At 45.0% G+C, this 144,179-nt stretch overlaps 2 protein-coding genes across 2 annotated transcripts; one reads left to right on the plus strand and one right to left on the minus strand.

The window, feature by feature from the left end:
* Positions 1–8,827: 8,827 nt before the first annotated feature.
* Positions 8,828–49,336, plus strand: UBE2B (ubiquitin conjugating enzyme E2 B). Its single transcript, XM_040442522.1, has 6 exons — positions 8,828–8,998; positions 38,104–38,184; positions 38,577–38,602; positions 40,506–40,595; positions 41,835–41,923; positions 48,678–49,336. Exons 1-6 carry the CDS (start codon positions 8,955–8,957, stop codon positions 48,804–48,806), a joined length of 459 nt encoding a protein of 152 aa, XP_040298456.1. The 5' UTR covers positions 8,828–8,954; the 3' UTR covers positions 48,807–49,336.
* Positions 49,337–74,939: 25,603 nt separating this feature from the next.
* CDKN2AIPNL (CDKN2A interacting protein N-terminal like) lies at positions 74,940–78,879 on the minus strand. Its single transcript, XM_040415667.1, has 3 exons — positions 78,675–78,879; positions 75,329–75,428; positions 74,940–75,238 (listed from the first exon to the last, which is right to left on the minus strand). Exons 1-3 carry the CDS (start codon positions 78,845–78,847, stop codon positions 75,230–75,232), a joined length of 282 nt encoding a protein of 93 aa, XP_040271601.1. The 5' UTR covers positions 78,848–78,879; the 3' UTR covers positions 74,940–75,229.
* Between the last annotated feature and the right edge of the window lie 65,300 nt (positions 78,880–144,179).

Genomic DNA, 144,179 nt, shown 5'->3' on the forward strand with positions numbered 1-144,179 from the left:
CTGAACCCGCCGAACTACTCCCTGAATCCTGGCTACCTTCTCCTCTGTGAGGAAAGTTTTCTCCAGCCTGGAATTTAAAACCAGACCCAAGAAAACCTGGCTTGATGATGGCTCCATCCTGGACTTCTGGGTATTCAAAAGCCACCCCAGGGACTGAAGTACCTCCATCACCCGATTCAGAGCCCAGACACACTCCGCTTGAGTTTGGGCCACCACCAGAAAGTCGTCCAAGTAAGGCAGAAATGTGATGTTCTCCTTCCTGATGAAGGAGGCCATCTCCGCCACTACCTTCGTAAAGATTCGAGGTGCCATGGAAAGGCCAAAGGGGAGTGCCTGGAACTGGTAATGAAGAAGCCCAGTCTCGGTTCTTACAGCCACCCGGAGGAATCTCTGGTGATCTGGATGAATCGGAATATGATGGTACGCATCTTTTAAATCCAGAACCGCCATATGACAACCCGGAGATAAAAGAAATATTGCTGACCTGATGGTTTCCATCTTGAATTTCCTGGCTTTCAGGAATTTGTTCAGGTATTTGAGGTTTATTATAGTCCGGTATGACCCATCTGGTTTCTTCACTAGAAACAGGGTGGAATAAAAACCTCTCCCTATCTCTGACTCTGGGACAGGAAGTAACACTTTTTTGTTTATTAGTTTTTTTATTTCTTGCAGCATAATGATAGAAAACTTTGAAATCACAAATTTTTCCGCGGGGTATCTCAAAAATTCTAACCTTAGACCTTCCCGCAGAAGACCTATCAACCATCTGCCCGCCATCTTTTCCCAAGCAGGAAGAAAGAATCTTAATCTTCCTCCTACTGGGATCATGGCGTCATTGCTTTCCTTGTTTTCCCCCACGAGCTGCGGCTGATCTAAACAAAAAGCCCTTACTTCCTGATCTAGGCCTTGCTCCCTGCTCTCTGTCCCCCGTCTGCTTTTTATTCTGAAATCCACTCGGGTTCCGAAAGGGCCGTCTATATTGCTTAAATTGAGTGAAAGATTCTTGGGGAAACTTTTTCTTTCTATCTGCCGCTTTTTCGAGTAAGGAGTCAAGTTCAGACCCAAAAAGGAACTGGCCATCACAGGGAATGCTACACAATCTCAGCTTGGACGGCATATCCCCCCCTTTCCAATTCTTAAGCCACAAAGCACGTCGCGCGGAATTGGAAAGGGATGCGGCTCTCGCTTCCAGCCTCACCGAGTCCACTGCGGCATCTGCAATAAAGTCCGCGGCCTTCTGGAAAGTGGGCATAGATGCCAACAATTGCTCTCTAGGGCATTTATCCCTAATCTGCCCCTGTAGCCTATCCAACCACAGTGACATAGATCTCGCAACCACTGTGGCGGCTATACTAGGCCTGAAAGCCGCCGCAGAAGATTCCCATGAATTCTTAAGGGCAGAATCTATTCTTTTATCTAAGGGATCCCTCAAGAAACCCATGTCCTCAAAGGGCAGAGAGGATTTTTTAGAAATCTTGGAAATGGCTACATCCAGCTTCGGGGCCCTGTCCCAAGATGTAGATGCCTCTTCCTCAAAGGGGTACTTCCGCTTAAAGGTTTTAGAAATAAACGGTTTTTTATCCGTTTTTTTCCATTCTTTTTCTATCACAGCTGAGACCGATTTATGGACAGGGAAACACCTACGCTTCTTTTCCCTAAGTCCCCCAAACACAACATCCTCTACAGATCTATTTTCTCTGGTATCTTCCAATTCCAGGGTAGATCGGATAACCTTTAACAATTTGTCCGTATCTTCTGCCGGAAAAAGGAACTTTCCTTCTTTGGTGTCATCCTCCGAAGAGAAGGAATCATTAGAGTCCTCATCCCCGGAGAGAGAGCCACTATCTTCCGATTCCACGTCGGACTCCTGTCTCACTTCTCTTCTTCTCTTCCTACCGGCTTTCAAGGAATTTTTGACTTCGGACATAATAGACTTAATGTCTTTTAGAAGACTCGGAGTCTCCTCGGCCACTGTCTTCTCAATGCACTGCTGACAGAGCTTCTTAGCATAAGTAGAAGACAGCGAGCACTTGCAGATAGGGCATTCCTTGTTCTTTTTCTTTGTCGCCACCTTCTTAGGCACCGTCTAAGAAAAATGGAATATACCCAATCTAAGTAACAGCCTAGACCCTGAAAGGAGCGAGAATAGGACTCACAATACCGGCGGCAAGATTTCAATATCTGCACATTCAGATCTCCCTTCTTCATCCATAATGAAAGGTAACCTGCAAAAATATTGCCCAGGTTATCTACTGCCACCAAGAATTCCTCTCACCTGAGAGATACATAGTTACTGCAAACCTCTCCATGCCAAGATAGCCCAGGAACTTGGTCCACTTCAGGCACACCGAAAACAGACAACGGCGTCCAATAACTCCAGCACCCTCATACCTGTATGTAGTTGGTTTTAAAACTGCCGGGCAGCCGAACTTCCGGTCACCTGACCGGAAGCGCACGGCCGTGGAACGCATGGCACTTCCTGTCCAGACGCCACCCACCAGCGTCTACATCCGGTGGCGTCCTGGCTGGTTTGCAGCAATACTGGGGCCTTCTGGCCACCCTAGATCCGTTGGTGCGGTCCTCCTCGTCTGAGGGACCAGCACCTTCTGCCCTTGTGACCCGGGATCTTCTCACCGGTATCCTGCCCCCGACGCCTGTGGGGATGATCGGACAGGTAAACAAGCCGCCTCCAACCCTCCGGCATCTACCGGGACTTCCAGGTCAGGACGACAACTGCAGGCTCCCGTACCAGGACAGGAAACCTCACTGAGGTGGGAGAGCGGCTCCACCTTTTTATGCTGCAGGTTTCCTGTCCTGGGGCGGAGCCATCTCTCTCTAAGGTGCTGTCGTGGGGGAGGGGAAAAAATAGACTTCATCAATAAAGATTAAAACAGAAAAAGTCACAATTATCTGAGACTTATGAACACAGCTTTAGGCCTCATGCACACGAACGTATGTATTTTGTGGTCAGCAAAAAACGGATCTGCAAAAAATACAGATGACATCCATGTGCATTCCGTATTTTGTGGAACGGAACAGCTGGCCCCTAATAAAACAGTACTATCCTTGTCAGTAATGCGGACAATAATAGGACATTTTTTTGCGGAACAGAAATACGGAAACGGAATGCACACGGAGTATAAGGCATGAGGCCTTATACTGATCTAGAGCAACTCCACTTTATGGGCCACCCCAACATTCAGTCTCATTCATCACTCCCCTCCAACCTCCTACAAAACACAGTCCCATGTAAAAAGAAACATCAATAACCTGCCTTTAGCCTTTCCAACATACAGTCCCATGTAAAAATCACTCCCCTGCCTTCACCTAGTGTTGGGCAATATAAAAAAATATTCCAAAGATAATATTAAGAAATTTATTGCGATAACGATATATATCGCAATAAATACACAATTAGAAAAAAAAAAACGCACATACATCTCTACAAAACATACAAGGTATTACAGCACCACATACCATACCCATAGAGGTTCTCTTTCCTCATCATCTCCATTCAGAGATCAGACCGCCATGATAACTTCTTCCAGCCACGTCTCGTCTGCAGCGTTTGACACAGACAGAGGTCGCGCTACATTTTTTCTGGAAAAATACTCCTCTTACCATTTTTGAGGAGTATTTTTAGCCGATGAGTATGAAAGTTACAGTAATTCAAATAGTTAATACGAAGGCCTACATAACATTAAGGGCTTTCTATTTATGCAGGGAAACCATTACTAGTATCTAGAACTGGCTTGCATGCATAAATAGCAAATTTAGACAATTTTAAATTCAGCTGAGGTCACTGTTGCTCTGAGGGGGTCGGCACCACTGAGGTCACTGTTGCTCTGAGGGGGTCGGCACCACTGAGGTCACTGTTGCTCTGAGGGGGTCGGCACCACTGAGGTCACTGTTGCTCTGAGGGGGTTGGCACCACTGAGGTCACTGTTGGGCTGAAGGGGGTCGGTGCCACCGAGGTCACTGTTGCTCTGAAGGGGTCGGTGCCACTGAGGTCACTGTTGCTCTGAAGGGGGTTGCTGCCCACCAAAGTTACGTCCTTGTAGATGAGCTCTCAGGTGGGTATGTAGGTGCCACCGCGGCTGTTGGTAGACTCTGAAGAGACCTGAGGCACTGGCAGAGCAGGACACAGGCACAATGGATGGTGGTGTATGCTGGTGCCAAGGACACAAGTGAAAGACCTGGGCACATACCTCGCACCGCCACAGTCACATGTTATGGATCTGGATGATGTCATCACGCAGTGATAACCACTGATCTAGGGTGCAGCAACCTTTGGCACTCCAGCGCTGCTGTGAAACTACAACTCCCAGCATGCACACTTGCTCAGCTCTTCTTGCAACTCCCAAATAAGTGAAAGGAGGATACTGGAATTTGTAGTTTCAGAAAAGCTGGAGTGCCGGAGGTTGCTTATCCCTGATCTAGAGGCTGTCATTTTGTGTTATGCTTGATCTCGCTATAAAGGGTCGTTTGTCTTCCATGACCCATTTCCCTATCTCATGCCACAAAATTGCCACCACCGCTGTGGTTATTGGATTATACAATTTTACAGCGAATACTTCATGCGCTTGGCAGAGGGACTGTATGTCCTGGAGGCTGCAAATGGCCACATGCAGTCCTTGTAGCACCATGTGCCGCCCAATATGTCTAGTTCAGCGTCTGATGGAACATGCTGCAATGAATCCTTGATGGATTCATAAGAAAGTTGACAGGTGACAGGTCTGTTGTTATGGAGGTCTCCTGTGTCCAGCGCTGGGACCCCCGCTGACTTCTATAAGCAGGAGTCTGAAGCGCTCAGCGCTGTAGTGAAGACGGTCCCCTAGACCTTCTATTGAGGCCGTCTTCAGTACCGCACTCAGCAGGAGGAGAGATGGCGCTCGGCTGAGCGCTTCAGACTCATCATTATAGGGGAAAAACAAGACGCTCTGATCCCCACTATATTTCACAGATTCCCACTTACCCCGCCAGTGAGGATCGCGCGCCTCCTTAATCCCTTCAGAGCGGTGTGCCATAAGCTCCGGCAGCTGCTCAAACTGACCAATCACAAAGCTCCTCACTGTAAGAAGCCTTGTTATTGGTTGTTTCAGGCAGCAGCATCGCTGCGCTGCCTGTGCCGTTCACAGCGCTCACTGCGCTGATGAATAGCAGGGAAAAGTCTAAGGCGTATCGGTACGCCTTAGACTTTTTCCAGGGAGTAAAATGGCCTGAACAGGCGTCTATGACGCTTGTACAGGCGTTATTGCGACCTCTGGACACAGACATCTTAGATTCCTCACATCATCTCCCTCGTGGTGCCCCAACAATGTCATCCTGCTGCTACCCCTAATACTGGGCTGTGCTCCCTAATGCCCGCAAACACTATACTGTAGAAATAATAGTGCTAAAAACATAGTCTCCCCCCAGTAACTCACAGACTGCCCTCAGTAATAGTGCCCCCTACAGTACCCCCAATGGCAATCCATTATTATAGTGCCCTCCATATTGTGCCCAATAAAGCCCCTACAGTATGCTCAATATTAATAATGCCCCCATGGGGAATTAAGTCCCCCTATACCCTATAGTGCCCCAAACAGTAACAAGGTCCCCTTATAAGGCAGCCCTTTAGAGCCCTCATAAGTAATAAAAACCTATAGCGTCCCCAGTAGTTATAATGCCCCCTGTAGTAGCCCCAGTATTTATAAAGCCATGATGCAATGTCCCTGTGGTTATAATGACCCCCTGTATTGCTCCGCCTTGTATTATAATGTTCTCCCCCTCTAGTATAATGCCCCATATATAATGCTCTCCCCCACTAGTATAATGCCACCATATATAATGCTCTTCCCCTCTAGTATAATGCCACCATATATAATGTTCTCCCCCTCTAGTATAATGCTCCATATATAATGTTCTCCCCCTCTAGTATAATGCTCCATATATAATGCGCTCCCCCTCTAGTATAATGCACCATATATAAAGCTCTGCCCTGTAGTATAATGCCCCATATATAATGCTCTGCCCCTAGTATAATGCCCAATATATAATACTCTCCCCCTCTATTATAATGCTCCATATATAATGCTCTCCCCCTCTACTATAATGCCCCATATATAATGCTCTCCCCCCTCTAGTATAATGCCCCATATATAATGCTCTCCCCCTCTAGTATAATGCCCCATAAATAATGCTCTCCCCCTCTAGTATAATGCCCCATATATAATGCTCTCCCCCTCTAGTATAATGCCCCATATATAATGCTCTCCCCCTCTACTATAATGCCTCATATATAATGCCCCATATATAATGCTCTCCCCCTCTACTATAATGCCCCATATATAATGCTCTCCCCCTCTAGTATAATGCCCCATATATAATGCTCTCCCCCTCTATTATAATGCTCCATATATAATGCTCTCCCCCTCTAGTATAATGCCCCATATATAATGCTCTCCCCCTCTACTATAATGTCCCATATATAATGCTCTCCCCCTCTACTATAATGCCTCATATATAATGCTCTCCTCCTCTAGTATAATGCCCCATATATAATGCTCTCCCCCTCTACTATAATGCCCCATATATAATGCTCTCCCCCTCTACTATAATGCCCCATATATAATGCTCCATATATGATGCTCTCCCTCACTATTATAATGCTCCATATAAAATGCTCTCCCCCTCTAGTATAATGCCCCATATATAATGCTCTCCCCCTCTAGTATAATGCCCCATATATAATACTCTCTGCCCTCTACTATAATGACCCATATATAATACTCTCCGCCCTCTACTATAATGCCTTATATATAATGCTCTCCCCCTCTAGTATAATGCCCCATATATAATACTCTCCGCCCTCTACTATAATGCCTTATATATAATGTTCTTTCCCTCTAGTATAATGCTCCATATATAATGCTCTCTCCCTCTAGTATAATGCCCCATATATAATGCTCTCTCCCTCTAGTATAATGCCCCATATATAATGCTCTCCCCCTCTAGTATATTGCCCCATATATAATGCTCTCCCCCTCTAGTATAATGCCCCATATATAATGCTCTCCCCCTCTAGTATAATGCCCCATATATAATGCTCTCCACCTCTAGTATAATGCCCCATATATAATGCTCTCCCCCTCTAGTATAATGCCCCATATATAATGCTCTCCACCTCTAGTATAATGCCCCATATATAATGCTCGCCCCCTCTACTATAATGCCCCATATATAATGCTCCCATAAATAATGCTGTCCCCCTCTAGTATAATGCCCCCATATATAATGCTGTCTTCCCCTGTAGTGTCATACATAGATATATTTAAAAGCAAAAACATTATACTCACCTGTATCCATCTGCGATTCAGGCACTACCTGGTGCAGGCAGTCACAACAACATCACCCCAACCTCCTGTGCCAGGTAACAGGTGGCATGAAGACGTAGGCACGTGACCATATCATTGCGTGTGACATCACTAAAATACTGCGGTAATTAAGAAATCGTGATGTCGCCGTTTTTAATACCGCGGTATATCATAGATACTAGTTTATCATCCAACCCTATTTTCACCACTACAAAAACACCACTAACCTGCCTTCAGATCTCTCCAGCATACAGTCCTAGATAAAATACATCACTCCCCTGTCGTCAGCTCCTCAGCATACAGTCCTAGATAAAATACATCACTCCCCTGTCGTCAGCACCTCAGCATACAGTCCCATGTAAAATACATCACTCCCCAGCTGTCAGCTCCTCAGCATACAGTCCCATGTAAGATACATCACTCCCCTGTCGTCAGCTCCTCAGCATAGTCCTAGATAAAATACATCACTCCCCTGTCGTCAGCACCTCAGCATACAGTCCTAGATAAAATACATCACTCCCCTGTCGTCAGCTCCTCAGCATACAGTCCCATGTAAAATACAACACTCCCCTGTCGTCAGCTCCTCAGCATACAGTCCCATGTAAAATACATCACTCCCCTGTCGTCAGCTCCTCAGCATACAGTCCTAGATAAAATACATCACTCCCCTGCCGTCAGCTCCTCAGCATACAGTCCCATGTAAAATACATCACTCCCCTGTCGTCAGCTCCTCAGCATACAGTCCCATGTAAAATACATCACTCCCCTGCCGTCAGCTCCTCAGCATACAGTCCCATGTAAAATACATCACTCCCCTGCCGTCAGCTCCTCAGCATACAGTCCCATGTAAAATACATCACTCCCCTGCCGTCAGCTCCTCAGCATACAGTCCCATGTAAAATACATTACTCCCCTGTCGTCAGCTCCTCAGCATAGTCCTAGATAAAATACATCACTCCCCTGTCGTCAGCTCCTCAGCATACAGTCCCATGTAAAATACATCACTCCCCTGTCGTCAGCTCCTCAGCATACAGTCCCATGTAAAATACATCACTCCCCTGTCGTCAGCTCCTCAGCATACAGTCCCATGTAAAATACATCACTCCCCAGCTGTCAGCTCCTCAGCATACAGTCCCATGTAAGATACATCACTCCCCTGTCGTCAGCTCCTCAGCATACAGTCCCATGTAAGATACATCACTCCCCCTGCCTTCAGCCCCTCCAAGCTCCAGCATACAGTCTCATGTAAATAATATCAGCCCCTCTCTTTAGACCCCTCTAACATACAGTCTCCAGTACAAGGATCACTCCTCCTCCCGCAACATTTTCCTCATCCACACAGCGACCCGACCTGCAGCCTCCGCTCCTCTCTCCACAACCCGCTCTGTCTGGAGAATCTCCTACAAATCCTGAGGCCCCGCCCCCTGGCTGGCGAGACTCCGCCTCTTCCCATGACATCATACCTGCCAGGAGCAACTCCATTCTAGTCACTACCCACGGTGAAACGTCATCGAAGCTTGTTTGTGCCAGGGCTGCAGAGCGAGCGGCGGCCGGGCCCGCGCTCCCTCTTCTGTTCCTCTGTCCGCCTTAGTGAAGGCCATGTCAACCCCGGCCAGGAGGAGGCTTATGAGGGACTTCAAGAGGTGAGCAGGGCACACTCTACCCCCGCCCAGGGGGGACCTTTCAACTTTCTCTGTGTGTGCCCCAGGCCTGGAGGGTGGGGAGGCACCACGAATACCCTAGTGGCAGACGTGAGGCTCCAGCTCCCATGTGTTGGAATAAAGGGGCAGCCAGCACCTGGCAGTGTCCGGTGGTGAGGGGGCTGTGCCCCCATTGCTGCTATATACATTCTCTGTGCCCTGCTTTGTGACTTCTGCCCGGTGTCCATGCTGTACAGCAGGAGGGTAGCTACAGGCTCAGTGGCGTCACAAGGGTCTTTGGGGCCCCCTCCGGCTCCTGGGCCTGGTAGTGACTACTGGCCCCCATGTGGAGCAGTACCCACGGGATTAGGGATAAGTGTTTGGCAGCAGCTTTCTTCTCTATGCCTGCTGACAACTCATTAGATGGCGTCCTACACACTGCAGCCAGTCACTGGCCTCTGTGGGCACCTGGAGTCTCGCTGCGATGCCTGACTACCCCTTGTGACTGCTGAGGCCAGTGATTGGCTGCAGTGATCGCATGGTGTAGTTGGTGAAGTATGGCTTATCTTTTAGAACTGTACTTCAGTCTCTGTTTTCATCCATATTTTTGGGGGCTCCAGTTATCACAGTATTTTTGTGCCTGTAGTTCTTGGTACCTTTTTTGTGGTTAAAACTCCAGCTCCATAGTTATCTGAAGGTCTAGGAAATATGAAATGCCAGAAAAGGTTTTCTTTTTTTCTTTTTTATTGCTAATGATGTTGTCTTTCTTCCTTCTTTTCTACACCTTTTTTCTAGAGTATAGATTTTTTTTTTTTCTATTCTATTTACTGAACATGATTATGGAGGCTGCCATCTTGTCTGAGCATTTAGAGAATTGTTACAGCAGCCATCGTGGGCCCTAGACACAATGGGCAGGAGGGATTTGTAGGCATGCCCTGTGCCGAGGTCAGGAGGGAGTAGATAAGGCTACTTTCACACTCACGTTTGGTGCGGATCCGTCTGGTATCTGCACAGACGGATCCGCACCGATAGATAATGCAAACGCTGGTATCCGTTCAGAACGGATCCGTTTGCATTATTCTTTCAAAAAAAAGTTTGTCAAAACGGATCCGTCCTGACTTTACATTGAAAGTCAATGGGGGACGGATCCATTTTCAATTGCACCATATTGTGTCAGTGAAAAACGGATCCGTCATCATTGACTTACATTGTAAGTTTAAACGGATCCGTTTGGCTCCGCATCATCAGACGGACACCAAAATGTTGCAAGCTGCGTTTTTGTGACCGTCTAAAAAATGTAACAGAGACCAAACGCAGCCAAACTGATGCATTCTGAACCGATCCTTATCCATTCAGAATGCATTGGGGCTGAACTGATCCGTTTTGGGCCGCTTGTGAGAGCCTTGAAACAGATCTCACAGGCGGACCCAGAAACGCTAGTGTGAAAGTAGCCTAAGCTGTGATATCAGCTATTGTGAATGGTGGATTTGCTGTCTAAGGTGAAGACAAATAAGTCACAGGGGCCTGATGAGATACACCCAAAATTATTAAAAGAGCTTAGTGGTGAGCTGGCAAAACAGTTACAGATTTATTTAACCAATCATTAGTAACAGGAGTCGTCCCGGAAGATTGGAAATTGGCAAATGTCGTGCCCATTCACAAGAAAGGTAGTAGGGAGGAATCGAGCAACTATAGACCAGTGAGTCTGACATCAATAGTAGGCAAATTAATGGAAACCCTATTAAAGGATACAATTGTGGAACATCTAAAATCCCATGGATTGCAAGATGAAAAACAACATGGGTTTACTTTAGGGAGATCATGTCAAACAAATCTGATAGATTTTTTTGACTGGGTGACTAAAATAATAGACGGTGGAGGTGCAGTAGACATCGCTTATCTAGATTTTAGTAAGGCTTTTGACACTGTCCCTCATAGAAGACTTATCAATAAACTGCAGTCATTGAGCATGGACTCCCATATTGTTGAGTGGATTAGGCAGTGGCTGAGTGACAGACAGCAGAGGGTTGTAGTCAATGGAGAACATTCAAAACAAGGTCATGTTACCAGTGGGGTTCCACAGGGATCTGTACTGGGACCGATTTTGTTTAATATCTTCATAAGTGATATTGCAAAAGGCCTCGCTGGTAAGGTTTGTCTTTTTGCTGATGACACAAAGATATGTAACAGGGTTGATGTTCCTGGAGGGAAACGCCAAATGGAAAAGGATTTAGGAAAACTAGAGGAATGGTCAGAACTCTGGCAACTGAAATTTAATGTGGATAAGTGCAAGATAATGCACCTGGGGCGTAAAAACCCAAGGGCAGAATATAGAATATTTGACACAGTCCTGACCTCAGTATCTGAGGAAAGGGATTTAGGAGTAATTATTTCAGAAGACTTAAAGGTGGGAAGACAATGTAATAGGGCAGCACGAAATGCCAGCAGAATGCTTGGATGTATAGGGAGAGGTATAAGCAGTAGAAAGAGTGAAGTGCTTATGCCGCTGTACAGAACACTGGTGAGACCTCATTTGGAGTATATTGCGCAGTACTGGAGACCATATCTCCAGAAGGATACTGATACTTTGGAGAGAGTTCAGAGAAGAGCTACTAAACTAGTACATGGATTGCAGGATAAAACTTACCAGGAAAGATTAAAGGACCTTAACATGTATAGCTTGGAAGAAAGACGAGGCAGAGGGGATATGATAGAAACTTTTAAATACATAAAGGGAATCAACTCGGTAAAGGAGGAGAGAATATTTAAAAGAAGAAAAACTGCTACAAGAGGACATAGTTTTAAATTAGAGGGGAAAAGGTTTAAAAGTAATATCAGGAAGTATTACTTTAATGAGAGAGTAGTGGGTGCATGGAATAGCCTTCCTGCAGAAGTGGTAGCTGCAAATATAGTGAAGGAGTTTAAGCATGCATGGGATAGGCATAAGTCCATCCTTCATATAAGATAGGGCCAGGGGCTATCCATAGTATTTAGTATATTGGGCAGACTAGATGGGCCAAATGGTTCTTACAGTGGCGGAAATAATTATTTGACCCCTCACTAATTTTGTAAGTTTGTCCAATGACAAAGAAATGAAAAGTCTCAGAACAGTATCATTTCAATGGTAGGTTTATTGTAACAGTGGCAGATAGCACATCAAAAGGAAAATCGAAAAAAAAACTTTAAATAAAAGATAGCAACTGATTTGCATTTCATTGAGTGAAATAAGTATTTGAACCCCTACCAACCATTAAGAGTTCTGGCTCCCACAGAGTGGTTAGACACTTCTACTCAATTAGTCACCCTCATTAAGGACACCTGTCTTAACTAGTCACCTGTATAAAAGACACCTGTCCACAGAATCAATCAATCAAGCAGACTCCAAACTCTCCAACATGGGAAAGACCAAAGAGCTGTCCAAGGATGTCAGAGACAAAATTGTAGACCTGCACAAGGCTGGAATGGGCTACAAAACCATTAGCAAGAAGCTGGGAGAGAAGGTGACAACTGTTGGTGCGATTGTTCGAAAATGGAAGGAGCACAAAATGACCATCAATCGACCTCGCTCTGGGGCTCCACGCAAGATCTCACCTCGTGGGGTGTCAATGGTTCTGAGAAAGGTGAAAAAGCATCCTAGAACTACACGGGAGGAGTTAGTTAATGACCTCAAATTAGCAGGGACCACAGTCACCAAGAAAACCATTGGAAACACATTACACCGCAATGGATTAAAATCCTGCAGGGCTCGCAAGGTCCCCCTGCTCAGGAAGGCACATGTGCAGGCCCGTCTGAAGTTTGCCAATGAACACCTGAATGATTCAGAGAGTGACTGGGAGAAGGTGCTGTGGTCTGATGAGACCAAAATAGAGCTCTTTGGCATTAACTCAACTCGCTGTGTTTGGAGGAAGAAAAATGCTGCCTATGACCCCCAAAACACCGTCCCCACCGTCAAGCATGGGGGTGGAAACATTTTGCTTTGGGGGTGTTTTTCTGCTAAGGGCACAGGACAACTTATTCGCATAAACGGGAAAATGGACGGAGCCATGTATCGTGAAATCCTGAGCGACAACCTCCTTCCCTCTGCCAGGAAACTGAAAATGGGTCGTGGATGGGTGTTCCAGCACGACAATGACCCAAAACATACAGCAAAGGCAACAAAGGAGTGGCTCAAGAAGAAGCACATTAAGGTCATGGAGTGGCCTAGTCAGTCTCCGGACCTTAATCCAATCGAAAACCTATGGAGGGAGCTCAAGCTCAGAGTTGCACAGAGACAGCCTCGAAACCTTAGGGATTTAGAGATGATCTGCAAAGAGGAGTGGACCAACATTCCTCCTAAAATGTGCGCAAACTTGGTCATCAATTACAAGAAACGTTTGACCTCTGTGCTTGCAAACAAGGGTTTTTCCACCAAGTATTAAGTCTTTTTTTGTTAGAGGGTTCAAATACTTATTTCACTCAATGAAATGCAAATCAGTCGCTATCTTTTATTTAAAGTTATTTTTTCGATTTTCCTTTTGATGTGCTATCTGCCACTGTTACAATAAACCTACCATTGAAATGATACTGTTCTGAGACTTTTCATTTCTTTGTCATTGGACACTGAATCTGCCGACACATTCTATGTTTCTATGGATCCTGTGTGTGTGTTTATTTTCGTTACGACATTCACTGCACAGGAAACTTTTAAAAATATTTTAATAGTTAAAGGGGTTGTCTCATCATGGTCAATGGGTCATATCGCTAGGATATGCCCCCATTATCTTATAGGGACCCGCACCTATATCGAGAACGGAGCCCCTCAAGGTGGTGGCTGGAGGACTTCGTTCCGGCCACCACCAAGCCGGCTCCCCATAGAAGTGATAGGGAGCATCCCGCGCATGCGTTGCTCCCATTCATTTCTATGGGGCCGACGGAGATAGCCGAACCAGTGCTTGGCTATTTTTTCGGCGGCTCCATAAAAATGAATGGAGGGGGCTCCGTTCTCGATATAGGGGCAGGTCCCTGCAGTGGGACCCACACCTATAAGACAATGGGGGCATGTCCTAGCGATATACCCCAATTATCCATGATGCGACAACCCCTTTAAGACATTTTTCAGACATAGTGATACCTGATATGTTCATATTTTTTATATGTAAAACCGGGAAAGGGAGGAGATTTAAACTTTTTTTTTTTTTTTTTTTGTCTACTTTTAGAACAACTTTTAACTCCCTAGGGGCAAGAACCTGGGATCTTTTGATCCGTTGTCCTGGTCACCCTATTAGAGATTGGTTAGGGTGACTGGCATACCGACGCGCTCCCTGCTGAAGCTTACCATGGCAGGACTGGGAAGCTTCAGAAGCGCCTAGGAATCGGAGCCCCGAAATTTCACTGTGGCTTACCTTACAGATGCTGTTGATCACAGCATCTGCTGGGTTAAATGACGGGGTTCAGCGTGATCACCGTTCCCCGTCATTGCGGCCGGGTGCCTGCTGTACCTGTATGTCGCTGTGGCTGAAGGGGTTAAGGAGCTGTGAAAAGCTGGGTGATTCCCCTTGTAGAACTGTGGTGGAGGCTGCAATCTGAATCCACACAGCAAATGACAGTACAAATTGTGTGAATTTGCAGTAAAGTCTGCATGTATACATGCTGTTTTTTCCTGTGGAATTGCATTAAGAGCAACACCATGAAAATTCTGGGACGTTTTGGACTCGGACGTAGATGCCTGTGCCTGATACAGGAGTGTTGAAGGGGATCTGTCACCAGGTCTATGCTGCTAGGTCCTGCCAGAGTCCTGATGGCTGGTGGGAGGAGAAAATCAGGAGCTCATGAATATTCAGGACTCATTTGTCATGCGCTGGAGCTCTTCAGTACAAGATTTTAGCAAAATGGCTAATTTGATTACAGAAAGGGTCCCAGCGTTTTGTTGGTTAGGCGACAGATTCCCCTTAATACTGGTTGTTTGAGTTCGACTACTTTCACACTCGCGTTAGGTGCGGCTCCGTCATGGATCTGCACAGACGGATCCGTTCTGAACGGATGCAGACAGTTGTATTATCTTTAACATAGCCAAGAGTCATAGAAAACTGATCCGTCCCCATTGACTTACATTGTGTGTCAGAACGGAACCGTTTGGCTCAGTTTCATCAGACTGACTCCAAAACGTTGCAAGCAGCGTTTTGGTGTCCGCCTCCAAATTGTAATGGATACGGAACGGATGCAATCTGAGCGGTTCCTCTTCCATTCAGAATGCATTAGGGCAAAACTGATCCGCTTTGGACCGCTTGTGAGAGCCCTGAACGGATCTCACAAATAGAAAGCCAAAACACCAGTGTGAAAGTAGCCTTAACCCCTTAAGGACATAGGACGTACCGGTACGCCCTATTTCCCGAGTCCTTAAGGACACAGGACGTACCGGTACGTCCTGACTTAAAATCTGTATTCCGGCGCCCGAGGGGTTAAACGGAACGGGATTTCGGCTGAAATCCTTCAGCCGGCATCCTGTGACAACGCCGTGTCGGCGATCGCAGCAAACCGCAGGTCAATTCAGACCTGCGGTTTGCTGCGCTTTTTGCAGTTTCTGATCCCCGCGGTCCCTGACCGCGGCGATCAGAAACTTTAGAGTGGCTAAAATCTATATGTCGCATGCGGTGGGGGCGTTGCGGGAGGCGGGCGGTGCGGCAGGCGGGATCGCGATCCCCCGCCCGCCTCCCCATGAATGATCGTTGGCTTCTAGTGGGTATACCAGGGTGCCAGCACATTGCTGGCACCCTGGTATAAACGGCTGACATCTGTGCAGATGTCAGCCGTTTAACCCTTTCCATACCGCGGTCCGTACGGACCGCTGTATGGAAAAAGTTAACTGTCGTCGGTCAGGGAGCTCCCTCCCTCTCCATCGGGGGGCTGCTGTGCCTTTGCAGCCCCCCGATGGAGAGGGAGAGAGCCCCCAGAGAGCCCCCCTCAGCCCTGTGCTTACCCTTCCCCGTCTGCGAAGTTCTGAGCAGACGGGGAGGGTTCCCATGGCAACAGGACGCCTGCTCAGGCGTCCTGCTGTCCATGGTGCTGAACAGATCTATGCTGAAAGCATAGATCTGTTCAGTGTAAGTAAAATACAGTACAGAACAATATATATTGTACTGTACTGTATTATACAGACATCAGACCCACTGGATCTTCAAGAACCGAGCGGGTCTGGGTCAAAAAAATGTAAAAAAAAGTGAAAAAAGTTAAGATAAAAAAAAATAACATTTATCACTGAATAAAAATTAAAAAAATAAAATAAACTACACATATTAGGTATCGCCGCGTCCGTAACGACCTGATCTATAAAATGGTCATGTTACTTTCCCCGCACGGTGAACGCCATAAAAATAAAAAAATAAAAACTATGAGAAAATTGAAATTTTGCCCACCTTACTTCCCAAAAAAGGTAATAAAAGTGATCAAAAAAGTCGCATGTACGCCAAAATAGTACCAATCAAACCGTCATCTCATCCCGCAAAAAATGAGACCCTACTCAAGATAATCGCCCAAAAGCTGAAAAAACTATGGCTCTTAGACTATGGAAACACTAAAACATGATTTTTTTGTTTCAAAAATGAAATCATTGTGTAAAACTTACATAAATAAAAAAAAAGTATACATATTAGATATCGCCGCGTCCGTATCGACCGGCTCTATAAAAATATCACATGACCTAACCCCTCAGATGACCACCGTAAAAAAATAAAAATAAAAACAGTGTAAAAAAAAGCCATTTTTTGCCATCTTATGTCACAAAAAGTGTAATAGCAAGCGATCAAAAAGTCATATGCACCCCAAAATAGTGCCAATCAAACCGTCATCTCATCCCGCAAAAAATGAGACCCTACTCAAGATAATCGCCCAAAAACTGAAAAAACTATGGCTCTTAGACTATGGAGACACTAAAACATTTTTTTGGTTTTAAAAATGAAGTTATTGTATAAAACTTACATAAATAAAAAAAATGTATACATATTAGGTACCGCCGCATCCGTGACAACCTGCTCTATAAAATTACCACATGATCTAACCTGTCAGATGAATGTTGTAAATAACAAAAAAAAAAAACGTGCCAAAAAAGCTATTTCTTGTTACCTTGCTGCACAAAAAGTGTAATATAGAGCAACCAAAAATCATATGTACCCTAAACTAGTACCAACAAAACTGCCACCCTATCCCGTAGTTTCTAAAATGGAGTCACTTTTTTGGAGTTTCCACTCTAGGGGTGCATCAGGGGGGCTTCAAATGGGACATGGTGTCAAAAAAACAGTCCAGCAAAACCTGCCTTCCAAAAACCGTATGGCATTCCTTTCCTTCTGCGCCCTGCCGTGTGCCCGTACAGCGGTTTACGAACACATATGGGGTGTTTCTGTAAACTACAGAATCAGGGCCATAAATAATGAGTTTTGTTTGGCTGTTAACCCTTGCTTTGTAACTGGAAAAAAAATATTAAAATGGAAAATCTGCCAAAAATTTGAAATTTTGAAATTGTGTCTCTATTTTCCATTAAATCTTGTGCAACACCTAAAGGGTTAACAACGTTTGTAAAATCAGTTTTGAATACCTTGAAGGGTGTAGTTTCTTAGATGGGGTCACTTTTATGGAGTTTCTACTCTAGGGGTGCATCAGGGGGGCTTCAAATGGGACATGGTGTCAAAAAAACAGTCCAGCAAAATCAGCCTTCCAAAAACCAAACGGCGCACCTTTCACTCTGCGCCCCGCTGTGTGGCCGTACAGTAGTTTACGGCCACATATGGGGTGTTTATGTAAACAGCAGAGTCAGGGCAATAAAGATACAGTCTTGTTTGGCTGTTAACCCTTGCTTTGTTAGTGGAAAAAATGGGTTAAAATTGAAAATTAGGCAAAAAAATGAAATTCTCAAATTTCCTCCCCATTTGCCAATAACTCTTGTGCAACACCTAAAGGGTTAATAATGTATGCAAAATCAGTTTTGAATACCTTGAGGGGTGTAGTTTCTTAGATGGGGTCATTTTTGGGTGGTTTCTATTATGTAAGCCTCGCAAATCGACTTCAGACCTGAACTGGTCCCTAAAAATTGAGTTTTTGTAAATTTCTGAAAAATTTCAAGATTTGCTTCTAAACTTCTAAGCCTTATAACATCCCCAAAAAATAAAATATCATTCCCAAAACAATTCAAACATGAAGTAGACATATGGGGAATGTAAAGTCATCACAATTTTTTGGGGTATTACTATGTATTACAGAAGTAGAGAAACTGAAACTTTGAAATTTGCAAATTTTTCCAAATTTTTGGTAAATTAGGTATTTTTTTGTGCAAAAAAAAATAATTTTTTTGACTTCATTTTACCAGTGTCATGAAGTACAATATGTGACGAAAAAACAATCTCAGAACGGCCTGGATAAGTCAAAGCATTTTAAAGTTATTAGCACTTAAAGTGACAATGGTCAGATTTCCAAAAAATGGCCTGGTCCTTAAGGTGAAAATGAGCCCGGTCCTTAAGGGGTTAAAGGGTTTCTATCACTTCGTTTTCACATAATTAGCTTTCAGACACTAGCGATCCGCTAGTGTCTGCTCTGCCAAACCATCCTAATATAATTGCTTTTGGGGCAGCCGTTTCGCTAAAAAAAGAACTTATATTGATATGCTAATGAGCCTCTAGGTGCTATGGGGGCGTCATTAGCACCTAGAGGCTCCGTCTACCTTCGGAAACTGCCGCCGCGCAGCGCATCCCTCCAGCCCACCCATCTCCTCCGGAATGCGATCCTCCCCGTGCGCGTCTGTATTCGGCGCATGCGCAGTGAATGTCTGACCGCTTCCCTGCTCAGACATCTCCACTGCGCCTGCGCCGATGACGTCATAGTGCTCCGAGGAACAGGCGCAGTGGGGATGTCTGTGCAGAAAGCGGTCAGACATTCACTGCGCATGCGCCGAATACAGCCGCGCACGGCGCATGCGCGAGAATTCGTCCGCTGGCTCACAGGGAGGATCGCATTCCGGAGGAGATGGGCGGGCTGGAGGGACGCGCTGGGCGGCGGCAGTTTGTGAAGGTAGTCCGAGCCTCTAGGTGCTAATGATGCCCCCATAGCACCTAGAGGCTCATTAGCATATCAATATAAGTTCTTTTTTTAGCGAAACGGCTGCCCCAAAAGCTATTATATTAGGATTGTTTGGTAGAGCAGACACTAGTGAATCGCTAGTGTCTGAAAGCTAATTATGTGAAAACGAAGTGGTTAAAACCCCGGCAGCAACACCATGTGTAAGGGACATCAGCGATGCTGGCAGGGGAGAAAAGTGGGGAGGCTGACTTATTTTGTTATTTTATGACACAACGTGTCGGTGCCAGGGTCTTTATTTAGCTCTGACAACCCCTGTAATGATGCAATATTCCTGATGGTTCAGTCACACACATTATTTAGGGTTGGCTATTTAATGCTACGGGCATCTTTGCATCCTTTTTTATTATTGAACTGCATGAGAGCTCTGGCTCCTACCGTTGCTTGGTTCTCACCCCGGGAGGCTGGGGAGGTCCGGGTCTACTACACCGTAAAGGGACCTATCCCTGACGGCATCAGTCTCCTGGGGGAGCTGCTGCCCAAGCTTGCTCCTCTCAAGCCTCATTGGGGAGCCGCTGTGGCCGTGTTCAGGCGGCTCCCAGTCCATTGCAGCGGGTGCCCGGTGTCACGCTTCCAAGATGGTGGCACGCGCTTCTGTGGATGGCCCCTTCCAGCTCAATGATGTCCTTTTCGGGCGCCGGGCCGGAAGAGGTGTGGGCATCCATAAGGCTTTAGATTAGGCATTTTTGGGCCTAGCGTTAAAAGGAGCCGAGGTGCGTTTTATAAATTGGCAGCAGGAGAAGGCAGCCAGCCTTGTGTGCACACAGTGCTGTGCAGGATCTGGGTTTCCACAAGCATTTCGGAACCAGGTGATGCAGGATGCAACGACCCTCTGGAGCCCTCGAGGCCCACAAGCCTGGTATTGGTCCTGAGGAGTGGGGAAGCTTGACTCTACTATTGGTGAGATTTAATCTCTCCTAATTAATTTTGGGTGGTGTTTTACTTTATTGTTATAGGTAGCAAAAACACCAAAGAAATCATCCGGAAAGACTAAACATAAAGAATGTGGAGGATGTAGAGTAGCCTCTTGTATTAAACCTCTATGTTAAGCATGTATAGATAAGTTGGTTATGGAGGAGTCTCACACCTTATCCAAAAATATTAAAGGGTTTCTATCACTTCGTTTCACCTATTTAGCTTTCAGACACTAGCGATCCGCTAGTGTCTGCTTTATCTAACCATCCTAATATAAGAGCTTATTGTCCTGCCGTTTAGCTAAAAAAATAACTTATATAGATATGCAAATGAGCCTCTAGGTGCTATGGGGGCGTGATTAGCACCTAGAGGCTCCGTCTACCTTAACAAACTGCCGCCGCCCAGCGCGTCCCTCCAGCCCGCCCATCTCCTCCGGAATGCGATGCTCCTCGTATTCGGCGCATGCGCAGTGAATGTCTGATCGCTTCCCTGCTCAGACATCTCCACTGCGCCTGCGCCGATGACGTCATAGTGCTCCGAGGAACAGGCGCAGTGGAGATGTCTGAGCAGGGAAGCATCAGACATTCACTGCGCATGCGCAGAACAGAGACGCGCACGGAGAGGATCGCTTCAGCTGGAGATGGGCGGGCTGGAGGGACGCGCTGGGCGGCGGCAGTTTGTTAAGGTAGACGGAGCCTCTAGGTGCTAATCACGCCCCCATAGCACCTAGAGGCTCATTTGCATATCTATATAAGTTATTTTTTTAGCTAAACGGCAGGACAATAAGCTCTTATATTAGGATGGTTAGATAGAGCAGACACTAGCGGATCGCTAGTGTCTGAAAGCTAAATAGGTGAAACAAAGTGATAGAAACCCTTTAAGGCCTTGGTACGGTCAGAAGTTAAATCTTCTATTAAATCACTCGGTCTGAGTCGCCCAAGGTCTCCAGAAAGGTCTACCTATAATAAGAACTCTTTACACTTTCAGTTGTAAAATTTTGCAAAAAAAACGACATCCATATATAAATTTTTCTCTAAATTTATTGTTCTACATGTCTTTGATAAAAAAAAATGTTTGGGTAAAAGTTATAGCGTTTACAAACTATGGTACAAAAATGTGAATTTCCGCTTTTTGAAGCAGCTCTGACTTTCTGAGTACCTGTCATGTTTCCTGAGGTTCTACAATGCCCAGACAGTACAAACACCCCACAAATGACCCCATTTCGGAAAGTAGACACCCTAAGGTATTCACTGATGGGCATAGTGAGTTCATAGAACTTTTTATTTTTTGTCACAAGTTAGCGGAAAATGATGATTTTTTATTTATTTTTTTCTTACAAAGTCTCATATTCCACTAACTTGTGACAAAAAATAAAAACTTCTATGAACTCACTATGCCCATCAGCGAATACCTTGGGGTGTCTTCTTTCCAAAATGGGGTCACTTGTGGGGTAGTTATACTGCCCTGGCATTCTAGGGGCCCAAATGTGTGGTAAGTAGTTTGAAATCAAAATGTGTAAAAAATGGCCGGTGAAATCTGAAAGGTGCTCTTTGGAATGTGGGCCCCTTTGCCCACCTAGGCTGCAAAAAAGTGTCACACATGTGGTATCTCTGTACTCGGGAGAAGTTGGGCAATGTGTTTTGGGGTGTCATTTTACATATACCCATGCTGGGTGAGATAAATATCTTGGTCAAATGCCAACTTTGTATAAAAAAAATGGGAAAAGTTGTCTTTTGCCAAGATATTTCTCTCACCCAGCATGGGTATATGTAAAATGACACCCCAAAACACATTCTCCTGAGTACGGAGGTACCAGATGTGTGACACTTTTTTGCAGCCTAGGTGGGAAAAGGGGCCCACATTCCAAAGAGCACCTTTCGGATTTTACCGGCCATTTTTTACACATTTTGATTTCAAACTGCTTACCACACATTTGGGCCCCTAGAATGCCAGGGCAGTATAACTACCCCACAAGTGACCCCATTTTGGAAAGAAGACACCCCAAGGTATTCGCTGATGGGCATAGTGAGTTCATAGAAGTTTTTATTTTTTGTCACAAGTTAGTGGAGACTTTGTAAGAAAAAAAAAATAAAAATCATCATTTTCCGCTAACTTGTGACAAAAAATATAAAATTCTAGGAACTCTCCATGCCCCTCACGGAATACCTTGGGGTGTCTTCTTTCCAAAATGGGTTCACTTGTGGGGTAGTTATACTGCCCTGGCATTTTCCAGGGGCCCTAATGTGTGGTAAGTAGGTAAATGACCTGTGAAATCCTAAAGGTGCTCTTTGGAATGTGGGCCCCTTTGCCCACCTAGGCTGCAAAAAAGTGTCACACATGTGGTATCGCCGTATTCAGGAGAAGTTGGGCAATGTGTTTTGGGGTGTCTTTTTACATATACTCATGCTGGGTGAGAGAAATATCTCGGCAAAAGACAACTTTTCCCATTTTTTATACAAAGTTGGCATTTGACCAAGATATTTCTCACCCAGCATGGGTATATGTAAAATGACACCCCAAAACACATTGCCCAACTTCTCCTGAGTACGGCGATACCAGATGTGTGACACTTTTTTGCAGCCTAGATGCGCAAAGGGGCCCACATTCCTTTTATGAGGGCATTTTTAGACATTTGGATCCCAGACTTCTTCTCACGCTTTAGGGCCCCTAAAATGCCAGGGCAGTATAAATACCCCACATGTGACCCCATTTTGGAAAGAAGACACCCCAAGGTATTCAATGAGGGGCATGGCGAGTTCATAGAAAAAAAAAATTTTGGGCACAAGTTAGCGGAAATTGATTTTTTTATTTTTCTCACAAAGTCTCCCTTTCCGCTAACTTGCGACAAAAATTTCAATCTTTCATGGACTCAATATGCCCCTCACAGAATACCTGGGGGTGTCTTCTTTCCGAAATGGGGTCACATGTGGGGTATTTATACTGCCCTGGCATTCTAGGGGCCCTAAAGCGTGAGAAGAAGTCTGGAATATAAATGTCTAAAAAATTTACGCATTTGGATTCCGTGAGGGGTATGGGGAGTTCATGTGAGATTTTATTTTTTGACACAAGTTAGTGGAATATGAGACTTTGTAAGAAAAAAAAAATATATATTTCCGCTAACTTGGGCCAAAAAAATGTCTGAATGGAGCCTTACAGGGGGGTGATCAATGACAGGGGGGTGATCAGGGAGTCTATATGGGGTGATCACCCCCGTCATTGATCACCCCCCTGTAAGGCTCCATTCAGACGTCCGCATGATTTTTACGGATCCGATCCATGTATCAGTGGATCCGTAAAAATCATGCGGACGTCTGAATGGAGCCTTACAGGGGGGTGATCAATGACAGGGGGGTGATCAGGGAGTCTATATGGGGTGATCAGTGGTTCATAATTACTTTCTAAATGGCCTTACTTTTAGCGATGACATCTGCTAGATGGACTTCAGAATTTCAGGCTTTCTCTGCCTTTCCTCCCTATACTAACATTTTAGAGGACAAGGTGATTATTAGACCGCTTTCAGCCTTAGGTGGTCTCTGATTTTCATAGAAGTCAGGATATGATTTTCTTCAGGATGTGATTCTTCCCTCCTTCTGTCCAAATCCAACCAATATGTTGGAAAAAAGATTCCATTTCATTGTCAGAAGGTGTTTAGTATTTTACCTAGACTTCACATCATCTTGGAGAATAGATGAGAATCTCCTTATTCAGTTTTTGGGTAAAGCTAGAGGGCGCAAAGTCTCTACTAGTGTTATTGCTAGATGGGTAAAGCATTCTATTTCCCTGGCTTATTCTCCTCTTAACCTGACTCCTTGTTCGAATCATTCCGCCAGATCTGTGGTAGCCTCTTGGGCGGAGAGAGCGGATGCCTCTTTGGCCCAGATATGCAGAGCTGCTACTTGGAGCTCTCTCCATACCTTTTTTAGACATTACAGACTGCATCTTGACTCAGATGCAGCCTTTGGGAGAAAAGTGCTACAAGCTGTAGTTATAGTTTATTCTCGCATGGGTGACGGTAATTGTTTTTCTTTAAAATCCATGACTGCACCCCAAAAAAGTCTCTCCCTACAAAAAATAAATAAAAAAATTTATGTGTAAAGTTAGTTTCCTAGAAGAGATATAATTTACCACATTGGTTCTCTTCTTTACCACTTTGTGTGTTGGTTTCTTGGTGGTTGGCACGCCTCTGGAGGTCTGTTTATTAGAATCACTGAGCTGTGGTGGGGCTGTGAACCGTTTTCTTTCCTGGATGGGAGGTCCTAGTCGCATGGCTGCCGTCATGGGTTTCAAGAAAAACAATGTCGGGTATATAAAGCAAATGCTTTATATAAAGATAAAAAAATTTAGCGGATCAAAAGAAAAATTATGCAAAGGATATTGATCCGGGAGATGGACATAATTCATCTCCACACGAGTTCGATCAAGAACCTGATTATTTTGTGCAATCAGTAAAACAGGGTACAAGCGTCTATGCAAAAATATAAATGGTTTATTATACTATAGTTTAATACAATCAAAAATGAATCAACATAAATTTCAAGAATATACAATGATATGCAGTACCCAGAATTCACCACTATATGATGCCAACAAAACAATACTCAACCAACACAAGAATATTATGCAATACAGCTTTAAATCTGTGAGAGAGATACAATCAATGGATTATGCGGAAAACTCAATCAAGAAGATGACAGATACGAGCCCTTGCTCCGCCCAAAAATGATGACCAATCTCAGATATGGGGTAGTATGGTAGTATTGCATAAAACTTATAAATTATTGGCTTGATGTCAAACTAGGGAATACTAAGATTCCCAACAGAGAGTTTCTCCAATATTATCCCCTTTATTCAGTTATATGCATCGTAACTGAAACAAGAGAGAATACTGATGTGGCAACTAACGTTACACGTCCGCAAATGAGCGGGTATCTGACTAAGTATCAAGCCAATTAATTTAGATCAATACTACATAAAACAAAAATATACATTACCCAAGGGTCAAGTGGTGTGCAGAGTCTTGGGGCAGCCAGCTCTCGAGAGTTTTTCCCGATAATCCCAATGATTCTCCAGAGATCTATAATCCCAATGTTTCTTTGTTTGTTTTTTTCCTTTCCCTCCTTTTTCTTTCTTTTCTGGTAACTGGTTTCTTAACCCAAAACTTATCAGATGGACACGCCCTCTGAGTTTGGAACTTCCAATCATTGTTGGATGGGTGTGGGCATTGATAAGGAGCATGACGTCATAATACTACCCAGAATGCACTTTTGCTACTGATGTAGTATTAACTGCTCATATCTAGGTGGCACTGTTGTGTAAGCAATAGGCATCATACCATTAAGGGTTAACTCATACATGCCTGATATTTTCACTACTAGACCTCTGACGTCTGGAGGCCTTGTCTCAGGGCCGAGGGACAAACTTGGATACATGAATGTATACTTTGAGGAACATCTAGACAATTCTCACACTGTGAAATTCATGTTCAGATATGAAAAACAATGAAGTCTCAGAATCTGCAGGTGCGGTGTATCTTCTAACTTTCTAAATGTATAATATATTGTTACTATAACACTAGCTTTTGAACAGCACAGTAATCTTCTCATGGACTTACTTTGGCCTACATGAAAATCCATACAAAACAGTGAATATAAATCAACATTGCTCTTAAAGGCAATGAATACCCATTATAACTAAAATAAGTAGATACAGTGGGGGAAATAATTATTTGACCCCTCACTGATTTTGTAAGTTTGTCCAATGACAAAGAAATGAAAAGTCTCAGAACAGTATCATTTCAATGGTAGGTTTATTGTAACAGTGGCAGATAGCACATCAAAAGGAAAATCGAAAAAAAAACTTTAAATAAAAGATAGCAACTGATTTGCATTTCATTGAGTGAAATAAGTATTTGAACCCCTACCAACCATTAAGAGTTCTGGCTCCCACAGAGTGGTTAGACACTTCTACTCAATTAGTCACCCTCATTAAGGACACCTGTCTTAACTAGTCACCTGTATAAAAGACACCTGTCCACAGAATCAATCAATCAAGCAGACTCCAAACTCTCCAACATGGGAAAGACCAAAGAGCTGTCCAAGGATGTCAGAGACAAAATTGTAGACCTGCACAAGGCTGGAATGGGCTACAAAACCATTAGCAAGAAGCTGGGAGAGAAGGTGACAACTGTTGGTGCGATTGTTCGAAAATGGAAGGAGCACAAAATGACCATCAATCGACCTCGCTCTGGGGCTCCACGCAAGATCTCACCTCGTGGGGTGTCAATGGTTCTGAGAAAGGTGAAAAAGCATCCTAGAACTACACGGGAGGAGTTAGTTAATGACCTCAAATTAGCAGGGACCACAGTCACCAAGAAAACCATTGGAAACACATTACACCGCAATGGATTAAAATCCTGCAGGGCTCGCAAGGTCCCCCTGCTCAGGAAGGCACATGTGCAGGCCCGTCTGAAGTTTGCCAATGAACACCTGAATGATTCAGAGAGTGACTGGGAGAAGGTGCTGTGGTCTGATGAGACCAAAATAGAGCTCTTTGGCATTAACTCAACTCGCTGTGTTTGGAGGAAGAAAAATGCTGCCTATGACCCCCAAAACACCGTCCCCACCGTCAAGCATGGGGGTGGAAACATTTTGCTTTGGGGGTGTTTTTCTGCTAAGGGCACAGGACAACTTATTCGCATAAACGGGAAAATGGACGGAGCCATGTATCGTGAAATCCTGAGCGACAACCTCCTTCCCTCTGCCAGGAAACTGAAAATGGGTCGTGGATGGGTGTTCCAGCACGACAATGACCCAAAACATACAGCAAAGGCAACAAAGGAGTGGCTCAAGAAGAAGCACATTAAGGTCATGGAGTGGCCTAGTCAGTCTCCGGACCTTAATCCAATCGAAAACCTATGGAGGGAGCTCAAGCTCAGAGTTGCACAGAGACAGCCTCGAAACCTTAGGGATTTAGAGATGATCTGCAAAGAGGAGTGGACCAACATTCCTCCTAAAATGTGCGCAAACTTGGTCATCAATTACAAGAAACGTTTGACCTCTGTGCTTGCAAACAAGGGTTTTTCCACCAAGTATTAAGTCTTTTTTTGTTAGAGGGTTCAAATACTTATTTCACTCAATGAAATGCAAATCAGTCGCTATCTTTTATTTAAAGTTATTTTTTCGATTTTCCTTTTGATGTGCTATCTGCCACTGTTACAATAAACCTACCATTGAAATGATACTGTTCTGAGACTTTTCATTTCTTTGTCATTGGACAAACTTACAAAATCAGTGAGGGGTCAAATAATTATTTCCCCCACTGTATAACTGTTTACACTTATGAAAAAGCACAACAAATCCCCCTTCATTCCAATGTAATCCAATAGAGAAGTTGGACTACATTGGAATGTCACAAAGGGCTTTTCATTCGGATTCTTCAGAGACATTAGTTCTTGTTTAAACTGTTCGTGACTCCCATGAAGATTTATTGAATGAGTCAATAATTTTGAGTGTAAGTCGGTGGTAACGACAGTACCCTCTACAACGGAATATTAGTCCGATAAATGTTTTTTCTGATTCTCCATCTCTGCATGAATACTCATTAGGTTCCTTTTCAGTGAACCAATCTCAAGTTCCAATGTCTTAATGGAGATGGAATTAACAGCTGATACACCGGTGGCAATGACAGTGCCCACTACGGCAAAGATTATGGCGGCTGTAATCGCAGAAACGAACTGCTTTGGTCGTCGACTTGTTGAAAACTGTTCTCTAGTCATGGTTTTCCTTGTCTGTTCCAGGATCTGTGTAATCCTTTCTTGGGAATAGCCGATATGCATTTGATACCAAATCTTTATCTCCGGAGACGAAATCTCGGAAATGTTGAACTGTCTTTCGACGAAGACACGTGGATCCAAACTGACATAGATCTTTTGGGATAGAATCCTCTTATTCGTCAAGAGGAATCCCGTGGTATCCTGTAGCATGATCCCAGATGAAGGGCCTGGTACAGCAATCGGCTCAGCCTGGAACTCCTTCCCCAAGATCAGGATGATGTAGATAACGGCAACAACACTCGATGCCATCTTGCGCCTGAAATATATTGTATGACAAATATAAGTACATACATATTCCACTTTTTATCACTCCTGCAAGAAAAGAGTTAATACGACCATACACCTTTGATTTGGCATCGTTTCTTTTCTTGGACAGAGCAAGTTCTCGATACAAAAGGTGAGTCAAGAGATAATTAGTTACAGAGGAAAATACATGAGGATAGGTTAGTACATTTGTATGTTCATACTATACCAATCCTGGGTTTCCATCTTTAGCTGGAACCTTGATATCTCTTTACTCCTCATCATCCGGCAATCCTTCCATTTGGCGAAGTTGTGACCTAGGATGACAAACACGTAATTGATTAATATGCACCCATTTCTCTATAAATTCATCCCCCTTTGGAATTTTGATCTTGTAGACCACAGGTGACAATTTGTCAATGACGACATAGGGTCCCTTCCAGGAAGGCAGGAACTTCTTCTCCTTCACCTGGTCCCGGGCGAAGTTATAGAGATAAACCTGATCGGAAATTTGGTACTCCTTTTGAGTAGTCTTCAGATCATAGTAGGTTTTGGCGCTTACGGCTGCTTTCTCTAGATTCTTCTGGGCAAAGGCAAAAGCATATTGAAGGTGCTTACGTAGATTCTCTATGTATTGATGGGCTGTTGAAGCATTTATCAAATTTTGGTCTGTTGTCCGGTAGAGTAAATGCTGGGGTAACACCATCTTCCTTCCTGTGATCATTTCGAAGGGAGAAAGTTTGGTTGCTGCGCTTGGAGTGGCTCTGATGGCCATGAGAACCAGAGGCAACTTTACATCCCAGTCCTTACCGGATTCATTGACAAATTTCTTTAGAATGTTGACAATTGTTTGGTTGTAGCGTTCCACTCCACCACTAGAGGCTGGCCGGTAAGCTATATGTAGCTTCCTTTTTACTCCCAGTATCTCCCACGTTTTTGTCATCACCTCACTAGTGAAATGACTTCCGCGATCGGACTCTATGCGTTGGGGAAGACCGAACCTGGAAAACACGTGGTTAATGAGTAGAGACGCACAGACACTTGAGCTGCAAGTCTTGCAAGGCAAACATTCTACCCATTTTGTGAATAGACAAGTCACGGTTAACATATATCTGTTGCCTTTTGATGAAGTTGTTACTGGTCCAATAAAGTCAATTTGGATGTCTGACCATGGCATGGACATCCCCCTTTTCATCAGCGGTGCCCGATGAGTGGGTGCTTGCGGCTGGAATTGAGGGCATATTAAACATCCTTGACAATATGTGCGAACGTCTTGCAACATATGAGGCCAATAAGCGTAATCCCGTAGTAATTCATACGTTAACTTCTCACCTCGATGACCCGCCGTTGGGGCGTCATGGGCGTGTTGTAACATCAAACCTAGGTATGCTGTGGGTACCACCCATTGTGAGATACCATTCTTCGAGGTTCTTACCAACAATCCATCCTGTAACGAGAATTGGGACTTACCCTTCATCAGAATTCGTAACTCTTCTTTGCCTGCACAGTCTTCCATAGTTATGGGACAATTCTGCGGATCTTCAATGTGTTTGTAAAACATACCAATGACTGGATCCCCCTTTTGACTCGCGATGAGATCCTCACTAGGGGAATCTTGGCTCCATTGTGCCACATTGGCTTCGGTTTCCTTTTGGGCCTGTCTTCTTGTCATTGCATCAACGTGGATAGTTCCCATGAGGTCATCAACGTCCAATACTTCTCCATTAATGGCTGCTTGTTTAGCGAGGGAATCTGCCAAATCATTCCCCTCTTTATCCATACCTGGAGATTTTGAGTGACCTCTTACCTTCTTCCAGTAAATGGTGAGACCATGGGTGGTAACCATGTCGTCGATCTTACAAAACATTTTACCATGCTTGACAGGCTTATTGTTACTTCTTGCCATATTAGACCTTTTCCATCCAGGAAAGTACTCCACGAAGCTACTGCGAACATAATTAGAATCTGTGATTATAACAAACTCTTTAAGACCAGAATCAATAGCCATTTGTACAGCTTTATACACAGCGGTGAGCTCCGCGAACTGGCTACTTTTGGAACCAATTTTATATCCGACGGAAATGTCTGGGAATGTGTTATTCCATACGATTCCGATACCTGCAACCAATTTGCGTTCAGTTTCTACATCGGTATGGAAAGAACAGCCATCAACATATACACATGGTAAGGATTTGCAGTATTCTTCTTCATAAGACTTGTATGGAGATGCAGATTGCTCTTCCAGGAAATCATTTTGTGGTGATTCACCTGTATGTCCTGAATTGGAACAATCATGAAGTTCGGCTAATCCTTGAGCAACTGGATTCTTATTATTTTGTTTGTACCTGATTTCCAATGGCCATCCCATTAAGGACATCGTCCAGGCGGTTATCCTGCTGTTTGATAAATTCCCATCCTTGATTCTATCACTCTGCAAATATTGCAGGGGTTGGTGTGCAGTTTCCACAATGATCTTTTCGCCCTGGATAAAACTCCTGAAATATTGCAAAGCCCACACAGTTGACAGTAATGCTTTTTCACAGTCATTGAATTTTACCTCAACCGGTGACAAGGACTTGCTGGCATAGGCGATGATCTTGTTTAGGTTGTCCTGTTTTTGGAAAAGGACTGCACTCACGCTTTTGTCGGTGAAGCCTGTTTCAATGTAAAAGGGTTTTCCACCTTCTGGATAGGCAAGGCATGGGGCCTGGATAAGTCTGGTTTTGAGCTCATTCACAGCTTGCTCATGACGCTCACTCCATTCCCATTTTACTCCTTTCTTCAGCAACTGCAAAAGAGGTTTTGTAATCTCGGCATAGTTATCTATGAACTTACGTGAATAGTTCATCATGCCCAGGAAGGATCTCAACTCCTTGGTATTTGTAGGTGACTTTGTGTTGATCACTGCTTCCACCTTCTTCTTCTGTGGGTTAATTCCATCGGTAGTGATTTCATGACCTAAAAAATTGACTTTGGTACGACACCATTGAGCCTTCTGTAAAGAAAGTTTTACACCAGCGTTTCTCAGTTGGGTTAGTACATGCCTCAGTTCCGTAATATGCTCCTCAAAAGTTGTGCTTTTGATTAGGATGTCATCCACATAGGATAAGGTACCTCGTTCAGTGGCATCAGGCATTGCCTTATGCATGAACACAGCAAACTCATGACCCGCATTTATGTACCCGAAAGGTAATCGGGTCCATGCATATTGTTGCTTTCCAAACGTAAAGGCCAGTTTGTATTGATCCCTCTCGTCCACTTTAATTGTCCAATATCCTTGCGCACAATCCAGAGCAGTGAAAATTTTGGATCCCTGTATTTGCGCCAAACTCTGGTCAATATACGGCACGGGCCATCCGGACATGTATACACGTTTGTTTAACTGCCTTAGGTCCGAACAGAGACGGAATTGACCATTGGGTTTGAGAATCCCAAGCACAGGATGGTTGAACGAGCTGTGTACTGGACGGATGATCCCCCGCTTCTCCAAGTTTTTGACGATTTCCGATAGCGACTCATATGCCGCCAGCGGAAGTCGGTACTGTTTAACATATACAGGGGGTGCATTGGGATCCGTTTGAATTCTTGCAACGTGTAGGTCAGTTTCCCCACAGTCGTAAGAATCCTTAGCAAACATGTCCTGGAATTCGGCGAAGAGCCCCTTTAGCTGTTGACGCTCCGACTCCTCGGAACATGCGTCAGCCACAGAGATTTGCTCTTCCACCCTTTCCTTAAATTCTGGAAAGATTTCAGGTTGACTTAACTCGTAAGCTTCTTCAAGCTCACTAGTTAAATCGTTTTGAGTATTGCGTACCTTATCCTTTCTTTGTTGGCATGACTCGTACTCCTTTTCATCGATCTCATGGTTGAAAATCAATGATGATTCTTCGATGTGGCATGTACCTTCTTCAGAGCTGAAAGGATAAACAGAGTGGATATTAAATAACCCCTCAGGTGTTGAGGAAAAATGTTGCTCCACTACCTGTTTTTCTGTCAGGTATTCATCAGGAATAAGTCCAATGACATCATTTTGGAAACCAAAAGTGTAATACTCCGAATCCATAGCCAGACCAATTATAGTGTTTTTTTGTAGAGATATACTATGGGGAGCCATGTTATGAATTACCATATGCAATGGATCCTGATGAATGTTTACCATAGGAGTCGGCTTTACCTTCAGGCCGAGTTGCTGCATCCGGTTGGACAAACAGATCAAAGCATCTGCATTCTTCAGTCTTTGTCCCTTCTTTATTTGAATGGGAAGAAGAAATGGTTTACAGCCTTCAGGGATTTTCACCTCATCTGCAACCACGATACTCACGGCATAGGGCATCTGTTGTCCCCATCTCAAGGCTTGGTCTTCATTCTGGAATCCCTCTGGGTTCCCAGGTAATCTGGACCATAGAGTATTGTTGATCATATCAATCTGCACGGCAAATCGGTGTAGAAGGTCATTACCTAAGTACATCTGGTACCGTGGTTCATTCAACACAATGAATAAATGTTCTGTGGTTTTATCTCCTATGGAAATAGACAAAAGACATCTTGCAATCACATTATGACTCTGTGAATCTCCATCCAGATCATGAACCCATTGGTCCTGTGGAGAGGAAACTTTAATCATTTTAGGATTAGCAATCTGTTTCAAGAGACTCAGGCTTATGTAACTGGCTTCGGATTTCAGATCCAATTTGGCGTATTTCACCCGGGCCATATTGTTCACCTGTACGGGAATCAATAAGTTATCATTAACCTTCTCAATCCGTACCATGGATTGAGTATGCCTGGTCAGGTCCGCGACTTCGTAACTTTTCCCTTTAAGAGAAATAGTTAATGCATCCCCATCCAGGGTTACCTTTTCAATTCTGTCCCTCTGGATGGTTATGGTATGTGCGGCACCGTTGACGGCTTCCTCGGACTCACCATTTTTCAGGATCGTGACATCCGGCGTTTGATTGTTCCTAAAATGCACTTCAACAGAGTTAAACCTTTCCTCAATCACATGACAATTACGTTGGGATTGTGCATTGCAAGAGTACTCATAGGCAATGGGTGCCTTCACCTGAGTCCAGACGGCTTCATTGATGAAGTCTACTATGGAACTCAATCTTCTCAGGAGGTCGATTCCTATGATCAGCCGATCATAGGGAAGGTCCACAATCAGTGTGGGATGTCTAATTATCTTCTTGCCAATTTTGAATTTTAACCATGATGTACCTTTTACCTGCAAAGCGTCTCCGCCGACACTTATCAAAGAGCCATCAAACGATTTCAGTTTCGGCTTCTTTGCTGTCACCTCCAATACTTGTTGGAAGTAACTATATGACAATATAGTGGCTTGTGATCCTGTGTCAAGTAAACCCCTGATTGGCCCAATAAGTTCATCTTGGAGATAGGAATCAAGAAAGTATCGGCCTTTGATCTGAAACAAATCACATAAAAAATTAGGGTGATCACTTATTTGACATTTGTTAAGGATTTGACCTTTCTGCAGCGTCGCGACCTCTGGTGAATTCTTAGAATTCCTGCTGCTCGCAGCGGCAGCAGCAGCCCCCACCTTTGGAGAACACTGGATCACATCACAGCTTACAGACGGCAGCTCGCAGGTTGACGCTGAGAGGATAGGATCACTCACTGGAGAACACACATTAGTGCAGGAATCATCATGATTAGACTGTAAGATAGACAACATGTTAGACATCTCCTCCTTGGCCTCAATTTTAGGGTCAAGAACACTGCAAGGCAAAGTAGGATTAGAAATCATATTAGATTCTGTTACAACCATCTCTGTAGCCTTGCACCGGCCTGGGCTCTGACCCTGCCCTGCCTGCATTATGGGGCTGAGCTGGGTCCTGCAGTTGCCCCTAAAAAAGACTCAGGCTGTTTTCCAGTTGACACCAGGGACATTTTACTAATGATCTCCTGTAATTTGGCTACTTGATCTGCCAAATGATCCAAACGATTGTTTGGTTTGCGCACAGTTTGGACTTCTGGTGTTCCCTTATTAGAAGTGGGTGACCGACCTCTAGGTGAGGTAGGGGATTCAGGCCTATTTTCCTTCTGTTGTCTGGGCCTGTTGTTCCAGCGCCTGTATCCTTGGGGACCTCTATTGTAATATTGGGGATGGTAGTTAGACCTCCCAGCACTGGAGTTATCCCCCTCTGGCCCCTTGGGGCTCTGAGGTCTTGCTTGCTTGGGTCCTACCTGTTGTCGCTGGGTTTGTTGGACAGGTCCTGTAGCCTGGGGGTACTTACGTGGCTGCGTTTCAAATTTGAAACCAGGGTTTACCTTAGCTTCTGCTATGCTTTGTTCTGGGGACTTTTTATATCTCCTCTCACCTGTAGCATGGCATTCACTGATGTTATACAGTGAGGTGGCAGCCGTCACCAACCTGTCCAAGGGGGCTTGGAGATCAAGATCTCTAGCCAAGCTAAGTTTAATTTGCATGGGCATTGCATCATAAAACAGCTGTTTGAACTCCTCAGACTCCCAGTTTGGGGATCTATACGCCAACCCATAGGCATTTTTAAGGATGGGGAGGAATTCCCGGGGACTCTGATTGGGTCTACATGTGAGTTTATAGATATCACGTTTTGCAGCAGTCACAGTACGGTAAGGGCCAAATTCTAATTTGACCTCATGCAAAACATCCTGCCAATCCAGAATTCCTCTCTCCCTAAATGAAACAAAGTAGTGGCGATATTTACCATCAAATGCCCATGGTAGGAATCTGATCCTGTCCGCATCAGAATACAATTTTAAAGAATCCATGGTGGACTGGTACAGTTCTAAGTGATTGGCAATTTCAGCAGAACCCTTTTTAGAGAATTTGGGCACAGTGACATTTAGAAACTTAATGATACTCGAGGAGTTCTGATCCTTTTCTGAACACTGAGTATTTTTCTTTCTAGAGACCACCTCAGCATATGTTGGTCGTCTGAAACTCTCATCCCCCTGATGGGCAATCTTATGCCTGCGTGGTAGGGAATGGATCACACGCTTTCCCACATCACTGTCATAATCACTCACGCTCCGCTCACTTCCATCAGACCCTCTTGGCACAGGTGACTTAACCCTAACATTCCTCTCTAGAGGAGGACGTGGAGGGGCACTTCTGTACCCTTTTGCGTCGCTGGCACCTAGTAAGGCGGTTACAGCTTGAAACGCCTGATTTAATTGGTTTAAGGCCTCCTGTTTAATCATGCCATCACCCTCGGGTGGCTTAGGGTCTCGGATGGATTGCGCTTTAAGAGCATGTGATGATGACATATCTACATTTTGGGGTGTGAGAATTGGAGGGTCTGGAGATCCCTCATGATCAGACAGATCACTTTGAACATTGGCTACAGTTTGGCTTAGTTCATTTGTTTGCTGCAGACTGCTATAACGGATGTGCAGCTCCTCTGCCTCACTTTTTAATTTGTGATAGGCAGCATGGCTGTGATCGAGCTTGCATTTTAAATCCTCGATCGATGCCTTTGCAGATTCTAATCTTTCTTCCATATGGGATACATATGCTTGCACTTTCGTTATATGCACATGTCTACTCTCTGAGAGAATGCTGACCTCTAATAATGCATACAACATTGACGGCAACATCTTTAAGAGGTGTTGGTTTTTACTGGCAGTATTTTTAAGCACATCAAGATAAGTTAGATGTCTTCTGACTGTGCCAAGTGGCGTCCATACATCCACACATTCTCTCTTGGCTTCTGCCTGCAACTCATTTATCCATGCAGCCACATCATGATCCAATTTTAAATGTGAATTTACATATTCAACAACGTTCTGGATTAACTGCTCCGGGCTAGATGGACTATCTCCTGTTGCAACGTCACTACCGGCTTCACTACCGGCTGTACTCATTTTCTTGCAATAAAGTTATACACAGATTTATGAGTAATCTGGTTAGCCAAGAAACGTATGGAACGGTTTACTATTTGCACAAATAATCAAAGAATTAACTCGATCTCGCTACCGGGGCCTCCATTTTATGTCGGGTATATAAAGCAAATGCTTTATATAAAGATAAAAAAATTTAGCGGATCAAAAGAAAAATTATGCAAAGGATATTGATCCGGGAGATGGACATAATTCATCTCCACACGAGTTCGATCAAGAACCTGATTATTTTGTGCAATCAGTAAAACAGGGTACAAGCGTCTATGCAAAAATATAAATGGTTTATTATACTATAGTTTAATACAATCAAAAATGAATCAACATAAATTTCAAGAATATACAATGATATGCAGTACCCAGAATTCACCACTATATGATGCCAACAAAACAATACTCAACCAACACAAGAATATTATGCAATACAGCTTTAAATCTGTGAGAGAGATACAATCAATGGATTATGCGGAAAACTCAATCAAGAAGATGACAGATACGAGCCCTTGCTCCGCCCAAAAATGATGACCAATCTCAGATATGGGGTAGTATGGTAGTATTGCATAAAACTTATAAATTATTGGCTTGATGTCAAACTAGGGAATACTAAGATTCCCAACAGAGAGTTTCTCCAATATTATCCCCTTTATTCAGTTATATGCATCGTAACTGAAACAAGAGAGAATACTGATGTGGCAACTAACGTTACACGTCCGCAAATGAGCGGGTATCTGACTAAGTATCAAGCCAATTAATTTAGATCAATACTACATAAAACAAAAATATACATTACCCAAGGGTCAAGTGGTGTGCAGAGTCTTGGGGCAGCCAGCTCTCGAGAGTTTTTCCCGATAATCCCAATGATTCTCCAGAGATCTATAATCCCAATGTTTCTTTGTTTGTTTTTTTCCTTTCCCTCCTTTTTCTTTCTTTTCTGGTAACTGGTTTCTTAACCCAAAACTTATCAGATGGACACGCCCTCTGAGTTTGGAACTTCCAATCATTGTTGGATGGGTGTGGGCATTGATAAGGAGCATGACGTCATAATACTACCCAGAATGCACTTTTGCTACTGATGTAGTATTAACTGCTCATATCTAGGTGGCACTGTTGTGTAAGCAATAGGCATCATACCATTAAGGGTTAACTCATACATGCCTGATATTTTCCCTACTAGACCTCTGACGTCTAGAGGCCTTGTCTCAGGGCCGAGGGACAAACTTGGATACATGAATGTATACTTTGAGGAACATCTAGACAATTCTCACACTGTGAAATTCATGTTCAGATATGAAAAACAATGAAGTCTCAGAATCTGCAGGTGCGGTGTATCTTCTAACTTTCTAAATGTATAATATATTGTTACTATAACACTAGCTTTTGAACAGCACAGTAATCTTCTCATGGACTTACTTTGGCCTACATGAAAATCCATACAAAACAGTGAATATAAATCAACATTGCTCTTAAAGGCAATGAATACCCATTATAACTAAAATAAGTAGATATAACTGTTTACACTTATGAAAAAGCACAACAACAATTACTGTAATTATTGTTTTCTAATTGGATTTAATGTAAAAAAAAAATAGCTTTTTCTTTTTGGCTTCTGAAGCTGGATTTTATACACACTACTGGGTTTTCTGGGATTTTGACACTGACCTAGGGCGCTCAGGATAGGTCATCAATATCTGATAGGTGGGTGTCCTATACCCAGGACCCCCGTCGATCAGCTGTGGTACTCCCGTGAGTCCTGCGGCCTTCTCACAGCTCACCAAGCACAGCGGCGCCATACATTGTATAGTGGATGGGGTTGGTATCGCAGCTCAGCCCCATTCAATACCAAGCACATCCACTATACAATGTAGGGCACTGCTCTTGGTGAGCTGTGAGAAGGCTGCAGTGCTCACGGGAGCACTCATGCTTTCTCATACAGCTGATCGGCGGGGGCCTTCTACCCAGCTGAGAGCTTCTGAGCTTGCTTCAGTGATTGATGGGGGTCCCAGCACCTGGACCCCAGCTGATGAACATCACTATGACATGAACAGTTTTACTGTATAGACATGAATGTCTTTTATTCTCTGGACACTAGCTGAATAAATTCTACTGACTAAATCCCTAACAGGCTACAAGAAGATCCCCCTGTTGGAGTCAGTGGTGCGCCGTCTGAGAACAATATTATGGTCTGGAACGCAGTCATATTTGGGTAAGTGTAGAGATGTAGGAGGAATAATGTGGCTATCTAGGTGTATACATTCTTTACAGTGCAGTAACCTCTGGAATACTCATTGCACCTAATAAATGGATATTAGCATGAATTATTGTCAAGAAATGAAAGACTGTATGACAGCAGGATAAGACTACACAGGGTAGCTAGTCTGTAACCATGGAAACCCATAGATCTGCATAGGACCCCGGACACAAAACAAGACCTTTTTATTGCAGGCCATTCACAAAGGTGCTTCATTTGGTTGCAAGGGTGCAAAAGGTAGAATTATTTGTAGAATAATATATATATATATTTTTGTTCTATTCGATTTCTGTGAAAATAATTTCGGATCATCGCGCTAAGCTGACGCTGTGTTCTCTCTCTTTTAGGCCTGAAGGAACTCCATTCGAGGATGGTGCGTTTTATTTTATACATTTCATGGTGTATCTTTAAAGTATTGCCTCCTGTACTGTCTAGTCTCAGACACTTGCACAGTACTGTAGGATTTATTAAAACTCCACCTCCACAGTACAAGGATCATATACAACCAACACATTTCAATTGGTCATGGCCATGACGAAGATCATTTCGATCGAAATGTGTTGGCTGTAAATGATCCATGTACTGTGGAGATGGAGTTTTAATAAATTCTACAGTAAAGCTCAAGATTTTATTTGGGTGTTGGAATTCTCTTCTTTAAAATTGTATCCTACGAGCTGGAAACGGGTCCCCGCACGGACTACATTTCAGATAGTGTTGGCGTAAGTCCCACCTCTAATTGCATAGTATACATTTGGCCTGAATATATCAGAAAATATTTGCATATCCCTGAGACCTGTTTTTCTAATGGCTCCCCACTTCAATCAGTAGGACCATGATGTGCATGCCTCTTTATTCTCACAATCCTGTACACCCACTACATGTCAAGAGGTTGTCAACCATGATGTCCTGGCAATAAAGGTGCTACATACAATCCACCATAGTTTTGATATATTAATTAGACTCTGGAACTGGCTGACTTGGAAATGCCAATCTGCAGATTTGTTGTAGAAATTTCTATTGAAAATCTGTTCCATACTAATTGATAGGGTGGTTTTGTAGCATGTGCGGGGATTTCTGCATACAGGATATAGGCGTTTATACACATCTGGTAAATGTCTTCCAAACACTGCAATTTCTGCAGGATCAGCCAACCATCTAAGGTGTAGGAGGTCACCAAGTCACTCCTGGCAGCAGATATTGGGGAGGAGGGAGACTATTAGGCATGTGTCTAGCAGCAGCTTATCTTACTCTCCCTAAAAAAAAAATGAAGAAAACATGCATTCTGTGCATCTGAAGTCTTTAAAGGGAATCTGTCACCAGTTTTAGGCCTCATGCACTGGCCGTGTGGTCACTGCGTCACGGATGCGGATGAATTCTGTTGAATGGGTCCGCAATCCGGAAGGTGCAGTGCTGGCACGGAAGCACTACGGAGGGCTTCCTTGGGGTTTCTCTCTGTGCCTCTGCATTGGGGGAGGGGGGGGGGGGAGAGAAACTGCGGTGCAGAGGCCTTATGCTGCTAGGTTCTAACAACTCCAGCGCATGCCAGTGGGTCCCCATATTCATGAGCTGGGTGGGGACAGCCAGGAGCTCATGAATAAGAGGACGCATTCGGCATGCGCTGGAACTGTTTAACACAAGATTTTAGTAAAATAGCTGGGTCAGTTAAAGCTGGCAGTGATCTGCAGAAAATATCTGTCTATACATGTCTATGGCCAGCTTCCTGTAGTAACTTTGATTTGGAGGCGGATTTAAATGCAATGGGGTTATATCAGTGGCCTCTCTGAATCCCTATTCCCTTGCATTGTAATGTAATTTTGATACTGATGACCTATCCTGAGGATCAGGATATCAATACCAGATGGGCGGGGGTCCAATACCCACCACCCCCGCCGATCAGCTGGGTGAAGAGAAGCCGCTCCGTGCCAGCGCAACCTTCTTTTTGTTTACCTGCTCGCTGTTGCAACAGCAGCGGAGAGCAGGTGTACCTACAAGAAGCCGTCCCATTCATTTCATGACTAACAGAAATAAGAAAAATCTAAATGGGGTTCTGTGTATGCTTGAGGTATAAAAGTCTCTGCCCAATTTAGACCTCCACTCAAAATTATGTTGAAAGGTGATCTTCTGAAAGAAGATGGCCAATGTACATAATAGACAACGAAATCTGGTCTAGATGAAGGCATGGTCTTCAGGAGGTTTCACTGTATACAAATTTGTATGGAATGCTCCATTTTACTGAATGTTTGCATTTTTCAATTTCTTCTTGTCATCTTCTTTAGGTACATTCAAACTTGTGATAGAATTTTCTGAAGAATATCCAAATAAACCTCCAACTGTTAGATTTGTCAGCAAAATGTTTCATCCGAACGGTGAGTATATGTAATAAAATGGTTTGGCCACGATTTGAATCATTCACGAGCAATAATACTTGTGATGGTAGATCTTGAGTACTGAGTGCCAGTACTGTCCTGCTGTAAAGAGCAGTGGTCGCTAACCTCTGGCCCTCCAGCGGTTGTAAAATAATCTCATGGGAGTTGTAGTCTTGCAACAGTTGGAGGACTGCAGGGTGGGATTACTGAAGTTCCATATGGAGATAATAAGCCTTGATGAGCTGTCAGGAATTCAGACAAAAGGGCTACACATGAGCTGTCAGAGCCTGCTACTCTGCAAATACACACAGACTATCTGTACAGAGAAAAGGGTGGACAATTTTTAATAAAGATGATAGAAAAAATGATTTGTAGCCCAAAATGACTAGAATGCGATAATAAAAAAAAAAAAAATGCTCCCAAAGGTGTCCATAGCCTTTTAAGGGGGTGAAATTGTTTGCAAGCAACTCTGCTATAGGTTCCAGCAATGCTCTTCTGCTGTTTGCACCTATAAATCTGTTAGGGTACTTTCACACTTGCGGCAGAGAGATCCGGCAAGCAGTTCCGTCGCCGGAACTGCCTGCCGGATCAGGCAACACGTATGCCAACTGATGGCATTAGTAAGACTGATCAGGATCCTTATCAGTCATAAAAATGCCTGATCAGTCGAAAAAATGCATTGAAATGCTGGATGTGTCATCCGGCATTTATTTTTTTCACTTTTTTTTTGTCTGCGCATGCGCAGACCGGAAGGACGGATCCGGCATTCAGGCAAGTCTTCCGTTTTTTTCGCCGGAGATAAAACCGTAGCATGCTACTGTTTTTCTCTTGCCTGATCAGTCAAAATGACTGAACTGAAGACATCCTGAACGGATTACTCTCCATTCAGAATGCATGGGGATATGCCTGATCAGTTCTTTTCCGGTATAGAGCCCCTGTGACGGAACTCTATGCCGGAAAAGAAAAACGCTAATGTGAAAGTACCCTTAGGTGGCATTCACATTAATCTGTTGGGAGCAGAACAATGGAAACAGCAGACGTGCCGGATTCACTACGTAGCTGACCTGAACCGATCATAATGGCTTCCGTTCGTTTTACATTTTGGGATTCTAGTGTATTTTAATGAAACCTGCGATGGGGGCCACCGAGGGATCCTCTGACACAGATGTGAACTTCTCTTTAGGTGTGTGTGCATTGGTCAGCTTTTAGTGATAACACAGTAATCTTTTTCTCCTGTAGTTTATGCTGATGGCAGCATATGTTTAGACATCCTTCAGAACCGCTGGAGTCCAACTTATGATGTCTCTTCCATATTAACATCAATTCAGGTAAGACCCTGCAGGATTCTAGAAATGGAAGAGGTTATGGAAATGCTACTTTAATATAAATATTTAATTTTAGTATTCTCAGTAACTGTCTTAGGCTACTTTCACACTTGCGGCAGGACGGATCCGACATGCTGTTCACCATGTCGGATCCGTCCTGCGGCTATTTCGCCGTGCCGCCGGACCGCCGCTCCGTCCCCATTGACTATAATGGTGGCGGAGCTCCGGCGCAGCACGGCGAAAGCCACCGGACTAAAAAGCCTGACATGCCGTAATTTTAGTCCGGCGGCCTTTCGCTGTGCACCGCTGTTCTGTGCCGGAGCTCCGCCCCCGTCCCTATTATAGTCAATGGGGACGGAGCGGCGGTCCGGCGGCATGGCGAAATAGCCGCAGGACGTATCCGCCATGGTGAACAGCATGTCGGATCTGTCCTGCCGCAAGTGTGAAAGTACCCTTAAGGCCTCCTGCACACGAACGTATTTTTTTGCGGTCCGCAAAAACGGGTCCCGTTTTCCCGTGATCCGTGACCGTTTTTTCGTCCGTGGGTCTTCCTTGATTTTTGGAGGATCCACGGACATGAAAAAAAAGTCTTTTTGGTGTCCGCCTGGCCGTGCGGAGCCAAACGGATCCGTCCTGAATTACAATGCAAGTCAATGGGGACGGATCCGTTTGACGTTGACACAATATGGTGCCATTTCAAACGGATCCGTCCCCATTGACTTTCAATGTAAAGTCTGGAGTGCCTTTTATACCATCGGATCGGAGTTTTCTCCAATTAACAACATTGGTGGCCAGTGTGCGGCCTCCCATCTACCCCCCCCCCCCCCCCCCCCCCGATCATTGGTGGCAGCGGGTTACTAGCAATAGTACAATAGTAAAAGATTCATACTTACCTCCTGGGAGCTGCGATGTTCGTGTCCGGCCGGGAGCTCCTCCTACTGGTAAGTGACGGTTAATTTAGCAATGCGCCGCACAGACCTGTCACTTAACAGTAGGTGGAGGCAGCTCCCGGCCGGACACGAACATCGCAGCAGCAGGTAAGTATGAATCTTCTACTATTGTACTATTGCTAAGTAACCATGGCAACCAGGACTGTAGTAGCGTCCTGGTTGCCATGGTTACCGATCGGAGCCCCAGCGATTAAACTGGGACTCCGATCGGAACTCCGCTGCCACCAATGATGATGGGGGGGGGGGGGGGGGGGAGATGGGAGGCCGCACACTGGCCACCAATGTTGTTAATGCTAGAGAGGGAGGGGGGCCGATGGGGGGCGCACACTGTGCCACCAACGAATTATTACAATAGAGGGAGGGAGGGGCGCACACTGTGCCACCAACGAATTATTACAATAGGGGGAGGGAGGGGGGGGCGCACACTGTGCCACCAACGAATTATTACAATAGAGGGAGGGAGGGGGGGGTGCACACTGTGCCACCAACGAATTATTACAATAGAGGGAGGGGGGGGGGTGCACACTGTGCCACCAACGAATTATTACAATAGAGGGAGGGGGGGGGGCCGCACTGGCCACCAACCTATTATTACAATAGAGGGGGGGCCGCACTGGCCACCAATGATATTCAAACTGGGGAGGGTCTGCCCCCTGCTGCCTGCCAGCCCTGATCTCTTACAGGCCGTGATCAGCACAATTAACCGCTTCAGGGGGCAGTCTTGTACACAGTTTGTAGTGTATTCTAACTAGAAGCGTCCCCATCACCATGGGAACGCTTCTGTGTTAGAATATACTGTCGGTTCTGAGTTTTCACGAAGTGAAAACTCCGCTTTGAAAAAGCTTTTATGCAGACGGATCTTCGGATCCGTCTGTATAAAAACTAACCTACGGCCACGGATCACGGACACGGATGCCAATCTTGTGTGCATCCGTGTTCTTTCACGGACCCATTGACTTGAATGGGTCCGTGAACCGTTGGCCGTGAAAAAAATAGGACAGGTCATATTTTTTTCACGCCCAGGAAACACGGATCTCGGATGCGGCTGCAAAACGGTGCATTTTCCGTTTTTTACACGGACCCATTGAAAGTCAATGGGTCCGTGAAAAAAAACGGAAAACGGCACAACGGCCACGGGTGCACACAACGGTCGTGTGCAGGAGGCCTAAGGCTACTTTCACACTTGCGTTTTGGACGGATCTGTTCAGATAATACAACAGTCTGCATCCGTTCAGAACTGATCAGTTTGTATTATCTTTAACATGGCTAAGACAGATCAGTCTTGAACACCATTGAAAGTCTGTGGAGGACGGATCTGTTTTCTATTTTTTTTAAATAACCATCCCTTTTTTTTTTTTTGGGGGGGGGGGGGGGGGGAGTGGTCTATGAAAACCCATTTAAGCCACTACATTGTTTCATTGTGTCTTGTGTCATAGCCTTATCACATGTTTGTGCTGCATTTAATAATTTCCATGGAACATCTGACCTGACATGACCTCCCTTTTCAGCTATGTAATTTCATTGTTCAGGTGCAATTCCTTTTTTTAGTTTCTTGGCGCTCCACTGTTTTCCAATTTTTTTTTTCTTCATTTAGTGTTTACTGCGACCTGCAAGTCAGGCCGGTTTGGACATATTGTTCATTCCAGTGTGAGCAGCCTTCTCTACAGCACAACTTTTTTTGGTCTTCCCCCTTCTATTCTTGCCAACCCGTGGTGCCCTGTATTCTTAACTCTCTTTCCACTTCCCTCTATCATTTCTAGCACTATTCCCTACCCTCCCACTCCCTCCCATCTTCCCCATCTTGCACTCTACTTCCCAAATTTACCACCACGTTCTCCTCCCTTATCCTTTCCATCTCCCACTCCCCTTTTCTCTTAATTACACCGCGCAACAATGATTTTGCTACTGAGAGAAAAACATGTGATTTATACTAAAATAAGCGTGCTGAAGCCAAATATGAACTCCCAATTTGCCTGACAGATTTTAACCCCTTAACCAGCTCAGGACTGCCGTACGCAGGATTGCGTCCTGGCGGCGGCCCTGTTATTCCTCCTGGATGCATATACGCATCCTCTCGCGAGAGGCAAGATTTCCTGTGAACGCACACAGGCGCGCGCGTTCACAGCAACCGAAGGTAAGCGAGTGGATCTGCAGCCTGCCAGCGGCGATCGTTCGCTGGCAGGCTGTAGATGCGATTTTATTTTTTTTATTTTTAACCCCTAAAAGGTATATTAGACGCTGTTTTGATAACAGCGTCTAATATACCTGGTCCTCTGGTGGTCCCTTTTGCTTGGATCGACCACCAGAGGACACAGGCAGCTCTGTAATAAGTAGCACCAAACACCACTACACTACACCCCCCCCCCCCCCGACACTTAACCCCTGATCACCCCATATTAGACTCCCTGATCACCCCCCTGTCATTGATCACCCCCCCTGTAAGGCTCCATTCAGACGTCCGTATGTGTTTTGAGGATCCGCAAAACACATACGGACGTCTGAATGGAGCCTTACAGGGGGGTGATCAATGACCCCATATAGACTCCCTGATCACCCCCCTGTAAGGCTGGCTCCATTCAGAGGTCCGTATGTGTTTTGCGGATTGGATCCGTGGATCCGCAAAACACATACGGACCTCTGAATGGAGCCTTACAAGGGGGTGATCAATGACAGGGGGGTGATCACCCCATATAGACTCCCTGATCACCCCCCTGTCATTGATTACCCCCCTGTAAGGCTCCATTCAGACATTTTTTTGGCACAAGTTAGCGGAAATTGATATTTTTTTTATTTTTTTGTTTTTTCTTACAAAGTCTCATTCCACTAACTTGTGACAAAAAATAAAATCTCACATGAACTCACCATACTCCTCACGGAATCCAAATGCGTAATTTTTTTTTGACATTTATATTCCAGACTTCTTCTCACGCTTTATACTGCCCTGGCATTTTAGGGGCCCTAAATACCCCACATGTGACCCCATTTTGGAAAGAAGACACCTCGAGGTATTTTGTGACTGGCATGGCGAGTTCATGTAAAATTTTATTTTTTGTCACAAGTTAGCGGAAAGGGAGACTTTGTGAGAAAAAACTAAAAATTTCCGCTAACTTGTGCCAAAAAAAAAAAACTTCTATGAACTCGCCATGCCCCTCACGGAATACCTTGGAGTGTCTTCTTTCCAAAATGGGGTCACATGTGGGGTATTTATACTGCCCTGGCATTTTAGGGGCCCTAAAGCGTGAGAAGTCTGGAATCCAAATGCCCTCCTAAAAGATACTCATTGGAATTTGGGCCCCTTTGCGCACCTAGGCTGCAAAAAAGTCACACATGTGGTATCGCTGTACTCAGGAGAAGTTGGGCAATGTGTTTTGGGGTGTCTTTTTACATATACCCATGCTGGGTGAGAGACATATCTCGGCAAAAGACAACTTTTCCAATTTTTTTTATACAAAGTTGGCATTTGACCGAGATATATTTATCTCACCCAGCATGGGTATATGTAAAAAGACACCCTAAAACACATTGCCCAACTTCTCCTGAGTACGGCGATACCAAATCTGTGACACTTTTTTGCAGCCTAGGTGGGCAAAGGGGCCCACATTCCAAAGAGCACCTTTAGGATTTCACAGGGCATTTTTTTACACATTTTGATTTCAAACCACTTCCCACACATTAGGGCCCCTAAAATGCCAGGGCAGTAGAACTACCCCACAAGTGACCCCATTTTGGAAAGAAGACACCCCAAGGTATTTCGTGATGGGCATAGTGAGTTCATGGAAGTTTTTATTTTTTGTCACATGTTAGTGGAATATGAGACTTTGTCAGAAAAAAATAAAATAATCATTTTCCGCTAACTTGTGACAAAAAATAAAAAGTTCTATGAACTCACTATGCCCATCAGCGAATACCTTAAGGCGTCTACTTTCCGAAATGGGGTTATTTGTGGGGTTTTTCTACTGTCTGGGCATTGTAGAACCTCAGGAAACATGACAGGTGCTCAGAAAGTCAGAGCTGCTTCAAAAAGCGGAAATTCACATTTTTGTACCATAGTTTTTAAACGCTATAACTTTTACCCAAACATTTTTTTTTTTATCAAAGACATGTAGAACAATAAATTTAGAGAAAAAATTATATATAGATGTCGTTTTTTAAAAAAAAAAATTACAACTGAAAGTGAAAAATGTCATTTTTTTGCAAAAAAATCGTTAAATTTCGATTAATAACAAAAAAAGTAAAAATGTCAGCAGCAATGAAATACCACCAAATGAAAGCTCTATTAGTGAGAAGAAAAGGAGGTAAAATTCATTTGGGTGGTAAGTTGCATGACCGAGCAATAAACGGTGAAAGTAGTGTAGGTCAGAAGTGTAAAAAGTGGTCTGGTCATTAAGGGGGTTTAAGCCAGGGGAGCTGAGGTGGTTAAGGACCCTGAGATTTTCCATTTTTGAGTTTTTTTTTTTTTTTTTTACTCCCTGCCTTCCCATAGTCCTAACTTCTTCTTTTTTTTTTTTTTTTTTTTTTTTTTCCATTTATTTTTTGTGTCAAGTTGTTCTTTCTAATGGCACCATTTACGGTTGCATACCATGTAGTAGGAAGTGGGGAAATTCAAAATGGGGAAGAATTGGGGAAAAAACGCAGTTCTGATAAAGGTGTGTTTTTTTTTTTTTTTTGTTGTTTTTTTACACTGTGCGGTAAAATTGACCTGGTATCTTCATTCTCCAGGTCAGTACGATTTACAACGATACCACACTTGTATAATTTTTCTTGCATTTTAATACAAAAAAAAAAACACTTTAGGGGAATTTTTTTTTTTTTAACCATATTCTGACCCCTATAACTTTTTTGTAGTCATGTGTACGGGGCTGTGAGAGGGCTCATTTTTTGTGTGATCTGTTGTTTTCAGTGATACCAATTTAAAGTGTGTGCGATCACTTTAAAAAAAAAAAATGTATTGGGTAGTTGAAGTGACAAAAATGGCTGTTTTAATTTTTTTCCCGTTATGCCATTTTCCGTATACCATTAATATTATATTTTAATAGTATGGGCATTTTCGCATGTGTGTGTGTGTGTGTTATTGGACTGCACTCCAGACGGTTTCTTCAGTAAAACAACAGGTAGTGTTTATTCAAACAAGCGACGTTTCGACTCAACATGAGCCTTTCTCAAGCATTGATAAAAGTGCAAAGCAGGCATATATATGGGTGAACCAATCAAAGCATTTGATGCATCAACATAATTGATACTTAGTAAAAAAAACTGTGCAAAAAGTTTACATATTGTCATAAAAATTATCATTACTTTTTGCACAGTTTTTTACTAAGTATCAATTATGTTGATGCATCAAATGCTTTGATTGGTTCACCCATATATATGCTTGAGAAAGGCTCATGTTGAGTCGAAACGTCGCTTGTTTGCTGCCACCACATGTTTGAATAAACACTACCTGTTGTTTTACTGAAGAAACCGTCTAGAGTGCAGTCCAATTTTTCTTATCTACAAGTGGGTAAGATCCAGTTGCCGTACTTGGACTTTGCACCCGCCTTTATGTTACCTTTATGGTGGTGCTGCCAGTAGTTTTTCTATATCATTATTTATTTAATAAATATATATATATATATATTTATTTTGCAGCTTCTTAAAACACCTTATTGACGTGGGTCCTGGGATGTGATATTGATGGTATTACCCCGATAACCCCTTTAATGTAGAATGCTACTGTGCAAATGGCAAGTTCCCTAATTATCTGCTCTCTGTGTAGATATCAAACCTTCATTCATACATGTATTTAATTTTTATTTATTTTTTTGCAGTCTCTACTTGATGAACCAAATCCAAACAGCCCTGCGAACAGCCAAGCAGCACAACTTTATCAGGAAAATAAACGTGAATATGAAAAGAGGGTATCTGCTATTGTTGAGCAAAGTTGGAACGATTCCTAAGCTTCTCTCTGACACTTCTCTATGTACATCTTAACATCCTAAGAGACAGGATTGAGAATTGCCAATGCCTCATGGTTCAAAGATTTGCAGTTGATGGCAGACTTGGTTCTCTCACCCCATTATACTCCTGTTTGGAAAGTGTAAAAGCTTGTGTATCTTAGTGTATTTTTTATTGCATGTTGTGCATGGTTTGAGAATAAGTTATTGCTACATTTGTAATATATCCTGTTTGTATTACCCCTACTGGATAATGTTGGCATGGAGTTTTCATGCAAATACACATTTTGTAAATCCGTACACATTTTCTTTTCTTTAAGAAATTTGAATGCTTCAGTTTTGTGACTTTTTTTTTTTTTTTAATAGAAGGAGAGCACTTGCAGATTTGTTTTCTTTTCTTTTTTTTAAACATTTTAAGGTAAGCTGTTAAACTGTTCACAATAGAGTTGAATAATTCAACTATTTCTGTGTGTTTTTTGTTTGTTTTATCTGAGGATTGTTTTTAGTCTATTTTAACCCCTAGATGACTAAAGCCTTACTATTATGGCATGCTAATTGGGCGAGCACAGGAGCTGTGCTTGCCCAATTAGTGGCAGGGGTCCAGCTGTAACCGCCAGCATCAGTAAAAAAAAAAACTCCAGCGCTGGTGGGTTAACAGATTGGATGATGCAGTTAATAACAACCGTGACAACTAAGGGGTATACAGAGGGAGGAGGCTTCAGCTCTGAACCAATCTGCTTCCCGTGATGCGATACTGGGTTGCTGATGGCTGCTAAGGTGACCCAAGGCCTTACAAAGACATCAGGGCCTGCCGTTTCTGAGGCCCAGACCCCAGGCTGGGTCTCAAAGGTGAACTGTCAGTGTGTGTGTGTGTGACAGATCAGTGCAGTACAATACAGCATGTATTGTACTGCATTGGAAAAAGGATCAGACCTTTTTAAAAGGTTAAGTCCAATAGTGGGACCAAAAAAAAAAACTTATAAATTTATTTTTTTTAAATTAAAACTCCCATTTCCCCTCAATCCATTTACAATTGAAAAAATAGGCATTTGTAACACATCCACCACCCTTCTTGCCTCCACAGGAACAGCCCCACTCCATTGCTGCAAGCAAGATTTCTCTCCACCTGGAAGGGACAGGAAGACATTAAGGAGGGTCACATTTATTCTTCCTGTCCATACCTGGTTGGAGAAGGGTCATCTCTCACTTTAATGCCATCATGGAGGAATAAATGGAAAAACCAATTTTATATGGGTTTTTTTATATTTGTTTTTTACATTTTGCCACTTTTACGCAATAAAAGCAATGTTGAAAAACCAAAATCATTTTTGTTTTGCCCTTTTCTGAGAGCCATATTTTATTTTTCTGGCAATGATCTTGAGTTGAGGCTTGTTTTTTGCGAGATGAGGTTGTTTTCATTGGTAACATATTGTGGTATATACAACTTTTTGATCACTCAATATTATGCTTTTTATGAAGATAGGTGACCAAAAAATGGCTTTTCTAGAACCATTTATTTTTTTACGGCATTCACCTGATGGGGTAGATCATGCAATATTTTTTAAGAATCTGTCATTATGGACACGGCGATACCTAATGTCTTTTTTTTTCGCATAGTCAGAAGGCAGTAGCTAAGTCCCTAGTTGAGTATCTGTGGCTGCTGGTGCGAGGCTATACCTTAGCTACACACGGTTGCTCCTTTTCTTCTCCCTCTGGTCTCACATGGCGTGCTCTGAGTGGCACATACAGACACTCATTGGAGGGCACGGGTTCGACACTGGCGCATGACATTGGAATGGGGCCACAGGCAGCTGGCTGGGCAATGACTGCGTGGCTGCTTCTGGCATGGTCTGGGCATATCTTGGTCTGGTGAACTGTTCAAGGTGGGGTCGCCCTCTGATCTGAGGAATGAAGGTAAGAATGTTTTAAAAGGCACACTTGCATGCTAAGGAAGGGGCTGTAAAGATGTCTGAACTAGGGAATGATACCATGGAGACCGCTCTGGGCCCAGCAGTTGTAAGTGCCTGTGCATATATGCTGTACAGTCTACCTAATGGTGTTATGGCTAAACCCTCTTGTGTCTTTTTTCCCTGTGTGTATATGAAGAGTGACATAACTTTGGTGAATCCCCTGCCGCTTCTAGGAAGCTTTCTATACATTTTTACACCATTTTCTGTTTAAAACTGCCTTCCCCACCCCCTTTTTAGACTTTGCGTGAGGGAGGAAAAGTCGCAGATTGCGACACAAAGGACCTTTGCACCGCAATATATGCCATAAATACGCCTAATATAGGTGTATTTCTGTTAAATAAATGACCCCCATAGTACCTACTTTGAGAAGAATTAAAAGATGTGATTAGGCAGATAATGTGTTAAGCTATTGCTGAAAACACTTTCTGAACCTGGTCCATCTTCCTTTAAGCGCAGAGAGATCAGAGTAGTCAGCTTGGATGTTTTCTAACTCAGGCTCAGAGGCCTGATTCAAAAAAAAAAAAAAATTCGGGCTTGGATTCTGAGTAAGGCATCTTGCACACTACTGTATGTATGTTGCGGTCCGAGAAAAAACAAAAACGGATCTGCAAAAAATACGGATGACATCTGTGTGCATTCTGTATATTGCAGAATGGAACAGCTGGCCCCTAATAGAACAGTACCATCCATCCTTGTCTGTAAAGCGGACAATTAATAGGACATGTTCTATTTTTTTTTTTGCGGAATGGCATATGGAATGCACAGAGTACTTTTTATTTTTTCTCAGACCTATTATTAAAGCACCATTCATTCCATAGTGCTGTACATATGAAAAGGGGGTATACATACATACATACATACATAATACAGACAATTGCACTACAAATTAACAAGACGAGTTACAAACTGGTACAGAAGGAGAGGGCCCTGCCCATGAGCGCTTACAATCTACATGGTATGGGAGAAGGACACAGTAGGTGAGTGTAAAGTTGGTCATGGCGGTATAGAGGCAGCAGGGTCACCGGTTGTAGGCTTGTCTGAAGAGGTGGGTTTTCAGGTTTCTTTTGAAAGACTCACCTACATTGGAATCCATGTTGTGGTAGCGAGTTCCAGAGTGTGGGGGATGTACGGGAGAAATCTTGGAGGCGATTTTAGGAAGAGGTGATGAGAGGAGAGAAGGAGGTCTTGTGAGGATCATAGATTGCTGCATGTGGGGATGTGTAGGGAAAGTAGCTCAGAGATATATGGAAGGGACAGGTTGTGGACAGCCTTGTATGTATTAGTATTTTGAACTGAATTCGCTGGGCAATGGGCAGCCAGTGTAGGGATTGGCAGAGGAGTAACAGGTGGATTAGTCGGGCAGCAGAGTTGAGAATAGGTTGGAGGGGTGTGAGAGTTCTAGATGGAAGGCCACAGAGGAGGAAGTTGCAGTAGTCTAGGCGGAAGATGAGGGAATGTACAAGCCTTTTCGCAGTCTCAAAGTTGAGGAAAGCATTTTTGAGTTGGAGGCGGTGGAAAGGGCTTGGATTTGTGGTCGGAAGGAGAGGGTGATCGGTCTATAGTTAGCAAAGTCCTGAGTGTCTTTACCCATTTTATGGATGACTACAATGACAGCATGGACGATGGGATTGGGGAGCCCAGTAGAAACAAGTTGAGTAAGGCCAGAAGCTGGGGGGAGAGTTCCAATCGCAACATCTTGTAGTACAGGTCTGTAAACCCATCAGGGAGGAGAGTTTTAATGACATCAGTTAGTTTCTCGGAGGATATGGGGCTGTTCAAGGAGGCATCCACCTCCGAGGAGAGCCTGGGCAATTTACAAGAGGATAGATAATCCTGTATGTGGGGTAGTCTGGGAGTGTGCGAGTGTTTATCGGTAAGGTTATACAGCTTGGAGTAGTAATCGTGGTGGTATTGGGGGCAACCAGCCGTGTCTTTGACCGCCTGGGGAGCACGCTTGGAGGCAGCGTCCCTCAATTAGCGGGCTAAAATATAGTGTGGGCTTTATTTCCATTCTTGTAGTATCACTGCTTGAAATAAAGTAGCATGCGTTCCATGTTATGCATGGAGGCCTTCACTAGCTCCCGGAGAAGAGAAAGACTTGAGGCTCAGTCGGGATTGCAGAGAATTAATTTGCGCAGTGAGTTCCCGAACCCGGAATGTTCTATGTTTATAAAGCTGTGAGGCCAGTGCAATGCACTGGCCATGAACTACCGCCTTGTGGGCTTCCCAGAGCACGACCTGGGAGCGGACCGAGCCGGTGTTTTTGCTGAAGAATGTTCAGATATACCACTCAATGTTTGCAGGGGTAGATAGTGATTTCAATAGAGAATCACAATGACTGGTGCTTTGTAATACAGGTTGAGAAGAAAGAGTGTGTGACAGGGGCGTGGTCTGACCCGGAGAGAAGTTCAATGGAAACATCACACATCATCTTCAAAGTCAGAGTATTGCAGAAGTAGTCTATCCGGGTGTATAGTTTATGGGGGAAAATGGAAGGTAAACACTACCCGAGGGGTTGTCCACCCTCCAGAGGTCGTAAAGGGCAAAGCGACGAATTGTGCTATGGTAGTCCTAGCCAGGTGGCCCTGGGTCGAGAGAGGCGGAGTGGAAAGGAGGGACAACCAGTACGTATTCTCGGAGAAGATCATGTTAAAATCCTCACCCAGGATCCACACGGCCAGAGGCAGGCCCTGGAGTTTGCATAGGACCTGACACACAAATGGAAGCTGGGAGGTGTTGGGGGCATACAGAGTACAATAGGGCGACCCTGATAAGTCCCTTCCAGAATGACATAGAGACCAGCTGGGTCAATGTGGGAGGAGGATACTGAGATGGGAGAAGAGGCCGACAACAATATGGCGAAGCCTGCCTTTCGGCGACTATGATTAGCAAGGGATGAATGGGGGTAGTAGTGCTTCGCAAAGAGGAAGAGGAAGTGAAAGGTTATGAAATAGTAGGGGAAGACTCAGACACCACAAGACTTCACAAAAACAAGCAATTAACTATATACCTAGAATAAACAGACTAAAAATGTCTAGAAAGGAACAAACCCCACTGGAACAAAAGCGAGCGGAGCACACTCACAGAGTCCCACTGTCTGGGGACCGAACCAGTCACATCCTAAGAGAGGGGCGGAAACCTGAGCAGAACTAATAGGTCAAGAACAGTAAAAACTGCAGTCAACAGGCGGCAACCACGCCACCATTATAACTTCCTAGGCCCTGACAGCGCAAGTCCCCAAGAAGGCAAAGGAGAATGTTCAGGCACGCAGACAAGTCAATCAACGATGGGAAGGGGGGTCGTTCCTCCGGGTTCAGGGAGTGCCAGTCTTGCTGAGGGGGATGCTCCTCCAGGGTCAGCAGACATCACTGTGGGCGAGGGCAGTCGACATCTCTTGTGACCTCCTGTCGCCTGCCAAGCAAGTGGGGCAGGCAGGGATGTTGTGGCAATATCCCAGTCACAGAGGTCAGGTACTGGCAAGTCAAGTGCGGCACAGAATGGGTCGAGGTCAGTGTAGGAGCATAAGACCACTGTGCGGCCATTTATACAGGCGTTTAGGGCAAAGGGGAACCCCCCAGCGGTACGGGATCCGATGGTCTCTCAGGGTTTCCAGTAGGGTGTGGAGATGGCGTTGTTTCTGCAATGTCCTAGAGGAGCTGCACCCGGGGCCCCCGTAAATCCAGAAATCGGAAGTCCCTAGTTTTCACCATGATTGCTTCTTTCAGGGTGAAATCATGGACACAGAAAAAAAAAATGTCTCTGGGTTGGGAGGTGGATCCTTTGGGCCGGAGAGCTCTTCGGGCCCTGTCCAGCTTAGTAGTATGAGAAGGAGGGGGTCCCCCATAATTTTGTTGGAGCGCATGCAGAATTCCTTGTATGTCCTCCTCCCCTGGGAGGCCACAGATTTTGATATTATTCCTTCTCCTGCGATTGTCGAAGTCTTCCAAATGACACTAAATCAAAGAGCACCAGGACCTGATCCTGTGAGGACACCGAGGTGTGGAGTTGAGACACACAGGACTGCGTAACTTCGTGTTCCTTCTCCAGGGTCTCCACCCAGGTGTCAATAGAGTGTAGGTTACTCCGTACCGCAGAAATTTCAGAGCGGCATGTCGCGGAGAGTGTGTAGGGTGGAGGAAGCATACTGCTGCATTGAGGGAGTAGCCCCAATGTCTTCCTCAAGTTCCAGAGAGGGGGGGGGGGGGGGGGGCAGAGGGCACTGCCACTGTAACATCTGGGGGTCCCCGTCTGCTGGGGGAATGGGCCGGGGTAAGATGTTAGGAGGGGGTCAGGGTATCTCCTCTGGGCACTGACCTGAGGGGGCACCTCTCCCGCTATCGGCGGGCCAGAACATGCGGGTGCCATCTTGGGAGCAGGATCTTCCTGCTGAGCCCATGTCCAGGGCAGCGGTGCAGAGGCTGGGGGCTGGCAGGCCTCTGTAGCCATGAAGGTTAGTGCTGGAGGCTCCTTTGCTGCGAGGGAGTACGTCGCCTCGTGCTCTCATTCCTCTCTGCAGCGCTGTGGGAGCGCGTCTGCAGGGGCGGTGCACAGGATGAAGTCCCGGAGTGTACCGCGTTGTGGGGGTTCTGGAGGAGGTAGGGGCCCTTGTGGTGGCTTTTTAGGCAGCTTCTTGCTTATGTGGGGAGTGATGATTTAGGCCCGGGGCCACTAATATTGCAGCTTGGTGGCGGAGCTCGGCGGTCACCCATCCTGCTCTATGAACTGCTAGGCCACGTCCCCCTCATCTTCCTATTAACAATAGCCCATAGATTCCATAGATTCTCTATGGGCTTTGGGGCAGACAAGTTTGATGGACAATCAAGAACAATGATACAGTGGTTAAACCAGGAAATAGGTACTTTGGCAGTTGCCCAGTCTTGCTGGAAATCAGCATAAAGCTGGTCAGCAGAGGGAAGCATGAAGTGCTCTAAAATTTCCTGGTAGACAGCTGTGCTGACTCTGGACTTGATATAACACAGGGGACCAACACTAGCAGATGACATGGCTCCCCAAACCATCACTGACTGTGGAAACTTCACACTGGATCTCAAGCAATGTGAATTTTGTGCCTGTCCATTCTTACTTCAGACTCTGTAACCTTGCTTTCTAAATGAAATTTAAACTCTAGGAGCACAACTGTAGGGTGATGAAAATAGGTAAAAATGGGGGGCGTGGCATGGACGTCGAGCAAGATGGCAGCGTGAGGCGCGATCTCCGCCGCTCTGCTTCATATCAGGGGACTTATTAGCTGGGTGGATGCGTTCCATGGGGAAGAAGTTGCCCTTCAAGAGATCAAGAAGCACCCCGGCACCCCCCTTGAGGTCGCTGCCGATAGAATCTTACTTGCGGTGCAGCTCCGTGGCTCAGCATGGGGACTGCGACCTTCCACCTCCGGAACTCACAGAAGCCGCTCCGGCGGTCCAAGCACGTGACCATCCACTGCCGCGAGGCCTACGACAGGACACTGCCAGGTTAGGCACCCCATCACAACTTTCCCTGCTAGCACGGGAGTTTGACCCAGGCCCCTGCATACCCACATGGTGGGGGGGGGGATATAGAGGCGGCCTCACAATTAACAGCAGCCCACATAAAAAGCAAGCTATGGCACCCAAGCGTACTGGGCCTCAAGCCACGCCGTCGCAGAGACGCCGTGACTGGACCGATCCTCCTGGAAAGGGCACAGATCAATTGCAGTCCTCAGAGCGTGAAGGGACATTACTAACTGGGAACAATTATCAGACACCCTGGAGGATGGAGATGAAGGAGCATTGCACTCCAGAAATCTTTGCAACAACTACCGACTAAAGAAGACTTCAAGGCTCTTGTGTCAGAGGTGAGAAGCACCTGCAAAACTGAAATATCATCCTTGCGACTAGATTTCAAACAAATGTCGTTTCGTCGGCACTCGTCAATATATTGCTCGCTTACAATCAGTCATTACTTGTTACTCCCAAAACATTAGGGATAACACACGACACTTGGAAGATCTAGATAATAGAAGACAAAGAAACAATATTAGAATCAGAGGTTTACCTGAATCTGAGACTGAAGAGAACCTACACAATGTGTTAGGGGACTTATTTAACTCCATACTGGACTCTCAACATTTACAAGCCATTAAGTTGGACCATGCCCATAGAGCTTTGTGTCCCAAAAACACCTCTGGGCAATCTCGTGATGTGACCTGTTGCGTACACGATTTCCAACTTAAGGAATCCATCATGGCAAAGGCTTGTTTGCTCCGTACCATTGAATTCCATGGGGCTCGGGTCCAGCTTTACCAGGATCTCTCCTGGCTGACACTTCAAAAAAGAAGAGCACTACAGCCCCTTCTGGCTGTTCTGAGGCAGAGAAAAATACCTTACTGTTGGGGATATCCCTTCACCTTAATAGTCTCTAGAAACGGCAGAACCATTACTTTAAGATCGTATGCAGACTTGCCCTCTTTCTGCTCTGCACTGGACATTCCTCTCCCACTGATGGGAGATTCCTGATCCTCCGGCTGCTCAACCGCCGATCTGGAATACAGTTCGACACAAAAGACATCGATCCCCTCTTCAGGATGGACCAGCGAGTCCGAGGATACGCGACGCGCACACCTGATTTATCTACTTTTTTGAGAAGACTCTCAATGGTCATCTCCTGAAATTATTCGTTATGCTTGATGGCGGTGTATACTTTTTTTCTTTTAGTTCCTAATCTGTAGAGAACTGTTTCAGTACTTCTCGGAGTTACAACTGTTTTATTTTATTTTTAGAACCGGCACAGTTTGGTGTACTGTTACTATGCTTTGTACACCTCATTCTTTCTTGCGAGTATCTGTATTTGCGCTTTCTTGAGACCGCCCAGCCATGCTTCCACAATGTGGGCTTTTCTTCTTACCTTCTTCCTCTCCCTTATTCCCATTGAGAAAGGGGAGTTGAGACAGGGTCTGATGCATATTGTTAAGTGCTGGTTGTTAACCCCTAGCTGGACACTGGTGTCCAAGGTTTGGATTACTCCTACACTCAATGTATATTTGTGGTCTTTTGTGTCCCCTTTTCCCCTTGTGTCTTTTCCCTCCCCCTCTTTTGATTATAGATATCCTGACGGTAGAAGCTGGTTCCTGCAGACCCTTTGTAGGCTCTACTGGCCTTGGATCTCCTGGAGGAATACCTCACACTCATCCAATAGCAAGTATGGTGATACATTTAATCATTTTGGCAATGAAAATGTATGTCCATGAATGTTAAAGGTCTAAACTCCAATGCAAAACGGAGATTGGCCTTAGCAGAATGCCACTCACAGAGAGCGGATGTGGTTTTCCTACAGGAGACACATTTTGACAGTAGTGGCACGTTCAAGTTTGCCGCCAAAACCCTCGAGTACACTCTGCATCTTCTGGGAAGGTGGTGGCTGGAGTGGCTAATCTTTTAACTGCTGATTGCCCCTTCAGGTGGAATCCTGCATGCCTGACCCAAATGGTAGATATGTCATACTCCAGACTTCGTTTCAAGGTACTTCCCTTATTTTATGCAATCTTTATGCCCCAAACTCTGCACAAATCACCTTTATTAATAAAGTGCTCTTGAAATTATCGCGATAGCTCCCGGCGGCTTTGATAATAGGAGGTGATTTTAATGTTTCTTTCTCTGAAACTTTGGATCGCCTACCCCTGACAGGAAAAGTGATACCACAGGCACAAAGTAGACGTTCGCGTCTTTTCAGACGTTTAATCCGACAATTTGCATTATATGACCTATAGCGCATAAGCTATCCTAAGTCTAAGACTTAGAAAAAAGAAAAATGTAGCAGCACTACAAAAAATGAATATTGTTCCTTACTGTGGTGGTGCCCGCTGTGTCAGAAACCAGTCTTATACTTCCCAAATCCAGATGCAATTGTAACAAAACTGCAGCACTCTCCAGCCTTGGTCCTTTCAAACTTTTATTCACCAGTACAAAAAATGCGACGTTTCGATCTGTGTGATCTTTCTCAAGCAATACAATAATGTGAACTAAACCGGATACTTATACTCTATTCAGCCGGCCACATGGCTCAATCAATTTAATCAAAAAAACACATGTGAGTACCTCCCTCTTCCTATGTTCAACCCCCAACAGGGTTAACCCAATACGTCTTTCTCAAACATCCTAAACTGTGTATACATAATCATGTTAATACATATAAGTCTGTCAACTTACTGTGACGCGTTATCCCCCGGTTCACACTACGCATCACAGTAAGTTGACAGACTTATATGTATTAACATGATTATGTATACACAGTTTAGGATGTTCGAGAAAGACATATTGGGTTAACCCTGTTGGGGGTTGAACATGGGAAGAGAGAGGTACTCACATGTGTTTTTTTGATTAAATTGATTGAGCCATGTGGCCGGCTGAATAGAGTATAAGTATCCGGTTTAGTTCACATTATTGTATTGCTTGAGAAAGATCACACAGATCGAAACGTCGCATTTTTTGTACTGGTGAATAAAAGTTTGAAAGGACCAAGGCTGGAGAGTGCTGCAGTTTTGTTACAATTGCAAGTCTAAGACTTATACTTTCTATTCTCGCCCTCATGCCACACACTCTCGTATTGACTACTTTTTTGGCAATGTCCCCATCCTTAGGTCACTAGCAGAAGCAGATATAGGATCTATCACATGGTCCGACCATGCCCCGATCTCCATTTGTCTTAAAACCAATAAAACACATACCAAAGTTTGCCATTGGCATATGAATGACTTCTCACCAGACCCATTCCCAGACAGGAGCTCACTGACAATCTCTCCGAATACTTCACCATGAACCAACCTTCGGTTTCTTCTACATCCACACTATGGGAAGAGCATAAAGCTGTGTTAAGGGGAAATTGTAAAGCAGTCAGTTCTAAATTGAAAAGAGACCATAACTTTCAGCGCGTTACCATTGAAAACCAGCTGAAGACTCTAGAGAAACAGTTAAATGCCGCGAGTTGCGCGTCTCTATTACCGCATATTGTCATTCTTCGGGCAAAATTGCGAGATTTAGCATTTGCGAAGACTGATAAGCTACTCTTATATTCCCGCCAACACTTCTACGCGTGGGGCAACAAACCACATACTGTCTTAACACGTCAGCTGTGCGGCTCTACTGTCACGGGGACCCAGACCGCCTTGAGGCAATCGGATGGTACTATAACATATGATCCTAATGTCATTACGGGCCTTTTCCAAAAATATTATGAAGCCCTCTATTCCCTCCCGCAACAAACACCCACTGATCCAATAGAGCGTCAAAAACTGTTCTCCTCCTTTTTACGTCAGTGTAACCTATCCAAGCTGTCGAAAGCTGCCCTAACTTCCCTTAATACTCAGATCACTGTAGAAGAAATCCAAGAGTTGATATCAAGACTCCCCAATAATAAATCTCCTGGACCAGACGGTCCACCATATCTTCATTATAAGACATTCTCTGCTATTCTCCTCCCACATATGGTTATGCTATTTAATTCTTTCGTACAGGGCTCACCAATACCTGCTTCAATGTTGCAATCTTACATTACCCTCATTCCAAAACCTGGCAGGGAACACTTGGATTGTTCCAACTATTGCCCTATAGCCCTCCTCAATTCAGATTTAAAAATATTTACTAAAATTCTAGCGAATCGACAACACGAGGAGGACCATAGATCTGATTGATATTATTAACAGGACTGGACAACAAGCTCTGTTGTTATGTTTGGATGCAGAAAAGGCCTTTGACCGCCTAAGTTGGCATTTCATGTTCTCTGCCCTGTGGGGTTTTGGCATTGAGGGTCCTTTTGTTAATGCCCTTCATAGACTCTATACCCAACCCACAGCGGTTATTAAAACACCACATGCTCACTCTGAAAAGATACATAATTACTAGGCAGGGGTGTCCACTTTCCCCCCTCCTTTTTATACTCTGTATTGAGCCCCTAGCTGCAGCTATTCAATCAAACCCAGATATCCAGGGGGTGACAGTCAATCAGGTGGACTTTAAACTATCACTCTTCGCAGATGATATCCTCCTAACATTGACAAACTTACAAATCACCCGGCCGAACTTGTTCAAACTGTTGGAGTCTTATGTCAAATTATCGGGTTATAAGGTCAACACAACAAAAACATAGGCCATACCATTAAATATCCCATCAGACAAGTTAACTAACTTGCAAAATAACTTCCGATTTAAATGGAAAGACTTTAAAATATCTGTGAGTATATATTAACCAAGTCATATGCTTCACTGTACACTCAATCTCCCGCCCCTTTTTTCAGAACTTAAAACTCTCATGAATAAATGGATGCCCCTACCTCTCTCTTTATTTGGCCGTATAGCAGCAATAAAAATATCCGTACTGCCTAAGCTATTATATATACTGTAAACTCTTCCAGTTCCTATTCCAAGAAGGGAACTGAGAGCACTTCAATCCTCAAATTCATCTGAAATGGCAAGAGACATAGGATATCATGTAGCATCCTTACTGCCCTTAAATCACAAGGAGGGCTTGGGGTACCCGATGTTACTAGATGGATGGAGATAGAAAAACTATGGATTGCGCCAGTACACCCAAATGCGCTACTATGGTACCAACTGCCAGCTAATCAAATACCGTAATCATTAGGACCTATGTCCCTCACATATGATATATGGCAGACGAAGATTCCCCTTGGCTTCTGATAAGTTTTCCATGATACCCTTTATATTTAACCCATTGTTCCCATCAGGCATGCAATGCCTTTTTCAAGCTTTGGTTTTCCAATAAGCTATTCCGATTTGTAGACATTGTGGACTATAGAACTTTTAAGATAATACCTTTTGACACCCTTACAGATACGTACAATTTGTCAGAGCCCTCCAGATATCAACATATGCAAATACAGCACTTGTTCACAACGCTATTCAATGCTAATCAGGTATCTACGCCAACGATGTTCGAGAGATTATGTAAACTCTCGGATTCAACTAAGGGACTTATCTCTGAGATTTATATCATTCTTTCTTCTCCATCACCCTCCTCAATACCTAGGCACTCTTATATGTCCTAATAGGAGACTTGTATAGGGAGAGCAATCTCTTTGGATGAATGGAAGCTAATATAGAAAAGGACAGCGCTGACTTCTACTTGTGCCGCACACAAGGAGAACTCATAAAATCATAATGTTTTTGTACAACACTCCTCAACTGCTAAGACATTTAAATCCTACTCTAACAGATAGATGTTGGAGATGCGGGTCTGGATTGGGAACTCTTTTTCATATTTTTCACTAATGGGGTTATTTAAATTACTGGTGGATTATTAGAGAGACGGGAGACAAAGGAGTTGGGTTCTCTCTGTCTGCTGAACTGTGTCCTGGGGCCGGCCGGCCACATTTACTAATCTTTGCTCAGGGGGGCCCTCATAAATATAGACCCACATGGTGTGGACTGGTCGTTTTTTCTAAGGAATATAGTTTAACCGTTTATGTGCAAAAGAGAAAAAAAGAGGTCACTAAGTCAGCTCCAATCAGATATCTGCACATAGACCCAGAGTCTTGGTCTATGTGCAGATATCTGATTGGAGCTGACTTCTTATTTTCTCTTTTGCACATAAATGGTTAAACTATTCCTTAGTGAAAATGACCAGTCCAGTCCACACCATGAGGGCCCCCCTGAGCAAAAATTAGTAAATGTGGCAAGTGATGGCCCCAGGCCACAGTTCAGCAGCAGAGTCAGACAGAGAGAAGAACCCAACCCCTGCCCTTGTCGCCTGGGGCTCTCTATAATAATCCCCCACAAATTTATGAATGGTCGGATCTGGTGACCTGACCGGTTTCTTCTAATATAAAATAAAGTCAATATATATATATATGCCTATGCGCAGCGTGCCACTGCTTTTTGCTTACCTCCTCCTCAGTCCTGTCCTCCCCTCCTGGCGCGGCAGTGGCAGGTCGACTCTGGCTGGCTGCCTGACTGTACTATTATTAGGTAGGTCAGGTCAACAGGTCAGTGACTTGAGACTGGTCTGGTTCTTGTCTGGTAAGTGGTCACGTCACGTGAGGCTGTGACTCACTCACCACCGCCACCCAATCCCTTTAGCCTCCGGACTGGAGGCGGGGACTTAGTCCCTGCTGATGCCTGCTCCGTCGTGGCGCTTCACCAGGCTGCGGTGACTCACACAAGACACACCCCCTTTTACCACGTGAGTGACGGGGGTGGGGGGCCGAAGTGCTTCGCCTTCGCTGTAAGTTCAAGTTGTCTAGTCTGTGAAGAGTAGACTGTGCTGCGCTGCTGCATATTAGATACATAGAGTCAGAGTCGCGAGTTGGGCCAGGGCCCCCATGAGCAACTGGGCCCGGGGCAGCTGCCCCTTTTGCCCTGCGGCAAAGACGGCCCTGTGAATATGCCTCCTATTATCCTAAAAAAAAAATACCCTATTACTCATGCTACATGTACTGAAAGCGTCCAGACGCCTCATAGCTAGTTTTGGAAAAGACCGACCCACTCCCTCTGACCTCACCACCAGTATTATGGATGTTAGGCGAATGGAATATCTAACAGCACTTATGACAACCAAGTGGAACGATTTGACGGTATTTGGCAGCCTTGGGATACGTATATTGACACACTTATGTAGTAGCTCACTGTTACTTCCTTGACATCCTTCCCTTTTTGTGTCTTGTCTTGGTTGGTCTCCCCTTTCCTTTTGTTTTTTTTATATTTTATGCATACCTGATGGTAATTATACACTAGGCATTGATATGTCAATACTGTTATGAATCTGTAATAGACCTATTGCATGTTCCCTTGAACTTGTATATGCACTACCTTAGAGATCACTTATGTTTAGGAGATTCACTGTATTCTCTCATAATACATATGTCTAATTTTCTACAGACAGTAACTCCATAGGAAACACAATGCAGCAGCCCCCTGTCATTCTCAATGAAACAGCAGACAACCCGCGGCTATGACGCCTGCTCCACTCAGGAGCAGGCGCCAACTTTAAAGGGGTTATTCCACCTTCTGTTTTGCGCACCATGGCTGCTCTATTCTCTTGAAAAAAAACTGCTCAGTCAGGTGCGTTGACCTTCCTACCGAGTGACAGCCAAATCAGTGCCCTGCTGACATAATCCCCCTGCCACTTGCTGGCCAACATAGGAATTGTAGCTCCAATATTAGAATTAATTACCGGCATTCCCGATCGCCGCACAGGGATGCTGGTATTAACCCGGAAACGCGTGCTTCTGGGTTTTTCACTGTTTAGATGCCGTGATCACGGCATCTAAAAGGCTGTAATGTCTGCAATCGGCATTATTGCCGGTCACAGACATTAGCCACGGTCCTCTGCTGTCTGAAACAGCAGAGAACTGTCAGCTGTGGCACCCATTGCATGTGCGAGCGGGCGGCATGTTTAAAGAACCCACCAGCGCCGTACATGTACGGCTCTGGTAGCAAGGGGTTACAGACCCGGCCAGAGCCCTACTAGTACATCACTGGTCAGGAAGGGGTTAATGGCAGGTTCAGCACTTTCTGGAAGAACAGTAGATCATTTTTGTAATGCTAGACAAACCCCATTAATATCACAAAGCTAATTTTTAACAGGGCTCTCCTCCATGGGTCCGTCAGGCCTGTGAAATTGCACCATGAAGTCCATGTTCAATACTTCCTATGCTAGTACTGTATGAAAATTATGATTACACTTACCGGTAATCAGATTTTCCAGACCCCACGACAGCACCACAGAGAAAGGGATCCACCCCCAGGGACGGGAAACCTACAGAATAAAAAGGTGGAGCCTCTCTACCCTGTCAGTGGATTTCAGAGCAAGAGAGAGACTCCTTATATTAAACCAATCAAGCAATAACATCAATATAACCAAAACAACCTTTTTGTGCTCCGGAAGGAAAGAACCCATAACTCAAGACAGGGAGGGAATAAGGAAGGGTGCTGTCATAGGGTCTGGAAAATCCGATTACCGGTAAGGGTAATCAACCCCTCCCCCACGACAGCACCACAGAGAGAATTACAGAGGAGAACGCCCTTCCTTAGGGAGGGACCACCGCTTGTAAAACCTTCCTACCAAAAGAAAGATCAGAGGAAGAGTTCAGATTCAAACGATAGTGTTGAAAAAAAGTACAGGGAGAAGACCAGATCACAGATTTGTTCTATGGAAGCACCCGACCTTTCAGCCCAAGAAGTGGAAACAGAACGAGTGGAATGAGCCTTCACCGAGACTGGAGGTGAAAGACCAGCCTCCAAGTAAGCTTGCAAAATACCAAAGTCTAATCCATCTAAACAAGGTATTTTTGGTAGCCTTCTTACCCTTATTCTGTCCAGAGAAAAGAACGAACAAGGCAGAAAACTTTCTCCTTCCTTCAGACATTTTGAGATAACGCAACAAGCATCTCCTTACATCAAGAGTATGAAAACGCTCTCTTTAGAGTTTTTAGGATGGTCACAAAAAGAAGGAAGAATGATCTGAGATCTATGGAATTTTGAGGAGACTTTAGGAAGGAAAGCCAAATCAGGTTGAATGATGACTATCCTCAAGAATCGTGGTAAAGGGAGGATTTATAGAAATAGCATGTAGCTCGCTAATTCTCCTAGCCGTGGTGAGTGCTACCAGTAAAACCATTTTATAGGTAAGATAACTAGCCGACTCAATGGGTTCAAATGGAGGCTGAGTTAAGGAATTAAGGACCAGATTTAGATTCCATGGGGGGGGGGCCTCTTGGAGACAAAACTGGAGTTATCCTATCCACTGCTTAAAAAAAAAAAAAAAAATCTAAGGACCTAAGGATCCGCAGCAAAAAAAAATAAAAATAAATTCAAATAGTACCGACAGGGCCGAGACCTGCACCTTTAAGTTGCTTTTTGCCAGCCCCATGGTCAGACCCTTCTGTAGAAATTCCAGAACATAGGAAATAGGGACTGAAAGGAGGTAATTTTTCAGGGTTAAGTTTACAAAAATCTATAATTTTTTTCCATGTTCTAGCATAAAAAGAGACCGTTACTGGCTTTCTACTTTTAAGCAGTGTGGAAATAAGTTCCTGAGAAAATCCCTTCCTGACTAATAGGTTCCTTTCAAATTCCAAGCAGTTAGGTGTAGACCATTTACTGGTAGATGGAAGATTGGACCCTGGAATAGTAGATCGGGAAACTCCAGAAGAATCCACAGTTCTTACACAGACATTGTCCTGAGAAGAGTAAACCATGCCCTTCCCGGCCAAAAATAAGCGATGACGATTACTCTCGCTCTGTCGTTCCGGATCTTCTTCAGAACTACTGGCAGTAATTGAAAGGGTGGAAAAGCATAAGCTTGAGAAAAATCCCATTTCAGTAGAAGGGCGTCTACCCCATAAGGGGACTCCCTTGGATTCAGTGAACAAAACAGATCTTCCTTCTTGTTTCTGCTCGAGGCGAACAGGTCTATTACTGGCACACCCCACAACCTTGTGATCTTGGAAAATATTAAACTGCTCAAGGACCATTCTCCCTTTATTAGGGGACATCTGCTTAGGTAGTCTGCCTACACGTTTTCTTTTCCCTTTATATGGAGAGCTGAAACATGACAGACTTGCTTTTCAAATCTCGCAAATAACTGCTTTGCTTCCCAACCAGGGCTACCGACTTTGTTCCCCCTTGGTGGTTCAAATAGGCTACGGTCACCCGATTGCCTGATAATATCCTTACATGACTTGAGCCTAGAAGGGAATGAGAAGCCTCCAGCACAAATTTCACTGCCACCAACTCCTTCCGGTTGGAGGGGAAAAAAATAAAATATCCAGATCCCTTTGACTCAGGGACCATTGACCCTGAAAGCTGTGCCCCTGAACATGAGCTCCCCATCCCCAGGGGCTTGCATCCGTAGTTAGGACAATTGGATCTGGATATGCCTACGGAATATCCTGAATCAAATTTCCTCTGTCCAACCAAGAAAGACCCCTTAATGTAGTCATCAATATTTTTATCCTGACATCCATGGCTCCTTTGTACTTCTTGAATGCCGCCAAAATTTTCAACTGCAACTGACGAGAATGTAGCTGCACCCATTCTACCGCCGGGATCCAAGATACCAGGGAGCCCAGGACTGACATCGCCTTCAGAATTGTCAGTGATGTAGAATAAAGGGATCTGATATGAACTGAGATCCTTGAACTTTTTTCTTCCGGGAGATATACAGTTGCAAGAAAAGGTATGTGAACCCTTTGGAATTATATGGAAGTCACAACAATAATCACAGTTTGCTTAAACTAATAACACAAAGAATTAAATGTTACCATGTTTTTATTGAACACACCATGTATACATTCACAGTGCAGGTCGAAAAAGTATGTGAACCCTTGGATTTAATAACTGGTTGAACCTCCTTTGGCAGCAGTAACTTCAACCAAACGTTTCCTGTAGTTGCAGATCAGACGTGCACAACGGTCAGGAGTAATTCTTGACCATTCCTCTTTACAGAACTGTTTCAGTTCAGCAATATTCTTGGGATGTCTGGTGTGAATCGCCTTCTTGAGGTCATGCCACAGCATCTCAATTGGGTTGAGGTCAGGACTCTGACTGGGCCACTCCAGAAGGCGTATTTTCTTCTGTTTAAGCCATTCTGTTGTTGATTTACTTCTATGCTTTGGGTCGTTGTCCTGTTGCAACACCCATCTTTTGTTGAGCTTCAGCTGGTGGACAGATGGCCTTAAGTTCTCCTGCAAAATGTCTTGATAAACTTGGGAATTCATTTTTCCTTTGATGATATCAATGAACTTTCTCCATTTATAGACAATTTGTCTTACTGTGGACTGATGAACACCAAAGCTTTTAGAGATACTTTTATAACCCTTTCCAGCTTTATGCAAGTCAACAATTTTTAATAGAGAGCTCATTTGTGCGAGGCATCATTTCACATCAGGCAATGCTTCTTGTGAAAAGCAAACCCAGAACTGGTGTGTGTTTTTTTTTATAGGGCAGCTGTAACCAACACCTCCAATCTCATTGATTGGACTCCAGTTGGCTGACACCTCACTCCAATTAGCTTTCGGAGATGTCATTAGTCTAGGGCAGTGGTGGGCAAACTTTTTTGTCAACCGAGCCAAATATCGCCAAAACCACGATTGAAATTTCTTTTGAGAGCCACATTTTTAAAACCTAAAATATTGCGTCAACAGTACCAGTGAGGACTACTAGGGCTCATGCACACGACCATGTGCCCGCCGTTGCCATATTGCAGGCCGCATACGGCGTGAGACCAGAGTGTGTTTTTGAATACTTTTATATGTACTTTCTTTTATTTGGATCTTGATTATTATTTCATTTTATCTTTATCATTTTTTACTTTTATTAAACTTGTCTGCAGATGTGGATGTAATGTGGATGATGCACTTATGGGGGATATCTGTGGATGACGCACTTATGGGGGGATATCTGTGGATGACGCATATATAGCATAAGATGCTATATATGTGCCCTCCACAGATATCCCCCATAAGTGCCCTCCAGTAAGTAAAGTAATGTATTAGTGGTGGGAAGGGAGGAGGCAGGGACACTTGCGGCGGGGCCGGTGCAGTGCCCGGCGCTGTGCACACTCCGGGGGCAGCTCCTACCTTTCTGCTGCAGGACATTTCGCTCCTCCTGAACGGCAGCCTCTTCACCACTCCTCACATGGCCGGTGTTCTGCCGAAAGTCCGCCGCTGCCCGCCCTTCTGCTGCTGTGCACAGCATGACATCTCACCCTCCGTCATGCTCCTCCTGCCCCGCCTGCCTGCTTCATTCATAAAGTGGAAGGAGCAGACAGACGGGGCAGGAGGCGCATGACGGACATTTTGCAAGCAGCTTGAGCGGCGCGATATGGCTGCGCGGCCGTCCACCCTCCAGCCCGAACCAAAGAGCCGCATTCAAGGATCAAAAGAGCCGCTTGGCTCGCGAGCCGCACTTTGCCGACCACTGGTCTAGGGGTTCACATACTTTTTCCACCTGCACTGTGAATGTTTACATGGTGTGTTCAATAAAAACATGGTAACATTTAATTCTGTGTGTGTTATTAGTTTAAGCAGACTGTGATTGTCTATTGTTGTGACTTAGATGAAGATCAGATCACATTTTATGACCAATTTGTGCAGAAATCCATATAATTCCAAAGGGTTCACATACTTTTTCTTGCAACTGTACTCTCTGCGTCAGAGTCCAAGATTAGACCAAGAAACCTCTTCCACCTTACTGGTTTTAGCCTGGATTTTTTGTTGTTCACTATCCAGGTTTTCATTACTATCTGAACTGCCTCCCTGCAACTGTAGTGGGATTTTGCAATGATTAAAATGTTGTCCAGGTACAGTATTATTAACACATCCTTTAGTCTTCTAAACAATATCATTTCTGCTACCACTGTGATAAAGATCCTCGGGGCCACAGACAGACCGGAATTGATACTGCTGCAGACGACCGTCCATAAAGATTGCAACCCTGAGATACTTCTGGAATTACTGGTGCATGGGTATGTGAAAATAGGCATCTTTCAGATCTATTACCACCATGAAACACTGATTAAACAGAAGCTGTATCATGTTCCTCGTTGTTTCCATCTTGAATTTTTTGACCACCAGGAATTTGTTTAAACCCCCTCAGATAATACAGTCCTGATCAAAAGTTTAAGACCACTTGCAAAATGGCAAAAAAAATCATATTTAGCATGGCTGGATCTTAACAAGGTTCCAAGTAGAGCTTCAACATACAACAAGAAGAAATGGGAGTGAGACAACATTTTTTGAGCATTCAATTTAATGAAAACAACGAATAAACTGTAACAGGCTGTTTTTCAGCTGATCAAAAGTTTAGGACCACACCTTCAAAAAAAAAAACCCCAAAAAAGAAATCCAACTTCCAAACATGCGTTTCCATGAGGTAAGTGGCAACATTTCTCCAAGTGGTGAAGACGGCCGCACGAAGGCCATCTACTGTCTTGAACGGTTGTCCATTTTTGTAAACTTCCCTTGCCATCCATCCCCAAAGGTTCTCAATTGGATTTAGATCAGGGGGAACACGCAGGATGGGCCAAAAGAGTGATGTTGTTCTCCTGGAAGAAGCCCCTTGTCCTGCAGGCATTGTGTACTGTAGAGTTGTCCTGTTGAAAAACCGAGTCGTTACCACACAGACGAGGGCCCTCTATCGTGAGGAATGCCCTCTGCAACATCTGGACATAGCTAGCAGCCGTTTGACGCCCCTGCACTTCCTGAAGCTCCATTGTTCCACTGAAGGAAAAAGCACGCCAGACCATTATGGCGCCCCCTCCACTGTGGCAAATAGAAAAACCATTTCAGGTGGGATCTGCTTGTCATGCCAGTAACGTTGGAAACCATCAAGGTTAAATTTTTTCTCAGAGAATAAAACTTTCTTCCACCTTTGAATGTCCCATGTTTGGTGCTCTCTTGCAAAGTCCAAACAAGCAGTTCTGTGGCGTTCAAGGAGACGAGGTCTTTGAAGAAGTTTTTTGTTTTTGAAGCCCTTCAGTCTCAGATGCAGTCTGATGGTTATGGGGCTGCAGTCAGCATCAGTAAGGGCCTTAATTTGGGTCGAGGATCGTCCAGTGTCTTGACAGCCAATTGGATCCTCCGGCTCAGTGCTGATGAAATTTTTTTGGGGTCTTCCACTTGACTTTTTTGTTCCATAACCCTCAGAATCATTTAAGAAATTTCAAATGACTGTCTTACTGCTTCCCACCTCAGCAGCGATGGCGCGCTGTGAGAGATCCTGCTTATGCAGTTCAACAACCCGACCACGTTCAAAAAGGGAGAGTTTTTTTGCCTTTGCCATCACAACGTGTGACTACCTAACAGAAAATGACAATGAATCCACATCTTTGCAGAGATTTGGCCTTTTAAAAGGCATATGGTCCTAAAATTTGGATCAGCTGAAAAACAGCCCGTTTCAGTTTAATCGTTATTTTCAATTAATTGAATGCTCAAAAAATGTTTTGTCTCACTCTCATTCCTTCTTGTTGCATGTTGAAGCTCTACTTGGAACCTTGTTAAGATCCAACAATGTAAATGCCATTTTTCAAGTGGTCTTAAACTTTTGATCAGGACTGTAGTTCCGGGGGAACCATCTGGCTTGGGTACCAGAAAAAGTGGAGAAAAATAACCCTTGTACTGCTCTTTGTGTGGAACAGGAACAAGGACATATTTTTCTATAAGATCTTGCACTTCCTTTATTATGGGAAAAGAACCTTTTACAGAACAGTTTTTTGTAATAACAAACCTTTGATGTGGTAAGGAGCGAAACTCTGGTTTTAGGCCTGTTCGAATAATATCTAAAACCTATGGCCCTGCAATTTTTTTTCAAGGCGGGAAGGAAGAATTTTAGTCTTCCACCCACTTTAAGCCTGGCGTCATTGCTGTGACTGCTTCTTATTTGACGAGGAAGAGTTTCCGAACAAGAGATCTTTCCCTGCCAAATTTCTGGACCTTTGTATTTGATCTTTGTCCCTAAACATTCTCCTATTTGAATTACCCCTGTAGGAACGAAAGGACTGCCTGTACCTAGAAGAAAAATTTCCAGAAGGGTTAGGAGTAGGAAATCTTTTCTTTTTATCTGCTGCCTTCTCCAAGAAATCATCTAGGTCAGGACCGAATAGAAACTCTCTCTGGCAGGGAATACCTCATAATTTCTGCTTTGAGGCCACATCCCCTCCAACTTAAACCAAAGCGCCCTACGAGCGGAGTTAGTAAGGGATGCGGACTGAGCGCCAAGTTTTACTGCATCAACAGAAGAGTCTGTCAAAAAGTCAGCCGCTTTTTGTAAAGTGGGCAGAGAGGATAAAATCTGATCTCTAGGGCACTTATCTTTCAACTGGACTTCAAGCTGTTGTAACCAAAGAGCTAAGGTTCTGGCAGTCACAGTAGCATCTATGCTAGGACGAAATGAGGAAGTGGACGCTTCCCATGCCCTTCTCAGGAAAGACTCAGCTTTCTTATCCAGGTTGTCCCTAAGAACACCAGTATCCTCAAAAGGGAAAGGCTTTTTTTCACACCTTTGAAATGGCGCCATCTATCTTGGGGGCTATTTCCCACACAGATGAGGGTTCCCCTTCAAAAGGTGTATTTGCGCTTAAAGGACCTAGTGATAAAAACCTTCTTACATGGCTTTTTCCATTCCCTTTGAATTAGAGAAAGAATACTACTATGCACAGGAAAACAACGGCCCTTCCTTTCCTGTAACCCTTCAAATAAAGAGTCTGCCACTGACTTACCTTACTTAACATCCTCAATATGCATGGTAGATTTTATGACTTAGCAATCCATCAGTGTCCTCCGGGGAAAAAAAAAGGCTCTTTTCATAACTTCATCAACAGAGGTCCAATCAGAGGAAGAGGTATCCTGAGGGGAATCACTGTCACCAGAGAAAGGATCCTGGGATAGGCTAATCAAGAGAGCCTTTGGACCTTTCTGAACCCTTACATTTTTTTTCTTGGTTTCAAGGAATTCTTCACTTTTTTAATCAGCGATTGAATATTTTCTAAACGTGACAGTGATTCATCTGAGATGGTCTTGTCAATACAGCTTTGGCATAACCTCTTTTCATAAGAAAAGATGACAATGTTGTTTTGCATATAGCACATTCTTAGTTTTTTCTTTTTCCCAGCGTCATCTTGGGATTTGACTGGAAAAAGACAATACAAAGAACTAAGGTGAGAAAAAGGGAACCATAGACGTGTCACTTACCCAGAAGCAAATATTTCTCAAGTACTGGAGCCACCATCTCTCTGTAGATTCTGGTGTCTTCTCTTCCTCCATTAAATAAAATACATTTTTATTAAATCCCTTTAAGTTCCCTGTCAGAATTAGGGAAGAAAGGGAAGAGGGCGAGAAATAGAGAGCTATTGAGCTTTTCTAGACCTAGAAGTCAGAAAAAGTGCTGTCCATACAACAATCTACTCCCTGATTGCTGCAGGCCACGATTACCTTCAGGGTCCCTGCTGCTACAGAGGCTTTACATACCGTGGATCCGGAAGCACGATTCCCCACGTGCTTCCGGAAGTGCATCACACTCCGCGCCGCCCCCGGAAGTAGCCGTGCTCCGGTCGCATAGAAAAGCTGCGTGTCAGAGCCTTCATTCAAGTATGCCTGCAAGCCATGCGCTCCAAACAGCGTCTGCTCCTGCCTGGATGGAGCCTCTCACGGGGCAGAGCTTTCCCTGAAAGTTACCCACACAAAAACTGCCGCAAGATACGGAGGGACACTGGAGCACCTCCATATCCTAGGGTCCTGCCATTGCAGTGCGATGGACCCTGGCAGTATACCGTCAGCCCTCTAGGGCCCCCCTAGGAATACAAGACAGACGGTAAAAACCTGCAAAAGAAACTCCCACTCCAGGGTCAGGAAACCACTGACAGCGTAGAGAGGCTCCACCTTTGTATTCTGTAGGTTTCCTGTCCCTAGGGTGGATCCCTCTCTCTGTGGTGCTGTCGTGGGGGAGGGGAAAATACAGCCTTCATGTAAAAATACTGCAATGTACTTTATCACAGCAGAAATCGTGAAGAATCCTTTTAAGCCAAAGATCAAGCTTATTCTGAAAACTCCTTATGAACTGAGAAACTATCTGCAAAATTATTTAACTGATTATTTCTATTGATACGTCTTCTGCAAGTGGAACACAAATACATGGGATCTGTCTCATTCATCTTCTTAAACCATGCCGGATAATACTTTTAGATCCCCATCTGTTCTGGTTACTTGTGTATGGTCCATTTTCATGTCCGCAATGATACCACAGCATATATGCAGTACAGCCTCAGTTTCCCATGCCGATTAGACAGTTTCTATTATTAAAGGGAACCTGTCAGCATGAAAGTGCAGCGTAATCTTGCAGGCAGCATGTTATAGAGCAGGAGGAGCTGAGCAGATACAAGTTGTACTGAGCCATTTCCCATAAAATTATATATTAGTTTAACTTCCTGCTAATTCTGTGGGTGGGCTTACTCAGTGACTGACAACTAACTATGCGTGACTAGGCATACAGAGAGCAGTCAATCAGTAGGACTGCCCACATAGAAAGACTAAAGATTTAAATTAAAAGTTACAGAAAATATTTTCCCATAAAACTATGTTTCTGCTCAGTTCCTCCTGCTCTAGAAAATGCTGCCTGCAGATTGTACTGCATTTTATGGTGACAGGTTCAGCTTAAACCAGTCTAGTGTCTACTAGGGTTGGGCGATACACCGCAGTATTAAAAAAATATCGCAGTTTCCTAAATACCGCTGTATATTTTGTGATGTCATCGCCTTTAAAAACCGAGTCCACGGCTGCCCTCCCACATCATTATCTACCAATTTCTTCCAGCAGCGGCTCCTCCTGCTTGCTCCGAATGTGCCGTCTCCGCCCACCGACCGACGTCTAACGTCGGAATCCGGTGACGCCCCCAGGCTGAGTTAAGCAGCACAGTACATACTACAGCAGCGAGTGGCGGGAAAGTCAGCCAGAGAAGAACTCAGAAGAACCCACACTCCGACCGACCCCCACCCCCTGCGGAGAGAAGAGACCCTATATATCACAGCTGCCGGACGGGCAGCTATTAAAAGGTGTAATGTCACTGTCCACTCTGCCTATCTTTATCAGATTATCATTACCCCAGTTATATGTCTTAGCCCACTCAGTCCTTCATGCCTGCCACTAGCTGCATGCTCCGCAGTGAGCCATCATGAGTCCCTCCAGTACCTCCCCCATGACATGATGAACAAGAAGGAATTATGGTGGTGGCAGGTGACAAGTCAGTGACACACAGGTGGCCATAAGACATGGGGGGGGCGGCAGAAGCTGCTGCCCCGCACAAGCCCCATACTGTAAGTGACGTCTCCTTGTGGCTGCCCCATACTGTAAGTGACGTCTCCTTGTGGCTGCCCCATACTGTAAGTGACGTCTCCTTGTGGCTGCCCCATACTGTAAGTGACGTCTCCTTGTGGCTGCCCCATACTGTAAGTGACGTCTCCTTGTGGCTGCCCCATACAGTGTAACGTCACTTTGTATGGAGTAACAGTTGGGCACAAATGCCATCACTCCAACCATGAGACTGACTGGGGTAGACGAGCACGGTACGTCCCATACAGATGGAGAAGCAGTGTACATGCCCAATAGTCAAGGTGCTAGTGTTTGTGGGGAAACCCTTTAAAGAAAGAACCTGAAAGACTGAATAACTACAGGCACGCGTCATACGTACAAACACTAAAACTTGGTTTATTTCCTCAGAATGACTGCCTCCGATTCACCACCAGTACAATTCAAACACAATGTTATAAATATTTTCTGCGGCATTTTAAAAAAAATTAAAAGTTAAAAACCACTTTAAAAACCAGATGATGATCTTCAGCTCCTGTGCCTTATAGGTTTTCACATTGTATAAGGAAAGATGGTCTGCCCCACAGAGGGACAGAAAATATGATCCCAGCAAACAGTTCTACAAAGTCCACATCTGTGATGAAGGATCTGCCAAAAGAATCTACGGGTCAGAGATTCTGTAATAAAGGAGAGAAGACAACATGAACAGATCAATAATCACAAGCTTCAGCACGCCAACGAGCGAGACGTATAGCCAGGTAACATACCCGTTTCATAATTTCCTCTCTGGTGGTAAAGTGTGGCGCATCTTCTACTTCGATCCCTTCTGCCATGCCCTGCACCCGCTCCAGGAGCTCCTCGCTGTATCTGATAAGAGAGTTACAGGTATGTGGTCTGTCACAATATTCAGGGTGAAAACCTGCCTTTAAAATGGTTTTGAAGGATCACTGAGTTTTTGGTAAAAGTTTTGATTGGTGGGGGTCAGAGCACCAAGACCCTGGTGATTGCTAGAACAAGGAGAGAGAAGCACACAACATCATGCTGCAGTAGATGGAATCGAGTCAGCCCATATACTCTCTATTGAGCCTGTCTCCTGAAGCGAGGACAGAGAGCAATATGCAAGCGTTTCTCTTCTCTCGTTCTAGTGATCGTTGGGGTCTCAGTACTCAGGCCACCACCTGTCAAAACTTCTACATCTTTATGACATATCAAAAAAGTTTTACCAAAACTCAGTGACCCTTCAAAGTATTTGTCACGTACCGGGGACCAGACCAGCCCACCGCATCACGTGACAAGGGTTGCCCAAGCCCTTCATGCCGATTCACCTCAGGCCCTCACACGCTGTTACGCCCTGCGCAGAGCCGTAACTCGAGCATAAATCGCCACCTGAAGCCTGCAAGCACACCCACGCAATAACAAAACTTTTGCCGCCACCACCCGCCTGTTATAAGGTCGACAGGACACTCCTGAGTGTTCCACTCACAAGCAGACACACACACACAAACACGCGATAGTAGGCCTCACGGAAAAAAAAACAACATACAGCCTCAGACTGCACATACACTCTTCATGGAGCTAAGAGGTTCTTAAAGAGGACCTTTCACTAGAACAAAAAATCTAAACTAAGCATACAGACATGGAGAGCGGTGCCCAGGAATCTCCCTGCACTTATTATACCTGGGCGCCGCTCCGTTCTCCCGGTATAGGCTCCAGTATCTTCATATGTTCGGCTCAACTGGGTGGAGCCTGCCGTCTCCTTCTCCCAGGCTGTAGCGCTGGCCAATTGCAGCGCTCAGCGCTACAGCCTGGGAGAAGGAGACGCCCAGGAGAACTAGAGCAGGCTCCACCCAGTTGAGCCGAACATATGAAGATACCGGGAGAACGGAGCGGCGCCCAGGGATAATAGTAAGTGCAGGGGGATCCCTGGGCGCCGCTCTCCATGTCTGTATGCTTAGTTTAGATTTTTTATTCTAGTGAAAGGTCCTCTTTAAACGGAACCTGCCACCTCCTAAAAACATCCCAGCCCGCTGGCAGCAGTACCTGAGAGTACCCAGCAGCGTGTTTGTAACGATCATTTTCTTCCTGCAGGCAGATGAAGCAAAAGCTGTAAAAACTATCTTTAATCCGCCGTCGCTTCTCTAGTCAGGCTTGAAGTCACGGAGGCAGCGGCCTCCTTGCTTTAAGTCATGGTAACAATGCCTCCTCCGTTCCCTGCCCCTTCGCTGTGACTGACGGGCGGCAGTTTGGCAAAGCCAGTCGAATTGTCGTGCATAAGAGCTGTCAATCACAGAGAAGGGGAAGGGGGTGTGGTTACCGTGACTTGAAGCAAGGAGGCCGCTGCCTCCGTGACTTCAAGCCTGACTAGAGAAGCGCGCCGGCAGGGGATTAAAGATAGTTTTTACAGCTTTTGCTTCAACTACCTGCAGGAAGAAAATGATCGTCACAAACACGCTGCTGGCTACTCTCAGGTACTGCTGCTGGCTTGGGATGTTTTTTTAGGAGGTGGCAGGTTCCCTTTAAGAACCTGTTAGCTCCATGAAGAGTGTATGTGCAGTCTGAGGCTGTTGTTTTTTGGAGGTGTCAGGTTTCCTTTAAAGGGGTTGTCCGGGTTCAGAGCTAAACCCGGACATACCTCCATTTTCACCCCGGCAGACCCAGACATGAGCATCGGAGCAGTTCATGCTCCGATGCTCTTCTTTGCCCTGGGCTAAATTGCGCAGGGCAAAGGCATTTTTTGGAGATCCGGTGATGTACCCGGGCTCTCCGTGGGGCTGCCAGGAACACCGGTGACATCACCGGCACAGATGGGCAGGATTTAGCGCTGCCCTAGCCAGTAAAACAGCCAGGGCAGCGCTAAAGCCCGCCCATCGGAGCCGGTGAAGTCACCAAACACACTGCCGGGTGGAAGTTTCCACCCGGCAGTGTGTTATTGAAAACAAAAGAGCCTGTGCCCTGCGCGATTTAGCGTAGGGCAAGAGAGCGCATCGGAGCATAAGATGCTCCGATGATAGCCTCAGGGGGGGTTGCCTGGGTGAAAATAAGGGTATGTCCGGGATCAGACATACAGTCAGTGCATCTTATAAAAGGGAAATATACAGCACCACCTGGCTTAGGGGCCCGGTCGCAACTGTGACCCCTAGAGTTACGCCAGTGCCCTCAGTTAACCTGTCAGAGGTCGGGTGACGGCTATGTGATTCTGTCGCCGGTACCCACCTCCTGTATCTGTATTAAACACTAATTATCTTCATTGGTGGCGCAGTGCACCCCCCCCCCCCTTCCTCCCAGTTTTAAAAACATTGGTGGCTCAGTACGCCCTTCACACAGGGCAGCAGGGACAGTGTGAAGTCCTATTCGAAATTTTTTTGTCACCTTGCCCCGCCAAAAAATAGAGCTGCTCCCTAAAATGCGGAATGCACGTGGCTTTTTGGGGGTTTTATTTTTTTTGTGTGGTATCGAATATCGCAATACTTTTTTATGGTATCAAAATTTTGGTATTGTGACAACCCTATTATCCATATTGTTTCCTTTGCTGGCCGGATTCATTTTTCCATCACATTATACACTATTTGTTTCCATGGTTACAGACAACCCTTCAATCCATTAGCGGTGGTCGTGCTTACACACAATATGCAAAAGCGTCAGCCTCTCTGGTGGCCGAGATCATGGGTGTGCACATAGGCTGGTGCCTATTCCTATATTGTGCAAGTACGGCCACCACTGATAAATTGCAGGGTGGTCTGTACTCATGGAAACGAGCAGTGTATAATGTGATGTAAAAATGAATCCTGCCAGCAAAGGAGGCAATATGGACAATCACAGTACATTAGTAAGTGCCTTATATGAACTCTCTCTCTACATGATAAATGCCATGTACTGAGATGAGACAACCTGTTTAATCCCCAACTATCAGGTGTTGTCTCTGGGGAAGCTGTGGCCAGACACATCAGGATCAGCACTTGCAAACAAAAATATCAGATTATATGTCACTGCTTAAAATATTGATGAAAAAACCCTTTACTGCCGTGGTCGTCTAGATTAGAGGGCAATCTTATACAGTCACGTGCACCTCTACTGTACACTAACCCCAGCAATGCACACAATAAGCATGTCTACCTGCAGCCCATGAACACATGGTTGGCCCAGACCATAGACAGGGCTAGCAGCTTGTCCGATTCATTCTCTCCCCGGAAATGTTCAATGTTCTTTAACAGAAACTCCCTCCTGGCTCTCCATTGCTTATCACTCTCGCAGAAACTCTGGAATTGCTGGACTAACTCCGCCGCCATCTTCTGTGTTACGAATACAAGAGCGGATTTGCGGAAGCACAAACAAGAAACTTCCGGTTTCTTCTCCGTGGTGGTGACTCTCTGCTCCTGTCGCGGCCTCATCTCTATGGTATGACGACGTATTATGTCGTCATGGTAACAGCTAAAATTGGTGTTTGCGCTCTGCGTGTGTGCGGGGGCCACCTAGTGGCCAATGTCGAGAAATGTTTTTACTTGTAAATTACGTTATTATAAAAAGGTAAAATAGAATTTCTGTGTGAAGGAAGCCTTAGTGGCCGTTCACACTGTGGATTTTAACTTTAGAGGCTGTGGAGCTGCTGGCAGCTTCTATAGTGACAGGTGTCTGCACACTGCCCTAAGAGGTGACTTGGAAACAGTGGGAAGGACAGGACATACCCACAGGCAGATTTTTGCCGCAGTGTCTCAACCAAAATCCCACCAATGAAAAATGCAGTGTGAACTGCTCCTTAGGCTACTTTCACAAATGCGCTTTTGCTGTCCAGTTTTCAGATCCGGCAGATCGGATGCTGCCTGTGTGCATTCCGGAATTTGCGTAACGGAACGGACGGCCCATTATAGAAATGCCTATTGTTGTATGCTCTATATTGTTTGCGGGGCCGCGGAACTGAACAATGCATGCGGACAGCACACCTTTTACGGCCCTATTGAAATGAATGGGTCCACACCCGTTCTGCAAAATTGCGGAACGGATGCGGACTCATTCATACGGTCGTGTGAATGAGCCCTTACTAGTATGGGGCACCTTTCTCAATCTCAGCCTGGGCTGGGAAGTACGCGGCTTCTGGCTCTAACGTTCTCATCTGAGGGGTTAAATGACAGTTATCAGCATTACCGCCGATCACAGACATTAGCCTCAGGTTTCCACTGTTTCAAACAGTAGAAACCTAGTGGTTATGGCACCCGCTCACAAGTGTGTGGCATCTTGAAAAACCTGACTCCAGAAGGGGTTAACTATTTACACCATTAATCCTGACCAAATCCCAAACTTCATTTGCTGAAATGCCAAAGCGCTGGAGAACAGAGCGATGAGTATCTGCAGGCAACAGTGATGCATGGTGGAGGTTCTTTGCAAGTTTGGGACTAGATTTCAGTATATGGGGATTCGGTCAGGATTAGGCCTAATTCACACAGTTATTTGGTCAGTGATTGAGAGCCAAAATCGGATACAGGTCAAAAGAACAGGTGCAGATCTTTCCCTTACACCTGATCTGTGTGGAGGCTCCACTTCTGGTTTTGACTCACAATCACTGAAGTGTTATTTAGGCCTTAATGGTGTCACCAATGCTGAGAAATACAGGCATCATGCAATACCATCAAGGAGGCATCTGATTGGCTCCAAATTTATGCTGCAACAGGACAAAGACCCCATACATACAGCTAGGGTGGCCAGACGTCCGGTTTTCAGGCTCCATGTCCTCCGTCTGACGCAGGGCCTGGACGGACACAGGGATGTTCACCTTTTCAGTAGCTCACGCTCAGACAGCAGCATTGTGCTGTCTAAGCGTGAGCTGCAGCAACTGACTAAGGCTTCTCTCACCCCAGGTCAGTCACTAGAGCCGCAGACATGGCTCCCTGTGGCTGACTGTGGGGGAGAGAAGTACCCCGACTGCCCCCAGCTCACCTCCCTTTTTCCCTCTCCTCCACCCATTTTTCCCCCCGCAGATGGCTATTAGTGCGTGGCTTCACTGACGCGGGGGCGTGGCTTCATTGAGGTAGGCTTGGCCTTTCTTGGGTGAAGCCAGTGGCCACCCTACATACAGCTAATGTCATGAAAGGGGTTGTTTCACTTTAAACTTGAAAGTTAATACAAGGCACTAATGTATTGTGTGATTGTTTATATTGCTTCCTTTAACCTCTTAAGGACCGGGCTCATTTTCACCTTCAGGACCAGGCCATTTTTTGCAAATCTGACCAGTCACTTTATGTGTTGATAACTTTAAAGCGCTTTGACCTATCCAGGCCATTCTGAGATTGTTTTTTCGTCACATATTGTACTTCATGACACTGGTAAAATGTAGTAAAAAAAATCTTTTTTATTTATAAAAAAAATCCCAAATTTTTTTAAAATTTTTTAAATTTTAAAATTTCCAAGTTTCAATTTCTCTACTTCTATAATACAGGGAGTGCAGAATTATTAGGCAAGTTGTATTTTTGAGGATTAATTTTATTATTGAACAACAACCATGTTCTCAATGAACCCAAAAAACTCATTAATATCAAAGCTGAATATTTTTGGAAGTAGTTTTTAGTTTGTTTTTAGTTTTAGCTATTTTAGGGGGATATCTGTGTGTGCAGGTGACTATTACTGTGCATAATTATTAGGCAACTTAACAAAAAACAAATATATACCCATTTCAATTATTTATTTTTACCAGTGAAACCAATATAACATCTCAACATTCACAAATATACATTTCTGACATTCAAAAACAAAACAAAAACAAATCAGTGACCAATATAGCCACCTTTCTTTGCAAGGACACTCAAAAGCCTGACATCCATGGATTCTGTCAGTGTTTTGATCTGTTCACCATCAACATTGCGTGCAGCAGCAACCACAGCCTCCCAGACACTGTTCAGAGAGGTGTACTGTTTTCCCTCCTTGTAAATCTCACATTTGATGATGGACCACAGGTTCTCAATGGGGTTCAGATCAGGTGAACAAGGAGGCCATGTCATTAGATTTTCTTCTTTTATACCCTTTCTTGCCAGCCACGCTGTGGAGTACTTGGACGCGTATGATGGAGCATTGTCCTGCATGAAAATCATGTTTTTCTTGAAGGATGCAGACTTCTTCCTGTACCACTGCTTGTCACGGATGGTGTACAGGGAAACAAGACAATACAATATAATCTATGACTCACTGGATCCACAACTAAGGAACAAAAGGGAGACCCCTGCATGAGACCTGCCACTCTCCCTTACTGCTAAGCCTATGCGAACACCCCAAAGGTGGATGGGCGCATATCCACGTACCTCGACTATCTTACACCTGACGACCCTACAATAGTGAGGGGACACGACCACCGGCTCCCTACACAGACACGGAGGGAGTCAGGGTCACCTGGATCCAGAAAACAGAAAATCACAAATACATAAACAGCAATTATCTTGCAGACGACTGGGAACTGGGAACAGCATGCACACACACTCCAGGAAGTTGTATAAGCCGCACACTACTGCATTATGGGGAGGAACTTAAAGGGAAGCAATCAGTCCAACTGCATGACAGCTGAGATAGACTAACGAGATGAGGAACTGAAACCAAAACAAAGAAACTCAAGGAGGAGGATCTGGAAAGCTCCTGTCAGAGCTTCTCAACTGTCTGGTTGTGACAGTACCCCTCCCTCTACGAGTGGACTCCGGACACTCAGAGCCCACCTTCTCAGGATGGTACCTATGGAAAGCCCTGATGAGACGAGTGGCCTTAATGTCCGTCACTGGGACCCACATCCTCTCCTCAGGACCATAACCCTCCCAATGAACGAGGTACTGGAGGGAACCGCGGACAAGACGAGAATCCACAATCCTAGAGACCTGAAATTCAAGATTTCCATCAACCATAATCGGAAGAGGAGGCAAAGGCGAGGGTACAATAGGTTGAACATAAGGTTTCAATAAGGACTTATGAAAAACATTATGGATCTTCCAAGTCTGAGGAAGATCAAGACGGTAGGCAACAGGATTGATGACAGACAGGATCTTGTAAGGCCCAATAAACCTAGGACTCAACTTCCAGGAGGGAACCTTCAATTTGATATTTTTGGTAGACAACCACACCAGATCACCAACATTCAGGTCCGGACCAGGCACACGTCTCTTATCTGCCACACGCTTATATCTCTCACTCATGCTCTTTAGATTATCCTGAATCTTTTGCCAAATAGATGACAAAGACGAGGAGAATCTGTCCTCATCAGGTAAACCAGAAGACCCCTCTCCCGAGAAAGTCCCAAACTGCGGATGAAACCCATATGCACCAAAAAATGGTGACTTATCAGAGGACTCCTGACGACGGTTATTTAAAGCAAACTCAGCAAGGGACAAAAAAGAACACCAATCCTCCTGATTCTCCGCCACAAAACAGCGCAGATATGTCTCCAGATTCTGATTGACGCGCTCTGTCTGGCCATTCGACTGCGGGTGGAAAGCAGAAGAGAATGACAACCGAACCCCCAAGCGAGAACAGAAAGCCTTCCAGAATCTGGAAACAAACTGCGTGCCCCTATCAGAGACTATGTCTGAAGGAATACCATGCAATTTGACAATGTGGTCAATAAATGCCTGCGCCAGCGTCTTAGCATTGGGCAAACCAGGAAAAGGGATGAAATGCACCATTTTGCTAAAACGGTCCACCACCACCAGAATCACAGTCTTCCCCGAGGAACGAGGCAAGTCCGTTATGAAGTCCATGGACAGATGTGTCCAAGGACGGGAAGGAATGGGTAAGGGAAGGAGAGGACCTGATGGCCGTGAATGAGGGACTTTGGCACGAGCGCAAGTCTCGCAAGCTGCCACAAAAGCCTCAACCGACTTACGAAGCGCAGGCCACCAGAATCTCCGAGCGATGAGATCCAGTGTGGCTCTTGCCCCCGGGTGCCCAGCAAGGACCGTATCGTGGTGTTCCTTAAAAATCTTGTGTCCCAAAGCGAGAGGCACAAACAACCTCCCAGGAGGACAAAGATCAGGAGCCTCTGACTGGGCTGCCTGCACCTCTGCCTCCAATTCAGGAAAAAGAGCAGAGACCACCACACCTTCAGCCAAAATGGGACCCGGGTCTTCAAAATTCCCACCTCCCGGAGAAAACAACGTGACAGGGCATCTGCCTTCACATTCTTAACCCCAGGGCGGAACGTGACAACAAAATTAAACCTTGAAAAGAACAAAGACCATCTGGCCTGTCTCGGGTTCAGACGCTTGGCTGACTCCAAGTAGGCCAGATTTTTATGGTCAGTAAACACGGTAATAGGGTGTCTGGCTCCCTCTAGCCAATGGCGCCATTCCTCAAAAGCCAACTTGATGGCCAACAATTCCCTATCTCCCACATCATAATTTCTCTCTGCGGAGGAGAGTTTCTTCGAGAAAAAGGCACACGGTCAGGGCCGGCCTTTGGGGTGTGCGGGCTGTGCGGCCGCACAGGGCGCCATAGTAACAGGGGCGCTGGGCGGCCGACAGCTCGCAATGTAATCTGCGGCAGGCGAGGCTGTACTTGTGTTCTCCCTCGGGACGCCCCCTCCCCTGTCTGACCTGCCTGCTGCCCCCGCCGCTGCCAATAAGAAGAGAGACAGGAGGAGGAGGGGAGGGGCTGTGGCCACTGCGCCACCAATGAAGAAAACTGACCTGAATACAAATACAGGAGGCGGGTGCTGGAATCAAATAGCCGACACCCGACCTCTATGACAGGGAGCTGCGATCAGCTGCAGTTGAGTTAACCCTTCAGGTGCGGTACCTGAGGGGTTAACTGCCGCTGATCGCAGCTCCCTGTCACAAAGGTCGGGTGCCGGCTATTTGATTCCAGCACCCGCCTCCTGTATTTGTATAAGAAACGTTGGTGGCACAGTGCGCCCCCCCCTCCCCAAACACCCCAGTATAAGAAACATAATTGGTGGCTCAGTGCGCCCCCCCCTAGTATAAGAAACGTTGGTGGCACAGTGCGCCCCCCCCCCCAGTATAAGATACATTGGTGGCTCAGTGGGAAGTGCCAATGAGGGTTAAAAAATAATTTTAAAAAATTAACTCACCTCCTCCAGTTGATCGCGTAGCTGCCGGTCTTTCTTCAGGACCTGTGGTGACGTCACTGAGCTCATCACATGACCCATTATTACCATGGTGATGGATCATGTGATGAGCACAGTGATGTCACAACAGGTCCTTTGACAGGTCATGAAGAAAGAACAGAAGACGATCAATTGGAGGAGGTGAGTTAATTATTTTTTTATTTTTTAACCCTCATTGGCACTGCCCACTGCGCCACCAATGTTTATTATATTGAGGGGGGGCGCACTGCGCCACCAATGTTTATTATATTGAGGGGGGGGGCGCACTGCGCCACCAATGTTTATTATATTGAGGGGGGGCGCACTGCGCCAATGTTTATTATACTGGGGTGTTGGGGGGGCGCACTGCGCCACCAATGTTTATTATACTGGGGTGTTGTGGGGGCGCACTGTGCCACCAATGTTTATTATATTGGGGGGGGCGCACTGCGCACAACGATGGGTTAGGGAAATTTCACAGCAGAGTGCGCATGCGCTGGGAGCCTCGCCGGCGGTTAGGGTAGGGAAAAATTATGGGCCAGTGCACAGGTGCGGTGATCGGATGGATGTTCTCAGCATCGGATGGATGTTCTCAGCAGGACACCGGCCGACACTGCGCATGCGCTGGGAGCCTCACCAGCGGTTAGGGTAGGGAAAAAGCACTGGCCCGTACGTAATTTTTCCCTTCCCTAACCGCTGGTGAGGCTCCCGGTGCATGCGCAGTGTCGGCCGGTGTTCAGCTGAGAACATCCATCCGATCACTGCGCCTGCGCACTGGCCCATAATTTTTCCCTACCCTAACCGCCGGCGAGACTCCTGGCGCATGCGCACTCTGCTGTGAAACTTCCCTAACCTGACGTTGTGCGCCTGCGCGGCGCTGCACACCTCCTCACGTCATGTCCGGTGCGACCGGAAGTGACGAGGGTAGGGAAATCTCACGAAGTAGGGAAGTATGACATTACACCGGCCTTTGGGGTGTGTGGGCTGGTAACTACTTGGTTGGATAGTCAGCCAGCCTATGCCATGATGCCAGCAACAAGCAGTGTTTTTTGTTTTTTTTTTGGGGGGGGGGCGCCACAAGGTTAGCTCGCACAGGGCGCCTGAACACCTAAGGCCGGCCCTGCACACGGTTGCCACTTGGCAGGAGAGGAACCCTGAGACAAGACCGCACCCACCTCTACCTCAGAAGCATCAACCTCAACTATGAAGGGTAACGAAATATCAGGTTGTACCAGGATAGGAGCGGAAGCAAAACTCTCCTTGATATTAGAAAAGGCCTTACGCGCCTCTACCGACCAGGAAGAAAAATCTACCCCCTTTCTGGTCATATCAGTGAGTGGTTTAACAACAGAGGAATAATTCAAAATAAATTTCCTGTAATAATTGGCAAAGCCCAAAAAACGCATCAGCGCCTTCTGATTCTCAGGAAGCTCCCACTCAAGCACAGCGCGGACCTTCTCGGGGTCCATGCGAAAACCAGAAGCGGAGAGAAGAAACCCCAGAAATTGAATTTCTGGAACTGCAAACACACATTTTTCCAGTTTCGCGTATAATTTATTCTCCCGCAGGATGAGCAAGACCTGACGTAAGTGTTCCTTACGAGTCTTGAAATCAGGAGAAAAAATCAAAATGTCATCCAAATACACTAATACAAATTTTCCCATTAAATGATAAAAAATGCTGTTCACGAAATGCTGAAAAACGGCTGGGGCATTCATCAAACCAAAAGGCATAACCAAATTCTCAAAATGGCCCTCAGGGGTATTGAAAGCCATCTTCCATTCGTCTCCTTCTCTGACCCTGACCAGGTTGTATGCCCCTCTTAGGTCTAATTTGGAAAAGACTTTAGCCCCAACAACCTGGTTAAACAGGTCCGGGATCAGAGGAAGCGGATAAGGGTCACGAATAGTGATACTGTTCAGCTCCCTGAAATCCAGACAAGGTCTTAAAGAACCATCTTTTTTCTTAACAAAGAAAAAACCAGCAGCAACAGGTGACTTCGAGGGTCGTATGTGTCCTTTTCTCAGACTCTAAGAGATATAAGCACGCATAGCGACCCTCTCAGGTTGGGAAAGATTGTATAAACGAGATTTAGGCAGCTTGGCGCCTGGGATGAGATTAATAGGGCAATCGTACTCCCTGTGCGGAGGCAAATCCTGAACTCCACTCTCAGAGAAGACATCCGAAAATTCAGAGAGGAAAGGTGGTACAGTCTTAGTAGAAACCTCAGAAACAGATGTCATGAGGCAATTCTCTCTGCAAAAGTCACTCCAACCATTTATTTGCCTCGCTTGCCAATCAATGGTGGGGTTATGTTTAGTGAGCCATGGTAGCCCCAACACTAGAGGAGTAGGCAAACCGCTAAGGACGAAACATGACACATCCTCAACATGAGCATCACTCACAATTAAACGGATATTGTGAACTATGCCCTTTAATGATTTCTGAGAAAGTGGAGCGGAATCATTAGCAAAAACAGAAATATCCTTCCCCAAAGTGCATACCTGGAAACAATGAGTTATTGCAAATTGATTATCAATGAGATTGACAGCTGCTCCACTATCTACAAAAATCTCACAAAAAAATGCTCTTGCTCTCTAGCGCCACCATAGCAGGCAGGACAAAACGGGAACTACAAGCAAACGGAAAACCTTCAATTTCCGCCTCAACCCTGCCAATAGTAACAGACGGAACATTTTTAAAAGATTTTTTCCTTTTTGTTTCTTTATTACTCCTAGAAAACTGCCTGAATCTCCTAGAGGGACAAACATTTGCCAAATGATTAATACCTCCACAACAAAAACAAACCCTCCCATGCGGGCTGAATCTTCTATTGTCAGAGGCAATCAACCCCAGCTGCATGGGCTCCTGCTCAGAAGGGGCTGACAGCGACTGAGACCCCTGTGCACCGAATGAGACCGCTGCACTGTCCCGGGACTGAGTATGACAGGAAGGAGAGATCTCTCCTCTCTCTCTAAGACGCCTGTCAATACGAACGGCCTGAGACATAGCAGAGTCCAAGGAGATAGGCCTCTCATGAAAGGCAAATGCATCTTTCAATCCCTCTGAAAGACCATGGCAAAATTGACTTTGGAGTGCAGCATCATTCCAACCAGTATCAGCTGCCCATCTCCGAAATTCTGAGCAGTATATCTCTGCGGATTGTTTACCCTGGCATAACAGATGTAGTCTAGACTCAGCCAGAGCAATACGATCCGGATCATCATATATCTGACCCAGGGCTAAAAAGAATTCATCCACTGAACGGAGGGGCCGTGCCCCCTCCGGCAGCGAAAAGGCCCAGGACTGAGCGTTACCCCTGAGCAGCGATATAATGATCCCCACCCTCCGTTCCTCATCGCCAGAGGAATGGGGAAGAAGGCGAAAATGGAGTTTGCAAGCCTCTCTAAAACGCACAAAATTCTCACTACCCCCGGAGAACGTATCTGGGAGCGAGATCTTAGGCTCAGAACAAACTCCATGAACGCAAGCTGAACCGGTCACTTGAAACTGAGAAAAAGTCTTACGGAGATCAGCTACCTCCAATGAAAGACCCTGGAAGCGTTCAGCCAAAAGTGAAACCGGATCCATGCTTGAGACGGTTTTGGCGGCTTATAATGTCACGGATGGTGTACAGGGAAACAAGACAATACAATATAATCTATGACTCACTGGATCCACAACTAAGGAACAAAAGGGAGACCCCTGCATGAGACCTGCCACTCTCCCTTACTGCTAAGCCTATGCGAACACCCCAAAGGTGGATGGGCGCATATCCACGTACCTCGACTATCTTACACCTGACGACCCTACAATAGTGAGGGGACACGACCACCGGCTCCCTACACAGACACGGAGGGAGTCAGGGTCACCTGGATCCAGAAAACAGAAAATCACAAATACATAAACAGCACTTATCTTGCAGACGACTGGGAACTGGGAACAGCATGCACACACACTCCAGGAAGTTGTATAAGCCGCACACTACTGCATTATGGGGAGGAACTTAAAGGGAAGCAATCAGTCCAACTGCATGACAGCTGAGATAGACTAACGAGATGAGGAACTGAAACCAAAACAAAGAAACTCAAGGAGGAGGATCTGGAAAGCTCCTGTCAGAGCTTCTCAACTGTCTGGTTGTGACACTGCTTGAAGAAGGTGTCTTCCAGAGACTGGCAGTAGGACTGGGAGTTGAGCTTGACTCCACCCTCAACCCGAAAAGGCCCCACAAGCTCATCTTTGATGATACCAGCCCAAACCAGTACTCCACCTCCACCTTGCTGGCATCTGAGTCGGACTGGAGCTCTCTGCCCTTTACCAATCCAGCCACGGGCCCATCCATCTGGCCCATCAAGACTCACTCTCATTTCATCAGTCCATAAAACCTTAGAAAAATCAGTCTTGAGATATTTCTTGGCCCAGTCTTGACGTTTCAGCTTGTGTGTCTTGTTCAGTGGTGGTCGTCTTTCAGCCTTTCTTACCTTGGCCATGTCTCTGAGTATTGCACACCTTGTGCTTTTGGGCACTCCAGTGATGTTGCAGCTCTGAAATATGGCCAAACTGGTGGCAAGTGGCATCTTGGCAGCTGCACGCTTGACTTTTCTCAGTTCATGGGCAGTTATTTTGCGCCTTGGTTTTTCCACACACTTCTTGCGACCCTGTTGACTATTTTGAATGAAACACTTGATTGTTCGATGATCACGCTTCAGAAGCTTTGCAATTTTAAGAGTGCTGCATCCCTCTGCAAGATATCTCACTATTTTTGACTTTTCTGAGCCTGTCAAGTCCTTCTTTTGACCCATTTTGCCAAAGGAAAGGAAGTTGCCTAATAATTATGCACACCTAATATAGGGTGTTGATGTCATTAGACCACACCCCTTCTCATTACAGAGATGCACATCACCTAATATGCTTAATTGGTAGTAGGCTTTCGAGCCTATACAGCTTGGAGTAAGACAACATGCATAAAGAGGATGATGTGGTCAAAATACTCATTTGCCTAATAATTCTGCACTACCTGTACATATTAATACCTACAAAAATAGTTATTACTTTTCATTTCCCATATGTCTACTTCATGTTTGGATCATTTTGGGAATGACATTTTATTTTTGGGGGACGTTATAAGGTCTATAGTTTAGAAGTAAATCTTGAAATTTCTCAGAAATTTTCAAAAAACTACTTTTTAAAAACCAGTTCAGGTCTGAAGTCACTTTGTGAAGCTTACATAATAGAAACCACCCCAAAATGACCCCATTCTAAAAACTACACCCCTTAAGGTATTTAAAACTGATTTTTCAAACGCCGTTAACCCTTTAGGTGTTCCACAAGAATTAATGGAAAATAGAGATACAATTTCAAAATTTCACTTTTTTGGCAGATTTTCCATTTTCATACTTTTTTTTACAGTTACAAAGCAAGGGCTAACAGCCAAACAAAACTCAATATTTATGGCCCTGATTCTGTAGTTTACAGAAAAAAAACATATGTGGTCGTAAAACTGCTGTACGGACACACGGCAGGGCGCAGAAGGAAAGGAATGCCATACGGTTTTTGGAAGGCAGATTTTGCTGGACTGTTTTTTTTGACACCATGTCCCATTTGAAGCCCCCCTGATGGACCCCTAGAGTAGAAACTCCAAAAAAGTTACCCTATTTTAGAAACTACGGGATAGGGTGGAAGTTTTGTTGGTACTAGTTTAGGGTACATATGATTTTTGGTTGCTCTATATTACACTTTTTGTGAGGCAAGGTAACAAAAGAAATAGCTGTTTTGGCACATTTTTTTTTTGTTATTTACAACATTCATCTGACAGGTTAGATCATACAGTATCTTTATAGAGCAGGTTGTCACGGACGCGGCGATACCTAATATCTATACAATTTTTTTTATTTATGTAAGTTTTACACAATGATTTCATTTTTGAAACAAAAAAAATCATGTTTTAGTGTCTCCATAGTCTGAGAGCCATAGTTTTTTCAGTTTTTGGGCGATTCTCTTGGGTAGGGTATGATTTTTACGGGATGAGATGACGGTTTGATTAGCACTATTTTAGGGTGCATATGACTTATTGATCGCTTGCTATTACACTTTTTGTGATATAAGGTGACAAAAAATGGTTTATTTAGCATAGTTTTTATTTTTTACGGTGTTCACCTAAGGGGTTAGGTCATGTGATATTTTAATAGAGCCGATCAATACGGACGCGGCGATACCTAATATGTATACTTTTTTTTATTCATGTAAGTTTTACACAATGATTTCATTTTTGAAACAAAAAAAATCATGTTTTAGTGTTTCCATAGTCTAAGAGCCATTATTTTTTCAGTTTTTGGGCGATTATCTTGGGTAGGGTATGATTTTTGCGGGATGAGATGAAGGTTTGATTGGCACTATTTTGGGGTGCATATGACTTTTTGATCGCTTGCTATTACACTTTTTGTGATGTAAGGTGACAAAAAATGGTTTATTTAGCACAGTTTTTATTTTTTTATTTTTTACGGTGTTCCTCTGAGGGGTTAGGTCATGTGATATTTTTATAGAGCCGGCCGATACGGACACGGCGATACCTAATATGTATACATTTTTTTGATTTATGTAAGTTTTACACAATAACAGCTTTTAAAAAAAAAAAATTTGATGTTTTAGTGTCTCCATATTCTGAGCCATAGTTTTTTTTTTTTTTTGGGCGATTGTCTCAGGTAGGGGCTCATATTTTGCGGGATGAGATGACGGTTAGATTGGTACTATTTTGGTGGGTGTGCACAGTTTTTATTTTTTATTTTTTACGGTGTTCATCTGAGGGGTTAGGTCATGTGATACGTTTATAGAGCTGGTTGATACGGACACGACGATACCTAATATGTCTATATGTCTTCTCCCTATTTTTTAAAAATGTTTATACTTTATTTTTGGAAAAGGACGCTTTTTTTTTTACTTGAAACTTTACTTTTTTTTGTAAAACTTTAATTTTATAAACTTTTTTGTTTTTCACTTTATTAGGCTACTTTCACACTAGCGTTCGGAGCGGATCCGTCTGATGTTTCATCAGACGGATCCGCTCCGATAATGCAGACGTTCGCATCCGTTCAGAACGGATGCGTCTGCATTAAAACTTAGAAAATTTTCTAAGTGTGAAAGTTGTCTGAGCGGATCCGTTCAGACTTTACATTGAAAGTCAATGGGGAACGGATCCGCTTGAAGATTGAGCCATATTGTGTCATCTTCAAGCGGATCCGTCCCCATTGACTTCCATTATAAGTCTGGACGGATCCGCTCGCCTCCGCACGGCCAGGCGGACACCCGAACGCTGCAAGCAGCGTTCAGGTGTCCGCTCACTGAGCGGAGCGGAGGCTGAGCGCTGGCAGGCGGATGCATTCTCAGTGGATCCGCCTCCACTGAGAATGCATTAGGGCCAGACGGATGCGTTCGGGGCCGCTCGTGAGCCCCTTCAAACGGTGCGCACGAGCGGACACCCGAACGCTAGTGTGAAAGTAGCCTTATTTGTCCCACTCTGGGACTTCAACATTACAGGGTCTGATCCCTGTTTCAATGCAGCACGATACATCTGTATTGTGCTGTATTGAACTGTTAGTGTCTTACACTGTAAGACGCTAATAGTTGCCTACACGACCCAGCCTGGTCCCCTCTTAGGCCTCCGTACATGCCAGGCCCCAAGCTTTGGAATGGCTTGGGGCTGCCATGGCAACCATCGAGTCCCCGCCACAGCAGCGCGGGGACCGATGGATGAGGTGAAGAAGCGCAAACCTCCCATATGCCGCGGTCAGCGCTGATGCTGGTGGATGCAGCAGGGATCCGGCTGTCAGTAACAGCCGGATCTCTGCCGCTGATCGCGGGACCACACGTGGGGGAAGAGAAGGATCGCAGGACGAGAATGCTCGTCCTCTAGCGATAAGTGCCGTCGATTTAACGACGAGCATTCTTGTCCTGGGTCGTTAAGGTGTTAATGGCTGGATAAATTTTTCCATCACATTATGCACTGCTCATATTCAGGAGTTATGACCACCCTGCACTCCATCAGCGGTGGCCGTGCTTGCACACTATAGAAAAAAGCATGTGTGAGCTCAAATAGGAACGCTGTGCAGCAGCTCTTGGCCACCTTGTATCTGCTCTGCAGCGGTGGTTGTTGAAAGGATCACTTCCTTCTCTAAGACCACCTTGGTTTGAGCCTTACTGGATCCAGAAGAGATATTTCTCAGCGCTGCATACAAATGACACGTACAAGAAAATAGAAATACTACAAGGAGAAATACTCTGGTTTATTGAAGCTGAAGCATCGTCTTTCATAGGCAGTTAAGACATACGTGGCAGAACTAGAACAAAAGACTACATACACGCCCCTATCATAAAAACAGGAATCTGGCTGTACACGTCAGGACGGAGAAACGTAACTTACCTAGACAAGATGGATGCTGATATATGCAAAATGGAGAATCACAGTTTCCCTTCAATCCCCTCTTAGAACCATTGAATTATATGACATGGTTCTTTCCCAGCTTTTTCTTTTTTTTCTCTATACTTAGCAAGGTACTTCTGGTATCCTTCGAGGGAGTGTTCATCAGCGGTTTGGTCTGTGCTTTTAGAGGAGGGCATCAATGTTTCGAAAAACGACATGTTATCAACTCCTTTGGACAGTATGATGCGGAAGCATGGTATAACACAGAGGACTATACCCCCTATGGTTATGAATATAACTAAAATTACAATCCCGAGTTGTACTAAAGCTTGCTTCCAGTTAGTGACCCATCCGAAATATTGGTCCAAGGGATTTAAAATACCTGAATTTTTTTTCAGTTCCACCGATAGGTCTTCTAATTTTTGTATTGCAATAGTGACTTTTCCATCGGAACCTATGTTGTTAGGTATGAAGGTGCAACATGAAGCGGGATCTGTGAGTACTTTACACACTCCTCCCTTTTAAGCAAGCATCATGTCCAATACCATTCTATTCTGGAAAGTCATAATAGAGTCTGCCTGTAATTGTTCTGCTACCCCCTGGAGGGCGTCTCTGGTATAGTTTACAAATCTCTGTTGGTTATAATAGAAGCACTGCACCCTAGGAGGATTAACATTGGAGGAAGAGCCGCAACAGGCCCTGACTGTGACAGCAATCAACTAGCCATCTACTTTTGGCCGGCGTCTACCTAATGAGTGGCATATCTGAGCTACACTCATCTATCGCACGTGGATGATCGTCCTGTCGGACACTATATAAAATGTATGCTGGTCCATGACCTATGTGGTCTTGTTGCATTATATACTGCATTAAGATTTACACCAAGTACCCCCCTGGACATAAAACCGTCCTTGAGTCCTTGATTGCATTAAACAACTGTTCACCCAATCTGGGGGTGCGATACTTGATCTGCCTTCTCCTCCTCTTAGTAATATCATCTGGTCCATTTTAATCATTGAATGTGAATTGACACCATTATATCCCGAACGGTGATTTACACCCGCCTCACGGAGGCCTCATTATATCATGGGTCCCCGTCCGTTCTGTTTTTTCTTTAACATCTATTTAAATATATAGACTCATTTACCCCCTGATGATCCCACACCGTGGGGGAAACGCGTTAGGATTTACTGTATAATATTGTTTGTGATATCAAATATTATCATAATAGGGTGTATTTTAGTTGTCTGTTAAGTGCACCGTGTACTTCTTGTTGTCTATACATCATCAGGGTTGTATACATAGGGCACTTTTTGTGTTTGTCTTGTCTGTCTGTCCATGTATGAGTCCACTTTTAGGCTCTAATCCACCAGCTGACACAAAATTTAGGGTATAATAGGAGCTGGTAGCCAAAGCTCGAGGACAGGGAGTCCCCACCATTAGGGGCCGTCCCTGGGCAGAGGGTATAGCTTTAGGGTGTTTATATATAGGGAGAGTCTCCCCACCCATAACTAGCTTACCCAGCCTTCTTGTGGATTTACCTACTATAGGTAAATATTGTACAACATTTTTGTATAATCAATATGAAAAGTATAATTTTCTTTATAAGGGTTACCTTCTTAGCTGGACTTTAATAGATGTAGTTAATCCAATCTACATTTTTGTTGAAAGTGATCATTGGGATTATGGACTCGAAACCCGCTGCTATTTGATCCCTGGCCTTAAACTCATCTGGAACCCCTCTTGGGACCCCTATTGTGTCAATATACACATGTGGATCAAAGCTACCCTTTGGAAGGGAGCGACGGGTGCGTGTGTGGATATCAGTGGGGTCCATTTCTACCTCAGTGAAGATATGGATGTTCATAATTGCTTTGGCGGGGGCACATTCTCCTTTCCAGGTTCCTTCTAACCTCGACCTATTTTTCCCATCTCCACATTTCCAGTATATGTACCCTAATGAGTGTACCTGTTTTGGGGTTTTATTTGTATTTATTTTGTTATAAGTATGACAGTATCCTTTACTAAAATTTCCCAAAAATCTTCCTGATTTTTCTGCCTTATAGCATGTGTAATTCCCTGGATATACGTGTATACCCTCTCCAACCCTTGTGATCTTTGTAAGGATAGGGTACTTTGCTTTCCAGTATTCACAGCTGGAGCTTTTGGAAGTGGTATTAGTAAAGAGCTCAAGAAAACATTCCTCTATGTTAGTAGGGAGGTTTAGTGGTACAGTCCTCAAGTGTGGTTTTGCTGCTCCACAAATATAACAGTTTGATCTGTTCACAGATGCAGCGCTATACTTCATCCACTCTAGCCACAGATTAACATCAGAGAACCCAGCCTCCATTGCTAGGGTATCCTTGTATGTGGGGTCTGCTACAGCCATCATGTCACCGAAGGTTTGTGTGTGAGGTTTCAAAGTGTTAACAGTTTCCTTCGGCTTGCTTTGGGCTTTCAGGTTCTCCCATTCGGCCGACCCATGCATATCTTTTATATATATATATATATATATATATATATATGTCAGACGGGTATTGCCATTGCTTCGGAACCACCAACCCAAAATATACTTGCCCTCATCCATTTTGGAGGGGCTCTCAATATTCAAAATTAGAGGTAACCCTATGCCCTTGGGTTTTGTCAGTCATTCTTCTCAGTAAAGACCTTCCCTTTGCATCCTTTCTGTCTAGTACACATTGTGGTATATAGCCCCAATCCTCTCCAGTATTCTATCCCACAGATCCCCAATATTTACAATTCTCTCCCCAATAATCATTAGAAACACATCAAAACCTTCTCCATATCCTGTATAGTACCAGTCTTTAGTGGCTTCCACAAACCCAGTTTGGCTCTCGTAGCGTGTATCCAGGTCTGGCTACCTTCTGTCAGGATTGCTGTTCTGGTCACTGCTACAACCGTGGTGGGTGGTCCAAACCTGAAGTCGCCTGGTTCTTTTCCCTTCTTAAGGGTCTTAATCATCACCTTATCACCGGGTCTATAAGGGTGGGTAGTGTCCTGAGGAAGAGAAGGAGACTTACAAGCTACTTTTTCCTCTATTTTATTCAAAGTGGTAATCAGCTGTCTGACGTACTCATCCCTGATGAGGTCAAGATCCCCTTCCTGAGTTATTAGGGGTTGTTTTATCCATAGGGTGGGGAAAGGCCTCCCTATTAGGATTTCAAACAGGGACATTCCTAGTTTCTTGTTAGGGGTCATTCTGATTTCAGCAAGTATTATTGGTAATACCTGTTTCCACCTTTCAAAGGTTCCTGAGGTAGCCTTCCTCAATTTGTCTTTTATTGTCCTGTTCATTCTCTCCACAATGCCTGAGCTGTGTGGGTGGTAGGGAATATAAAATTTCCATTCTATTCTCAAACTCTTAACTAATTCCTTATTTACTCTAGATGTGAAAGCTGGTCCCTGATCAGATTCTATTCTCAATGGGAATTCCCAACGTGGGATGATCTCGTGGGTGAGTATCTTGGCAACTGTCCTTGCGTCCTCTGCCTTGGTAGGGTATACTTCTGGCCACCTTGAGAACATGTCCACTACTACGAGTGCATACTCATGTTTACCTTTTGTTCTAGGGATGTGTGTGAAGTCTACCTGCAGGTGTGTGAAAGGTGTGGTGGGGTAGTCTAGATGTTGGTGTGTCATGTGTACATTGTTATTTGGATTATTCCTCAGACATGTAATGCATCTTCTCACGTAGTCCTTGACTATTTCTTCAGCATTGGTAATGTACAAATTTTGTTTCAGTAGTGTGCATGTGGTTTGTACGTGGTTGTGTCCCACACCATGAAAGTGTGCAATAAAAAGTGGTGCACTGTGACGGGGAATGCATGGTCTCTCCTCTTTGCAGATTAATCCGGATTTCGGATTCTTCTGTAATACTGGATAACACCAATCCTCCAACTCTGCCAGCGTAGCAGAGCTTTGAAAGTCCACTACCATCTGTGTCTACTCAAGGGAAGGTGGCGCTAGGAGGGACAGTTGGAGGGTGGCTGGAGTCTGGAGGGCCGCATTCTTTGCTTCTGTATCTGCGAGTGCTTACCTTTGGAACATGATCCTTGCCCCCGGTGTGTGCCTTGCAATGTACTTTGGCTAATTCTGAAGGTAGTTGGATGGCCTCAATCAATTCAGTGATTAGTTGTGAGTGTGAGATATGCTTGCCATCTGCTGCTGTGTATCCTCTTCATTGCCAGATGACCCCATGATCCCATACTACACCGTGGGCGTATATTGTGACAGGTCTATCTTTGTGTAATTGGCAGGCACTGGTAAGGGCAATTAGTTCTGCTGCTTGTGCGGAGTGATAGGGGATGGGTTTTGCCTCCAGTACAATATCAGGTAGCATGACAATGGCATATCCTGCATGAAAGGTATTGTCATTAGGCCTGCTGCAAGTTCCATCAACAAAAACTTCAGGTGCTCCTGGTATTGGTACAGATGAGAGATCTAACCTAGGTGAGGTCTCATAAGTAATGGAGTGAGTGCAGTCATGAGGTTTGGGTAATTAATCTTGTTCACTTTTGAGACCTAGGAGAGCGTTGAGAATGGGCGCGGGGCCTGCGATCTGGGCTGCATACTGTATTTCAAGTGAAGGGTTACAGAGAAGCAGGATCTCATATCCTGATAACCGCTGAGCAGTCATGTGTTGGGTGTGTACACCTTTGAGGAGGCCCAAAACATCAGAGTTGTATGTAATACAGTGTGGCGACCAATGTGTGGCCATTTCTACAACCATTGCACACACTGCCAGTGACCAAAGGCATGCCGGCATTCCTTGTATGGTGACAGGCATCACCTTTGAGAAAAAAGCACATGGGCGCAGCTTACCTCAGTGCTACTGGGTCAGAACCCCCGCCATGGTTTTACAGTTGTCTTGTGCAAAGACATGGAATGACAGTTTGTAGTCAGGGAGGCCTAGACCAGGACTCGACATTAAAGAACATTTCAAGTAATCAAATGCATTCACCTTTTCAGTGGACCATCTTACAAGATCTGACATTTCAGAATGTGTGGCTTGCCTCAAAATATTGTCATAGTAGGAGCAGTCAGGGATCCATTGTCTGCAGTAACCAATCATACCAAGGAAGGATAGCAGTTCCTTCTTGGTCTGCGGGGTGATCGGGCCCGCGACAGACTGGATTCTTCCTGGACTGATTCTCCTTTCCCTCCTTTCAACTTGTTTTTCACACCATTGCATTTTCTTTAGTGACACTTTGTGCCCACATAACAACAACCATCGTAGTAAAGACAATCCATCTTCTCTGTTGGCCTCCTCTGACATACTACACAGTAACAAATCATCCACGTATTGCAGGAGGACGGAACCTTGGGGAGGGTGCCATGGTTTTAAAGTGGCTTGGAGGACAATGCTGTACACAACAGGTGAATCAGCATACCCCTGGGGCATTCTGCACCAGGTCAGCTACCGCCACTCAAAGGAAAAAGCAAAAAGTATTCTGGTTTGCTTGTCAACAGGAATGGAGAAGAAGGCATTTTTCAGGTCAAGCACACTAAAAAAAGGCAGTGTCTGCAGGTATGGACGAGAGGAGCTGTGTTATGTCTGGTACTTTTGGTGCAATAGGTACAATGAGGTTATTAATGGCCCTAAGGTCCTGCACAAACCTGACGGTTCCATCTGTTTTGGCCACGGGGTTAATGGGGGTGCAGTATGGGGATACTGTCTCCTCCAATATGCCCTTTTTTAGGAACTGTTCCACCATTGGTTTAATACCTTCCTGTTTCTTTTTGGACAAAGGGTATTGTTTATGATAGACCGGGGCTGCTCCTATCTTTAGAGTAGCCTGATATGGCGTACAGTCAATGAAACCAGTATCATAGTCACCTTGTGACCAGAGTTGTGGGTCTAACCGTGTCAATTCTGTGGGTGTGTTTGTAAGTCTCAACAAGAAATTAGATTTGGTGATTGGTATCATATCTGACCGGACGTGTAAGCCCTTCTGCAAGGCGAATACCTTGAGACGAAGTTTGCAAAACAAGTCACGTCCCAGAAGGCTCACAGGGCAGTCAGGTATAATTTGGAAAGCATGTTCAGTGATATAATCTCCATCTGGTGTTTGTAATAATAAAAGGTCTGTTTGGTAGGTTTTGGTGAGTATCCCATTTATACCCATTGAAGGATCAGACTTTCTGAGGGGCCCCTTGTAGAGATCCCTACACAGAACACTTGTGGTAGCACCGCTATCTACCATAAACCTAACTTTTTGGCCCCCCACCCTGAGGACAATTATGGGTGACTCTTTCCAATGGTTCGTGATCTGTGTGAAAGTGGGAATACCATCCTCCGGGCAACATCAATATTGCTGTTGTCGGTTCCAATCAATGGGGAACCTGGGCACTTGGGGGCCTTGACTCTGAGTCTGGTTGGTTTGATTCTGTGGTGTTGGTTGGGACGGCCCTTGGGGCGATTTTACCCTTCTAGGATATGGGCATTGACGAGCCCAGTGCCCTTCCTGTCCACAATTAAAGCAAATGTTTCTATCATTCCTGGGGGGTTACCCTGTTGTTGTTGGGGCTGATTTTGTCATGGAGGCCTATTCTGTGTTTTCTGCCATTATGATTAATTATTCTGCCTTCTATTTGCGTTTCTCACTCCCTGGAAATTATGTGTAGTGATTTTCTTTACCTCGAAACACCCTGCTGCTTCCTTTTCATATAGATGTCTCTCAAAGTCTGCAATGTTATCTGATGTCCAAGTGGAGACATTTTGTTTGACTGTGAGAATGAGACCAGGAAGAAGATTTTTGATAAATGTAGAAATGAGCAAACTGTCATTGTTTATCAATTGGAGGCCGGCCTCTTGGGTCCAGCAGTCCTTGAACCTCTTCCAAAAATCAGGCACTGTCTCATTGACCTTTTGTTTGCATGCTACGGCTATCAGGAGGGATGATCTTTGTTTAAAAACCTCCAATATGTGTAGACCTAGTTCGGTCCACATAGCCTCTCTTCCTGCCTGTGTATTGAGGGCATAAGTAGGGGCAGTGGCATTTTGTTGAATGTCATTTATAACAGGTACTTTTGTCCAATCCCACCCTGAGTGTGTACTTACTATGCCGTCTATAATCAGTTTCATATCCTCCTGCGTATAGTTTCTTCCCTTGCATGCTCTTTTTAACCCCTTAAGGACCGGGCTCATTTTCACCTTAAGGACCAGGCCATTTTTTGCAAATCTGACCATTGTCACTTTAAGTGCTCATAACTTTAAAACGCTTTGACTTACCCAGGCCGTTCTGAGATTGTTTTTTCGTCACATATTGTACTTCATGTCACTGCTAAAATTGGGTCAAAAAAGTTAATTTTTTTGCATAAAAAAATACTATTTTTACCAAACATTTTGAAAAATTAGCAAATTTCAAAGTTTCAGTTTCTCTACTTCTGTAATACATAGTAATACCCCCAAAAATTGTGATGACTTTACATTCCCCATATGTCTACTTCATGTTTGAATTGTTTTGGGAATGATATTTTATTTTTTGGGGATGTTACAAGGCTTAGAAGTTTAGAAGCAAATTTTGAAATTTTCAGAAATCTTCAAAATCCCACTTTTTATGGACCAGTTCAGGTTTGAAGTCATATTGTGAGGCTTAGATAATAGAAACCTCCCAAAAATGACCCCATTCTAGAAACTACACCCCTCAAGGTATTCAAAACTGTTTTTTCAAACTTTATTAACCCTTTAGGTCTTCCACAAGAGTTAATGGCAGATGGAGAAACAATTTTGAAATTTCTATTTTTTGGAAAATTTTCCAATATAATCAATTTTTTCCAGGAGTAAAACAAGGGTTAACTGCCAAACAACACTCAAAATGGGTTGCCCTGATTCTGTAGTTTGCAAAAACACCCCATATGTGGTCGTAAACGACTGTTTGGCCGAACGGTAGCACATAGAAGGAGGGGAACACCATATGGGTTTTGGAAGGCAGATTTTGCTGGACTGGTTTTGTTTATACCATGTCCCATTTGAAGCCCCCTGTTGCACCCCCAGTATAGAAATTTCAAAAAAGTGACTCCATCTAAGAAAGTACACCCCTCAAGGTATTCAAAACTGGGTTTACAAACTTTGTTAACCCTTTAGGTGTTCCACAAGAGTTAATGGCAGATGGAGAAACAATTTTGAAATTTCTATTTTTTGGAAAATTTTCCAATATAATCAATTTTTTCCAGGAGTAAAACAAGGGTTAACTGCCAAACAACACTCAAAATGGGTTGCCCTGATTCTGTAGTTTGCAAAAACACCCCATATGTGGTTGTAAACTACTGTTTGGCCGAACGGTAGCACATAGAAGGAGGGGAACACCATATGGGTTTTGGAAGGCAGATTTGGCAGGACTGGTTTTGTTTATACCATGTCCCATTTGAAGCCCCCTGTTGCACCCCCAGAATAGAAATTTCAAAAAAGTGACTCCATCTAAGAAAGTACACCCCTCAAGGTATTCAAAACTGGGTTTACAAACTTTGTTAACCCTTTAGGTGTTCCACAAGAGTTAATGGCAGATGGAGAAACAATTTTGAAATTTCTATTTTTTGGAAAATTTTCCAATATAATCAATTTTTTCCAGGAGTAAAACAAGGGTTAACTGCCAAACAACACTCAAAATGGGTTGCCCTGATTCTGTAGTTTGCAAAAACACCCCATATGTGGTCGTAAACTACTGTTTGGCCGAACGGTAGCACATAGAAGGAGGGGAACACCATATGGGTTTTGGAAGGCAGATTTTGCTGGACTGGTTTTGTTTATACCATGTCCCATTTGAAGCCCCCTGTTGCACCCCCAGTATAGAAATTTCAAAAAAGTGACTCCATCTAAGAAAGTACACCCCTCAAGGTATTCAAAACTGGGTTTACAAACTTTGTTAACCCTTTAGGTGTTCCACAAGAGTTAATGGCAGATGGAGAAACAATTTTGAAATTTCTGATTTTTGGAAAATTTTCCAATATAATCAATTTTTTCCAGGAGTAAAACAAGGGTTAACTGCCAAACAACACTCAAAATGGGTTGCCCTGATTCTGTAGTTTGCAAAAACACCCCATATGTGTTCGTAAACTACTGTTTGGCCAAACGGTAGCACATAGAAGGAGGGGAACACCATATGGGTTTTGGAAGGCAGATTTTGCTGGACTGGTTTATTGACACCATGTACCCTTTCAAGCCCCCTGATGCACCCCTAGAGTAGAAACTCCATAAAAGTGACCCCATCTAGGAAACTACGGGATACGGTGGTTGTTGTTTTGGGACTATTTTTGGGGTAAATTTGATTTTTGGTTGCTCTATTTTACTCTTTTTTAAGGCAATGTAACAAAAAAATTAAATTCTAAAATTGTTTCTACATTCGCGATTTAGTTTTGTGGAACACCTAAAGGGTTAACATAGTTTGTAAAGTAACTTTTGAATACCTTGAGGGGTGTAGTTTCTTAGATGGGGTCACTTTTTTGGAGTTTCTAGTCTAGGCTACATCAGGGGGGGCTTCTAATGGGACATGGTGTCAAAAAAAAAACTGTCCATCAAAATCTGCCTTCCAGAAACCGTATGGAGTTCCCTTCGTTCTATGCCCTGGCGTGTGGCTATATAGCCATTTACGACCACATATGGGGTGTTTCTGCAAACTACAGAATCGGGGCAATAAATATTTAGTTTTGTTTGGCTGTTAACCCTTGCTTTATTACCGGCAAAATGTTTTCAAATTGAAATTTTGCCCAAAAATGGGTGTTTTGGCACAGTTTTTATTTTATATTTTTATCACCGTTCATCAGAGGCGTTTGGTCAAAGGTTATTTTTATAGCGACGACTTTTACGCACGCGACGATGCCCAATATGTATGGCTCTCAGACTTTGGAAACACTAAGCAGGCATCCTAAAACTGCGGCCCTCCAGATGTTGTAAAACTACAATTCCCACCATGCCCTGCTGATAGCTGTAGGTTGTCTGGGCATGCTGGGAGTTATAGTTTTACAACATCTGGAGGGCCGCAGTTTGAGGATGCCTGCACTAAAACTAATATTTTTTGGGGAAAGAAAAATTGTTTCCGTGTCTCCAAAGTCTGAGAGCCATAGTGTTTTATGTTCTCTAGTGGACTGTTGGGGATTATAAAAATGTAGTACTCCATGGAAGTGTGATACTCCCTGAAGCAATTGATAATGCAGAGGCCCGGATGATCGGGGCACGTGTCACATTGAGTAGTGGTGTCCTTCCGTATCCCCCTCTTGTGACACACTCTGCACTTTTTTTGGGTTCGTCCCTTCTTTCCAGTATGGGGGACCACACCTGGAAAGTGTTGGCCAGGGACGATCCGGGCGCCTCCAGTTCCCGAGGTACTCCGGCCTGCTCTTTCCCGGTCCGAAAAGATCAGGGCCTTGAGGACTGCCTCATAGAACTGGAGGAATGTCCCTGTGCTGCCAGCGCTTCGGCATAGTACAAAAGAGTTGTACATGGCAACCTGTACCAAGTAGACCGCAACTTTTTTGTACCATGCCCGTGTTTTGCGCATGGCGTTATATGGCGTGAGGACTTGATCAGAGAGATCAACTCCTCCCATATACCGATTGTAGTCGACGATACAATCGGGCTTGAGGACCGTTGCCGCGGTACCTCGCACAGGGACAGGGGTGGTGCCGTTACCGTGGATTGTGGACAGCATAAGGACATTCCTCTTGTCCTTATACCTGACCTGCAACAGGTTTCCACTGGTAAGGGCACGGGTCTCACCCCTGGGGATAGGTACCTGGAGGGGGTAGGCAGGGAGGCCGCGTTGATTTTTCCGCACGGTCCCACAAGCGAACGTGGATCTGGCGGCAAGGGACCTGAACAAGGGAATGCTGGTATAAAAGTTGTCCACGTACAAGTGGTAACCATTATCCAGCAGTGGGTACATAAGGTCCCACACGAGTTTCCCGCTAACACCCAGAGTGGGGGGACATTCTGGGGGTTGAATACGGGAATCTCGCCCCTCGTACACCAAGTGGCAGGGGGGGGTCTGGGTTAGGGTTAGATGGATAGATGGAAGTTTGGAATAAAAGTTTTTTTTTTTTTTTTTTTCCCTAACTAACTTTTCCCTTCTTTCCCTGCCTAACGGTGCCTCTCCCTCACTGACCCTAACCTACCTGGGTGGCGATGGGTGCAGGAGGGTGATGGGTGGCGATTAGGGGGACACAGGAGCTCGTTCTGGACGGTGCTGCACGGTCAGGGTGCTGGACAGGAAGAGGAGGGGAGAGAGGAGCGCAGGAAGTTTGAATCTCGCGCCTCTCTCCCCTGCACCAATCAGCACCCTGGACAGCGGCGTTCAGCACCAGGGCCAGCACCGCCTCTCCAAATCCTCGGACTGCGATAGGTGGTGTAAAATTACGCCACCGATCGCAGTCTTTTTCCGGTTCATCGGGTCACAGGACACCCGAATGGACCGGAAACGCAGAAAACCGCAGGTCTGAATTGACCTGCGGTTTTCTGCGATCGCCGATACGGGGGGGTCAAATGACCCCCCCCCCTGCGTTGTTACGGGATGCCGGCTGAATGATTTCAGCCGGCGTCCCGTTCCGATTAACCCCCGCGGCGCCGGAATTTTTTCTGGCGTTCACCGTGTGGTAAAAATAATATAATTTTATTATCTGGGTCACTACCATGATAATAATGTCACATTTCTATATATTTTTACAGTTTTTTCTCTTCTCCTGCAGCCTGTCAGCTCTGCAGCTGCTCACTCATTCTCTTCCAGACTGAAGGGGGCTGCTTTAACTGCTCATATCTCTGGTTTGTTACCAGGTACACTTTCTATTGTTTAAAAGCTGGCATTCCAAGCTTTCAGACAATACCAGAATGACAGCACTATGTTCAGCACAGGGGAAGATATCACTGATAGAAATCGGGATGCTGTGAATGCCGCTGAAAGTGAAAGTAAAAGCAGATTTTACCCGCGATTATTCCCGACTCGATTTCTAACAGTGATTTCTCCTCTGTTGCTTGGACTTTAGCTTTCTGCCAGCTTTTAAACAAGGCCAGTTGCATGTTTCTAGCTGCTACCATTCAGGACAAAGCAGCATCTAAAGCAGCGCTCCCCCTCCAATTTCCCACTGCCCGAGCTTGACTCCGGAAAAACATTTAGGTGGTTAATGAACGTGAAAGTCCAGCTGAAGTATAACCCTAAATTGTGGATAATCTTTAATAGTATTAACAAAACAAACATAAGTCCTAAAGTGTCCAAACATGAGCGTGTCCACCAATTCAATATAGTGGGGGATGGATAACCCTGTGTCACGGCCATGGCTATGACCGTGACTCCTGAACCGCATGCTGTTGTCAGCGGTTTTCTTTGGTGTTCAATCACAGGTGAGGGCTGTGGTATTTGCCTCACCTGTGGTTGCCGCTGGCAACAGTGTGTATGTGGCAGCGTAGCAGGCTGAGCTGTGCCATTGCAGCTCGCTACGTTGTGCATGCGGTTTTGTGTTATGTGTGCACTTCCTTTTTATGTTATTGTGTGCACATCTCCTTTAAGTGGTGTTTTCCCTTCCCTGGTGTTGGAAGGGTTAATCTCCTTCCTAGTGTGTGTGTGCACTGGGTGTGTCCGACTGTGGGGTGTGGCTTCTTGGCCTATAAAGCCTCACTGCTTTTGCAGGCCTGCAGGTTGCTTCAGCCATGCTTAGCTGAGAGCAGCCTCATGTCTTTATTACCTGCCAGTAAGAGCCACCCCTGTGGTCATAACCATAATGTCGCTTTAAGTTATTTCTAGTTATGTGTGATGTCCGTGTGATGTTTTATATGTGATTTTGTGCAGCTATGGATCTGGGTCCCTGTGTGGGGATGCGTTTGTGATCTGCACCCTGCTAACACAGGGATCCAGTCAGCAAGGCTGTGGCAGGTAGGTGGAACTCTTTGTTCACCTGCCATATCCATAGAGCTGTTTATGTCTCCCCTTTTCCTGCAGCTTGGCCGTTGAGACTCCTGCTCCTCCGTGTCTAGGAGGAGTGGGCTTGTCTTACTCAGCTCCTAGGTGAGGGTCATCTTGAGGGCTAGCAGGGACTTTTAGGTTCCGGAGCATGGGCCCTCCTACCATCAAGGTTGGCTCATGTAGCTAGGAGCCAGGGTCAGGTTAGGGATGCGTTTAGGAGGTGACCTGCTCCCTAATCCTGTCTTCATGGCCAAGCAGCCGTAACATCACCGGGCTTCACACGGCTGAGGATTTCCCCCATCCTCAGCCGTGACACCCTGATAATGATACTAAACCTAGGCCCTGTGCCCAGGGGCGACTCCTGAAGGTGGAGACCCCCCGTCCTCGAACCTCACTGGCAACTCCTAGTTATCCCTAACGTGGAGGGGCAGATATAAAAAATAATTGGTGGACAGGTCAGGTATGGACACAAGAGGATACAAAAATATGCACAATGTATACAACCCTATTGGAAAAAATGTCCAAAGGTACACGGTGCAAGAGACTACAAAACACTAACGACACCTGAAAAAAATGACACAGACGTATCTGTGTAAAACCCCAACGCGTTTCCCCCACGGTGTGGGATCATCAGGGGGTGAATGAGTTATATTAGATAATAATTATGAAAACATGTCCGACGGAAGGAAGCCCACATTTGGACAACCACAATGCAACCATGGGACATAGAAGGTGTCAACTGACGGTCAAATGAAGATATCAAATGACGGCCAATAATTTAAAGATTAGACCAGATGACCTTACTGGGAGAAGTGAAGGGAGGCAAAGATGAACAGCAACAGTCTAAAGGAAACTGTGGGCAAGAGAAAGAAAAAATCCAGATGTATATAAATGTATACAGATGCCTATAGCCAAACACCAAGATACATAATAGTGAGGGACCATCACCACAACAAGGGGCCTCATTCAAGAGGGTCACTCACTGTATCCAGAAACAGTGCTCTGTAGATATAGACACACTCTCTGATAAGCCTAGATTCGCCCTACTGAAAGGGTATGGCCAGGTAGCATGACCGATTCCAATATATTTATAAAGGTAATAAACTGAAACAAGTAAAAATGGCCAGTGAAACGAAGGATATGTTCATTCATTTATAAAAAATAGCCTAAATTAAACAAGTGTGCATACCTTAAAGGACGTGCTGAGTCAAATGACACCGTCCCTGTTGATACACAGGCCATAAATCCTGTGTGCCCTAAGTACCAGAAGCAAGTTAATAGATGTAAACTCCCCTAGAAACATAATGGCCATCTATACAGAGGATCATATGAAAACTATGGTTACTCACTGTGGGTGCTGACAGAGCGCTTATCCTCCTATGCTGGATGTGACCTCTCCCAGGGTCCAACAGTAAGCCTCTGAAGGCCATCCCCTTATATAATGTATCTCTTCCCCATCAATGATATTGATTAGTTTAAACACCGCAGTTGGCGGCCGCGCTAAGTTCATAAGGGGCATGTGCGTTCCACTGTGGAACGCACGCCGCCCGAGTCACTTCCGGTATCGGAACCCCGGAAGTGACGTCAGGAATTATCGCTGTGAGCTAAAGCGCAGCGAAATACTGGATGCTGGGACCTGCGTGAGGCGTCGGTTAAGGACGTCATCAACGATGGACATGCGTTCCACAGTGGAGCGCATGCCAGGCCAACACCAGTGGGGGCGCTGCCTATAGACTGTAATCCATAATGAGGGAACAAATTAATATAAATATGGCACAGAGACCGCCCCTCATGGTGAGAAAAGGAAATGTAACATCCAAAGCCATTGATGATTATATCGATATTACACCTAGGAGACAGGGAGGTGTAGACGATACCCAAAGGGGAGTGGCTAGACAGAAGATAGGTCATAGGACAAATGTAAGTTGATAATAATGGATACAAAAATTAGATGTATAAAAATAGCTAAAACGGTGAAAGATAATGATTCACTGTTCATGATAATGACATGTGGGTGCTTCACGCACTCGGCAAAGTCTTTAAGGACAAAGCGATCAACCGAAGCCATGGGTAGCAAGGGAAAAGAGGAAGGGAGGGGGAGGGGGTAAGGAAGAAGGGGATGTCAAGGGATAAGCCAAAGGGCCCAACGAACAGACCGCATCACAAGAAACACGAGAATGTGAGTCTCTCATTTAACCCTAGGGGGGACTGGGACCGGAGTCGATGAATCCAACGTGAGCTTGTTCATGTTGGCTGTGGACAGGCGGATGTGCCTGTCTGTGATGACCCCCCTGCCGTGCTAAACACACATTCGGACAATACACTTGCCGCAGGGCAGGCCAGAACTTCCAAGGAGTAAAGGTCAAGCTCAGGCCATGTGCCTAATTTGGAGACCCAGAAGTTAAATGGGGCAGACCCATCAGTCAGTACGTGCAGACATGTGGGCATGTACTAGTACACCATGTTGCTGAAATGCTGCCTCCTGCTAAGACGGTCAGTATCAGATGGTGGTGCTGTATATTGTAGCGTGCAAACAAAGATTTTACACATTTCAGCCATGCTAACCCTCCCTTCTGAGGTGCTGACAGTGCCCCTGCTGCGTTGGCGACTTCCTCCTCTGTCGCCGCCTTGGGCTTCCACTGAGCCCCTCTGTCAGCTGGGAACGCCATTAGTAGTGCCTCTACCAGTGCTTGCTTGTACTCGCGCATCTTCTGTTCACGCTCCAGGGACAGAAGTAAGGACAGCATGTTGTCCTTGTAGCGGGGATCCAGCACAGTGGCCACCCAGTAATCAGCATCAGTTAGAATGTGGGCAACTTGTCGGTTGTTGCGCAGGCACTGCAGCATGTAGTCGGTCATGTGTGCCAGGCTGCCCAGAGGAAACGACAAGCTGTCCTCGGTGGGAGGCGAATTGTCTGTGTCTTCTGTATACCCCCAGCCACGCTCCAGTGATGCCCATGAGCTGATTTGGGTGCCACCCTGCTGTGAACGGGGATCCTCCTCTTCATCTTTTAAAACTGTGCCCTGGCTGGACAGTTGGGTACCTGGCCGCTGTTGGTGCAGGAACCCACACTCTGAGCCACCTGTGGATGACTGGCCTGATAACCATGGGAATGATCCCTGTTTCTCCTCCTCTTCCTCATGTGCCACATCCTTCAGTGCCTGAAGCGTTTTTTCAAGGAGACATAGAAGTGGGATAGTAAGGCTGATGATGGCGTCATCACAGCTGGCAATGTTGGTGGAGTACTCAAAGCAGCGCAACACGGCACACAAGTCCCACATGGAGGCCCACTCATTGGTGGTGAAATGTTGCTGTTCAGCAGAGCGACTCACCTGTGCGTGCTGCAGCTGAAACTCCACTATTGCCTGCTGCTTGCACAGTCTCTCCAGCATGTGCAAGGTGGAGTTCCACCTTGTGGGTATGTCGCATATGAAGCGGTGAGCAGGAAGGCCGAAGTTACGCTGCAGTGCAGACAGGCGAGCAGCAGCAGGGTGAGCACACCAGACAGCCCTTACTTTTTGCAGAAGCTCTGACATATTGGGGTAATTCTTCAGGATCCTCTGCACCACCAATTCAGCACATGCATCATGCAAAGGATGTGTGTCAAACCGGCTAGGCCCAGAGCTGCTATGAGATTTCGCCCATTATCGCACACCAAAAGGACGGGCTAGAAGCTCAGCGGCACCAACAACTCATCCTGCGCGGTGTGGAGTCTTTCGACCAAACATATGTGTTTCAGAATAGCCTGCTATCGTTTCCCCTTGGCTGCGCTGAAGTTGTTGGTACAGGTGTTGCGCCGACGTAATGAGGAAGTAGAGGATGAACCGTAGGATTAAACGTCCAGCAATCCTTGGTGGCAGTAGGCCATGCGCCAATCCGCTGTCCGCCTCAGGCTCAGCCGCTACTACATTTACCCAGTGGGCAGTTAGGGAGATACAATGTCCCTGCCCATACTTACTGGTCCACGTCTCGGTGGTTATGTGGACCTTGCCACTGATGGCGTTGCGCAGCTGACACCTGATTTTTTTTCCGCCACTTTTCGTGCAGGGCAGAGATTGACCGCCTTGAAAAGTAGTGGCGGCTGGAAATCACGTACCGTGGGACAGCTGCCATCATTACATTTTTAAAACTGTTAGTCTCCACCAGACGGAATTTCAAAGGCCAGCAATATTTAGGGCCAGGGCTCGCAGGTGGGTAGGGGGGGGGACTTCCTCTTTCTCTCGAGTGTTGCTGGGTGATGGTGATGTGGTTGCCACAATCTCTGTTTGCAGGGTGGCAGGTGCCCCTGTTACTTCATAGGCGGAGGAAAATGCCATGACCGCAGCAGAAGAGGGATCAGGAGGAGCCTCTGATCTTTCGTGGTTCTTGAGGTGTCTACTGCACTGCAGCTTGTGCTTTGTGGTTACATGCCAGATTATGAAGGTGGTGCTCAGGTTGAAAACATTTATGCATCGTTTCAGGCCCTGACTGCACAGCGTAGAAACCACGAACTGCCACACCAGGAAACTCTTTTGCCCCAGCTTTGGTGTGCTATGTCTCTTGGCACTTTGGGCAGTAGCAGGTGTACTGGCCTGGGGATGGGCGCTCTGCTTTTGCACCCCGCTCCCTCTTTTGCTGTGCGGCTGGCGCTGCGTGCCCGCCCTCCTCTTCCTCCGAACTGCACAAGTCACTGGCATGACCTGGATGCCATGTAAGGTCTAGGACCTCATCATCCTCCCAATCATCTTCTACCCACTCGTCACCCCTGCCCTCCTGGCCGGTCTGCACACTGCAGAAAACCCCAGTGTTAGCCCAGTGGTCCGTGCTGGCACTGCTGCCCCTACCCACAGGCGCTGGGCTCCCTCTTTCTCTCCTGCTGCCATGTGCCATGCTGACAAGCCCGGGCAGCAGGTAGCTTAACTGTTGCATCTGTGCTCCGTGCCAGAGTTGACTTCCTGCTGGAGACCTGCACTGTTGTTAGGGCTTGCATGGGTGTGTCTCTCCTCACTTGTGAGGCAGCACGTACACGTCCTCTGTCTCACCAGCCTATCGCTGTATTGCAGAAAGCGCTTCCTACCACAGGAAGATCCCGGAGTAACTCATGGTCATTAGCTTGTCTAGTTCCAAGTGTGAAGGTGTGTGCCGGACCCTGATTTTGCAATTATCGGATTTTGCCTGTTTGCCGCCTGCCTCTGACCTCAGACTTTGTTTGCGGACCTTGCTTGATCTCTGCTTGCCCTGACCCCAGACTTCCTGACCACGTACCTCTTCTCAGTGCTTGCACTGGTATCTCTGACCCCTTGGTCAGATGCCACTGACTCAGGGAATGCTCTGGAGTGGCACCTGGCAACTACCCTAATGGCCCAAACCTATCCTCACCATCAGAGGCTCTAGTGAAGACCAGGTAGTTGCTTAGTCACGCCCCTCCAGAGTATAGCCAGTCAGTGGCGCAGTGGGTCCACACCCGCTTGCATAAAAGTTTGCTCAGGCCATGGACCCTGCTGATCTGAACCCTTCCAGTCTCACCGAGTTACACCAGGAGTATGCCCAACAGCGTGAGCGCCAGGATCAAATCCTGTACTATTTACGTAATGTAAATATGCGTCTAAATGACCTGAAGTCTGCTAATCCAGCATCATCGGGTCCCTCTGCTGCGGTTAACCTGGCTCCTGCTCCGCCATCTTCTTACGTACCAGGATCTGGACCTCACCTTTCAGCTCCTTCACGCTTCAATGGTGACCCTAAGCAGTGCCGGGGGTTCATAAATCAATGTACCCTTCATTTTAAACTCTTGCCTCACAAATTTGCCTCAGACTGAGCCAAAGTGGCTTTTCTTATGTCACACCTTACTGGAGAGGCACTGGCCTGGATCAACCCTCTCTGAGAAAGGAATGACCCAGTCATAATGGATCTATAGGCCTTCCTAGAAGCCTTCTGCAGGGTGTTCGACGAGATAGGATGCAACACCTCAGCCGCATCCTCTATACTTCGGTTGCGTCAAGTAAGCCAATCCATGGGCCAGTATGCAGTCCAGCTCCGTATGCTGGCCTCTGAACTAGGCTGGGATAATGAAGCAATCATGACTACCTTTTGGGATGCCACAAACTGAAGGGCCAAGCATACAATAATTAGCTTGACCAATTACTCCGAAAATGAAATTGCAAAATGTACAGATCCCCTAGGGGACAAAGGGGATAAAACAACAAGGAGTGCCTACCTGTCAGCGCTTTTTAAATTCAGAAAACAATGCGCCGATATTCCAGGACCGATCTACTTCCGGTCACGTGATGTCAGGAAGAGGAAGTCACGCGACCGGTGGAACTCAAAGCAGTGACGCGCCTCACCGGCATGGAACTCAGCGCATGAAGACGCCGCAAATCGCATGGCCAAGGTCACGTGATGAGACCCAGCCGGCCGTGGAATGCAGCGCCGGAGGACGACGCGCCCCAGCACAGGCGTCCCATAGCAGGGGCGGTTACATATACGATCAAGAGGCGGGCTGTATGCATAGCAACCTGGACGCCTCAGGCTATTGAGCCGGGCATTAGAGGTTGCAATGGAGACTCATAGTAATCAGAGCCTCTGGTAACTGCAACAAAACTATTAATACAAAGCTTAAGATGGCTAGCCAATGAGCCACCAGCTTTAACTATGCAGCAACTGGCTGGATGTTGAATCAGAGGACCAGGAGAAAATTAAAGGGAAGATGAAGAGAAAGGGGGAATAGAATTAATGGTAAAGACATATTTTTCAAATGAAGCAGCTAAAGTTAAGCTGCTTATTGAAACCCAATGGGGCCATGGTTTTAAGATAATAAATCCAACGAGTCTCACGTTGGAGAATAGCACGGTCCCAGTCACAGGGGAGGACTCGGTCTATGCCCATAACTGATACGCAAGCTTTGCTATTATGGTGACTGTGAATATGATTGGCCACTGGTGTGTCTTTGGCCTTGGAAATACACTGCTCAAAAAAATAAAGGGAACACAAAAATAACACATCCTAGATCTGAGTTAATTAAATATTCTTCTGAAATACTTTGTTCTTTACATAGTTGAATGTGCTGACAACAAAATCACACAAAAATAAAAAAATGGAAATCAAATTTTTCAACCCATGGAGGTCTGGATTTGGAGTCACACTCAAAATTAAAGTGGAAAAACACACTACAGGCTGATCCAACTTTGATGTAATGTCCTTAAAACAAGTCAAAATGAGGCTCAGTAGTGTGTGTGGCCTCCATGTGCCTGTATGACCTCTCTACAATGCCTGTGCATGCTCCTGATGAGGTGGCGGACGGTCTCCTGAGGGATCTCCTCCCAGACCTGGACTAAAGCATCTGCCAACTCCTGGACAGTCTGTGGTGCAACGTGACGTTGGTGGATAGAGCGAGACATGATTTCCCAGATGTGCTCAATTGGATTCAGGTCTGGGGAATGGGCGGGCCAGTCCATAGCATCAATGCCTTCGTCTTGGAGGAACTGCTGACACACTCCAGCCACATGAGGTCTAGCATTGTCTTGCATTAGGAGGAACCCAGGGCCAACCACACCAGCATATGGTCTCACAAGGGGTCTGAGGATCTCATCTCGGTACCTAATGGCAGTCAGGCTACCTCTGGCGAGCACATGGAGGGCTGTGCGGCCCTCCAAAGAAATGCCACCCCACACCATTATTGACCCAATGCCAAACCGGTCATGCTGGAGGATGTTGCAGGCAGCAGAACGTTCTCCACGGCGTCTCCAGACTCTGTCACGTCTGTCATTTGCTCAGTGTGAACCTGCTTTCATCTGTGAAGAGCACAGGGCGCCAGTGGCGAATTTGCCAATCTTGGTGTTCTCTGGCAGATGCCAAACGTTCTGCACGGTGTTGGGCTGTAAGCACAACCCCCACCTGTGGACGTCGGGCCCTCATATCACCCTCATGGAGTCTGTTTCTGACCGTTTGAGCAGACACATGCACATTTGTGGCCTGCTGGAGGTCATTTTGCAGGGCTCTGGCAGTGCTCCTACTGTTCCTCCTTGCACAAAGGTGGAGGTAGCGGTCCTGCTGCTTGGTTGTTGCCCTCCTACGGCCTCCTCCACGTCTCCTGATGTACTGGCCTGTCTCCTGGTAGCGCCTCCATGCTCTGGACACTACGCTGACAGACACAGCAAACCTTCTTGCCACAGCTCGCATTGATGTGCCATCCTGGATAAGCTGCACTACCTGAGCCACTTGTGTGGGTTGTAGACTCCGTCTCATGCTACCACTAGAGTGAAAGCACCGCCAGCATTCAAAAGTGACCAAAACATCAGCCAGGAAGCATAGGAACTGAGAAGTGGTCTGTAGTCACCACCTGCAGAACCATTCCTTTATTGGGGGTGTCTTGCTAATTGCCTATAATTTCCACCTGTTGTCTATCCCATTTGCACAACAGCATGTGAAATTGATTGTCACTCAGTGTTGCTTCCTAAGTGGACAGTTTTATTTCACAGAAGTGTGATTGACTTGGAGTTACATTGTGTTGTTTAAGTGTTCCCTTTATTTTTTTGAGCAGTGTATCATTATATATACACTCACCTAAAGAATTATTAGGAACACCATACTAATACGGTGTTGGACCCCCTTTTGCCTTCAGAACTGCCTTAATTCTACGTGGCATTGATTCAACAAGGTGCTGACAGCATTCTTTAGAAATGTTGGCCCATATTGATAGGATAGCATCTTGCAGTTGATGGAGATTTGAGGGATGCACATCCAGGGCACGAAGCTCCCGTTCCACCACATCCCAAAGATGCTCTATTGGGTTGAGATCTGGTGACTGTGGGGGCCATTTTAGTACAGTGAACTCATTGTCATGTTCAAGAAACCAATTTGAAATGATTCAAGCTTTGTGACATGGTGCATTATCCTTCTGGAAGTAGCCATCAGAGGATGGATACATGTTCTCATTCTGTTTACGCCAAATTCGGACTCTACCATTTGAATGTCTCAATAGAAATCGAGACTCATCAGACCAGGCAACATTTTTCCAGTCTTCAAGAGTCCAATTTTGGTGAGCTCGTGCAAATTGTAGCCTCTTTTTCCTTTTTGTAGTGGAGATGAGTGGTACCCGGTGGGGTCTTCTGCTGTTGTAGCCCATCCGCCTCAAGGTTGTGCGTGTTGTGGCTTCACAAATGCTTTGCTGCATACCTTGGTTGTAACGAGTGGTTATTTCAGTCAACGTTGCTCTTCTATCAGCTTGAATCAGTCGGCCCATTCTCCTCTGACCTCTAGCATCCACAAGGTATTTTTGCCCACAGGACTGCCGCATACTGGATGTTTTTCCCCTTTCACACAATTCTTTGTAAACCCTAGAAATGGTTGTGCGTGAAAATCCCAGTAACTGAGCAGATTGTGAAATACTCAGACCGGCCCGTCTGGCACCAACAACCATGCCACGCTCAAAATTGCTTAAATCACCTTTATTTCCCATTCTGACATTCAGTTTGGAGTTCAGGAGATTGTCTTGACCAGGACCACCCCCCTAAATGCATTGAAGCAACTGCCATGTGATTGGTTGACTAGATAATTGCATTAATGAGAAATAGAACAGGTGTTCCTAATAATTCTTTAGGTGAGTGTATAAGGTTAATTGCCTTGTTAGCAAATAGGAAACTAGTGTTTTGACAACCTGTCATCAGCAATTAACCTTAATTACCTGGGGATTGCCCCTGATTCGCTCTCATGACTGTGGGAAAATGTATCCCATTTGCTGCATATTCAGTATTCTTCGATGGAAACCAAGTTTCAGTAATGTGATTGGCCAGGGGAGGGCATGTGACTCCTTCAACCCATGAAAACACACCCTGGGGGGTATATAAGGACCGGTCAGAAAAGAAAATCGCAGTCCCCATTATGCTTAAAGCCCAGATACTGTCCTTTTTTTTTCTTCTTTTATTGGCCCCTTATGTTCTGGAGCGTCCCCCTGACCTCCAGTCTGACTGCACATTAACCCTTTCACCCCTCTTCCTTTAAAATAAATATAGGGGAAAGTACTGTAATAGTTTAGAATTGGGCAGGCACAGAACAGCAGCGGAAAAGACCGAGCCGGGGAGAGAGCGGGAGGATAGACTGAATGATAGTGTGAATCGGCTCTTCACAGAACGTTAATTACGTTTATTAACTAAAATCAGGACAATAGCTAAAATAATGACCAGCAATAAAAAATAGCAATGAATAAAAAATAGCAATACATATAAAATAGTGATAGATCCAGGAGCATACACAAACAATTAAATTAATATCCCATAAATAGGCCCTTTACTAACTGCCTGCTGTCTCTGTTATATGGCAAATTCCATTAAAAGATCGAAGCGCTGACATTGATAGTTACTTACCAAATACTGCCACCTTGTCTATACTGCAAGAAATTGCTGTGAACTTGGATACGTATATATATATATATATATATATATATATATATATATATATATATATATATATACACTGCGTGCAGAATTATTAGGCAAATGAGTATTTTGACCACATCATCCTCTTTATGCATGTTGTCTTACTCCAAGCTGTATAGGCTCGAAAGCCTACTACCAATTAAGCATATTAGGTGATGTGCATCTCTGTAATGAGAAGGGGTGTGGTCTAATGACATCAACACCCTATATTAGGTGTGCATAATTATTAGGCAACTTCCTTTCCTTTGGCAAAATGGGTCAAAAGAAGGACTTGACAGGCTCAGAAAAGTCAAAAATAGTGAGATATCTTGCAGAGGGATGCAGCACTCTTAAAATTGCAAAGCTTCTGAAGCGTAATCATCGAACAATCAAGCGTTTCATTCAAAATAGTCAACAGGGTCGCAAGAAGCGTGTGGAAAAACCAAGGCGCAAAATAACTGCCCATGAACTGAGAAAAGTCAAGCGTGCAGCTGCCAAGATGCCACTTGCCACCAGTTTGGTATTTCAGAGCTGCAACATCACTGGAGTGCCCAAAAGCACAAGGTGTGCAATACTCAGAGACATGGCCAAGGTAAGAAAGGCTGAAAGACGACCACCACTGAACAAGACACACAAGCTGAAACGTCAAGACTGGGCCAAGAAATATCTCAAGACTGATTTTTCTAAGGTTTTATGGACTGATGAAATGAGAGTGAGTCTTGATGGGCCAGATGGATGGGCCCGTGGCTGGATTGGTAAAGGGCAGAGAGCTCCAGTCCGACTCAGACGCCAGCAAGGTGGAGGTGGAGTACTGGTTTGGGCTGGTATCATCAAAGATGAGCTTGTGGGGCCTTTTCGGGTTGAGGATGGAGTCAAGCTCAACTCCCAGTCCTACTGCCAGTTTCTGGAAGACACCTTCTTCAAGCAGTGGTACAGGAAGAAGTCTGCATCCTTCAAGAAAAACATGATTTTCATGCAGGACAATGCTCCATCACACGCGTCCAAGTACTCCACAGCGTGGCTGGCAAGAAAGGGTATAAAAGAAGAAAATCTAATGACATGGCCTCCTTGTTCACCTGATCTGAACCCCATTGAGAACCTGTGGTCCATCATCAAATGTGAGATTTACAAGGAGGGAAAACAGTACACCTCTCTGAACAGTGTCTGGGAGGCTGTGGTTGCTGCTGCACGCAATGTTGATGGTGAACAGATCAAAACACTGACAGAATCCATAGATGGCAGGCTTTTGAGTGTCCTTGCAAAGAAAGGTGGCTATATTGGTCTCTGATTTGTTTTTGTTTTGTTTTTGAATGTCAGAAATGTATATTTGTGAATGTTGAGATGTTATATTGGTTTCACTGGTAAAAATAAATAATTGAAATGGGTATATATTTGTTTTTTGTTAAGTTGCCTAATATTTATGCACAGTAATAGTCACCTGCACACACAGATATCCCCCTAAAATAGCTAAAACTAAAAACAAACTAAAAACTACTTCCAAAAATATTCAGCTTTGATATTAATACGTTTTTTGGGTTCATTGAGAACATTGTTATTGTTCAATAATAAAATTAATCCTCAAAAATACAACTTACCTAATAATTCTGCACTCCCTGTATATATATTCTCTATTCTCCTATTCTATGCTGCTACAATTATATTAGAATATGGAAGTGAACTGAACTTGTCTTATTCCCCTCTGTGAATTGGAACACTATCTAACTCAGGTGCAAATAACATAAACTATGATATTTATGGGATATTAATCCGGACCCATTCATTTCTATGAGGCTGTGCAGATAAGCAGTGATTTTCACGCATCACTTGTGCGTTGCGTGAAAATCGCAGCATGCTCCTCTTTGTGCATTTTCCAAGCAACGCAGGCCCCATAGAAGTGAATGGGGTTGCGTGAAAATCGCAAGCATCCGCAAGCAAGTGCGGATGTGGAGCGATTTTCACGCACGGTTTCTAGGAGACGATCGGATGGAGACCCGATCATTATTATTTTCCCTTATAACATGGTTATAAGGGAAAATAATAGCATTCTTAATACAGAATGCATAGTACAATAGGGCTGGAGGGGTTAAAAATAATAAAATAAATTTTTTAACTGACATTAATCCACGTTCGCGCAGCCCGTCTTCTCTTCTGTCTTCTTCTGTGCTGTGCACAGGAAAAGGACCTGTGGTGATGTCACTACGCTCATCACATGGCCCGTCACATGATCCATCACCATGGTAACAGATCATGTGATGAGCGCAGTGACGTCATCAAAGGTCCTATTCCTCAAAGAAGTAGACAGAAGAGAAGCCGGGCTGCGCGAACAAGTGGATTAAGGTGAGTTAAATTATTTTTTATTCATTTTTGACCCCTCCAGCCCTATTTTTAACCCCTCCAGCCACTCTTCGCCCGTGTGAAAGGGGCCTTAGATCCTATTGTAGCCATACTGAGAGTTGGGGTACAGTGTAAAGTAACACCATATACAGTAAACATTCTTAAAACATAAGTGTAATAGTTTTTAGGGGATAAGAAAGTTATTAGAGAATGTCCCAATTTCAAGTAATAAGATAGTTTGCTTCAAGTATGTCAGATACACAATCAATATTATTGCATTCATCATTTTTTTATCCTTTAAGTGTATATTTTGTATCTTGATGCAGTTCTCCATATTTATTTTTATTTATTATTTGTTTTTCTCTGAAGTAGTGGATACAGAGTGTATTTATTAGCTATGTTCCTATAGTGGCTGATTGTTAATACAGTATTTATATTATATATAAATTTACATATAGTATAATTACTGTAATATTGTATAGTTATTTATTCCATGATCCATATGAGGAATGGTGATTTAAATATAGTGTATTGTACAGTATAATGGACATATATAGATATAGATAGAAAGATAGATAACCTCTGTATTAAAAAATAATTATACAATATTACACTAATTATACTTACCCAGCGCTGCAGCTGTATTGATTTATTTATTTTTGTTTTTCATGTAACAATATTATTTGTTTTAATGGTGTCAGTGTTAACATCATAATTCATATTAGGTTTCCATTGCGCAATTGTGGTGAAAGAGATCCAACATTAAGAATAGCAAGAATAGGTGTGGGAATTGTCCTGTAATAATTTTAATAAAATGTTGTTTCCTCTAATAATGTTGCTTAGTTGTAGATGGGTCTGTGATGTTATTCAAGTCTCTCTGGGATGCGCATGTTAGTCCAGTATACAGTATACTGTACATTGTTCTGTCTTTCAAGTAGTTGAGTTGCCTACAGTACTTGAGTTGAAATGTCTGTCTTTCCATAGTGCTAGCTCGGGCTGGGGGCGGGGCTATTATTCTGTGTGTGCAGAGCAGAGTGTGCAGAGTCCAGTGCCCCCCGCTGATCTCCTGCCAGGGGCCATTCTCTGCTCAAGTGCTGGGTTCACAAGGGTTAATGGAAGCCTTATAAAATTGTATTCTTTGTTATTTTTTACACTTGTGTTGCGCTTATTAATATCATACTTGGTTTGGAGTGTGCCAGTATGGTATATTTTATTTACAATTGGTCACTGGGACCATTAATGTCCCTAGGTTGACACGTGTTACTAGATATAAAATTTAACATTTATTCCTTGTCCTTAAAATAACTAGAACTCTACTATTAAAATAATCAGCTATGCCTGCTTTGTGTGTATCAATAGTCACAGTGGGTCTGATTGTTAAGTGAATCCACTAGGGGGCACTCATCGCTTGTAGCCGTTTTATCTCACTTTCCTTTTCTTATGGCATCCAAGTGCTCAATTTGTGCGCTCTGTTATTTTCACATTGCGCTGCCTCCTAACAGCAAATGTCCTCATGGGATACACTGCTTGTACTCATATTCCTATCAGACCTCTATGTACATATGTAGGTGTTTACCAATTCTTCTGCGGAACTCGCGGATGGTCTTACCCACATATTCCCTGCCACATTCACAAGATATATGGAATATTCTCTACCCGTGATGTTACTGTGGAACATTTTCCCGGTCTGCAAGTGGGTGCAAGCGATGCAGTCGCTGCACCTGTAACACCCCTTGACATTTGCTCTTAGCCACAAAGAGCCATAATGGGAAAGGGGGATATTTTCACTAGAAATCAATCTATCGCGAAGGCTGCATCCAAGACAATAGGTAAGGTGTGGATACTCACCCTCAACCTCCCTCAAGTCAGGGCCCATCAGGTTAGTGCCCCAGTTTTTTTGAATGACCTCCCGAATTTCACATGCCGCCCTATCATATGTAGTGATTAGGCGGATTAGCCTCGGGGTCTGTACCTGATGGAATTTGGGAGTGAGGAGACTAGTTTTATTTTCCTGTAGTGCTGACCTACAGGCTCCCCTCAAAACCCCATCTGGGTACCCACGCTGGCGAAACCTAACTCGTAGGTCATCAGCCTGCCTGATAAACTCGTGTTTAGTGGAGCAATTCCTCCTAAGATGAAGGTATTGCCCCTTGGGAATCCCTCTCTTAAGCAGGAGAGGATGACTACTCTCCCACCGAAGCAAGGTGTAACATAACCCAATGTTGTTGTCATTAAGCATCTCCACCAAGGAACGGAATGAAAACTCACTACCATTCCATATGATGAAGATGTCATCAATATACCGCGCCCACAGTCCCACTTGGTCCATAGATGCAGACCGTTCCTCCGTGAAGACCAGGGTCTCTTCTCACCAGCCCAGGAACTAATTAGCATACGATGGGGCACAAGAACTCCCCATCGCTGTGCCTCTAAGCTGGTGGTAGACTCTGCCATTAAAGGAAAACACGTTTCGTGTCAGCGTGAATTCAAGTAGGGAGAGGACAAATAGACTGTGGGCGCGGTACTGACATCCGCGGGTACTCTATGGATCCCTTCCAGCTGTTTTAACAGATCCGTTAAGTAGTAGGCGGTGCTGGGCTCCGGATCGATGGGCGTGGCTGGGCTCCAGGAGATCGTGGGACAACCCCTTGGGCTCCTGACAGAGGTGATTTACATATGAATAAGATCACTTTTTATAAGAATATAAGGCACACAGAGCATAAACAGAGGGATCATTGTAAACACTGCATGAAGACTAATGGGCACATATAAATATCTACATATCTTTAATCCTGGTGACAGAATCCCTTTAAGCTTTAAACTAGTGAACGGACCCAAACCCTCCCGCTGCTCAGATTCCCTTTCAAGAGCATAGAGCAAACGCATGTCTGAGAGAATATCTAGAGGGATACCAAGTTCGCAACACTGCTTTTTCTCCTGTAGTCTATGAAATTTGTGCCAACGAAGCTTGCGAACAAAGAGGTTAAGGTCCTTAATGATGTCAAATTTATTGAAATTAGGAGTCGGTACAAAAGAGTGACCAAGTGGAAGAACTTGGGTCTCAACAGTACTAAGGGGTCATGAGGAGAGATTGACAACTTGGGGTCCTAGGGGTCTGGAGGGGGTTGGGTCCGATTGCGTAATGGATAAGTCTGCGGAGGATTGGATTAGTTCTGGTGTTGGCCAGTTCCCCCTAAAAAATGCCTGTCCCTCCCCCGTGAACCTCTTCTCTGTTGCCCACGACGGAGACTGCCAGAAAGTCAGAAAAGTCTGTTTCAGTCGAGGATTGGTCAGTGTTGCCACCCACAATATCTCTCCTATTAGCAATAGAGGAGTAGATCCTATTTTCTTTGAAGTCTGCTAAGTCCCTCACAAATTGAGATTTAGTCCCTGCCCCCTGTCAGGGTGATTTAGGGACTCTCTGCTCCCAACTCCTATCCTTGCTGAGGTCAATCGTTGGCACCATCTCTGAATGGTATCTCAGTCTACTGAATGGAAGCCCGCCTTATTGAAAGTGATTCGACTATCAACTTCTACAGCCTCTGATGGGGGAGAGCGTTCCTTTTATATGTCATCTTATACTGTTACAATCGCGGTTTGTTTGTCCAGGCCAACCCGGGCTGTCTTTTTGTTTGTTTTCGAGGATCTCACCCTGGTTAGCGCTTCTTACTTTTAAACATATTTATTTAATGTTACGTTTTACCCCCTTTGTCCCCTAGGAGATCAGTACATTTTACCTTTTAGGAAGGTCTCTGTGGGAAAATTAAGGACGAGCTGGCCGGAAGGGATGTTCCTTCTACCTTGGATGACCTCATCTCCCTGGCTACTCTAATTGATTTGCGGTTCCAGGAATGTGCCAGAGAGGTGGCACATGAGGGGAGACCTTTTCGCCTGGTGTCTTCCCTTCAGCAAGCTCCTAGCCCCCAGCCTTGCATGTTGTCTGCAGCTCCAGAGCCCATGCATGTCAACCGAGTAAGACTGACTGAACAGGAACGTGATCACCTCCGTGCTAAAGGACTTTGTTTCTATTGTGGTGATTCTGATCATTTTCTCCATGCTTGTCCCCTGAAGCTGGGAAACTCCTGAGCCTAGGGTCTGTTGGAGAGGCGGCCCTAGGTGAAGATAATTCCTCTCTACCCCTGACTCTGCCGGAAACTTTGTCGTTTGAAGATAATCGGTTCTCAGAGACTGCTCTTCTGGATTCCGGATTGGCAGGAAACTTCCTGCAGCAAGCCATAGTGGATCGATATCGTATGCCATTCTGACGCCTGCAGAGACCATTGATGGTGTCATCTGTCGATGGAAAGGCTCTATCTGAGTCCACACAGTTTTCCACTGAACCTGTGAAACTATAAGTGGAACCTCTCCATACGGAAGAAATTTATCATCCCAATATATCATCGATCCCGCTAAAATCTCGGCCTGTCCTGTCAAGCTATCCGAGATTCCTTCTGGAAAGACCTTTGTTGCAGAGTCTCTCTGAAAGCAGGTCTTACTATGAGGCCACTCATTTACAGTGGCGGGTCATGCTGGTCAGTGAAAGACCTTCAGATTAATTGCACAGCGGTACTGGTGGCCGTCCATGTGATAAGACATCCAAGAATTGGTCGCTGCTTGTCCGTCCTGTGCGCAAAATAAGACTTCCAAACAACATCCAGCTGGCCTTCTGCTTCCTCTTCCTGAGGTTCCCTGGCAACAAATAGCCATGGACTTTATTACAGATCTTCCTCTGGTTGTTCTGTGACTTGAGTAGTGGTAGACCGCTTCTCAAAAATGGCGCATTTCGATCCTCTGCCTGGACTCCCTTCTGCTCCCCAACTGGCCAAGAAATTTATCGAGCACATTTTCCATCTCCATGGCTTCCCACCCCATATTGTGTCTGATAGAGGCGTACAGTTCACGTCAAAATTCTGGAGAGCTCTCTGCAAGCTACTGAATGTATCCCTGGACTTCTCTTCAGCGTATCATCCACAGTCCAACGGTTAAGTGAAGCGTGTCAACCAAATTCTTACAAACTTTTTGCGCCACTTCACTAATATTCATCACGACAACTGGGTTGAACTATGGTCCTGGGCTGAGTTTTCGTACAACAATCATCTCAGCGAGTCTTCCAAGAAATCACAATTTTTTGTTGTTTATGGTCAACAACCTAATATCCCACTCCCAGTGTCTTCTACTTCTGGTATCCCTGCTGCAGATGCAATTTCTATAGAGTTCTCTAAAATCTGGGAGGAACCCAGGAGAGCTCTGAAAGAGACTTCTGTGCACATGAAGGAGGCTGCTGATAAATGACGTAGAGATTCTCCTAAGTTCCGTCCTGGTGATAAAGTGTGGCTTGCCTCCAAATATATCCGGCTCAAAATACCCTCTTACAAATTGGGTCCACGTTTCATCGGTCCATTTGAGATTCTTGCGCAAATTAATGATGTTTCTTACAAGCTTAACCACCTCAGGACCTCCGTATGCAGAATTGTGTCCTGGCGGCGGCCCTGTTATTCCTCCTGGACGCGCCGGCGCGTCCTCTCGCGAGACGCGAGATTTCGGGCAGAGCCGGCCCGCGCATGCGCATTGCGGGCTGGCAAAAGTTAGAGGAGTATTTCGTCACCACCCTGCCAGCCAATGATCGTCGCTGGCAGGCTGGTGATTTTCAAAAAATCTAATCACAAGCCAGTTAACACATTATATTTATAAATATAATGTGTTAAATGGCTTCTGTGCGCCTCTGCTGCTCCTTTTTGTCAGTTGGTCCCAGCAGAGGAGCACACATCACTGTGAGTACACACCAACACTACACTTAGCCCCAGATCACCCCCCATCACCCAAATTCACCCCTTGATCACCCCTGTCAATCACCTAGTGAAAGGGAAAAAAGTGATCAGTGTAAACTGTCACTTTTTTTTCCCACTAGTATTGACGGTTAGGTTTAGGATAGTTTAGGCCCCTTTATTAGGTAGTTAGCGTCGGTTAGCGCCCAGCCCACCGCACCGCAGTCACTGATTCGCTGATTAGCGTATCGCTAATCAGCATTGGTACTTTTATAGTATCTGTAAGTGATCAGAACTGATCACAGTCAGATCTACACTGCGTGCAGAATTATTAGGCAAATGAGTATTTTGACCACATCATCCTCTTTATGCATGTTGTCTTACTCCAAGCTGTATAGGCTCGAAAGCCTACTACCAATTAAGCATATTAGGTGATGTGCATCTCTGTAATGAGAAGGGGTGTGGTCTAATGACATCAACACCCTATATTAGGTGTGCATAATTATTAGGCAACTTCCTTTCCTTTGGCAAAATGGGTCAAAAGAAGGACTTGACAGGCTCAGAAAAGTCAAAAATAGTGAGATATCTTGCAGAGGGATGCAGCACTCTTAAAATTGCAAAGCTTCTGAAGCGTGATCATCGAACAATCAAGCGTTTCATTCAAAATAGTCAACAGGGTCGCAAGAAGCGTGTGGAAAAACCAAGGCGCAAAATAACTGCCCATGAACTGAGAAAAGTCAAGCGTGCAGCTGCCAAGATGCCACTTGCCACCAGTTTGGCCATATTTCAGAGCTGCAACATCACTGGAGTGCCCAAGAGCACAAGATGTGCAATACTCAGAGACATGGCCAAGGTAAGAAAGGCTGAAAGACAACCACCACTGAACAAGACACACAAGCTGAAATGTCAAGACTGGGCCAAGAAATATCTCAAGACTGATTTTTCTAAGGTTTTATGGACTGATGAAATGAGAGTGAGTCTTGATGGGCCCGTGGCTGGATTGGTAAAGGGCAGAGAGCTCCAGTCCGACTCAGACGCCAGCAAGGTGGAGGTGGAGTACTGGTTTGGGCTGGTATCATCAAAGATGAGCTTGTGGGGCCTTTTCAGGTTGAGGATGGAGTCAAGCTCAACTCCCAGTCCTACTGCCAGTTTCTGGAAGACACCTTCTTCAAGCAGTGGTACAGGAAGAAGTCTGCATCCTTCAAGAAAAACATGATTTTCATGCAGGACAATGCTCCATCACACGCGTCCAAGTACTCCACAGCGTGGCTGGCAAGAAAGGGTATAAAAGAAGAAAATCTAATGACATGGCCTCCTTGTTCACCTGATCTGAACCCCATTGAGAACCTGTGGTCCATCATCAAATGTGAGATTTAAAAGGAGGGAAAACAGTACACCTCTCTGAACAGTGTCTGGGAGGCTGTGGTTGCTGCTGCACGCAATGTTGATGGTGAACAGATCAAAACACTGACAGAATCCATGGATGGTAGGCTTTTGAGTGTCCTTGCAAAGAAAGGTGGCTATATTGGTCACTGATTTGTTTTTGTTTTGTTTTTGAATGTCAGAAATGTATATTTGTGAATGTTGAGATGTTATATTGGTTTCACTGGTAAAAATAAATAATTGAAATGGGTATATATTTGTTTTTTGTTAAGTTGCCTAATATTTATGCACAGTAATAGTCACCTGCACACACAGATATCCCCCTAAAATAGCTAAAACTAAAAACAAACTAAAAACTACTTCCAAAAATATTCAGCTTTGATATTAATGAGTTTTTTGGGTTCATTGAGAACATGGTTGTTGTTCAATAATAAAATTAATCCTCAAAAATACAACTTGCCTAATAATTCTGCACTCCCTGTATAATAGTATTAGTGTCACCTTAGTTCGCCCTCCACCCAAAACGCAGTGTTTGTCCGATCAGGCCTGATCGGTCGCCCACACGTGCGTTCACCCAAAATTATTTATTTTTGATCACTGCACAATCACTTTACAAGCGCTGTGGCGATAAAAAAAAAATCAGTTTTGATATTTTTTATCAATCGCAGTGGCTTCTGGTACTTCGCTAGCCACCCATTTGTAAGACAGGCTTGCTTTTTTTCTTGGGTAGTCTCAGGGAATACCCCCTAAATTTTGTTGACCAAATGGCAAATAAGGGGTATTCTTCTGAAGAGGCCTACAGGATTCTGACCCAGTCGGATAAGGAATGGGAACCCTCATCTGACGAATCCAGCGGGTCAGAATATGAACCTGTAGAAAGCAGTGGCAGTCTGACCCAAAGTTCGGACGAGGAGGTTGAGGTCCCTGATACCACCAGGCGTACCCGGCCCCATGTTGCTAGCGAGAGTGGGGCTGGCACTGTCGGATTACGTGGTGAGGCATACACCAGCAGCGCAGCCCATCCTGGACCTAGTACCAGCACTGCCGTACAACATGGTGACGTGGCGAGCACCAGAAGGGCAGTTGAAGCTGGTACGGTGGCACGTGCATTAGTTCCCCCATCGCAGCCACTGCACAGACAGGCCCGTAGAGCCCCTAGAGTCCCTGAGGTGCTGGCAAACCCTGATTGGCAGCCCCCAACTTCAGCCGCACCAGTAGTTCCCCATTTCACCGCCCAGTCTGGAGTTTGGGTTGAGACAGCTCAGATCGGATCGGCACTGGGGTTTTTTGAGCTTTTCTTGACTGCGGAGCTCTTGGACTTAGTCGTGGCAGAAACAAACCGATATGCCACTGAATTTATAGCCGCCAACCCGGGAAGCTTTTATGCCCAGTCTTTCCGGTGGAAACCCGTCCAAGTTTCCGAATTTAAAACTTTTCTGGGCCTTCTCCTCAACATGGGCCTGACCAAAAAACATGAATTGCGCTCATATTGGTCCACGAACCCAATTCATCACATGCCCATGTTCTCTGCTGCCATGTCCAGGACACGATTTGAGACCATCCTGCATTTCCTGCACTTCAGCAACAACAGCACCTCTCGTCCCAGAGGCCACCCAGCTTTTGACCGGCTCCACAAAATTCGGCCCCTCATAGACCACCTTAACACCAAATTTGCAGATTTGTATACCCCTGAGCAAAACATCTGCATAGATGAGTCCCTTATACATTTTACCGGGCGCCTTGGCTTCAAACAATACATCCCAAGCAAGCGCGCCCGGTATGGGGTCAAATTGTATAAGCTCTGTGAAAGGGCCACAGGCTATACGCACAATACGTGTCTATGAGGGTAAAGATCAGACCCTGGAGCCGGTCGGTTGCCCTGACTACCTGGGGAGCAGTGGGAAGACAGTCTGGGACTTGGTGTCACCCTTATTTGGCAAGGGGTACCATCTTTATGTGGACAATTTTTACACAAGTGTGCCCCTCTTCAGGCATTTGTTTTTAGAACAGATTGGCTGCTGTGGCACCGCGCGACCTAGTCGCCGGGGCTGCCCCCAACGGCTCGTTACCACCCGTCTTGCAAGGGGGGAGAGTGCTGCCTTGTGGAACGAAGAACTGCTCGCGGTGAAATGGAGAGACAAGCGTGACGTTTACATGCTCTCCTCTATTCACGCAGACACGACAATCCAAATTGAACGAGCAACCCGTGTCATTGAAAAGCCCCTCTCGGTCCACGACTATAATTTGCTCATGGGAGGGGTGGACTTCAATGACCAGATGTTGGCTCCTTATTTACTTTCCCGCAGGACCAGACGCTGGTATAAGAAGGTGTCTGTATATTTAATTCAATTGGCGATGTACAATAGTTTTGTTCTCTACAGTAAGGCTGGGAGAATAGGATCCTTCCTCAAATTTCAGGAAGAGATCATCGAGAACCTCCTGTATCCAGGAGGTTCCGTGGCCCCAACCACCAGTGCAGGGCCGGATTAAGAGCATCATGGGCCTGGTGCTGAAGATTTTAATGGGCCTTTTTATAGAAAATGAAAACGCAACGCAGAGCAATTTTTTATAACACAGATAAAGTGCATCTGTCATATGTTTTATGCATATGAAATCACCAGCATAGCTGAATAGATATACAGTGGGATGCGAAAGTTTGGGCAACCTTGTTAATTGTCATGATTTTCCTGTATAAATAGTTGGTTGTTACGATAAAAAATGTCAGTTAAATATCTCATATAGGAGACACACACAGTGATATCTGAGAAGTGAAATGAAGTTTATTGGATTTACAGAAAGTGTGCTATAATTGTTTAAACAAAATTAGGCAGGTGCATAAATTTGGGCACCACAAAAAAGAAATGAAATCAATATTTAGTAGATCCTCCTTTTGCAGAAATTACAGCCTCTCAACGCTTCCTGTAGGTTCCAATGAGAGTCTGGATTCTGGTTGAAGGTATTTTGGACCATTCCTCTTTACAAAACATCTTTAGTTCATTCAGGTTTGATGGCTTCTGAGCATGGACAGCTCTCTTTAAGTCACACCACAGATTTTCAATTATATTCAGGTCTGGGGACTGAGATGGCCATTCCAGAACGTTGTACTTGTTCCTCTGCATAAATGCCTTAGTGGATTTTGAGCAGTGTTTAGGGTCGTTGTCTTGTTGAAAGATCCAGCCCCGGCGCAGCTTCAGCTTTGTCACTGATTCCTGGACATTGGTCTCCAGAATCTGCTGATACTGAGTGGAATCCATGTGTCCCTCAACTTTGACAAGATTCCCAGTCCCTGCACTGGCCACACAGCCCCACAGCATGATGGAACCACCACCATATTTTACTGTAGGTAGCAGGTGTTTTTCTTGGAATGCTGTGTTCTTTTTCCTCCATGCATAAAGCCCCTTGTTAAGGCCAAATAACTCAATTTTAGTTTCATCAGTCCACAGCACCTTATTCCAAAATGAAGCTGGCTTGTCCAAATGTGCTTTAGCCCACCTCAAGCGGCACTTTTTGTGCTGTGGGCGGAGAAAAGGCTTCCTCTGCATCACTCTCGCATACAGCATCTCCTTGTGTAAAGTGTGCCGAATGGTTGAACGATGCACAGTAACTCCATCTGCAGCAAGATGATGTTGTAGGTCTTTGGTGCTGGTCTGTGGGTTGACTCTGACTGTTCTCACCATTCGTCGCTTCTGTCTATCCGAGATTTTTCTTGGTCTGCCACTTCGAGCCTTAACTTGAACTGAGCCTGTGGTCTTCCATTTCCTCAATATGTTCCTAACTGTGGAAACAGAAGCTGAAATCTCGGAGACAGCTTTCTGTATCCTTCCCCTAAACCATGATGGTGAACAATCTTTGTCTTCAGGTCATTTGAGAGTAGTTTTGAGACCCCCATGTTGCTACTCTTTAGAGAAAATTAAAAGAGGAGGAAAACTTACAATTCACCCCCTTAAATACTCTTTCTCATAATTGGATTCACCTGTGTATGTAGGTCAGGGGTCACTGAGCTTACCAAGCCAATTTGAGTTCCAATAATTAGTTCTAAAGGTTTTGGAATCAATAAAATGACAACAGTGCCCAAATTTATGCACCTGCCTAATTTTGTTTAACCACTTAAGGACCACAGGTTTATACCCCCCTAAAGACCAGGCCCTTTTTTACAAATCGGCACTACACTACTTTCACCGTTTATTGCTCGGTCATGCAACTTACCACCCAAATGAATTTTACCTCCTTTTCTTCTCACTAATAGAGCTTTCATTTGGTGGTATTTCATTGCTGCTGACATTTTTACTTTTTTTGTTATTAATCGAAATTTAACGATTTTTTTGCAAAAAAATGACATTTTTCACTTTCAGTTGTAAAATTTTGCAAAAAAAACGAGATCCATATAGAAATTTTGCTCTAAATTTATAGTTCTACATGTCTTTGATAAAAAAAAAATGTTTGGGTAAAAAAAAAATGGTTTGGGTAAAAGTTATAGCGTTTACAAACTATGGTACAAAAATGTGAATTTCCGCTTTTTGAAGCAGCTCTGACTTTCTGAGCACCTGTCATGTTTCCTGAGGTTCTACAATGGCCAGACAGTACAAACACCCCACAAATGACCCCATTTCGGAAAGTACACACCCTAAGGTATTCGCTGATGGGCATAGTGAGTTCATAGAACTTTTTATTTTTTGTCACAAGTTAGCGGAAAAATGATTTTTTTTTTTTTTTTTTTTTTTCTTACAAAGTCTCATATTCCACTAACTTGTGACAAAAAATAAAAACTTCTATGAACTCACTATGCCCATCACGAAATACCTTGGGGTCTCTTCTTTCCAAAATGGGGTCACTTGTGGGGTAGTTATACTGCCCTGGCATTCTAGGGGCCCAAATGTGTGGTAAGGAGTTTGAAATCAAATTCTGTAAAAAATGACCTGTGAAATCCGAAAGGTGCTCTTTGGAATATGGGCCCCTTTGCCCACCTAGGCTGCAAAAAAGTGTCACACATCTGGTATCTCTGTATTCAGGAGAAGTTGAGGAATGTGTTTTGGGGTGTCTTTTTACATATACCCATGCTGGGTGGGATAAATATCTTGGTCAAATGCCAACTTTGTATAAAAAAATGGGAAAAGTTGTCTTTTGCCAAGATATTTCTCTCACCCAGCATGGGTATATGTAAAATGACACCCCAAAACACATTCCCCACCTTCTCCTGAGTACGGCAATACCAGATGTGTGACACTTTTTTGCAGCCTAGGTGGGCAAAGGGGCCCATATTCCAAAGAGCACCTTTCGGATTTCACAGGTCATTTGTTACAGAATTTGATTTCAAACTCCTTACCACACATTCGGGCCCCTAGAATGCCAGGGCAGTATAACTACCCAACAAGTGACCCCATTTTGGAAAGAAGACACCCCAAGGTATTCCGTGAGGGGCATGGCAAGTTCCTAGAATTTTTTATTTTTTGTCACAAGTTAGTGGAAAATGATGATTTTTTTTTTTATTTTTTTTTTCATACAAAGTCTCATATTCCACTAACTTGTGACAAAAAATAAAAACTTCCATGAACTCACTATGCCCATCAGCGAATACCTTGGGGTCTCTTCTTTCCAAAATGGGGTCACTTGTGGGGTAGTTATACTGCCCTGGCATTCTAGGGGCCCGAATGTGTGGTAAGGAGTTTGAAATCAAATTCTGCAAAAAATGACCAGTGAAATCCGAAAGGTGCTCTTTGGAATATGGGCCCCTTTGCCCACCTAGGCTGCAAAAACGTGTCACACATCTGGTATCTCTGTATTCAGGAGAAGTTGAGGAATGTGTTTTGGGGTGTCTTTTTACATATACCCATGCTGGGTGAGATAAATATCTTGGTCAAATGCCAACTTTGTATAAAAAAAATGGGAAAAGTTGTCTTTTGCCAAGATATTTCTCTCACCCAGCATGGGTATATGTAAAATGACACCCCAAAACACATTCCCCACCTTCTCCCGAGTACGGGGATACCAGATGTGTGACACGTTTTTGCAGCCTAGGTGGGCAAAGGGGCCCATATTCCAAAGAGCACCTTTCGGATTTCACAGGTCATTTTTTACAGAATTTGATTTCAAACTCCTTACCACACATTTGGGCCCCTAGAATGCCAGGGCAGTATAACTACCCCACAAGTGACCCCATTTTGGAAAGAAGAGACCCCAAGGTATTCGCTGATGGGCATAGTGAGTTCATGGAAGTTTTTATTTTTTGTCACAAGTTAGTGGAATATGAGACTTTGTATGAAAAAAAAAAAAAAAATCATCATTTTCCACTAACTTGTGACAAAAAATAAAAAATTCTAGGAACTCGCCATGCCCCTCACGGAATACCTTGGGGTGTCTTCTTTCCAAAATGGGGTCACTTGTTGGGTAGTTATACTGCCCTGGCATTTTCCAGGGGCCCTAATGTGTGGTAAGTAGGTAAATGACCTGTGAAATCCTAAAGGTGCTCTTTGGAATGTGGGCCCCTTTGCCCACCTAGGCTGCAAAAAAGTGTCACACATGTGGTATCGCCGTATTCAGGAGAAGTTGGGGAATGTGTTTTGGGGTGTCATTTTACATATACCCATGCTGGGTGAGAGAAATATCTTGGCAAAAGACAACTTTTCCCATTTTTTTATACAAAGTTGGCATTTGACCAAGATATTTCTCTCACCCAGCATGGGTATATGTAAAATGACACCCCAAAACACATTCCCCAACTTCTCCTGAGTACGGCGATACCAGATGTGTGACACTTTTTTGTAGCCTAGATGCGCAAAGGTGCCCAAATTCCTTTTAGGAGGGCATTTTTAGACATTTGGATACCAGACTTCTTCTCACGCTTTGGGGCCCCTAGAATGCCAGGGCAGTATAAATACCCCACATGTGACCCCATTTTGGAAAGAAGACACCCCAAGGTATTTAATGAGGGGCATGGCGAGTTCATAGAAATTTTTTTTTTTTGGCACAAGTTAGCGGAAATTGATATTTTTAATTTTTTTCTCACAAAGTCTCCCGTTCCGCTAACTTGGGACAAAAATTTCAATCTTTCATGGACTCAATATGCCCCTCACGGAATACCTGGGGGTGTCTTCTTTCCGAAATGGGGTCACATGTGGGGTATTTATACTGCCCTGGCATTCTAGGGGCCCTAAAGCGTGAGAAGAAGTCTGGAATATAAATGTCTAAAAAAATTTACGCATTTGGTTTCCGTGAGGGGTATGGTGAGTTCATGTGAGATTTTATTTTTTGACACAAGTTAGTGGAATATGAGACTTTGTAAGAAAAAAATAATAATAATTCCGCTAACTTGGGCCAAAAAAATGTCTGAATGGAGCCTTACAGGGGGGTGATCAATGACAGGGGGGGTGATCAATGACAGGGGGGTGATCAATGACAGGGGGGGTGATCAATGACAGGGGTGGTGATCAATGACAGGGGGGTGATCAATGACAGGGGGGTGATCAATGACAGGGGGGGTGATCAATGACAGGGGGGTGATCAGGGAGTCTATATGGGGTGATCACCACAGTCATTGATCACGCCCCTGTAAGGCTTCATTCAGACGTCCGGATGCGTTTTGCGGATCCGATCCATCTATCAGTGCATCCGTAAAAATCATGCGGACATCTGAATGGAGCTTTACAGGGGGGTAATCAATGACAGGGGGGTGATCAGGGAGTCTATATGGGGTGATAACCACAGTCATTGATCATGCCCCTGTAAGGCTTCATTCAGACGTCCGGATGCGTTTTGCGGATCCGATCCATCTATCAGTGGATCCGTAAAAATCATGCGGACATCTGAATGGAGCCTTACAGGGGGGTAATCAATGACAGGGAGGTAATCAATGACAGGGGGGTGATCAGGGAGTCTATATGGGGTGATCACCACAGTCATTGATCACGCCCCTGTAAGGCTTCATTCAGACGTCCGGATGCGTTTTGCGGATCCGATCCATCTATCAGTGCATCCGTAAAAATCATGCGGACATCTGAATGGAGCTTTACAGGGGGGTAATCAATGACAGGGGGGTGATCAGGGAGTCTATATGGTGTGATCACCACAGTCATTGATCATGCCCCTGTAAGGCTTCATTCAGACGTCCGGATGCGTTTTGCGGATCCGATCCATCTATCAGTGGATCCGTAAAAATCATGCGGACGTCTGAATGGAGCTTTACAGGGGGGTAATCAATGACAGGGGGGTAATCAATGACAGGGGGGTGATCAGGGAGTCTATATGGGGTGATCACCACAGTCATTGATCACGCCCCTGTAAGGCTTCATTCAGACGTCCGGATGCGTTTTGCGGATCCGATCCATCTATCAGTGCATCCGTAAAAATCATGCGGACATCTGAATGGAGCTTTACAGGGGGGTAATCACCACAGTCATTGATCATGCCCCTGTAAGGCTTCATTCAGACGTCCGGATGCGTTTTGCGGATCCGATCCATCTATCAGTGCATCCGTAAAAATCATGCGGACATCTGAATGGAGCTTTACAGGGGGGTGATCAGGGAGTCTATATGGGGTGATCACCACAGTCATTGATCATGCCCCTGTAAGGCTTCATTCAGACGTCCGGATGCGTTTTGCGGATCGGATCCATCTATCAGTGCATCCGTAAAAATCATGCGGACGTCTGAATGGAGCTTTACAGGGGGGTGATCAATGACAGGGGTGTAATCAATGACAGGGGGGTGATCAGGGAGTCTATATGGGGTGATCACCACAGTCATTGATCACGCCCCTGTAAGGCTTCATTCAGACGTCCGGATGCGTTTTGCGGATCCGATCCATCTATCAGTGGATCCGTAAAAATCATGCGGACGTCTGAATGGAGCTTTACAGGGGGGTAATCAATGACAGGGGGGTAATCAATGACAGGGGGGTAATCAGGGAGTCTATATGGGGTGATCAGGGGCTAATAAGGGGTTAATAAGTGACGGGGGGGGGTGTAGTGTAGTGTAGTGGTGCTTGGTGCTACTTTACTGAGCTACCTGTGTCCTCTGGTGGTCGATCCAAACAAATGGGACCACCAGAGGACCAGGTAGCAGGTATATTAGACGCTGTTATCAAAACAGCGTCTAATATACCTGTTAGGGGTTAAAAAAAACACATCTCCAGCCTGCCAGCGAACGATCGCCGCTGGCAGGCTGGAGATCAACTCTCTTACCTTCCGTTCCTGTGAACGCGCGCGCCTGTGTGCGCGCGTTCACAGGAAATCTCGGCTCACGCGAGATGACGCCTATTGGCGTTAGTGTGACCTGGGAGCGCCGCAGAAATGACGCCTTTCGGCGTTAGCGTGGCGGGAAGTGGTTAAACAATTATAGCACACTTTCTGTAAATCCAATAAACTTCATTTCACTTCTCAAATATCACTGTGTGTGTCTCCTATATGACATATTTAACTGACAGTTTTTATCGTAACAAGCAGCGATTTATACAGGAAAATCATGACGATTAACAAGGTTGCCCAAACTTTCGCATTCCACTGTATGTATTAGGTACTGTGCGACATATACCCCTTTAAGTCTCCTTGCCTGTTCGCCACTTTGAAGGTCCGCAGTAAATAATACAGAAACTCACAGATTTTTTTGGAATACCTTATCCTAGATGTTCATCTGCGAGAACTGTTCTCCTGCGTCTTTCTGCTTTTTTCTTTTCTTTTAAGTGCCGTTCAGGATGAGGAAAGGTGTAGGGGGCTGGACCCTAGTAGTTCTTTGTGATTTTTTATAAAATACAGAGCTTGCCCCGGCCGGTGGCACAGCTCGTGGTTTAAAAGGAGCCGCTTTTTCGCGCTCGCACGGAGCGCTGCGTGACGTCACGGCAGTAGCTACGGTGGACCAGGAGGACCAAAGTTACTCCAACGCGTTTCGATTAGTTCGCTAATCTTCGTCAGTTGGAGTAACTTTGGTCCTCCTGGTCCACCGTAGCTACTGCCGTGACGTCACGCAGCGCTCCGTGCGAGCGCGAAAAAGCGGCTCCTTTTAAACCACGAGCTGTGCCACCGGCCGGGGCAAGCTCTGTATTTTATAAAAAAATCGCAAACAACTACTAGGGTCCAGCCCCCTACACCTTTCCTCATCCTGAACGGCACTTAAAAGAAAAAAGAAAAAACCAGAAAGACGCAGGAGAACAGCTCTCGCAGATGAACATCTAGGATAAGGTATTCCAAAAAAATCTGTGAGTTTCTGTATTATTTACTGCAGACCTTCAAAGTGGCGAACAGGCAAGGAGACTTAAAGGGGTATATGTCGCGCAGTACCTAATACATATATTACATACATAATTTACTTGATTTTCAACAGTGGCGATACCGTTGCGGTACCGCTGCGTCAGTCTATTTCAGTGCAAGCGCCGGTGTATCAGTAGTGTTTTATCTTCATAGCTGAATAGATGTTGATGTATTGATACCTTGCATACCTTTTTAAGTAAAACACTTATGGGGTCAAAAGAGGTGTGGTAGGGGGTCCTCTGTGTCCTCCAGACCGTAATACCTCTCCCGTGTGAAGTCATGCCCGCTCCTTTGGTTGACACCAACGGCTCACTTGACAGCGACGTGTTGAGATCCTGCGCATGTGCCATGAATGGGGATTGCGGTACACAAATGTGGAGTCTGTAGGAACCTGAGACTGTGCATGCACCGCAATCCCCATTCGCATACGGGATGTGTGTGTGTCAAAGAAGGTGCAGGCATGAACTCACAGGGCAAAAACAATGGTGCTTATAGAACAGACTACACAGTGTAGCGGTATACTGTATATTGTGTGGCACAGTGTAGAGGTATACTGTACATTGTGTGGCACAGTGGATGCTATATGTGTATAACAAACATATTTCACATGAAAACTTACAATTACTTGGCTTGGTCCTTGGGGATCTCGGACGCCACTTCCACACTTTGGCCGGGGGCTCGGCGGAGCTGATGTTGTGTTTTATCCTAATGAGAAAGATTTCATAATAAGGATTTGGTGAAGGGACAGAGGGATAGCAGAGCAGGGAGAGGCTGGTGCTGCTACTAGGGGGTCATACCATGGGGGAGTAATAAAGCCCACCATAATGCCCCCCCCCCCCAATAGTAATAATTCTCCTTATAATAGACAGTGCAAAAAATACCCCCTTGTAATGCCCCCAGTTGAGCTAATGTCCCCATAGTGCCCCCATAATGTGACAGTATAAAATACCCCTATATAGTGCCCCCAGTAAATGCCCCCATAGTGCTCCTCTCCCCCTTCCTCCTAGTGCCCCCCATAGTTTACCAGTATAAAATGCCTCAGTAGATGCCCTCAGTGTCCCCCATAATTTGCAAGTATAAAATACCCCTTCTTAGTGCCCCCGTAGATGACCCCATAGTACTCCTCTCCCCAACAGTACCCACCATAATGTGCCCCAGTATAAAATGCTACTGTACAGAGCCCCCTATAAAAAATACCCCTTCTTTGTGGCCTCAGTAGATGCCCCTGTAGTGCCCACCAAGAATGTGCCAGTAAAAAGTGACCCCAATAATGTGCCAGTAAAAAGTGCCCTAATAATGTGCCAGTAATAAGTGCCCCCATAGATGCCCCCCAATAATGTGCCAGTAAAATGTGCCCCCATAGATGCCCCCCATCATGTGCCAGTAACAAGAGGGCCCCCCATCCATCATGTGCCAGTAACAAGAGCCCCCCCCTATGCCCCATCATGTGCCAGTAACAAGAGAGCCCCCCATCATGTGCCAGTAACAAGAGAGCCCCCCCATCATGTGCCAGTGACAAGAGTCCCCCTATGCCCCATCATGTGCCAGTAACAAGAGACCCCCCCATGCTCCATCATGTGCCAGAAACAAGAGGCCCCCCATGCCCCATCATGTGCCAGTAACAGGAGGGCCCCCCATCATGTGCCAGTAACAAGAGGGCCCCCCTATGCCCCATCATGTGCCAGTAACAAGAGCCCCCCCCATGCCCCATCATGTGCCAGTAACAGGAGGGCCCCCCCCATCATGTGCCAGTATAACAAGAAGGCCCCCCATGCCCCCATCATATGCCAGTAACAAGAGGGCCCCCCCATCATGTGCCAGTATAACAAGAGGGCCCCCCCATGCCCCCATCATGTGCCAGTAACAGGAGGGCCCCCCCATCATGTGCCAGTATAACAAGAGGGCCCGCCCATGCGCCAGTAACAGGAGGGCCCCCCCATAATGTGCCAGTATAACAAGAGGGCCCCCCATGCCCCCATCCTGTGCCAGTAAAAGTATTTATATAAAAAAAAAAAACTTATACTTACCTCAGCGATGCGATGCAGGCCTCAGGCCGCAGGCCGCACGATGACGTCTGCGCCGGCCTCTGATAGGCTGCAGGCACTAGGCCGGCAGCCTATCAGAGACACAGGGGAGTCTGTCCTGCCGCTATACAGATGGAGATGAGCGCTTCCACAATAGAAGCGCTCATCTCCCTGTGCCGGCGCCCCGCACCGCACACTAGTTTTCAAGAGGGACAACAGGGCCGGGCCGACCGCGCCGCCAGCTCGGCCGGGGAGAGGGGCAATTGCGGGCTGCTGCTTGATGTGTTGGCAGCACTGCTGGGCCTATTTTCACTCAGGGGCCTGGAGCTGCAGCTCCATCAGCCCCTATGTTAATCCGGCCCTGCACCAGTGTAGTGAGCCGTCTACACGAGTGACATTTCCCCAGTGTCGTTTCTGGTACCTCAAACCAACCGTTACCCCGAAAAAAAATTTGTGTCTGTAGCAGGAGTGGAATATGGCGTGACACCCGTTATTTCTGTCCTGACTGCCCTGGCCACCCTGCCCTATGCTTAAGGGAGTGTTTACGGAAGTACCACACACAGGTACACTTAGCATAGGGATTGCGTTACACAGGACAGGCACACAGGGCTGTTAGGGCCCTTTCACTCACAGCTGCTGCAAACCTCTCCTTTCACCTGGGACAAAGTGCATAATGTACTTCGCCACATCTCTGGGCGATTTGCGCTTTGCACATTTTCCCATGGGGAAGGAGAGGTTTGTCCTATAAAGGTAAAAAAACAAAAAACAAAGAAAAAATCACCGGTAAGCAAAAAAGTTAATGTTTTGTTCAAAAAGTTAAATAAAGTTTATAAAAGTTAATGTTCTGTTCAAATGTTATACAAACTTAATGTTAATAAATTTATTGCGTTGCGGCCTGCAAGACGAGATTTCTCCTCTGCAGTAAAAAAGATACATTTGCCGAGGCATATGAGCTGAGGGGCGGTGTTCATATGCTTTGGCAAACACTTTGTATATAAAAAAAAAAAATCTAAAATCCCGGCAATGATTTATTCATCCACATCGATTCATGTGAATGGAGAAATCGGGTTTGACAGGGCATACGAGCTAAGTGGGTTTGGATGTTGGGCGGAGCTCCTATGTCCTGGCAGACGCCTTTCCCCTCCTTTTTTTTTTTTGCAGAGATTTTTTCATCCACATTGATCGGTGCGAATGAAGAAATCTGTGCTGTTCATTTTTTCTTTCAGCCCAGAGGCCGTATGCTAAATATAAGGAGAATAGCAGAAACTCCTAATGCTGGCCATACATGTAATGATTGCGGAGACCCTCAAATGCCAGGGCAGTACAAACACCCCACAAATGACCCCATTTTGGAAAGAAGACACCCCAAGGTATTCGCTGAGGGGCATATTGAGTCCATGAAAGATTTAAATTTTTGTCCCAAGTTAGCGGAAAGGGAGACTTTGTGAGAAAAATCCAAAAAAAAAAACTGCTAACTTGTGCCAAAAAAAAAATCTTCTATGAACTCGCCATGCCCCTCATGGAATACCTTGGGGTGTCTTCTTTCCAAAATGGGGTCACATGTGGGGTATTTATACTGCCCTGGCATTTTAGGGGCCCTAAAGCGTGAGAAGAAGTCTGGAATCCAAATGTCTAAAAATGCCCTCCTAAAAGGAATTTCGGCCCCTTTGCCCACCTAGGCTGCAAAAAAGTGTCACACATGTGGTATCGCCGTACTCAGGAGAAGTAGGAAAATGTGTTTTGGGGTGTCTTTTTACATATACCCATGCTGGGTGAGAGAAATATCTCTCTAAAATGACAACTTTGTATAAAAAAAATGGGAAAAGTTGACTTTTAGAGAAATATTTCTCTCACCCAGCATGGGTATATGTAAAAATACACCCCAAAACACATTGCCCGGCTTCTTCTGAGTACGGAGATACCACATGTGTGACACTTTTTTGCAGCCTAGGTGGGCAAAGGGGCCCAAATTCTAAAGAGCACCTTTAGTATTTCACAGGGCATTTTTAACACATTTGGATTTCAAACTACTTCTCACGCATTAGGGCCCCTAAAATGCCAGGGCAGTATAAATACCCCACAAGTGACCCCATTTTGGAAAGAAGATACCCCAAGGTATTCCGTGAGGGGCATGGCGAGTTCCTAGAATTTTTTTTTTTTTGCACAAGTTAGCGGAACATGATGATTTTTTTTTTTCTTACAAAGTCTCATATTCCACTAACTTGTGACAAAAAATAAAAACTTCCATGAACTCACCATGCCCATCACGGAATACCTTGGGGTGTCTTATTTCCAAAATGGGGTCACTTGTGGGGTATTTATACTGCCCTGGCATTTTAGGGGACCTAATGCGTGAGAAGAAGTCTGGAATCCAAATGTGTTAAAAATGCCCTGTGAAATCCTAAAGGTGCTCTTTAGAATTTGGGCCCCTTTGCCCACCTAGGCTGCAAAAAAGTGTCACACATGTGATATCGTCGTACTCAGGAGAAGTAGGGCAATGTTTTTTGGGGTGTCTTTTTACATATACCCATGCTGGGTGAGATAAATTTCTCTGACAAATGACAACTTTGTATAAAAAAATGGGAAAAGTTGTCTTCTAGAGAGATATTTCTCTCCCCCAGCATGGGTATATGTAAAAAGACACCCCAAAACACATTGCCCTACTTCTCCTGAGTACGGAAATACCACATGTGTGACACTTTTTTGCAGCCTAGGTGCGCAAAGGGGCCCAAATTCTAAAGAGCATCTTTAGGATTTCACAGGGCATTTTTTACACATTTGGAATTCAAACTACTTCTCACGCATTAGGTCCCCTATAATGCCAGGGCAGTATAACTACCCCACAAGTGACCCCATTTTGGAAAGAAGACACCCCAAGGTATTTCGTGATGGGCATGGTGAGTTCAGTTTTTATTTTTTGTCACAAGTTAGTGGAATATGAGAATTTGTAAGAAAAAAAAAATCATCATTTTCCGCTAACTTGTGCCAAAAAAAAAAAGTTCTATGAACTCACTATGCCCATCAGCGAATACCTTAGGGTGTGTACTTTCCGAAATGGTGTCATTTGTGGGGTGTTTTTACTGTCTGGCCTTTGTAGAACCTCAGGAAACATGACAGGTGCTCAGAAAGTCAGAGCTGCTTCAAAATGCGGAAATTCACATTTTTGTACCATAGTTTGTAAACGCTATAACTTTTGCATAAATTAATAAATATACACTTATTGCATTTTTTTTTAATCAAAGACCTGTAGAACAATACATTTTGAGAAAAATTTATATATAAATGTAGTTTTATTTGAAAAATTTTACAACTGAAAGTGAAAAATGTAATTTTTTTGCAAAAAAATCGTTAAATTTCAATTAATAACAAAAAAAGTAAAAATGTCATCCGCAATGAAATACCACCAAATGAAAGCTCTATTAGTGAGAAGAAAAGGAGGTAAAATTAATTTGGGTGGTAAGTTGTATGACCGAGCAATAAACCGTGAAAATAGTGTGGTGCAGAATTGTAGAAAGTGGTCTGGTCATTAAGGGTGTTTAAAGGGAACCTGTCATGTGGATATTTGATTATAATCGAACTAATTATATACAATCATTAACTACTAAAAAGTGCCTTAGATGTATTCACTTACTGGTGTGACAGATGGTTATCTCATAATATACACACAAAGATGCCACATGCTAATAAGCTGATTTGAGTCCAGCGTGATGTCATTGAGTCCAGCGTATATTTAATTCAGCGCTATAGCCACTCCCCTGCCCACCTGCTGCTGATTCCTATGGAAACAAACTGTCATTCAGCAGCAGGGGGGCGGGGAGAGTCAGGAGCTCATGAATATTCATGACTCATCATTATCAGCTGGAGCTTTTCAATACAAGATGTTGGCAGATTGACTGGGTCAATTAAAGAAAGTGACCCAGCATTTTGCTAAGAGAATCAATCACTTATTTATGTTGCCCTTAGTTAGGACACCATAAAACTGGTGACAGGTTCCCTTTAAGCTAGGGGAGCTGAGATGGTTAAGCTGCCGGCCTCTCTCTGGGTACTGAATTCCTTCCACGTTTCACTGCTGAAATCTGCATACTGAATCGTTTTTTAAAAAAACCTGTCTCAGCTCCTGTTGTGGTCAGTGATGAAAACGTCTATGAGGTCTGGGGATGAAGAAGAGTAGAGGTAAAACCCTGTTTTTTGTGGATCAAAAGGGGTTTGGTCCTGAGGAAAGATCTTGGGAACCTAGAGAGAACATCAATGCCCCCCTGCGCCGGGCTCCCTCTTTCCCTCTTGCTGCCATGCACCGTGCTGACAAGCACTGGCAGCAGGTAGCTTAATTGTTGCATTTGTGCTCCATGCCAGAGTTTACTTCCTGCTGGAGACCTGTACAGTTGTTAGGGCTTGCATGGGTATGTCTCTCCTCACTTGTGAGGCAGCACGTACACGCCCTCTGTCTCACCAGCCAATGGGTGGATTGCAGGAAGTATTTGAAGGTGCTTCCTACCACAGGAAGATCCCTGAGAGACTCATGGTCACTAGCTTGTCTAGTTCCAAGTGTGAAGGTGTTTTTCAAGTTCTGCTTTGCTGTGTAGTGTACCGGACCCTGGTTTTGGAATTATTGAATTTTGCCTGTTTGCCACCTGCCTCTGACCTCGGACTTCATTTACTGACCTTGCTTGATCTCTGCCTGCCCTGACCCCAGACTTCCCAACTATGTACTTCCCCTCGGTGCTTGCACCGGTATCTCTGACCCTCTGGTCAGCTGCCACTGACTCTGGGACTGACTAGTGGCATCTGGCAACTATCCTAATGGCCCAGGCCTATCCTCACCATCAGAGGCTCTAGTGAAGACCAGGTAGTTACTTAGTCACACCGCTCCAGAGTATAGCCAGTCAGTGGCGCAGTGGGTCCACACCCGCTTGCATAACACCCAGCAGTTGAAACTTGTGTTTCGTCATCAGAGACAGTGATTCTCCCACGTCCTCAACCTTGTCACTCATAAGTGGTTGGGCAAACAACTCTAGAATCAGTGCACTCAATCTCTGTCACTTCTGGGGCATGGTTAGGTGGATGGCCCACGAATATCACGCCAGCAGAGTAATCAAAAAGCATAAGTGACTGCTGCATGACTTGAGGCTCAGACTGCTTGACTTATGTGCAAGGGGTTGAGGTGGAAGACAGATGCCTCTATTTGTTCCGGCCTCACCATTCTTAGAGCGGTATTCGTGCCTACAAAGTGTCGCAGAACACCCTGTCGCCTGCGTGCACCAGAGGAAGGTGTTTAATTTGGGCGCGTAGCTGGCACAGATTGACAACGTTCTCTCACTACAACAAGAGCTCCACCACCACCAACACCAGCAACACCACGACCACGGCCCCTAGTTGATGCCCTACTCATTTTGTTACAGTCACCCACAAAATTGGCTGACAGACGAACAATTGTATATCCGTGTCATGGATGCAAAAGAGGTGTTTAGCACAAACAAATAGGTAGGTCACACCTACCCAATTAACCAGCTTAATAACTATTATCTATCAATGTGATGGTGGCAAGTACACTGTTTTTAACAACAAAAATAGGTAGGTCACACCGACCCAATTAACCGGCTGAATAACTATTATATATCCCTGTGACAGTGGCAAGTACAGTGTTTTTTCAACCGAAAAAATAGGTACGTCACACTGACACAATTAACCGGTTGAATAACTATTATATATTCCTGTGACGGTGGCAATTACAGTGTTTTTTCAACCAAAAAATAGGTAGGTCACACCGACCAAATTAACCAGCTAGATAACTGTTATATATCCCTGTGACGGTGGCAAGTACAGTGTTTCAAACAACAAAAATAGGTAGGTCACACCGACCCAATAAGCCGGATGAATAACTATTTGTAACATCGTCTGCAGAGCGCCGCTGTTCCCCGATTACCGCTGCAGTCCGGGACACTCTGTATAAGTGATATTGCTTCTGAGGATTCCGCTCCACAGCTTCTATTCAGCCCTGGAGACAGCTTGAGTTCGGTTGGTGTCATGTTACCCTGCTCTAGAGGCGGCACACATCATTCCCTGGGCGGGCTAGGTTATGTCAGGGGACCTCGCTGA

The sequence above is a fragment of the Bufo bufo genome, chromosome 1 (genome assembly GCF_905171765.1).
Source record: "Bufo bufo chromosome 1, aBufBuf1.1, whole genome shotgun sequence".
In the NCBI taxonomy this organism is placed as follows: Eukaryota; Metazoa; Chordata; class Amphibia; order Anura; family Bufonidae; genus Bufo; species Bufo bufo.

Bases quoted from the DNA above. Each gene is read 5' to 3' on its own strand.
- UBE2B (XM_040442522.1), top strand. From the start codon at position 8,955: ATGTCAACCCCGGCCAGGAGGAGGCTTATGAGGGACTTCAAGAG. The intron at 8,999-38,103 runs GTGAGCAGGGCA...AATCCCTAACAG, and splicing joins CTTATGAGGGACTTCAAGAG to GCTACAAGAAGATCCCCCTG. The intron at 38,185-38,576 runs GTAAGTGTAGAG...TCTCTCTTTTAG, and splicing joins TGGAACGCAGTCATATTTGG to GCCTGAAGGAACTCCATTCG.
- CDKN2AIPNL (XM_040415667.1), bottom strand. From the start codon at position 78,847: ATGGCGGCGGAGTTAGTCCAGCAATTCCAGAGTTTCTGCGAGAGTGAT. The intron at 75,429-78,674 runs GTAGACATGCTT...CTCTCTTATCAG, and splicing joins CATGTGTTCATGGGCTGCAG to ATACAGCGAGGAGCTCCTGG.